Here is a 115524-nt window from a genome sequence, read left to right as displayed (position 1 = left end):
CTAATTTGCAATAAATCGTTCAAAACGCCGCAAATATCGATAGAGGCTCATGCACACCTTCTCAAGCTGTAGTTCAGTGGTTGGCGCAATGAGACGCAACCGACAAGCCATTACGTAAACTAGGGGTTCTCAAACTTTTTGTCTTACGAGCCTATGATGAGGTTAACTATTATTCACGTAGCCCCACAATGAATTTTTTTTTCAAAATAAATACGTTTTGGGGTAAATTAAAATCACTTTACTTCATTTAAATGCTAAATGTTTTTTAATATGGGTGATACAAAATAGGAATAAATCTAAATTTCACAGATAAATAATATATATTAAGGCTGTAAATTTGACACTCGACAGACATATTATCAAAGTAGTGTCGGAATGAGGCATCCAGACGATAATTTGAATATGACATCATTTATTGGAACCTAAAGACAGTGGCGCAGGCGAGGGGATTCTCTTCTTCTGATATTTTTGGAAGGCTGAAAAAGTTGCGAAAGACGTAAGCGATTACACGTTGTTAAAATCGCCGGTTGTTTTTGTCAGCGTGTTATTCATACCGTAAACATCTTTACGTCGGTGTTTATTCTCCCTGAATCACAAATTATTATCGCCATACCTAGGCATGTATTGTACCACAAGTACTTTGGAAATGATATCACTGACATCGAAACACTGTCAATTGTGCGCGCGTTGTACATTTTTATCCATCTGAAACCACCGACGGAGCCACGTGCGACTTTTTCCCTGTATGTGACGGTATATAAGACAATTGAGTACACCAATCAATTTTTATTGCCTCGAAATAAATATTAATCCTTGTCCACATCTGGGAATTTTCCATACGGTGATCTCTTAAAACAAATTCGAGTGACAGGACTGCAATAGGTAGTAGCCAGTCAGCTTAAGCACAAATTTTCGCTGAAGACGAATCAAAACAAGATATAATCTGACGCTACGCCTACACATTTTCATGTTTGTTGATTGCCGTAGTAATTTTGTGTATAATGCATCTATATTGTCGTAAGTCGACGCAACACAGGTTACTTATAACACAATTGAACTATTGAACAAGACATTCTAAATATGTCCGCGTGGGTTCTGGATTGAATACTTTGCGCAATTGCGAATTTTACTCATTGAGATGTTAACGCTGACCTTGAAATTTTTGTAATGACTATATCTGATATATTGCTTGAAAATAATCTGAAGTGCTGAAAGAACAACTATTTATTTTAATATTATTTATTGTCGGCAGTTTAGTGCGTATTTATGTCTACAGATTGTCGCAGCATTTCAGTTGACGCAAAGGCGCGTAACGATGAAAACAATTAAATTGATACCACACGTGCATTGAATATTTAACCAACAGAAATCTCGTTATCCGATGAAAATTCATTTTTTTATGAGGTGACCTACTCGCGAAGACTGTTGTGCGGGAATTTCCGAACCCCCTCTGGTTTAGTAATCCTGGCTGCGCCCCTGCATTTAGATAATGTCATATTTGAATTTTCGACGCTACCGTTGTCAAATTTATTATTGCCGTTATTGGTCCTTTGGTCAGTTACAAAACTAGCCAAGTCATAGGCTAGGCTAGGGTGTCTTATCGTTTATATCAGTAGATTACCACCGATATAAGCATATTCTTCATTATCGCAACTCCCCTTGTTTTGCCGAAGGGCTGCACTTGATATAATTGCTTTTGTAGTAGTCTCGTGAGCTGATTTTCATGATTTTTCTTACTCAAAACGTCATTCTTATATCTCGGCTAAACATTTCGGGTAAAATCTTATGACTTTGGTGGAGATACAAACGTAACGATAAATGTACGCAATAGAAGTAAAAGTCAAAATAAAAAATTTCACCCACATTTTTGAAATTATAATTCAACGATCTGCAACGTTTTTGCGTAGTTTCGCGGCGATGCAATGGGTATTTCAATAAAAAATTAAAAAAAAAAAAACAGAAAAATTTGATTTAAAACAAGCCCTTGTTTTAAATAACGATGTTTTTTTAGAATTGATAAAAAACAAAACCAGACATACTGTAGATCCATGCACCAATGCATTAAGTTGCGAAAATACTATATTTTACAAGTGGTAGCATTACTATAATGGGTTTATAGTCGTCAATACGTTACCTCTCTTCGAGCAGGATAACTTTAATTAGCGTACTGTTCGCACCTTGGCCAAAATTGAATTCGAGCTAAAATCGGTAATACAACATATTTCTATTTTTTTTTCATCATTAGGTTCTTGAATTATTACATAAACAGATGAAGGTATAAAATTGCTTGATTAGAAAGTATGTAAACATCTCAAACTGACGGTACAAGTTAGTGTTAGATGTTTCGTTTTGTTCCGGTGAATAATAAAGCATTGACAGTTTAAAATGTATTTTAACACACGTAAATATATGCACAAACAAAAAACTCCGAAATAATCATAATGCGTAACGAGTTGAGGGTGGAAGATATGCGAAGATCAATTATAATTCATAAGTACTTAGTGCCTCGAATTTATGAGAATAATTAATTAGATAATATAAAATGAAATTTCATCAACTGAATCAACACAAAAATTTCATAAAAAGATTTTGAATAATGTTGACTTAGTTTGTATGCAAAAACTTATTCCTCTTACACGACTAAAAGCGTATTTAAATCTTTAAAGCAACTCAGTTACGTTTCACATGAGATAAAGCATAGACTGAACAAATATTAAACGGCGCGATAATGCTTGGAATTGCGAAGCTAAGCAACATATGTGATATTCTAATAATTTCAACGACATGACCAAATTAAACAAGGCAAATGTAACACATATTTGTCGCTGCTCATAACAGTTTGCTTCGAAGCATTTTACCTTAAATCCCGAACTTAAATGAATTCCGACTGGCCAAGATCACACAAGTTTAGATGTCTGATAAAATATGACGTATAGAATTGCTAATAAAGAAATTGAAGTAATTTGAGACTATAACATATATCCGCGTGAGTCTCATTCAATATAGGAACGTAGTCTATAATTCATAACCAACCTTATTTCGCGTCTAAAACCTGATTTTTTTCAATGTACGTCACGTAAAATTTCCCTAATTCCTATACTTTGAAAGCGTGTAAATTAAACCTCAATTCATCTTCAAGTGTGATCGGGCAATGCGAATTTTTTTATATTAAAAAGACCAGTAAAATGTCCACACAAATTTAAAAACACCCGCCAAAACTTGTTCTTTCAGCTTTATCTAGTCGTAGGTAGATATCTAAAAAGTTTGATTATTATTGTCTAGTATTGAACAAAGGTATAATATGAAATAAACAAAAACTCAAATCCCTAACTAAAATAAAATAGCAAATATTATTCGAATTAGAAGTACCATGAGAAACGTTTAATTTTCACTGGAATAGTAAATAGTGTTGCCTGGGGCGTTGGTCTTGCTTAACAGGGTTTGATTTCACCGATTAGCCTAGCCGATTCGGCTTGCGGTTGTGCAATATGATGGTTGTTGAATAGGTAGATAGAGGATAACTTCGAACAAAAATCCCAAATTGATGGCAAGAAACGAAATTTGGATTAGCTTTGTATTTTTTTTGACAACAGGATGTTATATTTTTCTACACAGTAAGCTGACGTCACAAGTGATAAAAGAGATAAGAGTTCAAAACATGAGCGATACAATGAAACGAAAGTTTGCAGATGATAATTTAGCACATAATCCTAAATTAACTATGAAACAAAATGAAATGCTACAACAGATTTTAACTCGAGCAAAGAACAAGACGAAAGTGAGTAAATGATAATGACTTCGAGTCATACATGATGCAATCACATCCTATCATGGTGATAGAAATGTATTCGCGATAGTTCCGAGTACGCTTCGATGTACAGGTTCTCGAGTTCTTAACACAAATACTTTTAATGAATTGCAATATCTCCAATTATCACCTACTCATTGAAATTCATTTTTTTACATTACAAAAAATAATAGATTCTGAGTTAAACTATCAATTACTCAAATAACCAATGAGAGATAAGTCCTGCAAGAGCACGATACCTTACAAGTCAATTTTAAGTAGTAATATTTTAAGAAGTAATACTCTGTCATCACTCTGTTGGGTATATACATTGCACTTCTATCGCGTCATGTTACTTTACTCTAGTATTGTTTTATCACGAGTATACGTTTTTCAGTATATTCTTGAATGGCACGGGAGAAAACATGTAATGGATTACAAAAATTTGCCTCCCGAGATTTGTGGAAAATGCATAATCACGCAAAATAGGAGCATGGTAAAAAAATCTTGATTTTTAATTATTGTATGTAAATTGCTAACGTCAGAATATTAGATTTTGTGCATATTCTCAATGGTTTCTAAATAGTTTCTCAGTTTAAATGTGGTAAATTGAATATTCATTTTTTCAATGCCGTGTTTGATAGCAATTCGTAAATAGGCAATATCAATTTGATAAAAGTTATGATATATGTTATCAACACGATGGAATGGTTGGTGCACTGAAATGATATCTGCTTTCAGTCTTTGTCTATAAGTTACCTGGCGCACTGAATGGTAGAGGCATTTCAAATGTCCGATTGCAGATTTACTCTATTTGATATTTTCCGAATTTAGGCTGCCGTTTCAAACAGCATAGCATATAGTTCTTATTTGAGGGAATAAATGTTCAATAATAATAAAACCAAAATACAAAAATAATTGCAAAAAATTACTACCTATACGTCAGCGAAATTTGGATATTCTGTGTCTCGTATGGGAAAGGCACAGTAAAACAGAAAGTTCGAGTAAATGAGATTGTTGTTATAAATTTTAAAACTTTAAATGTATAGTAAAAAAAAGTTTGCAACAACCTAATATCAAAAAACTCAAATCACTTTTATGGGCAGCGATCAAGAGGGATTGCAGGCTGTTCTAATCAGGCCTAAACCAACTATCCATAGCATATTTAAAGCTTTCGTGTCCTTGGTGATATAGTTTAGTTTCATATTGATCGTATTACAAATGGTCATTATATTTCAGATATACCACCCGGACACAGGCGCAGTTATCTTCTTTTATAATCATTTCAATTCTTCGGACAATCCCATTATTAGGTAAGTCTAAAAGAGTTTATAAAATAAGCAGTATACCATAATATACTGGTCTGATTACCCAAAACAAATCAGCGAAATGTAGGTTTGTGCAATAAAGAAACTACGTTTGTTCGCGTGAAATCCCGTTCATCTATTTATATAGTATGCTTAGCGTAGCGAATATTCCTAAACCCTTATGTGCTCCATTAAATTTACCAGACGGACTGATCAGCTACACGTTTGGTACACTGCAGAGTCACCAGCATCAATATACACAATGCGAAATATGTATTTGAAAAAGGAAAACAGATATCGTTTTAATATAACACAGACATATAGGTGAGTGTGTAAAGTATTTTTTTGATTAAATTCGACACAATTGTGTTCTTTAAAGCTGTAACTCATAAAGAGGCAAAAGTGGGATTTTTGACTTGAAGGAATCATTACGAGAAAACCATGTTTTTATTTGTTTTATTTTAGTTTATTTGCTACCTCGCAATTTACCACACCTACTTGGTTTCCACGTCCTTTAATATGCACTTCATCCAATTTCAATTTTTTCATAATAAATCCATCTCTCAACCTAATTTTTGTTAAGTTAAGTTATAACAATATGTTAAAGGTTTACATGTATAAGATCGTGACAATTACCGAAAATATTTGCATTTGCTCGTTCTATGGTATCAATAGCATTTATAGTTTTTGGTATATAGCCTCATTTATATTCTGGGGGAGATTTCTTCACTTCAAAGAGTGTTTCATAACATTTTATTGAGCGAATAATAACGAAAAATTCTTTTCAGGAGAGATTCGGGCATTTACCATCCATACGGATCATTGAATCAAATTTTGAAAGACAAAATGGATAGAAAAGAACACGAAAATATTTCAAAATTATTAGTTAATAAAACTGATATTGCAGTTGCCGTTGTATCAAACTGCGACAGCACTCCGGGCGCTGCAGTACGAAAAGAGCTGATCGAGAAAATGATAGAATTTGGATTGGAAGTGGATACTTTTGGAAAATGTTTTGATAATATTAAAACAGAGAAGCACCATGATTTTGAAAGTTCTCTTCAAAAATATAAATTTTATCTGGCTTTTGAAAACGCATATCACTGTCGAGATTATATTACAGAAAAGTTCTTCATAAATGGTTTAAGAGCCGGTATACTTCCAATAGTATGGGGAGCAAAGAAAGACGACTATGAAGCCGTAGCACCTACAGATTCATTCATATTTGTAGAGGACTTTTCTTCAATTAAAAGCTTTGTAGAATACATAAAGTTTTTGGATTCAAATGATAACGAGTATTTAAAATATTTCAAGTAAGTGGGTTTCTGAACCACGTTTTATATTCATTTTCAATCCTAACCACGATTAGAGACAGTTAGATCACAACGGTAAGCCTTATCTCCTATTTTGCGGTTTAGGTTCTAAATTTAAACCATATGAACTACGTCGTCCATTCTAAACACAATCAATTGATAAGTCATATTTAATCGGGTAATTATCTACAGATTCAGCAACTCAGTCAGTTCGAATATGATAGTTTCATTTATCCTTGGTCATAGCAAGAAGTAATATACTACGAAAATTAAATGATTTCCTAAAAGAAACGTATGTTCTGATATACAAAATGAATACTTTTCATTTAAAAAAACTTTTAGATGGATTGAAAGGGGAGTATTGTCACTGCCAATGCACGGAAGGCAAACTAGATTATGTCAGTTATGTCGTCAAATTCACGGAATTAATGTTGAAGATATTTATGATCCTTCGTACAATGCAACAAACCCCGAACGACCGGTGTTCACCGAAAAAATTGCACGACGGGAAGTTCGTGATCTTCGGACATGGCTTTACGAAACCGAAAATAAAGAATGTTTTCAACATCGAAAGACAAGCATCAAACGAATGTTGAATTTCACTGATTTTTAAAACTCGATTACTACGCAGAAACTAGCTTAAACCTCAATCAAGAGCATGCAAGAGGTTCCTCGAGTATCTCAAGGGATTCAAAAAGCGAAACGGTATCTATTTGCACTCAACGAATAGCATAGAAAATAGCCCTCATTTGCACATTCACCATTACTATTATACTACTTCAAACAAGAGAGCAACGCTTAAATATATGGACACGAAATGCTAATAATTACAGCAAAGACCCAAGCCTAACATTTTTTTCAAAGCCCTTTTCCCAAGCGCCCACGTTTTTTTAGACAAATATTGTGTTCATTTCATATATATTGATACCGGAACAGCCTTGAAATCGGAGAAGTGTGCCTGCCCATGCCATGTTTAGTTAAGAAATACCGACTTTAAATTTCCATCGGAGATAAGAAAGTTTATGGGGTTATTTGATTAACGGCAAAGGTGCTCACGTATCCTTGTCTATTTTTTCGTTTATTCGTGTTTTCTAGAATGTATTTTATTGACTTTCTTAGTTTCTTCTTTCTTAGTCGAACGTAACTTTGAAAAAATACAGAAGTAACAGCATTTAATGACTTTTTTAGTTAATGAGAAGTTGGCATTGTTTTTGTTCTTTAGTTGCGAAAGAAGGCGACTTTTGCTCCCACAAAGAGACAAACAATTATTACTCTTCGTATCCAATGATATAGGTATGTGTCAAATAGGATTGAATTATTCAAAAAAAAAATTTGAAACAGTAGAAACAAATAATTCTCAATAAGTACTTCATGAAGAAAGTATTATTATTTTTGCTCAGCTTTTTATATTCTTATACAATTGACCGCCGGGGGCTTCTGAACTCTAATGTTCTATTCATTTAAAACATTTGTCAGAAGCATTCTGCTGTACTTGCTATATTGCGACAACGTTACAACCCGGACAATAAAGCAAAAATGAAATGAAAAATCTTTGACATCATTCAATTGTATATATACAATTCACCAGAAAAGACTTTCTAGATAAAGCAAGAATGAAATGAAAAATCTTTGACATCATTCAATTGTATATATACAATTCACCAGAAAAGACTTTCTAGATAAAGCAAGAATGAAATGAAAAATCTTTGACATCATTCAATTGTATATATACAATTCACCAGAAAAGACTTTCTAAATAAAGCAAGAATGAAATGAAAAATCTTTGACATCATTCAATTGTATATATACAATTCACCAGAAAAGACTTTCTAGAAACTTGTGTTTTAAAATCACTGTATCGTTTTCATGAGGAATTGTATTTTTTTTTGGTTATATATTTTATGTTTCCGCAATTTTACGAGCCCTTGTTCTACTTATTATTCTTTACATTTAAGATTAAAACAAATTTTATTTGTCTATTTTTGATACCTTATACTTCGTTCGCAATGGAAGTTGTATAAGGTCGTCCGAATACCTACTAATGTTGTTCGATAACATCTTCAATGGCGGTGGTATGCCCACAATCTATTAAATATCTAAAACGCACTCTTAATCGCGACGCATCTTGTACACCACTAAAGTAAACTTATATTATACCACAGCATAAATTTAGGTTGTTATAATATTTATATTGTTGAAAATTCAGCAGCTCGACTGCGTTGTGTTTGGGCCAGGCACGAGTGTACCAACAATTGCATTCGACACGACTAACAGCCATCCGCATTTCTAATTTTGTATTTCTCAACCTTTTTGACCGCGGGCCATTTCCGAAGCAAATACAGTTGCGGCGGATTCACGCAACCAGAAGTGAGTTAACGTTGCTCCTATATAGATTTTTTATTTAGGTCATTTCGAAAAGGAAATAATGTCAAAGCAAGGCCCCGCACTCACTCAGAATCCAATCACTAGAAGAGACTCATCCCTGTTCGTCTCATGGCGGCACCACACTTTGACTTTTTTCAAAGAGCTGGGGTTTAGAACTTTTAAGCACAATACACACCCAAGTAATTTTATTCTTCATGTACTTGCTCGTGTAATTTTCACGTACACAGGATGTCTCAAAAATAAGTATTTTGATTTCCTTTCCAGGGACTCATCATGGAGCTTTCATTTCTTCAGGAGATATAGTAAGAATGAGTAGTAAAAGTGAGCTATTGTTTGTACTTACTTTTGAGACACCCTGTATACATATATATTTATTTGAAAAATAAAGACATTTGTAACGAAATTAGTAGAAACACATTGAATTTGAATTGGAGTCAAATCACATATATATATATCGTTACCTCAGGACGATTTTTTTAAAATTAACCAAGTATTATTGTATAATTTAGCTTTTTTTTCGGAATGCGTGGTTTTATTTTACATCGTAAAAACGGTAAGTAACACCGAGCTATGAAATTCCATAGGTGTTTTTAAGTATATGTGCGCTTCACACTATCAAATATGCAAGAAAAACAATATTGAGTATCAGAATAAGACTATTACAACTTCAGAGAAAAATATAGGTAATATATATCGATAAAATTATAAAAAAAAAGTAAAAAGTTGTGACAATGTGGTCAAAATGAAAAATGTTTATAAATATAAATCGCATTACGTACTTTTGAAAGTAAATGTCAATATGCCGAAAAATTAAAGCATAATAAGCCACAGAAATGACTACTAAAAAGCTGATGGACACTGATGTATATATATATATATATATAAAGTTTGAACGTCCAGAAATGCTTTCTTGTTGAATAATGCACCGATTTCATATTGTCGACTATTTTTTCCAACATAAATATATCAGTACTACCCGGAATTCAAATCCGTAACTGCTATACTTGGTTATCCAAATATGAGCGGTTGATGGAATAGGACCTTATGGCGAGGGACATTTTTAACTCATGCATGGCTTCGAAGCTTATTGTCCCAAATAAGGAATATTTTCGTAACAGCTATTAGATTGGGTTACGTTATCGATGCCGTGTAACGTACAGTATAATCACGATTATTGTGACGTTAGATTCATACAATTCATGCACACTCGTCAGTTTCTGTTGACGAACCCGGAACTTTTTTATTATTATGCCCGCATAATACTGTTAAGATGCGTCTGTGACTACCAAAAGTCATCAACATACAAAATACATTTATTAGGATGCTGACGTCATACAACGTCACACCAACTGAAATTGGAAGACCGACTGGTACAGTGACGTAATTAACGACGAGCATGGAAGTGACATCTGATGCTACTGCCACGCATGTACTGATCACAGAACGACGAATCATTTTTTCAACTTTGTTTAGATGTTGTCCATTAGGTGTGCAGAAGCGAAACAAAGGTATCGTATTTTCTGGATGATCTGAGGAATCATGTTTTGCTGCGAAGTCGCTTTTTGAAGTTGTATTTTTTGTTATTGGGTAAATAAACAATCCTAGTAGAGCAAATTGAAAGAGAAATAACGAGGCAGATACAAGAGCATAATATACTTCATAATTTACCCCTTCTTTTATTATGCAACCATGAGGCCCGGCTCTATACATCATCGGTGCTGTGATGATGCATGTTAGCACAGCTGCTACAATGCATAGCAAAATCATGGAAATCCAGCTTAAATAATTCGCACAATTTCCCGTTAATTTTCTTATTTTGGGGTTGGTGTAGATCGTTCGCTGTCTTAGCCATAAAAATACATAGACTGTTCCCAAACACATTGTATATGAAATTCCGGTAATGTCTATAATTGCCTCACATAACTCCGAAGAATCACTTCTTCGTGGTACTTCAATTACCACTTGTGCCCACGCAAACCGAACTACAATGGACGTAACAGATACTACACAGAAGACATATAAATTTCGACCGTTAAGCCATGGTGTTCCACCCTTTCTCTCAAATTTTTTAGCTTTGTATCCATACATAATCATAGACACCAGTATCCATATTGTAACAACGAGGAGAATGCCTTCGATAATTTGGCAAACTGTCAACCATATCTCGACTTCATAATGTTCCACTACTGTTGGTGCACTTGAGTTTAATTTTGTTAAATTAGTCAAAGCCGTAGTATTCATTTTCGTATTATTCACTGCTGAATACAAACTATAATTTAGTACCGTTTTAAAACTAATAGTATTAGCTGCAACTGCTTCAAGAATCGTGCCATTGGAATTCTCCATCACGTTGGGCAATTTTAATAGAAATATTATTACGCGCACTGGAAAGAGTTTCCCTGTTAATGATATTAAAATTGAAAAAGGTAATTGTAGACAATCGCTGATTGAAATAAGAAAACCAGATATAATTGTCAGACTCAAAAAGATTAATCGTACTGTAAGTTCCCCAGACAATGCTTCCAACAATCGCCACTAATCGCACGCCAAGATTTCGAATCAAACGATCGCCCATCTATATATATGAAATAAGAAGTTACTTTTTTGCCACTATTGGTGGCGTTGTAGGAAGACTTCAATAGACATGCTTACAGTCGAATTGATAGCGGTTGTCCTACCAAGCTTCAATTCTTTTTATGACCCTGGTTATTATAACTCAACTCGTCCGTGCAGCAAAAATTTAATTCTTGAGATTATTCACTAAGCTGGCAACCCTACTGCTCTATTGAAGACAATTTCAAATGACTGAATGCGGAGTTTAAACTTTTATTCCTGCAATCTACTTCTTAAATAATAACAGGAAGTTACGTCACCTGGCTGAATTTAAAAGAAATAATTACCGAAGTACAAAATCCGCAACCGCTTACTCACACCATTATTATGTGCGTTCCGCACGTAACTTAATGAGGTCCAATGATCAATTAAAATTACTAACAATACACTCCGCATGATGGGTTTTGTACGCAAGTTCCCGGAAGGTTGAGACGCTAACATCAGATTATCCTTGATTCCTTATTCTCCGTGCTTCTGAGTTAATGGTTTTAGAGAGTATTTTTTGTTATTTTAAAACCTTTGGTTGTGTACAAGCTGGATTGTCCATAATGCAGCTTCAGTCACTTGTTCAACACTTTTCCCTTTATGCCAACTCATTCCAACACTCGCCACTGTCTTTCTGATTGTATTGATTTCCATACAGTATTTTAAACGTGAATAATATCAGGTAGTTTCATTTTAAATCCAGACATTTTTTAGTACAGGAGTTCAAAGTCTACAATAAATATAGACATTTATATCCATATTGAAAGGTTTAACAAATGAACTTCAAACAGTATAAGCAACAGTATAAACGTGTTTGAAAATCGGCTCAAGCTATATATAACAAGGTTGCCACCTCACCATCGCTCTTGTTGTTGAAAAAAAATTAATTAATAATATAAATCAAATTGATGCTGTGAATTCAGCACCTTACACGATTTTCGTAAGCTGTGCAAAGAGTTAGAACAAACGTCTTTACTATCAATGTTTCACTAACTTGATTTTACGTATCATGTTTCTGAACATCTGTTTCTGACAAAAGAGACATTTGTTTGTAAGCTTTTGAAAAGCAACTAACCTTCAGTAAATCATATCGCAACTGAAAATTTCTAGCGCGTTCAGTATCTGGTCATTGCTAGGGGGACATAAAACATACTACTGCAATATATACTTATGGCCGACAAAATGTCGAACCTTAGCACAGAAGGAGATGTGAATATAATTGGAGAACTATACTGATATTTCCGGTCAATTATTTCACGTTCACTTCGGTCGAAATAAGTATGCTCCGATTCCGATTCATCTAGATTCTAGACAACTGACCTACCTATGTCTATTCTTGATATCCCATTGTTTCAATCGTATTTATTTATTTTCTTACGTTTATTTGCAATATCAAGATCAGAAATCATTCATACAAAGAGATCGCTCTAAAGCATCGAGTAATAATTACATGCAATATTACATCAACAAAAAATGGTAAGTAATTTTTCATGTTGCATGTAGATTATTAATGTAATGTCATCAATAAGTCATAACCTATATGTGAAATATGTAGTCAACTATTTGAGATATATTTGAAATCTAATAAGTGAATATTCGTTAAAAAATGAGAGAGAAAAATCACAACACTATCTCTGGGAGACCTGTACAACGATGTGTCGATTTCATGTACAATTTCAATGGAAGAAAAAGGGTTCATGATACAATAGGATACCAACACTTCATTAATAATTACTATAGTGTTCAAGTGTACGATTTTTTAAACTGTTATTTAGCTTTAACACTGCGACGTAAAGATGAAAAACTATGATTAGCTAAATACGAACGAGAGAACGAAAGAAAAACGCAAAAGAAAAAAAACGACAAAAATGCTTCTTTGGTTGATTATGCTGGCTCTGTAAATCTTTGTTTCTTTTTGGTAATTCTTCGCATCGTTATTATTACGCTTTAGCAACAAATTTAAGGAAGCTGAAATAAAATAACATTAATATTAAATATCTATAGATATGTTTTATATATGATTATTTGCGATTATAATATGATAAACAATCGAAATTCATTTATTTAACATAATTATGTAGAAGCTAAATGAAGAATAACAAGATGTTAAACTAGAGATAAAACACGCCATGACGTCTTATTTTCATTCACTTTACAATACTAATTAATTTATCAACCCATCAATTGGTTCGTAAAAGAAAAGATAAAACATAATTAGACTACATTGGGAATTTGATATACTTCATCAAGCTATTCCACAACACCCACCGCGGATTTCACTGGTTACATATCATATACATGACAACAATGCGTGTCCCTTAGAGACAACGTACGAAGCTGAATATTTTAAAATTCAGGAACTAATAGTCGATCTTACAAACATAATTACAATGTTATGATTAGTTTACCTCTATATCATCTTCGTCACCGTACAGATATGATGGATCAAATCTCCCAGTCGCTGGACGTCTCACTCTGGGAGTTTGGTAGCTCACATTCATAATGGACTTGGGTCCTGTGCGGCCATCAGGAGTTACATAGCTAATTTCGAAAGTTGCAGAGTGACCTGCAAAAACGCAATTTAAAAATGCTTATTTTCGTACTGAAACAAACTTTGAATGCGAAGGTATATTCTTCAACGTTCAAAAATAAAAATCCAAGTGACACAGAACGTTGAATGATAGAATGCTGGCAACACTTGTGGTAATATTAAAGTTATTGTGATTCAATAATTCTTGATTGCTAACGGTATTCTGTATATACAAATTTATTCAAATGATCAACGGCCAAATTTTGAAATCAAAGAATATTTTGCCTGATCAGAGTTTAGAAAAAATAGTAGCAATACGAAACGATGCTATGGTAATTTAGCCCAACAAAGGCATTCCTAATTTGCATGGTTTAGTGTGGAAAAACGTTTTCAGATAACTTATCCGCATGAAATAAAGTAATCTTGTCTATCGTTAGCATTTGTATTAAATTAAATTAAGACACAAAGAGATTCTGTAGGGTAAAAACAAAAAGTGTTATAAATATCCTTTTCGAATACAGCAAACATTATGTGTAAAGTTTCAAATATATAGTTACAATGAAGAAGAATTACCTTGCGAGATACTTGGCACGTGAATAGACGGCTCATACACAATCTTTGTTTCTGATTCCGACAATTCGGTATATTCATATTTGACAGTGTAGTGCAATATTGGCTGAAGAAACAAATTTTATGGTAACTTCTAGATCTGATCTTCAATTTACAACCATATACCTTCATTTATTCTCCCACTGTAAACTTATCAATATTGGTTTGTAACAATTGTGGTCGTTGTGAAATCAACAGACAGATTGTATGGAAACATTGGCCAGAAAATACAATCTGTCCAGACACAAAAATCCACTAGTAACGCAATACTTGACTAGAAATACGGCGGGAACAATATTTCAAACCATCCATTTTTTAACATAAAACTGCTTCACCATTATTTGAAATTAAGTTTTCTGTTTCCCTCCCTGCTTTAAATCAAAAATTTTTGTTACTTACCACTGTTGGCGGGTTCCATCTAATAACAAATCCAGTTTCATCTGGAATTCTCTGGATTTCCTGAAGGGGCAAAAGTTGTTGTCTGATAACGCTCCTTTGTGGAGTATTCACATTTACTTTCATTTCGCTTTTTGCATCACCTGTTTAATAAATTTTTTTTTTAAACAATATACAATGACTTAGGTACTAAAACAAATCAGGTAGAAAGGATTAACGATTCGATGATGTCAAGATTTTGGCTTCGTTTTTTTGGTATGCCAAGTCACCCATTATACACAGAAGAAACAAACATAACGCACAGTCATTTCATTGATTATTTTTAATTTTTGCGCTTAACTCAACAAAAGTTACGGTACAATGAAAATATGTTATACGACCCTACTGATATCTCTAGTACGATCTACCCCATAGATTACCAGAATGTATAAATAATCAATATACACACCTTTGTAAGCGATAACTATAACATTATATGCGATTCCTGGTTCAAGGTACTCGATCAGTGCAGTTGTACTTTGGTCTCCAGGAATTAATCTAACACCATCACTTGTATATGCAATATCTGTACTTTTCTTGTATTTTACTACATACTCTATAATTTAGAAAAACAAAAAAAACTTTAGAGAAAAAAAATAGGAACGACAACGGCTTAGTGAAAGAATGTATATATCTGAATCATTCTCTCTCATTGGGATGCAAACTATATTTTTTATTATGAAAATATTTGAAAAACATCTTTTGGAGAATATTTAATATTAAATTACGATTGAGGGACAAGTTAAATTATAGACATTAGTATGGTGAATCAAGCAGATAGTTCCGAGTAAACCCTCTTTAAAATTTGTGACAATATCACAACAATTACGCGGCGTAATAATGTTTCATTATGTGAGTCAAGTCACATCATATCGTTAATACATGTACACAAATGCACAGTTTTATCATTTCGAAAAATTAAGTTATCAAAATTTGAGTGATAATGGGAAGATCGAAAAATACGATAATCAATCTATTACTTACTGTCAACCCTTGTCACAGGAATAAGTTCGATCTCAATTTCATTTGGTCTTCTCTTTAAATAAAATCTTCGAACCCTGAAGTAAATGTTCAATTAAGTAAATGTACAAAGTTAAAACTAGCGCTCAATTGAAATTCAATGAATCCCAATTTTCGAATAATTCTATTTGAAAAGAATGTTATAATTGTTTATATCATTAGGATATCAAGTTATACTTTATACAACATCTCTTTTTAATATAATTTGACAGTATCTTCAAGTTAGTTACCCGTTATCTTCAAAGGGTAACTTTACATCGATAATATCAATCATTCATAAACTTACAATCGCTGTCCGGTAGCATAAGTATTTTCTCTTCTGTGTGTTATTTGTTGTCCAGTTAAAGTCGTACTTGGATCAGCAGGAATTCTTATTTGGATGGGAGAACTACTGATGTCATTTTTCACACCATATATGTAAATAATGTAATCGATGCCGGGTGGGAGGTTCCGCAATTGGTAACTGAAAAAGAATATCACAATATATTTGAGAATGTTCTCAAAGAACCGTTTTACAGCGTTTATTGGTTAGGTTGAATCCTACTCAGCTGTCATCCCATATTGAAAAATCTTAAAATATATCTGGGACCACCACCTCGAACTAGGAGTCGAACAAAAGAAACTATAGAAATGACAGTTGTCTACCTTGTAGTATATGGACTTATATTGTCTTCTTCAAACAGAATTTCGCTGCTACCCAACCTCCTGACTTCAATTCTCCAGTGGTCAACATTGGTTGGATCACCAGTCCAAGTAACAGTCCATGTTCCACTTTGTTCAACTCTAGAGATTTGACTTTCTGCTTTCTGAATGGAAGAATGAAAAATGTCGTGATAATTAGATCTCGATTACAAAACTGACTAGAAAATTTTTCCCCTCATTATAATTTTCTTGTATCAAGATTTAAATTTTTCAGCTTTTCGAATTTGTATTTACATAATCAAAACAATCTTTCACTATTATTTTTTAATATAAACAAAAAAGAAACTTGCCAATATCCACAGCTGTAATTTAACTGGATCAGATAGTTTGTCTCCAATCATCGTCTGAATAGAGAACTCGTATCGCACATCTGCATGAACAACAAAGCAATAAAAATCATCATAGGCCCTTACAGCGTGAGAAAAGACAACAGTGCTTTGAATATTTGATAACGAAGTCACGATTATAATATATTATCGAAAAAGAAAGAAATAGGATAGGATTTACATGTTTATCCCGAGGGAGAGGGAAGGGATAAGACGGGTATGGGATTAGTTAGTTATTTGTTTTCGAAAGCATGGACTTGATGGTGGAAAGAAGTCGTAACTGACCAGCGCTTACATAAACCACCCTACGGCAGCGAGGAGTCCAGTAATCCTCTCATTGAATTCGAAACCTGCGAGCCCTCTGGAATCTTGTTTATTCATAAGACTATAGGCTGTGATACCAGGTTAGAGATTTTGAGTTAAAATATTAATACTGGATGTTGACAAACACAAGTAGTCATCATTATTAAAATTCCTCACCCGGCTGCACATTATTGATAGTAAAGTCAGACTGATCAGGTAGTAGAACTGTGGGTTGTATTAGATCTGGTCCGGGTGGTGACACTTGTCTGACTTGCACGAGATAACCTGTGACGTACTCAGGAAGAAGAGGCCATCGGATTACTATCACCTTCGGAGAAGTCTGCTGAAAGTAGATTCTGGAAGGATATAAAATAAAAAAGATTACGCTAGGAGATGAAAATTATAGTGAATTCAAAAATTATAGCTAGACTTGCAAAATAATCTTGTTTCACATGTATTATGTTGTAAAGCCTTCTGATTTTTCCTTACTTCCTTACTGGAGGGCATCATGCATTTATTTCTCTGACCAAAATAACCACTCACAAAACTAAAATGATGTCATTTGAAACAAATAGAATGGGTTGATGCAGCAAATAGGGGCATTGTTTGAAAATGATTATTTAAACTTCATTACCAAATACCAGGTAACAAGAAGCAGACTATTTTTAATATATTTTTATCGAACATTGCGTACAATAGCAATAAGGCCATGTATTGAAGGAATGCATAATGTTTTTAGAATATAAATAAAGTAATAATAACACTGCGTAAAATAATCATACTTGCGAACAGTGGGAATGAGCATACGCAGTGGGAAAGTGAAAGCTCTGCTGATTTCTTCATCTCGGACAGATTGAATCATAATATTGTATGTTTCACCAGGAATCAAATCAGTCAGTGTGTACGTTGTTTCATCAACTGGTATATTGACCACATACTCAGGAGCAGAATCATCTGTCGTTACTGAATAAATATTAAAAAATATTGCATCTGAATAAGAAAATTGTATTATAAGATTATATCTCCCACTGTGGCATTAAGGAAAGAAATGGAGAAGGATTGAGTCAGTTGATCATTCACTTTTCATTATTAACTTTGTGGTTGCCATGCTGACTATGTTGATGTCCAGAAATTTTTCACAGGATGCAATAATTTTAAATTCCCATTATTCTAAATTTTAGTAGCTGTTCATTGGTCAATTGCTTAGCAGCGCATAAGAGTTGGAAAAATTGTTATAGCAAATCGAAAACTATATACAAAATAGTGGTTATAAGGTGCTACATAAGTCTCATCATATAGAGTTAAAACTTTTTTATTCATAATTTAGTGTAGTTAAAGATCTCCATTTTGAAAAAAATCAAATATCTAAGTTTTAAATCTTGAATTTTGAATTAATGCTGCTCTACTCAGAGAGTAATGATATCGGTGTGGATTAAACCTAAAACATACCCAGTCTATATGTTATCCTGTAGCCAGTAATGTACATTGGTGGTGGAGTCCAGGATAAGTCGACACTGTGTCCAAACATATTATACCATTCTACTTTTGGTGGAGGAGATGGTCCTGTTACCTTTCCTGTCATAGAGATTTGAGTTTTCAATACTAGACGCTGTTATTTACTTAGATAAGCAGAAAATATCAAATACATCAATTACATCCTACTTTTTGCTTTTAATGTATTGATACATTATGACCGGCACATAATTATGGTTTAATATTTAATTATTCTTGAGAATAGTGGTAATAACATGCCACATTTCTTTTATTTGTTTTAACCACAGTCTGATATGAGTCCAAACAAATATTTGATGAGCATATTTAAGATTTTAGAATCCATCCTTTAACTTTTTAAAGTGAGTTTTTTACCTTTCCGAGTAGTTTTAAAACCTTTTCATAGAAATATTAACAGCAATTTGACTCAGTAAAGCAGCAACTACTCGAATTAAGAAATTTAACATGGTCAAATTTGGCATTGTAAATAATAATGACTAAATAGAAGATTATCATAAACAAGCAGAAAATTGTTTATGAAAAAATTGACATCAAAGAAACACAAAGCACACATCAAACATTTGATACTGTATTTTACGGACAATAAGGCACTTCAAAATCTTTTTTTCTAAAATCAATCATGCACCATACAAGCTGGTGTGGCTAATGTATGGATCAGGTAGTGCTTCATGCTTTAATGCCTACACTCCAAACCAATACTGGTATTGCTTTAAAAACTGTTGCGCCTTATATCCGATGTGCCTTATGTATGAAAAAACAAAAAATCTAAGCAATTTATTGACATTGCACCTTAGAATCTGGTGCGCCTTATGGCCCGTAAAATATGGTAGAATAATTTTTGTTAACTTCACTATTTTACTGCTTACTTCGCACAGTAACTGTGTAAATCTTTGTCAGCACACCATCCACTGTGGCATAAATGTTAATCGTGTAAATATGACCAGGCGGAAGACGTGGCAACACGATCGAACGTTTCCCTGGCTTAAGATCAACCTGCAAATAGAAAATCCTTTAAAATATACAAAGATTGCTATATATATGAGTGAAATTATTCCTTTTGAAGTAAATTTTCATGATGTCTGTATACAATGCATCACTTAACTAATGTGCATGTACAAATAGTGGTTTTTCACTCACTACCAAAACCATATCACAGAAACTACACCAATATTTAAAATATCAATATATCCGATGTCAATGTGATCTAATATATCAAAACATCTTGTATGAGATAATACCAATGAGCATATCGGTAACATTGGTCAAATTTCGACAAAATTAATGATAGAACTGATAATAATATATCGTTGATTGCGACACGTTAAATGGCAAAGAGTCCTTACTCGCTGTAAAGTGCCTCCAGGTGATTCTTCATATTCAATAGTATAATTAGTAGCACCAGGAAATTCATTCCATTGTAAAACAAGATTTCCAGATCTTCCAAGTTCTCTCATCCAGACCTCTTTAACCCCAAAATGTCTTTCAGTAACAGGAATTCCGTGCCTAATTAGAAAGATACGGTAATAAAATTCTAGGAAACATTTTATCTATGATACTCAAAATAAGAAAAACTTATTATTTCAAATCACTGAAAGGTACCAAGGTACTTAATGCATTTAGCAAAGGTGTGTATGTAATATTGCCAATCGTGGTGTACTATTCCCTGGACATTTTCTTGTACCTGGTAAAAGCAGGAATTACAAAATCGGTAGCTATGTCTCCTGTGCGATGTTCGCCATCATTTTGTATATATTTTGCATACAGCCGATATGATACACCAGGTTGCAGACCTGATAAAAGAAAAGATTTAAATGTGTAATGCAGCATTTCTCAAACTATGTACTACAGTAGACTGTTGTTCCGCGAGCTTCTTTGGAGTGTTCCACGAGACAATAATCATAATTGTGACTAAATTGGTCGCCATGGCAATCTTTGCTGTACTCTGGATTTTAAATATGTCTCCCAACTAGCGGCAAACAGGCAGACACGTCTTGCTATCCAAACAGGCTGACAGACTTTGTTACAGTCTGGGAAGCATGGCGCTTTTGTTAACCGTTCTATATCATTGACCGTCAGCCTACCTTCTTGATTGTCAAGTTTACATCAAACCCTTTAATTTTACCACAGGCTAACTTGTTTAGAAACCACCCTTCTAAACGAATTGTCAGCTTGAAACTGGAAACCTCAAAAGAATCTGTGACAAGCCGGTTGTGTAAGTTTATGCACAAAGTAAATCTTTTGTAAGATTTTTTTAATATCAATTCTACCGTTTATTTTTGTGGTGGAGAGATAAAAGCATAGGTGTTCCGGGAAAAGTTCAAAAATCGCTGGTGTGGGGGATTGTAACATTGTGGTAAGTGCTGGTTTGATAAGAATAAATCAAAACTAACCTCGAATATTCATGGGGGCATTAGTCGGAACGTATGTCACTATTTTTCTTGCAGTAGGATCATTGATTGGAACCAATTCCACTCGGAATCTGTTGACTCGTGATGTCTCTGTTGTAGTCACTGGGTTCCATCGTAGTGTTACCGTATTAGATCCACCAACACGGCGAGCGGGAATTTCAACTGGCTGAATCCAATTTACGTACTCACGATCTGAATAAAACAGTATAATAAGAATATGAGATAAAATAGGAGTAAGATTCAATTAATGACAATGTCTTGTATCAATAGGCCTGTTGCAAAGTGGGTATTGTTGCAAAAATCGCTTTTCTTCGCAACTAATGGACCAATTGATTCCATATTATCAATACTTCTAATTTAAAAAAATTGAAAAAAATACTGAATATTTCAGTAAACGTGTTGAGCTACGAATGTAACATAGATAATATAAGATCATAGATGGCCCGAGCTACATTGAGATGGTCTGATGTTAAACGAAGTCTGAAATTTTGTAGACTACATCCGTTTTGGGTTTTTCCATTAGAACAGCTACCTACTCCAATGCGGTTACTTACGAACACCTCATTGGAACTGTCTTAAACTCTGAAATGTTAGGTTGACTCACCAGTAATTATTGTGGTATCTGGCCCACCTCCATTTTCAGTACCAGGCAAATAAGCGTACTCATCTTCTGGGAGTGTAACAGATGTTTTACTCCCAGGAATGAAGATCTGTCAAAATTACAAGAACACTCTCAATAAAGGAAGAATATTCTGCCTGAATTTGGTGATCATACAATGTTGAGTGTCATCAACCTATACTTCAGATAAACAGAGTGTAGCGTTAAAACGCTAATACGGTGATCTACTTGCAAATGGCAATTAATGTATAATTTCATTGTAAATTACAAATCAATATATATTATAGTTGCAGTATCTAAATTTGAATATGAAATATGAATAGTAAATTATAAATATTCTGTGGTAAAAGTGTTAGAATAATTAAAATGCATGTGCATGATTACACTGACATTGCCTGATTTTATACAGCCATGTTGAAAGCAAATTACTAATTGTCTAATAAAAGTTCCTAAATTTCAACTTTATACCTCTTGAGTATCAATTTCAGTGACAGTTACTGGATTTTCATCTTCTTCTGATGGCTTGAACCTCAGAATATATCCGTCAGGTTTATCTGGTGACTTTGACACTGTGAATTGCATAAAAAAAAATGTGGTTTCCATTTGAATATTTTTCTCTGTAAGGGGCATTTTGGGCTGCCAAATAGATTGATTGATTTTTGAGGCAGTGTACTGTCAGTCACGTTTGGTGTGATCCGTGTTCTCAGAGTTGTTCATATGTCTCAGCTCTCAAACCTACATGAAAAATTTTGATGAATGTGCCAAGAAATGTGTAGAGTTTGTTATAAAAAAAAGTGAGCCATGGTTATAGTCATAAAGATAATTGGTAACTGTGGTGGAATAGTGTTAGGTATTGATACTCACATTGTACATTATAAATCGGTATGGTCTGATCGTTTTCATCGTCAACTGTGTATATCGTAATAATATAGCCTGGTCGACTGGTAGGTTCTGGTATACTGGTCCAACTGGTGTCACCAGGTATAGTTATCTAGATACATTATCCAAAAATAAATCATTAAGTATTGTATTAAACAAGTAGTAAATTCATTAAAATAGCTGATATTTCGGCATTTATATTTGTATGTATGTATGTTTATTTGCCTCAAAAATATAACAGTATTTTATATTCATTGATTGGCCAAGGTGATGATGTAGTGAAAACTATTGGTACAAGTACATTGGTTCAGATTTAAGTACTGTGATTGTTCACACACAATTGTATCGCATGAAGAATTCAAAGAGGTCTCCTCACTCTCATTCAGAAACGCATTGATAAGTGTAGCATACTTCTCAGTCAAGGTTCATTATATTGGGATGCATTGCTAGCCTAGAAAAAAGTTTGTTTCTGACAAACTCATCTTCGCGATATGTGAGAATACCTCTTGGTATTATTTGAAGTAAAGTGTAAAAGTGTTTCTTGAATTTTTTACTTACATTTGTCCCGGGTGAGGTTCTGTCATTTGGTTTCCATTCTAATATGTAATGATCAACAGGTATTTCTGCAGGTGTCCAGTTAATTATAACTTGACCATCGAAAGTGGGAAGAGCATCTACCCCGGCACTGCGAATATCTTCATCCACCGTTCCTCCAGTCGGTTGTGGGACAGGGGTTGTGGTGGTGGCTACAGGAGAAAATGGGAAAATATATACCTCTCATTTACAAATATAAACAATACGTGAATATTGAAAAACTGCGGATAGTAATGATATCATGAACTCAGTATATTGCTCAATATAAAAGGGTTGAAAAATTACAAATAAATCAAATCAAATTACAAATAAAATTCAACGTGAACATTTGGAGCATTCTTCGGTTATAAAAGATTGTGTTACAGCAAAGGCTTGTTCAAAAAATGTAGTGAGATGGATGATCATGTGGTTCAAGCTTTTTTTGTCTCACCAAAGAAAAAATGTAGAGTGAGGTTTCCGTCTTGGAGAACTCAACAAAGCTATTCCTATATGATTTTACATTCTGTTTTTTTTAAAAACCCGTGTTTATTTGAAATGAATGAATACGTCACAATGAATGTTGTCTTGTTTTTATTGGTAAATATGAAAATGCCTCACCCTTGATGTTTCCACCTTCATTTGGTTCATTTGGCTGTGTGGTACGTGGAAGTGGTCTGATTGGTCTCGTTAATAAAGGTGTTATTCTTGATGGAATTGGTCTCGTTAATATCGGTGTTATTCTTGATGGAATTGGTCTCGTTAATATAGGTGTTATTCTTGATGGAATTGGTCTCCTTGTTGTTGAAGAAGTTATATTAACTTCAACTGGTTCATAAGGTTCGACAGGTGCAGGCGTTGGTTCAGTTGGTACCACAATGACTTGTCTTCGAGTGGTGAATCTAGATATCTGTGTCGGTCTGGTTGAAGGTCTTGTGCGATGGGTTCGTCTGGTAGTGGTTTCAGGTATGGTGAGTGTACCAGTTATGAATTCCGTTGTCGTTGTGCTTGAACGAGTTTTTGTTGGTTTGTTTGCAGCTTGCAGTGTGACAATATATTCTTGGTTTGGTTGAAGGCCTATTAAACATGTAAATTATAATATTAATATACATACATTCATAGGCTGATCCACGTACGGGCACGCATCCTCCGCGCGTCGTCACGGTTATACCCAACATGGAATGGTATCCGGGCGGAAGTCCGTGGTTCGCTATATGATGAGGCCTTCATAACAAATTTTCTTCCCTACCGTATAAGATTTTTTTTAGTCGGCTATATACACCTAATGGTGAATGAGTGCTCAAAACTATTAATGCATCATACTATTCAATTAAAAATATTTTCTGAACGCTACAATTAAAGCTTCAACATACCTGTAACAACGTGTGATGTCTTATCGGCAGGGACTTCTACTCTCACAGTTTGGGTGGGATCCACAGAAAATTTGGGTTTTAGTTCCAATATGTAATGAGTAACAGGTCTATGCTGGTTTCGAGGTTGTGCCCAGTTAATTATTGTTGCATCATTGCTGAACGGTTCAATGCTTGTTATTGTGGGTTTGAAGAGAAGACGGTATGGATGAAGTGCTGAAGCACAAACAAATAAATATGAAATTAATGAAGATGAAAAAAAAGTTGAAGATAGAAAGATAAATATAGGTTTACAACAAGACGTCCAACAGTATTTGAAAATATTACTACATTGCAAAGGCCAGATAGTTCATTTGCAACTCGCTATCACAATGATCTTGATTACCCTACTCGAATGTGGAATGATTATGATAGGGGAAAGATTGGACTTCTAGCCTTCTTGGGGTTGTCCACTTCCCTCTGTTTGGCTAAAATTTTGTATACCATTCACACGCCTGTTATGCTAAAGAGGGAGAGGAAAGTACCAAACGTCTATTCGTAATTGCTTCTGTTATGCATTGTGTTTCTTAATCTGAGTTAACCTTGACAGTCCATGCAAATTAAATAATTTGATTATTTTTCTTTATTTTTCATGAAGACAACCTGGGACGCGTGATAATTTCAAACTCCTCAATCATGTAAAAATAGGAAAATTATTTGAAAGTAAAAAAAAAACATTAAGCACAATTAGTTAAACTGAAAGTACTTCTTGGTAATTCATCTTCGGTAGTAGACACAGGTAGTACAAAGATTTCATCTGAATCAGTAACTGCCTCAACGTGTACATTATATGATGTGTCTGGTTCGAGAGAAGATACCGTAACTGTCTGAGTATCATCGGGTAGTATTATCTGGTATGAAACAAATAAAATTGTATCAATACACAATCCTTTGTTTCATTTTATTCTATCAATTTTGTCACATGAAGACGTTTTTTTCATTAGATGATCACACTTCACCTCCTGCGAAGGTTTAACCCAGAGGTGGGCAAGGGTTTTGGGACACGGGGCAAAAAATTTGTCCACCTAGACTGGCGTGCCATGAGAGTGTGATGTAAAAAGCTATCTTATGAACAATATTTACAGTGTTACAAAATTAAAAAAGGAAAACAATTAGCCTCATGGAAAAACTAAATTTAATCGCAATCTTAACAAATTCGTTGAGCTATTTTATAGCTTAAAATCAAAATTTGGTTTTAGTTTGGTTGTGGCAGCATCAGGTGGGCCAAATTGAATTCCCAATGGGCCCGATTTGGCCTGCAGGCTGTAGTTTGCCCATGCCAAATCTAATCAAACAGATGCATATATGTAAAGAACTACTGAATTTGTAAGTGCTGACATTAAGAGTGTTTGAACCTGCATATACTCATAGAAGTTAAAACTTCAATCAAGAATCAAGTAGTTAGATATGTTTTTGAGTACAAATCTAGGTTTTATGTACAGTATTTATAACACCAAATAATATTTAAAATCAAATTAACAAACCTCCTTAATATCATCAGGTCGGGTAGGATTCTCAAATACAATTCTGTACCGTCCATTTTCGTCTTCAGTAAAGAATGGTTCCCACATTATAGTCATCTGTCCAATATCTGACGTAGTTATGGTATCGGTGTCATCATCTGTTAATTTTATTAGTAATTCGGTTATCGGTTTTCTAATCTTGTTTAAAAATATAAATCAATAAATATTTAAATTACAGCGAAGGTGAAAGTCTAGCATGAATATGAAAAGTCATTTACTCAAATAACAAATTATCTAAGCACCAGTCATTTTGCTTCCTTCAATGTTCAGCTAATTAATTACCAAAATCTGTGGGTATTGAGACTGTTGTGGTAGGCGCAGAAGGCCTTCTTGTTGTATTGGTTGTACTTGGAGTCAAAGTTGATGTTCTACTGGTGCTTCTAAGTGGCTCAGGTATGCCTGTTGTGGTTGTTCTATCTGGTCTGATAGATGGCCTCGTTCTTATTGAAATGGTTCGAGCAGGAGTTGTTGTGAAGGCAGGATTTGAAATGGATGTGTCGTCGGTAGGTACTGGCTCCACATAATCATCTGTAACTGCGGGAGAGTCGATTGGCGTGAGATAAGAAGCAGTGGCAGCATCAGAAGTTGTCTTTGAAGGCAAGTTTGCTGACTGAACGCGTATGCGGTACAAGGTATCTGGAGCGAGTCCTGAAATATAATTGATTATAACAGATAATGGATGGATTGGGTGGATAGATTTTGAAACTTCTGACTCTGCTATGTTAGCATCGCAGGGGAAAAACTTCGGGTTCTAATTCCATGCCCACCACTTCATCCAGGGTACAAAATAGGGTAAACAATATCCCCTCACCCAGCTTTGGACGCTTGTTTAGAACAAAAGCAGTATAAAAAAAAAACATATAAAAATACTCACCAGTCACTGTATGCGATCTTTCCGTTTTTGGAACCAGCACAGTCAAAGGTCGTGTGTGTAGGTTGTCAACTGGGATATAGCTCACTGCATAATGAGTGAGAGGAATGCGACCTTGTCTTGGTGGATTCCAGAAAACAGTTGCTGCATAACCTTGGCCATCAACTCCGGCAATGGTGGGTGGGTTGAGACCTCCAGTCACTCTCGTTTCTGAATAAATTGCGCAAATTTGAGAATCCCAATGTACAACACAATAAAAATATTATTAACATTTTTCAGAGAAAATTGATATATAAAAAGAATAATGAAATAAAACTCACCTGGTAGTTTGGGTACATTGATTAATTGTATATCTGGTACAGGAATATTTTGTCCATCAGCAGTCGTTGCTTGAACGGTGAAAATATACTCTATTCCAGGTTCCAGCATTCCTAAAGTAGCCGATTCTGCATCTTTTCCAGGAACATATGCCTGAATTTACAAAATAGTAATTCTAGTACATTTTAGCATTTAAATTACAATATTATTCACCTTTTATGTATGAACTACCCAATGAATTTATTTTCAATTGAGTTTAATAATAAATATAACATGGAACTAAAGCATTAAAATTTGAATGCATCAAATTTTACATATTATAATGTTGAAGAGCATGTAGGGAGATAAATAAGACTTCGATATTTGGGAGTTCAATGGTTATAAACCACGTTTTGTGCTTCAGCACTACAAGAAAAGAGCACACGTTATTCCTGTTTGATATTAAGCTTTGAAGTATTGTGTGAAGAAGGAAATTTGATACAGTCCCATTTCCATGCTAAATAAGACACATCAATTTTAAAGACACAAAACAATCCTTGATATTGATTTGTCTTCTATAAAAAAAGACAGGCAATCCTAACATGTCTAACCATGAACAAATAAGTTAGCTCATAAACATACCATTTCGGGTTCTCCAATACAACATTTTCGATCAAAGATAATTGTATAACCAATAACTTTCTCTAATTGTTCTGGTTCTATGTCTGTGAACCATTGTACGGTCACCTGACCAGTTGGGGTAGAACCCGTTACAGCAGATTCATCTAAAAAAGAAAGTGATGTTATTTCACATTTTCATGAAACTTTGGTTTCAAATAAATTGATTTTTCATCCATACCAGGAACATAATCAGAGGTTCCATAATTAACATTCTGAACGACAACTGGTTCTTGACCATTCCTCATTCCAATCACCGTTATGACATATTCGTCATCTGGTCTTAATCCACTCAGCTGAGTACTAGTGTATGTACCAGGAATCACAACCTGGAAAGAGAAGGAAAGTGATGTTAAAGTAATTGAATGTGTTCACTTTCATAATGCTCTCATACAGTCATTAGAAACTGTATTTAGAATCCCTATCAAGCAAACTCAAATAAATTATATTTCTTGATCTGAGAGAAAGACTTTTAAAGCAAGAATTCCATAGGCCTACACAGTATTTACAGTATTCAAAATCAGCTATATTTATATATTAATTCTGGTGATCTCGCAATAACTCCTAATTGGATACCAACTTGTGATTCCAATTTTTAGCAACCAAAGACAGAAGAAGTTGTCAGAAGTTTATTACATTCAATTATGTACTTCAATTTGCTGTTTTTGGTAAATTGCATTTAAAGTTCTGCCCGATTGTAAATCGCGTTCTTCTGTGTTTGTTTTGTTTTTTTGGTGAGCGGGCACGTACATTGTACGCTTTTTAACTTTTTTTTAAGTTATGCCCGTCTCCCGAGTATCTCTGCATTTTGTTTTGTCTGTTTACTTTTTGTATTGTTTATGTCAGAGAACCAAAATAAATAATTGATTGATTGAAAGTTGTAATAACAGTGAAAGCATTTCAAGGAGAGAAAGGGGGAGTGTTGTAATTCAAATTATAGGGCTTTTAATAATTGTCACTCACAAATATTCGCACACTATCGTGGGCGATTAGCCCGTCTTATCGGCTCTTCTATCCCCTGTGATAAACATGTGAATCAAATTCCTATCTTCAATGAATAAAATATCGAGGAGAGATGGCATGATGTTAGTGCACAACCGACTTTCCGTATTCAGCTAACCATTCCCAGTTATGAAATATTTTCGAAAATCTGTTTCTTACCTGGTATGGTTCTTCTGAGTCAGGTTTCAAATAAGATATTCCATATTCTGTAACATCTGGTCCCAGTGTTTCCCAAATGATGGATATTTTACCATCTGCTGGTACAGTTACTGGGTCTTTAGTCAGTGGCATGTAATTGTCTGGAAAATGCCAAAATTAATTGTTTCAGGATAAAACTGTCATACTGAATAATGCATTAAATACAAAATATCGTTTCACATACCATGATATAATGATGTGAAGCAAACTTAAAATCAAATTTTCATCATCCTACCATTATATAGAATACGAAAACACTTGTGAAGAAGACCAAATGAATTTCAGAATAATTGATAAAATAATTTAAGTATTAGATGGAAGTTATTTTTTTAATATATAAACTAACATTAGGATTGTTTCAGAAATATACAATTTTGAAACCACAACAACAATTATTATTTCAGAATGTGAATGGTTCTCATCCCCGTGCAATAGTACCGTACGAGGTGTGGCTAAAAAGAAACGAGACTGACGTCACAGATTGCGCAACACGATTAACCATTGGTAATCAACACTTTTACAGTGTGGTGTAATATGTGTTCTTTGTTCAACAGCTTTTTTGACACAATATCGCAATTATTTTTGCTCTTTAGGAGCCATAGGTGAATGTGATTAATTGCTTGTTGAAAAAAAAATTGCCGTGCGAGATCTGATTGAGTTTTTTGGCGATAGGGGGTTCAATTGCAGAATGACGATTGAGCAATGAATTAACATTAAATTTTGTGTCAAACTTGGAAAAATGCATGTCAACTGGGCAACATTTAATCGTTGAGCTTTCTGCTCCTCAGTCAACAGCCTTGGCACCATTTTGGCACTCACCTTTCACAAGCCAAAAGTGTCAACCAAACTGGTGCGAACCGTTTTTTTTTGTCTTTTCCAACTTCGCAATGACGCGAATTGTTGAGCGACGGTCGCTGCGAATCAACTGCCTTTCACAACTGAACTCACAACTGATACCTTTTCGATGTTGGTATCAGTTGTGGAAGTGCAAGGCCTTCCTGACTTCGAATCATCCTCCCTGCATCCCACAAATCGCTTGTGCCATTCAAAAACTCTTGGTCTGGACATGGAAGAATCTCCATAAACATCACACAATTTCTTCAAAGTCGCAGTCGCCGTTTTTCCAAGTTTGACACAAAATTTAATGTTAATTCATTGCTCAATCGTCATTCTGCAATTGAACCCCCTATCGCCAAATAACTCAATCAGATCTCGCACGGCAATTTTTTTTTCAACAAGCAATTAATCACATTCACCTATGGCTCCTAAAGAGCAAAAATAATTGCGATATTGTGTCAAAAAAGCTGTTGAACAAAGAACACATATTACACCACACTGTAAAAGTGTTGATTACCAATGGTTAATCGTGTTGCGCAATCTGTGACGTCAGTCTCGTTTCTTTTTAGCCACACCTCGTAATTCCGTGGTATCGCAATCACCGCTTAGTGATATTCCAATGGCAATACAAATATTAAATTGGAGTCAATTATTGAAATATGACACCAGACCAATGTGGGGCTATGCCACATCAGTCACAATGATGTTCTAATATATATCCCAATTCAGTCTATACTATGCTGTTCATTTTGGCATCAAAAATATTAGAATCCCAGATCTCAAATACCCCCGTGTCGCCTGATGTTTAACCCAAACTAAGTCGATCAAATGTGGAAGAAAATTTGTTTGATGTGATAAAACAAAACTAGTGGATCATTGTGTCCACAATTACAAGGCTCTCTCCAGAAAAAAGGTGGAAAGTGTAACATTCGGTACATGAAAATTTATATCGGTTACCTGGTGATAAGATACTGACTATCTCGTGGTCAATGATTGGAACTGGTATAATCTCTCCATTGTCAAGCAATCCCTTGACCCAAATAATGTATTCTGCGGTTGGTTCGACTGTTGAAAGTATGGTTTGCCCAACTCCTGATGGGACTGTGATCTATATAATTAAGCAATGGGGGTTTTAGTAAAACTGCAGTTAAAATATCAAATTTTGAAGTAATTCAATATATAACGTAAATGGTTTTCCAAATCTGATCTCGTGATTCAAATTTTCATGATATTTTATTACTAGAAATAATCTTTTTCAAAAATGACCATTTGACTCACAATATTAGTCTTATCATCTCCTCGAATTCGATACAAAATCTGGTATGATACAACAGGTTCATCTGGTTGTTGCTCCCAATTGATAACAAATTCTGGTTGTCCTGGAATTAAAGAAATAGATTCTTCTGGTCGAAATTCTTGTGGTGGTGTAGTTGTGCTATCGCTGACTTCTGGTGTTTTCATAGTGATGGTTGTAGGCACTGATTCAAAGTTTCCTGGTCCTACTGTGATAACTTGAATCGTGTAAGTCGTGTCTGGCTCCGCATCTGCAGAATAAAAAAAGGCATTGTTGTCAGAGCGCTGGACCTCAGCGTGGCAGGTTAAATCTCGAATTCATACCTCCAAGTCATAAGTCTAATTAAATTGTAATGTACTTTGTAATTGATCTGGGTACACTTTGCAGACCTGAAAAGTTCCCAGTAATAGTAGCTAGTTATGTATCAGTATTTCTTTAACTGAGCCTTGTTAAGAATAAAGATATAAATCGCTTCATGAAAATAAATGCAGTAGCTGTATTCTGCAAAGGATATTATACTGTCATTGCAGATCAGCATTCCACAGTTTAAACAGTGGTTGCTAACTGATATATTCACAGTTAGATTACACACAATTCATGTATGTTATAAAATACCGAACCAAAAATTAAGTCTCCATATTTTGTTTTTAAAACAGTTACGTAAAAGCAAATTTGAAATATGACTGATTATTTTACCTCACTGACTTACCGGTAATTGATATACGATAGTTGTAGGTAGGGATTTTACATGAAAACTATTGCAAGTACAAATACATTGTACAATAAAGTGATTTTAAATATACAACAAAAACAAAAAAAATATTTATAAATTACAAATAAAAAACTCTGAGAATATTTCATTTTATGTAGATTTTGATAAAAGTGTTTGCATACCTGGAATTAGAATGCTTGGTTGCTCAGTCTCAAAGAAAAGTTCTTCAGCGTTTGGATTGTCTTGAGGTTCTACATTTACCAAGTAAGCAATAACTTCGCCAGCTGGTCGATCCCAGGTAATTTCAAATTGTCTGGGTAAAACACCAGCTGTTGTCACTCGTTGTGGTTGTTCGGGAACTGAAATTAATTTGTATTATATACTTATATATATATGTAGGTAAATTAATTTTTATATTTGTATGATGATGAAAATTTGAAATCATTACAATTACAACATTACAATCATTTTGAATTTGATAATATGATTTGGGAATTTTGAATTTTGAATATCATAAGGTTTTTACTAGACACTAATGTCAGCGTAATACGACAAAGTCGATTTGGCCATTGAAACATGTATCCTTGTTTTTCAAAGACTTGGTATTGTTATATTTTGTACTAACTAATTAACTTAAATCAACTGTAACTCACGAGTGTTTGCTATTTCTGATGCAGGCTCACTCTCTCTGTCGTTTATAAAAGAACGAACATAAACATCGTAGGATGTACCAGGATTCAAATCTAAAATAAAAGGGAACAGAGATATAATTTTATGTTATGGAATCTCGTACAATTTTGGAAAAGTCATTCAAATTTCAAATAAGCGATAATACTCTCAAACTGTGGGTATTCCAATCTGAAGCAAGCAGGCATTGGGTTTTGGAGTTGTTTAAAATAAAAATTGAAACATTGTGTATCACCGCAGGTGTCCCGTCTATGATTTTGAATCAGGGATGAGTTTGAATTAATCAAACGCACAGGCACGCCGGCCTACCACTTTTTGACAAACCCTGTGCTCAGCTAAGTCATGGACAATGTGCATTGCCATGTGGCAGGACTGTGTAGGTCGCATATGCTGCTGCTGTAATGTGGTTAGTCATTGTACTTTCATGTCCCCATAAGCGAGCATTGCTCTCTTGTCTTTGTGACATACCTGTTACTGTGTAGGTATATGTATCTGGTGCTACGTCTTCATTGACAATCACATTTCCATCTACGTCAACAACTTGAACATTGTACTTAGTGATATAATCATGGTTTTGGGGAGCGTACCATTGTATTACAATATCTTCTGAAGTAGATTCCGGGATGCTTACATAATCTGGCATTGGCACTGTTCTGAGAGCATCTATAAAAGATTTTTAAATTTGAATGTAACCAACAAACTGAACTAATGAAAGATATCTTTTTCAATAATTGCCAAGTTGTGGAAGAACAAAGTTAGATTATGCACAGATGAGATTAAAAAGTATTGAAAGTAGCTGATTTATAAGATATGGTAAATCAAGTCTGCAAGTCATTCTAACTGACTATTAATAAATAGAGTTACCAGTAACAGTCGCGATTTACTCTATACAATTTTCTGTGAGCGTGATGGCTTAGTGGTCAGAGCGTTGGTATTTAACTTATTGCCAGAACAAGTGAAATATTCTGGTTTGAATTTCATGCCCATCACCACAACGAGAATGTCATAAATTGGGCAAGCATTGCCAAACTTTTTCGACTTCTTACATGTACATAGTGAAAAGCTGGAATTCGAGTACCAAAAGTAGTCTTACTGCGAGTTTGTTTATTGCATTGTTACAGGCCATTCAAAATGAAAACATATTTCGAATAAGAAATGAAAAAATAATATTTTTGGAATGAAACATAGGGACAATAAAATTTACTAATATAATAATACAGAATATGATTTCCACAAATGTACAAATTGAAATAAAAACGCTAATAATTTTTTGACAACTATGATTGCAAAATTTCGAATATTAATAATTTACCTGTTGTAATTGATTGAGTTGCTGGTTGACCTGGTCTTCTGTTGATATGTGGTGTGACTTTTACTATGTAATTGGTGTTTGGTTTGAGGCCTATAAAACATTATAAGACATACTAAAAATAATAAACATAAGTTACATAACTAATAAAATCACTAATAAGAGAATTTTCTCATACCGAGATCACTCACACTCACACAACTAAACCAAACAAGAAATGTCAATAGCTACTGATTTTTATTTAATCATGGTGCAGCGTCATCAAATGTCACTTTTAAATTTTGTCAATAAAGATCAATAAATATCAAATTCAATGAGATCAAAAGTACACAAGGTTTTGAATTCTCCGAACAGAAAATTCTTGAAAACTTATTCTAACAACGAACAGATGATAATGTATTGAAGAGAATAGTTCCTCTGTTAAGATTTTGTAATCACAATAAAAAAGCGTACCTGGAAAAGTCACCCTGTTTTGTGTTTTTGGTACATCAAGGGCCCTTACTGGAACTGCACTGTCGTCTGTATACACTTCAACTCTGTAACCAGTCAGGTAATCAACCTGCGATGGGGGATTCCATTGAACTACTACAGAAGTGTCAGTGACACTCGGCAAAGTTATTGAGTCTGGAAGACCTGGAATTTCTGTAATAAAATACACAATACTTTTATTAAAAAAATAGGACCAATTTCAAATTGTTTATAAGGAATCACAGCATTGAGTATTAAAGATTTTGGGGTTCAAATCCAATCTCTACCTCCTTTCATAGATTGTAACAAATGAGTACGGTACGTAATACCAGACAGAAAACTTCCAGTGCTACCTAAGAGTGGAAAATGACAGTGTGAACACATCGCGATAAATAAGAACAAAGTACGTGTGAATGAGAACACACACCGAACCTGTTTGAATTCGTCTTGTAATGCTGTTGTGGTTGTTCGGCTGATCTCCTGGTTTTAAAATAGACTGCAGAATGATATCATACTCTGTGTTTGGTAAAAGTTGAGGAATTGTAACTTGAGTTTGATCACCCGAAACTGCTAAAGACTGAAAATAAAGATGATATGTAATAAGTAAATGGATGTTGACATAAATTTAGTTCTACTTTTTCAGGGTGGCAATAACAGATCTCAGTAAATGGATATTGACATGGATTTATTTCGACATTTTCAGGGTAGCAATAACACATAACATCTTCATTTAAGTCCATGTATTTAAAACATTAAAAGCAGCACACCATTACCCAATACTCTATCAGAACTGATAACCGGAATGCATTTCACCGCATGATTAATTCATCTTATCCCATTGTTACTCTTACTAACTGATCTCATTTATAAGAAAAAGCTCAATTTAAATATAGAACACTTACGTCTTCTGATGGTGTGCCAGTTCGCTTCTGCCATCTTATAATGTAATTCTTTATACTCGTTGCCGGTTTGTCCCACGTTATCGTATATGAACCATCTGAGGCCGCTTCCATCCTGATGTTGCCTGGTTTGACATCCCGGGGTTTTGTTCTTATTCTTTCAACAACTGGTCTGGATGAAATGTTCTTGTCTTTATTGACCGCTACCACTCGAACCTCGTATTCCGTGCCTGGTTGTAGACCTGCATTACAAAGTAAATTTTACATAAGTTGAGTGATTGTTGGGTACAAAGATTACATTGCTCTTGAACCGAATAATGTTTTTGTCATGTTTTACATTTCTGCTTCTCTAGACATCTGTAGACAAGCAATCACTTGAACAATTAAAGATATTGCTTTTTTGGAAAGATCGAGCCATGACCTAGAAAAATTTAAAATTTATTATACCATGGGTGAGATAGTATGCTTGGGCTTTGTACCCCATTTCTTTGACCAATGATTCCGAAACATACACTCCTATTTGAATAAATCAATAAGTGTTCACATGTCTTATAAATAAGAGATTTTACTGACAAACCAACCAGCAACAGTCTTTTTCAAATACAAAAATTAGGCAATCTATCAAAGGCGATCAATCTATCACGATAAGATCATTTTTTTTCTCGAGAGAGAGAATATACCTAAAACAAGTGCACTTGCATTAGCTGAGAAATATTGGATACACAAAAGGACCACTGAAATGCTGCAAAAAATATGGTGGTGTATTATTTGTCAGCAAATGCCCATTGACGCAAGTCTTGAGCTGTTCAAGTCAACCCAATCATTAAATCGGTTATGAATTGGGAATTTCACATTATTAAAAAAAAATTGGGCATGAAACTTCTTTGTTGATGGTCGAATAAAAGGTACAGTAAACATATGAGAGAACGCAACGATCGATAGGACAGTTGAAACTTTTTCTTGGAGGGACAAAAAAAACACAGTTCGTTAAAAGTGTTCGTAAATTCCAATTGGGGAATTCGAGACCTTTTCATGCTTCATGCTGTACCTGTTGCTGTAATAGAGTTTCTTCCAGGCCTAACAGGTAAAGTTATAACGCCGTCAGATCCATCAGTTGGTACAAGTTCTACAACATATTCAGTTACTTCACCAACAGGATGTTGCCATTGAATAGTGATATTTTCTTCCCCTGGCTCCCCAATGTCAACACGATCAGGTCGATCAAGAGCTGAAAAAGATAATATTGGATAATGCAAAAATGCTGGCGCAAGATTGAGGAATAGGTGTTTCCTAAGAGTTTGGCTGCTTACTAAAAAAAATTTAATGTGATTTCTATAATGTATTGTATCATCAGATAGACAAGAAAAGTATTTGATAAATATTGGTTATAACAATCATTACGGTAATATGTTTTCCATACAGAGATTCCATATTGACATTTATGGACTAATAGAGAAGCCCAGATATACACTAGTCAATGGCCTGACCTGGGTCAGACAAAATGTTCAGGAAATATATGTGTTAGTATGAATCAAGTTTCTTGAAACACATAGGTATTAAAAATTTGCATTTCATAGCCTAGAATGCATTGAATCATACAATTTAGTTCTGCCTGAACAAAACACTCACGAGTTGTAACTGTAACTTTTCCTGGTTGGCTTGTTTTTGGACCACTGACAGCTTTGACTTCGACGATGTATTCAGTAGCTGGCATGAGATGGTTAATTGTGACTCCACCATCTCGAGAAGGTACTCTAAGAATGCGAGGTTCGCCATATATCTCTTCATCTCCAATGCGAATTACGCTGTAGTATTTCACCTGGTAGACAAAATATTAGTTAGTATTGGGAGCAAAGGAATGTGAAACAGTAAGCATAATAAATAGCAAGATAGAGAGAAATAAAACGAAAGAAAAAACATTAGAAATAGGAGAGAATAAAAAAAATAGACGAAAAAGAAAAACTTTGTATTAAAGAAGAAAGATGCAATTGAGACAAAAGGCTCACTCGGTTATTAGACTTTTTTGACAGGAATACTGACTAAATCATTTATAATTTTTTTGTAATTCACTTCACACACTTGCTTCGAGAAAGTTTCTGAACTCCTAATGTAATCTATGTTTCGAATGATGCAATTTTTTCGTTTTTAGAGAGTTGGAGTTAGATAGTCATTTTCCACTATGACTGTTATCATTTTCGAGTGAAGAATTGAGACCTTCTACCACCTTAAACCTATTAATGTTAAACCATGATCGAACCTCATACTCAGGCACTGTGTCGTCAATATCCCATCTTACACGAACTGAGGTTGAATCTGGCCTGTCACGATTAGTAAGTGGTTCCGCTTCAGTGTCTTCAGGAGTTTTCAAAGCTAAATGAGCAGTAAATTGATTATAACTAGACCATGTTTCAGTTTATTCACCTTAAATGTGCTCTTGCCTCAATGAATCTAAATTATATTATCTAAGGACAAATTGCTTCTTTGACCACAATGACTTTTTATAATTTTGACTTGAGCAAATTCTTTCACTTTCAGATTGGGTGCCTGTTATCTTTTTGGGGCCAAAGTGGTTAGAGAGTGCAACATTGTTGGCAATGCAGATTAAAAATCGATCTCATGTTAAAAAAAAAACAGGCCCGCCACCTCGCCTAAGATATAAATAATTGAGTAGGCCATGAAATGTGGCGTGGCGCATTGTGCTAAGTAAGCGTTAGGAAGACGCTCGCCACAGCACCTTTGGTTACGCGAAATGAGTTTGCGAGTTCGAATCCTGTGGGGAATAGTTATATTCGAGAGAATTACTAGACTCCTCTTCACCGCAGAGTGTTTGACGTAACCAGTGGTCGGTCACGGCTTCCTCCACCATCGAGTTCATGCATTTGGAACAAATAACTGTCAAACTAATCCCATCCCATTGACTGGTAACAAGACGAAGGGCTGTGGTTTCCCAAATGATTAAGTCGAGTTATGGGCTTTGCTCGCCCCGGGATATATATGTAAATCGTATCCAATGCATCGAGGAAAGAGTATTATGTTCACATATAAGTGGCTGCTCATACAGAGCCTTGTTCAGAGTGTAGGCATAAAAATGTAGGATGGAAGTTAGATATAAGACTACTTAAGTCATTTTGCCAGTTTAGTGATAACTTGCAATACTATTATCAATACATACGCGTTACAACTTTAATTGTTGTTGGCTGGCTGGCAACGTCATTCAATATTGAGGTTACTTCTATGGTGTATTCTGTATCAGGTTGCAAGTCATATATCACTGTTCCGGTTTGATCTCCATCAACAAGGAGAATCTCCGGATTTCCTCCTACAGGATAATAAGTCACCTAAAAAATTACGTAAATATTTTAAATACGATATTTGCTGGCTAATAAGTGCTTTTCTGGACCCAATTTTTCGGCCTGATTTTTTTTTTTGGGAGGGGGGGGGCGTCTTATTCGGCAGGTAGCCTATGTCTATTTTATTTTTCTGTGGTTTGCTTATTTTTCACAGGAGTTTTCTCAAACATGATTTGTGTTAACCTTAGATTCGTTTGATATATTTTATCATGTACTCGATGACGCCAAAGGGTCTGCCAATCATGATATTTAATTGACTTCGTACTGGCAGCTGTTATTTGTCATATTCTTTTTTAAAAACTCCATTGTAATCATAACTGGCTGGTGGCACACCCTATATCCGCCCGCCCCATTATGGGTACTTTAAAAAGAAAACGCGGCCATCGAGATGACGTGTTTATGACCCATGGACGGAGAACGACATAGACAAGAAAACACAGCTGTTAACAAACCCACAGAGGTACAGTGTAGTAACTTATCACACCGTGTTCAAAGGTTATTTCAACGTTCGGGTTAATAGGTTGTTCAAAATGATTGCTGCTTTTTAATCTAATTCTTTATTGTTAAGAATACTTAATTCTGTGAGTATGATTCTACCAACCAAACATGATCTGGTTCTAACCATATAAAACTATAGAATATTCAAAATGATCGCCGCCTTTTAACTTAAAATTACCGCTTTATTGTTAAGAATAGTTAATTCTGTGAGTATGATTCTACCAAATAAGCATGATCTGGTTCTAACCATATAAAATTATTAGCGCATATTAGTGTTTAACTGATCAACAGAGAAGCAATTTTTCCACCCTGTCGACGTTATTGGAGGGCTGTATGAAAAAACCCTCTTTTTAGTGCGTAAAATAGACATCGTCTTATTTGCCGAGAAATACGGTATCTCCAAAATAATAACTTAATCAGTTGTAGTTTCCTATGGAGTCAGTTAATATATATACCATATTATTACTTATCAGATAATAAGATAAACTATTGATTAATTTGATGATTTAATTTTAGGTCGAATTTTTAATGATTTTATCATTCTACAAGCTAAAAGGTTTATACATGCATTCAGTCCAAATTACACCAAGATTATATTCATATTTTGTCTTTATGCAATTATACATTACTTAAAATTATGTATTTTTCATATGCGTTGAAAGGTTAATATATTCATATTTTGTCTTTATGCAATTATACATTCCTTAAAATTATGTATTTTTCATATGCGTTGAAAGGTTAATATATACAGCGGTTTCAAATTGTAACAAATTTTGACCTCAGTCCACGATACAAAAATACAGAATAAAAAATATTTAACTAACTTCGTAATTATCAGCATTTGGAACTCTATGCCAAGTAACTTCAATACTTCCATCTTCACCTGGGACAAGACTTTCATCAACTCCTTGTGGAGATGGAACCGCTGAAAACAATACAAAAATAAGTAAATATGGGTAAACTTAAAAAGTTTTACAATAGAAAATATGAAAATTGGCGTTGGCGTCTTTTGACCAACTGATTTACCCGTAGTGACAAATCCTTCCAGAGGTAAACTAAGTTCTTCTCCTCGTTTAGCGAGAACTTGCACAAAATAAGTGGTGCCTGGAGTCAAATCTATAAAATAAAGTTCAAATAAAATTTAGTCAATATTAGATGATGACAGTTTCTTTTTACTGTTTTTCTGTTTTGCAAAGATGGTAATATACTGGTTTTAAATAGTTAGGTTAACAAAGGCTTCATGACTATATAGACTACCAAATAGGACGTCCAGTTCAGGAATTTTGATATAATATCCAAAGATTTTTGCTCCCACACTATAAAAACTGACATTTAGACACACAAGGGGCGATTAGCTTTAAAATTATTTTGGTGGAAATGCAATTATGTCTGAACTAACTGAAGTTTGAATATATGATCTCTAATCAGTCAGCAAATTATTCGAAAAATACTTTTCAAAAGCATGACAATAATATATATAAAAATTATTCAACATAAAAAAGTACTTCGAAGAGACACAAAAGTGTCCGCTGTTTCAGTTTCAGTTGGTTCCCATGTCAAGTCTTCTGGATTCGTCACACGAATGACGTAGCGTGGACGACCATGTGTTCGTGATGGAAACCAAACAACAATAAATTCATCTTCACTCACATCAGTAAATTGTATGTCGGTTGGTGGCTTAACACCTGATGTTAATATTAAAAATATTAAAGAGAAATATTTTAGCAATATATGAATTATTATATCAAAGTCTACTTATCAAGGACTGTACACGTATAGAAATAGAAATGATATGGCTTTAGAAGAGCGGGATTGTTTCCAGTTTGACATGGCTTCCACATCCCTGATGGAGAAGTGGGGTCGTAGTTTGACATGTAACTGACTGTCAATATTTCAGAAGTCACATATAATTTTTGAGATGAGTCTCCTTTCTTTTTGAATAGGAATGTGTAAGCACTTCAAAGCATCCAGCATCAAAATAAAACCATACTCAAGTAGTGAGATTGGTGACAACGTTTTCATCAGTGTCTACAGCGTTGGTTGATACAACAACTGTAGTCTATTAACAGCAACTAGAATAGTGTTCTGATATGATTTGAAGCGATCAAACAAACGTCTAGTATACAATTATAACACCAATTAAAAGTTAATTTTGACAATTTTTCAAATAAATTTCATAGCCGACTCTGACACTAAACTGACTGAGAAACCCACCAATGCTTTCAGTAAGTCTAGATGCTGGACTCTTGTGGTCTTGTTTTACAGCTGTTACAGTAATCTCGTATTCGCCTGGTTCTACACCTGTGATGTCATAATATGGTGAAGACACACGTTTTGTGACAGAGTTTCTTCGATCATGGATTGGATTGTAAGTAATCTAAACAAAAAATACAATAAAATAACAAAATGCCAAAAGTGCATCCATACAAAATTCCATGTGAAATGTCCTTCACCTCATAATAGTCAATGTGATCAACTGGCGACCAGACAACTCGTACTCTGTCGCTGGATGGTCTTGTTTCTAGATTTTCCGGAGAACCAACTGGACCTTCGAAATAAGAAAATGCAAATATGAAAATTGGTGGTAATGTATGTAATGAATCTGTTACATTATTTAGTTTAAATATATATATACCAATTCGAAAAAAGTGCAGCTTTTTATATCAAAATACAATGAAATTTTTTGGAACAAATTCCTTCTAAAATGTGATTCATATGATAAAAAGCCAAGCATTTTATCAGGTTAATATTGGTTTTATATATGCTTCAAATATATATATACCTTCACGAAGGTTTCAACCATTTTTTTTCATTGACCTTTTTATCATTATCACCAAGTTTACTTAAGAAATAATATTTCTAATATATATAAGTTCCAAAGTGGGTAAGACTTGCAATCTTCCTCAACCTTGAGAAATTGTACAAAATCTTGATATTCCTTCCACCCCAGGTTGAACCATTCGTGAAATCATGTAAACACAATATAAGCTCTGTGAATTATATATAATTTAGACTGACTAAATACCTGTCGTCAATTCTAATGTTTTCGGTGGACCTTTGGCCCCATTATAAATAGTTGTGACTTTGACAACATATTCTGTTTCAGGTTCTAAGTCATATAACTTCACATTGTTTGTTTCTCCTGCGACATGGAGCGTTTGCGGATTTCCTCCAATAGGATAATAGGTGACCTATGAAAGTAGAAATTCAAAATGTATTTTTGCGTCATGGTTCCGATGAAATGAGAAGGTATGTTGTTCTTTCAGTAATCATTTTCTGTTTTCAATTCCTAGTAAATGTTGAGGTGAATCATATTTGATTTTAATAAATTTTAGAATAATGTTTTATTAATAAATCTGTATATCAAATCCAAATACCCAGCTGGTGTAACATCGGATAGCTACCAAACAGCCATGCCTAATAGTCCTGTACGGAATTTTAAATCAAGCCCAACTATGTCATGAAGGTTTGAGGAAACCTATACTGGGACAAAAAGACTGCTTTGCCCAAATCTGGAATGTAACCAGATTTAAACGACTTATGTTAAGACTTGTTCAAGAATAAGTGACAAATACTTCATGAAATTGTATACAATAAACTGGGATTTTCCACAAAAGATCGAATTGATAGTAAATTGATTCCTACAACAAATATAATTAACCCTAATGACCGGTATAAGAAATACTTTAACTTACTATATAGCTGTCAGCATCTGGTACTTCTTGCCAAATGACGTCAACAGGTTGATTTCCATGTACTTTTGGCGCATCTACTCTTCTGACAACTGGTATTTCTGAAATTTTTATCAAAATATTAACTAACATAGTTTAAACTTCCATGAAGTTGAATAATAATATTATTCTCAGTAATTTATTTCATCATAAGAAATATTATATAGAACATAGATAAATATTTCGGGGTATTTATATTGGCAGGTTCTGTAACTTGTACATTTCAAAAAATTGTTTTCAGGGGTATGTTTTGATCGAGAGAGAATTTGCTCAAAGCAAAGTCAATCACACATTCTCAGACGTTTTATATAAAAATTTATAAAGTGTGTTGATGACATGAGTGAGTGTGTGTGTGTGTGTGTTAAGTGTGTGTTGATGACATGTGACCTAATTAAAATATACCTATAAAAAACTGAATAAGAATAACGTACATGCCTATCCATTATAGGGGGAGAATTTGAGTTCAAATAATTTTTCGGCATACATTTATAATTATATATGTTCAAGCATTGATTTGGTTTACAATTATTTTTACCTGTTGTAAAACTGCTTGAAACTGGGGAACTTTTCTGATCAATAAACACCGAAACAACCTCAACATTATACCGGGTTCCTGGCTTCAAATCTGAAATGAAAAATAAAATATAAACCAATTATTTCTCTGCGTTTCTGTTGTTATCAAGCTTTTACTTTTGAAATAAAAGTCATTAGTAAGACCAAATGTGGATAATATTATACCATCCCTATTCTTTGGTTGGTCCAACTTCCCAACAAATCCTTTGTTATAAAATAACTTTATGTATGCTTACCAGAAAACGAATACCATCTGTTTTCAGTTGTACCAGTTATTGGAGTACCAGTGGTATCATAAGCTGGTACCAGTTTAACTTCATATGAAAAACGCTGTCGTGTTCTCGGAGGTCTCCATTCAATAACAGCAGAATCTTCAGTTATGTCACTGAAACGTACATTACTAGGCGAATCGATACCTGTGAAGAATAATATTATTGGAAGTTCTTTGATATCGTTTGAAATATTACTTAAGTTATTATTTACCTGAAATTTCAGCAAACATTTGAACAAAATTAAATATTGTTTGTATTTATATTTGTAAACATTTTGGGTAAAGTGAACTGTTTGCATAGATAGACATGAAAGCTTTCCACCATGTTTAATTATAATCAAAAAAATAGAATAATGACATTACTATATACTTGCTTATATTACCACAAGACGTTTGTCAACTGTAATAAAATATTGTTGATATTGAGCAATTACCAATTCGTTCTCGAGCAGTGGCAGTTGGACTTCTTTGGTCATCTTTCACAGCGACAATTTCAATTTCATATTGTCCGGGTCCAACATTTGGAAGATCGTAATATTCTGATCCTGAGGGTAGCTGTACCGTAACTGGCCTTGAAGCATCATCTACCGGGTGGTATGTCAACTGCAAAATAATGTAGACACTTTCCATGGATTTTATTGGTGTTTTATGTTAAGCATTAAAATATATAGCAAATGCGGCTGCAGTTCGTTTGCTGTTAACAATTATATATTATGAAACTTATCCGACATCAAATGTGAAAATTAATGACTGAAAAAATTAATATAAGAATAAAATAATGTTAAATATTGATTTGAAACTTTTATTGAGTGCATATGTGTGTACCAACGTACACTTGTTTAATTTTTGTGTTTTATGTATAATTTTTTTGTAATGACATAGGATGGAGTTGGAGCATTCCTTTCTGTATGATTAAAATAAACTATAAAATTCCAACAACTAGAATGGAACAACTCAACTGTAAACTGAATTACTTATACACAGATGTTTTTATATATTAGTTTTACACTGCATAGCATTGATTTATAATATGTCATGTTATCTTTATCCCGGAAACTCAAATCCGCTAACTTATCATTGTTAAGATAACCGTATAGTCTACCTCATAATTATCCGCACCATCGACTGGAGACCATTCAATTCGAATGACGCCATTTATAACTCTTGACTGCACATTTCTTGGTTGATCCACAGGTGCTGTAAAATGTAGTGCAACATGTCATCATAACCGCAATAATAAGATCAAGTCTATTATGGAAATATGACTGAAAAATCTAGAGAAAGGTTCTTGGTTTTTAATTAAAATGATCCTATATGTGTAGAAAAAATTGCTGAATTATTAGGAAAATACCTGTTGTTACGACTGCTGAAATTGGCTCACTCTTTTGATCACCGTATCGTGTTATGACTTCAATGCGATATTCTGTATTTGGTCGCAACCCTGAACAATTGTAAAAAGGACTTAATTCAAGAATTCAATCAGGCCCGTTACTGAATGAAGCACATAGCAACACATTTCAATATTTGTTGATAATCTTAATGCTTATTAGTAATACAAAGATAAAGTTAATCACCATTCGAAATCATTGTTACGAATAATGATGCCATGCTTTATTTTTTATTGAATACAACCATTAAAACTTTTTTTACGGTTTTTGAACATTTTTGCAAGGCTTTAGATTTTTTTTCACGATTTTCGTACATATAATCAAAATTTGAATGAAAATCGTACTTCGGAATGTATATGTTGTCTGATTTGTCCTTTTTTCAGATGGTAGCTCAAGCGGTGTAAAAACAGAGTTGAGCAAGGCAATAACGTCATATTTTGGAGTATAGCCCAAGTTTGAAGGAGGTTGCCATATTGCTGTTATCTCATCATTTGTAATGCCAGTCAATCGAAGACTTGTTGGAGGTTTTACAGCTAACAAATAAAAAAATATTTGTAAGAATATACCCATACTACTACAAGCTGTGTATAGATTGGCCTATAGAAAATTAAAAAAATGCAACGTTTTTAACGGTGCCACGTTCTTATCCTATAAAATCTAATAATATTTTTGTCCCTTTTTTCTCCTCCAGATCAAATCTAAAGTTGAGATAGTTTTTTCGTCTTCTATGACATATCTTGGGCTGAGTATTGTTTTGACCTATGTCGAAGCAAATATTTGCAAATATTTGTTCGGCATGAAAAAGATAAAATTTTCGAAGATTTCGAAAATGGAGTCCCTATCCCTAAATATATCAAATTATTGCGATTCTATGATCAAATCCTGGAACTAAACAGCAAACTCTCCATCAATGTTAATATTCGATTAACTTACGCATATGTGCAGTTATATCAATAGTAGGACTGAGGTAGTCCTCCTTGACCGATTGGATACTTATGACATAATGGCCTGGTTCAACATTAGGAAGTCTTAAAGTAGTTGTTGGGCTTTCAACTGTCTCTGTGTGTGATTTGCTTTCATCGCCTTCGGGATGAATTGTAATCTTTAAAAACAATTTTATAATAAAATTATGTATATAAAATAATTTCTAGCATCCGATTCAAAAATAAAATTGCTTACAGAATACATGGAAAAAAATAAACATAATATCATGAAGCAAATATGGTTCATATCACGAATTTGAAAAACATGTTTGCCTTTCTGTTGATCGTGGAAGGTTTTTCATTATATATCAAATTATAATGATACAAACTATAACATATTCTCTGTCTGAGTTCTGAGACGAGCCAAACTATTCAGATTTTTCAAAATCACTATTCTGAATTATGGCATTCAATTCTGTGAAACCGACGGCTTGTTTCATTTCAACAGAAATCAAGCGTATATAAGATATTGTCAACTAAGCAGAATTATTACAACTACATTGAAGGAAGACTTTATTTTTAAAATTTATACACTGAATTATACATTTAAAAAATAAATAGACTTTTTGATTAAGTTAAAATGAAGAAAAATAGAAAAATGTTTAACAAGGCTTGTATATTGTAAATACCTCATAAGCTTCTGCATCTTGCACAGGTGACCATTGTACAATAAAATCATTGCCAGAAACAGAAACTCTTGCTTTAGATGGTGTTGATACAGTCTCTGTAAAGAAATGAAATACAATTACTGGTATAAGATTTAAAAAAATTGGTTGGGTCTGAGTTGCAGAGAAAATAGATTTTTCGCATAGAGAACAACAGATTCAGATTCAGATATTTATTTTCACCGTGCAAGAATAAATGTAAAGCAATAAACGCACACAAAAATAAAAAACTAACAAAAACGAAAAAAACATTGATTCATAGCAATAGATGATGGGTCGCGATAGACTCGGTGAGTCATCTAGTCAGCGACACCTCAGTTAAGCAGAAAATATAGCAAAAAAACATAATCATGAAGAGAACAACAAGACATGAGAAGAACCATTATGATTCATTTCGTATAGATGGCGTACTACCGACATTGGAAGTGAAGCGACCGAGTGATTGGAAAATGCCTCGCTGAGTGCAAGCACAGCAAGATTTTGCTGACTAATATGATAGGACAGAATATGAAAAATAAGGCTGCTGCCCAGCAACGAGGCTCGTTATGGAAGCAGTCAACAGACAGTAAAATTACTGACGTAATGAATAACCAACCGGTATGTATTTTACTAATGTCACAACAATTTAGCAAATTATCTCAGTGTCCAATAAATGTGTATGAAAATGCATGGAATAAGAATTACGTCAACTGGCAAAATACCTAAACAAAAAAATTTTGTTATACCGTTTCTTGTTGTTATTGTGGTGGCAACAGGAGCACTCATTTCACTTCCTTGCTTGGTTTGAACCTGAATAGTATATTCTGTATCTGGTTGAAGATCAGTTATTTCAACTCGGTTTGTAGTAACGTCAATTTCCTTCAACGTATGAGTTGTAAGGGGATAGTACAAGACTTTGTAACCTAAAATTGAAAATAAAATAGTAATAATATTATTTAGCTTCGATAGTGCCCCAAATATTCTTTATCAATTATCATATACACTACCAGTGATTGTAATTTTTTTGTAATGTACTACTCATTTTAATACATTTCTTGTAATTTTCGATTTCAATATTTTTTGCTCATTCAATAAACTTTGTAATAGTCAGGTTTACGAACAAGAAATTGTGTATCTTTAGAAGAGCGAAATGTCACATTTGGTATTCACAAGAAATCTCTCACACAGACTTGACACAATATCAGACACATTATTTCAATATCTTAGCACATTTATGGTAAAATTATTTTAAATTTTCAATAAATTCAGTTAATACCATTTTACACTTTTGTAAAGAAGTTCATTGCTAACTTAAATGTTTACAAAGGTTGGTGAATGAATTCCTTGATCATGAAACAAACCCGTGATTAACATACAACTGTAACGTAATAAGCTTTATGACGATTCAACCATGAGGTCTCGTCACGATCTATCACGAGCATTCTATAATATTCATATTTTCCCCTTGGAAAATTTACATTGTGGAACATTTTAGTCATGAATCGAAAATACAAATGTACCTGTTGTTAACGTCGAAATTGGTTCTGTCCACATCAACGCAACAGAATCATAACTCAAGGCAGTTACATCCAAATCTCCAGGCTGGTTAGGCTTGGTCTAAACACATCCAAGTTTATAACAAAACAAATTAGTCTAGTTGCCATAGAGAGAAGGTTCAAAGCATTTCGCTATTATCTCCATGTATATATTATGACTATTGTAATCACTCATCAAACCAAATTACGGGTATTGTTATCTTTATTGGACTATATGCTTGTAATATGACGTTATATTTAGCTGTTTGGTAATATTTTGACAATTTTGTCGTTTGTGATGGCCATCGCTCTTGGTTTATTGATGAGTGAAACTAATTTTTTCATATGTATATATGTAAAAAATCAGGGATTATATTATGGATAAAATTGACAGACTCGTAAGATCCAAATGGTATATTTTCTAACTTGTATCTATCATGTTACTTATTGATACATACTGTTGTGTATATAACAGCTGGTCTACTTTTTCTTCCTCCCGAAAGGGCCTCAACTGTGGTCCGGTGTCGTTTTCCAGTTTCAAGTCCCGTTATTTCAATTGAACTTGTTCCTCTTGGTACCTCAAGTCTCTGTTGTCGAAACAAAAAATAAAAGCAAAATGTATTTTATAGAACATCTAGCATAGTATTTCATGAAAGATAAATCAAAACTGAATAAATTAGTAGTATTGTATAAAACTGTTAAAAAAGCATAAATCAAACCACAGGATCGGTTCTAGTACTGCATATTTAAGCAAATAAATCGAATGACCAAGAACCAATGTCAATGCGATTTTTTCACTTACAAAATAGTAAATTATAAAAATCCTGATGGGAACAAAATTGATCAGTTTTTTGATGACTTATAATAATAAAGTGCTTCATTTACATACAGTCGCAACTTTTATTTTTAGACATGATTTTTTTACCTGTCTACGCCCAGCACCACCAATAGGTGTAACAGTAACTCTGTGCTCTGCATCTTGCTCAGTCCATTTCAATACAAATGATGTTGACGTTTTGGTTTCATCTGGTACTCTGACTATTGGCTGATGAAGAATGACCCCTGAATAAACAAAATAAAAAATAAAAAATATAGTAGCTCAGAGTTTGTAAAATTAAAGTTTTCAAAACATGATGATCTAAATCGGTTGGACCTGGCTATGCTGGCAAGATATTGATTGTCTTTAAGTACAATGTACACCGCAATTACTGCAAAATTCTTGTGCAAATTTTTCATACATCAAACCAAATTGTCACCCGAGTATAAATGAACTTAACTTGATCATCTTTTCTACTTTATGATACACTACACTAAAATAGTTTACTATTAAAACAAATTCATGGCTATAGTAAAATAAACTATATGTTTTGAAATAAATATGCAATAAAAAAAAATTTCTTATTAGTTGCTCAGTTCTTATTAGCATAATCCCTTTTAACGAAATAGAAAGTATGTTTGTAAGCTTTGGTAATATCATAGTCTAGTGTTAGACTAAGATATAACGAAAGCTTACAAATATGCTTGCTATTCTGTGAAAAGAGATTATGCTCTTCCTAATTATCTTTATAATACTATCTTGTTTAAACATCTTGAAACATATGGCATCTGAAACATAAGTATCTGTGGTAGGAAGTAAACGAGTGAAAAAGCCTTACAGTTTTGTACACAATACCCTATATATATCTACATTACATTATATTGATGTTTAAAAAAGAACAGGATGCATCAGCTTTCCCAGAATTCAGTAAACCAATGACAATAAAGTCAAGATTAAAGTTAAAACTAAATGGTACTAATGGTACTACCTACTGGTACTATACCACTATTTTTATCATAATGGAAATGTATGTGTATTTTTGTTTCTAACAGATGGACAAAGCATTTCAGGTGTGATTTTTTTAAATTATAAATTAACAAAAGAACATGGTAAAAAATTTTCAGCTTGATCATCTAAAAAAGGACGCACTTCTCTCAGATGCTGGACGTGTCCTTTGTCTTCCTGCAAGGGGGGCACTTTTCTCTCCACTTTCTAATTTGGAAGATATCAAAAGGACATAGGTAGTGTCAGATTTAAGACCTCTCAAAGTGACGCTAGTGTAACCTTCTGCAGTGACTTGATACCAATCTGCTCCACTCTCTTCTGGTCGATACTTTACTTCGAAATCTGTGTAAAAACTCAAATTAAATCGAAATGTACAAATAATTGGTGGAAGACCAACCCATTTAAAATTAATCAACAAAAATCACCGTCTATACATGAAATACAGTTCATTAATTTTTTAATGAGTGTATCACCGGTAAGTAAATTTTGTCTAACCTGTTATATCATCGCGAGGACTATCCCATGAAATTGTGAATCTTGATCTCATAACATTTGTGAATTTCATGTTTGTTGGCATCGGTACCTTAAAATGTTATTTCTATAGTTAAATTTCATAATGATTTTTACACATTCAATAGCGACTTACTGCCGGTATTTAGACTTAAAAATAAGTCATCAATAGGCTTGATTATCATGTACTAGAGCCGATGCCACTATATAGTTGATCAAGACTATATTTATAATTTACTCGATTAAAACGAGCTATTTCTTTTGTATCACAGTTACCTCGTCAGTGGTTCGATCGGACGGTTGAGGTTCCCGTTCTAAAGACAATTTATCCTCTCTAGTTGGCTCAGGTTCATCTGGAGGAACTTGTTCTACATCTCCTATAGAATTATAAAAATAAAATTGTAATAAAATTGTACAGAAAACATAAGCTTTTACGATGAAACTGTTGACTAAAATGAACTACGCTTAAAATACATACATCTGATCACCTTTTTACAAACTATCGAGTAATATCATTAATACATCTAGTGATGACTGAAATCAATCCATAACAATTTGAAAAAATAAAATATTTCAACTTCTCCCAAATTTAAAGTGGAATTTCAAATTAGACTAAAGTGAAATAGTGATCGAGAGAGTAATTTTATTAGTCATTAAAACTCAAGTCTAATAATAATATATATTTATTTTTCTACATTAATTCGGGAATGGTACCATGCGAAAACCTTATGTACGAACAGCTGATTTATATTATAGTGCTAGAGTCAAACTGGATATTATCATATGTTTTGGGAGAGAGTATATATATATATACAATGCAGACAAGTGGACATCTAGCTTTGAGATTCAGATTCATGGTAGAATTGGGGGTTTAACATACCACCTCGTGATAACCCACCTATTCTATCTACTCAAGGAAATATTTCTTACCTAGTCGAACCAGAGTAACGACGGGAAAGCTTGAAATACCTCTCCGAATTGTATATACTTGAATTTCATATGTTTGATATGCAGGCATTCCTGTGACTTCTATTTTAGAATCTACAATATCGAACCTCTCATATTCTTGTTGATTGGCAGCATTCAAAATGACAACTCTGAATTATAATGACATATTACCCAAGTGATTAGGTTTTTGAATGATGGGAATTATGATAGCCGACAGGTAGGATAGAATATAGTAGGTTGTTGGGCCAGTAAATCGTTCTATATGCATGGACTTGCACAATGGTAAAAAAAAACCATGTTCAAGCAATAAACCGTTCCACCACACGAATTCCTGCATTTCTGTTGTAAAAAATCATCCTACAAAGGATTGTGATATTGAAACCCATTTAGAGTAATTGAACGTGTGATTTGATAAGCTTGAATATATATGAATTTAGACATTGTTATTTCCTGAGAACGATTTGTGTTTTATATTTCTAGGCATCGCTATTGTGTTATTAAAAAGTCTGGAATCTATCCCTGTCTTAAGTTGAACAACTGACTAAATTTTCAGGATTTGAACTAGGGATCTATAGTTCACGCTGGTAAAATAGTTAAGTCGATCAGCTGAAAAATTTGAAACTAATCAAAAGCATCTAGCCCATCATTGATGTGCATGTCATTCAAATTATACTTGTAGTTGTCAAAGTAAACATCGGGTGTGGGTTCCCATCTAGCTCTCAGTGATGTAGGACTAAGTGCCTCGGCTTGCAAGTTTGATACCGGTGATGGATAAGGCAAAGGAGATCTAAAAATAAAAAAAATTGGATTAGTGTATCAGACGATAGAACTAGCTTGTTGCAAGGAACAATCAGATAATAGCAATTCATCAATTACAGGTGGTTTCTTATTCAGTTTATGTGAAATTCCTCAAAATTGGTTTGTTTTCTTCAGTGCATACCGATATGTATAAAGGAAATAATATAATGTCATGCAACCACTAATCAAATCACAATACAAACTTTATTACCTGTCATCTCCGGGTTTGTTTGTCGGTGTCGCGATCGGTGGGTTTGTCCCAGTATCTTCAATTTCGATGACATCTGTTGAAAAGTTTAGCATGGGTAGACTTGTCATACTATTTTCTGTTTACTTTGTTCTATACCTCGACCTCTGTTTATTTAACCAATATTATTCAATCCCACATTATAATGTAAAAATGGAAGGAAAAAAACAGAACAATAATAAAAACGGCTTGAGATTTTTAAAAGAAGCTCTCAATTATCATTCGTGAAATTTTTTTTTTCAAATATGATTAGAGCACAGGTGGCAAATATTCTTAAGTGACTTGCAAACTTTTACCGTTGCTGAGATTGAACTTATGCTTGCTTGCTTACAAACTAATTTTATTATGATGTTTCACTCACTTCCAGAAAGCAAATATACATACAAATTGAGTACGTCTTGAAAAACAGAATCTTATCACTTCAACATAACCTTCTTAAATTATAAATAGCCTGGGTTAGGTTGTATGCAATTCTAAAAGCTTCAAATAGTGACGCTACTCAATTGGCCTTGCTAGGCAGTCACATCAGCCTTAACCAAAGACACCAGGTTATAAATGAAAGAGTCAATTCAACTCTTGCAATGTTCAGATAACCATTCGCCTCATAACAACATACTTACCGATTTCTGTGTAGTTAAACACCACCGGGGTAGGAATGTTATTTTTCAATGTGCTAATCTTGAATGAGGCAGTTTCTCCCGGGGCCATCGGTAAACGAATCCTTCTTGAAGTTGTGTCAGGTGACATTGGCGGTTGATCGTTCCATGTATGTGTGTTCTACAATACGTTAATATTCATTAATAGTCAAGACATGCTTCTGATTAAATAAGAGTGGGCGGAGGGAAAAGGGCAGAAGGTTGTGGCAAACATTTACAGTGTAGTTCATGAAAATAAATTATTTTTTTAATATATAACAGTGGTTCCCAAAGTTGATTGACCGGGAGTCAATTTAGAATCAGAAGGATATTCGCGGGCCGGTAGAGGGGAGCGCATACACTGACGCGACCCATATGTACCCCTTATACAGGTACGTATAATTAAGATGCCGGTGTAATTGAATTGTTACAAATATACACATGCTTGAACTGTGATAATGACGTAACAATTGCGGCATTCAGAACGTCAAGAAATAAAACATCAAGTGGTAAACTATTTCACCCAAGTTCGGCGGGCAATATTAAATCGTTATGCGGGCCGTAATTGGCCCGCGGGCCAACGAAAAGTGAATTTAGAATAAAATATACTTACAGGGTTTCTTATAGAAAACAATATTCCGTCAATATCTTCTGGATTTTGCCAACTTATGATCAACTCTTGACCATCAGGTAATCGGTGGACTCTAACATCACTAACTTTGTCTGCCTGTAAAAAAAAGAACAATTATATAATAAATTAGTTGAATTCGTAAACTACATGGACAAAACATATAGCGTTGTGGATTTAGTGAAAAAGATACAAGAAATTATATCTTTTAATGCTTGGGTAAACAGGTTAACAAAAACTAGCTAATCGGTCATTCAATCAGTTATATATATTGAATATATTCTCATATAAATGTAATACTTACAAAACGTATGAAGGCACCAACTAAAGAATCATCTGAAACTCTATCGTTAATTTTCGATTTGATTTCAACCTGATATTCTGTTCCTTTCACAAGACCGGTCAAAGTTGCTTCCGTAGTAGATGTTTCTAATTCCTGAACAAAACGAAATATTGATCCGCGATTAATTATCAATATCTGATTCGGTTTATTATTAAATCTTATTAATTTCACAGTGCTTAGTAACTGGTGTGTGGGTATTCCTATTAACATCAAATTCTAAAAATCCCAGTGCAATCAAGTATTCTGTCAACAGACCAGACGCTATTAAAGTACGTTCCACATCTTTTATATTTAACCTAATGGGAAGAAAATACACTAGTGACCTTATGGATGGTATTGCTGGAGCACGGTAGTCAAGTGATAAGATGAATACTACACGGGCCTTAAATTTCCAAAATCCAGACATGTCTGAATAAAAATAAAAATCGTCTCACCTTTTCAGGTCCATATCTACGAGATGTTGGCCAGTAACGAACGGCATATCCGGTGATGTCTTCGGGATATGGATGCTGCCACGTTACAACCACGTCTCTCTCATTTACAAACCGAAACGCAAATTTATAAGGAGGTGCAATGCTGTCGGGATATTTTGCAACCTGTATACATATTTGTAAAAATCAAGTTTAACATCAATAACAGATCATAAAAAACGGTCATGGTTATTATGTACTCACGATTTCCATCAAGTCTGATCCGGTGCCGCTTGGGGCTGTTACGGCGCACTTATACCTTCCGAAGTCTTCTGGATATTGTATGTTTTGAATTGTCAGTTCAGTGATGGATGGACTACTGAGTCGGCCTCTGAACTGTAGATTGCTAGGATTTGGAGTTGTCTGAATAAGATAAATTATTCTCCGTTAACTGTACAAAAGAATCACATTTATTTTGTATAGGAAATTTCCCAATATCAATATCGGAGAAGGCAAATTTGCATTCACTCAAATATGAATCAAATTATATAGATAAAGACGATAGCGATAACTATGTTTTCAGTTGCGGGTTAGGCATATCGTTGTGCGAGCTCTGGTAAAATTAGCAGTCAACTCAGCTCATCGACTTATCCAGAGTCTCACGACTGATCATGTAAATTATACCAAAAGAGAAAGATTACAATTTCCAATTATTTATTGCGGGTTCGATCTGGAAGCTGAATGAAAAATGACCAAAGTATATGGAATCGTAACGAAACTAGATTTTTGTCCAATACGACACAATAATTTTGGAGATGACTACCCGTATAAAGCCAAATATATGCTTATCACAGTCACGGATTGACAAACCTTATAGTTAAATTTATCCGAAATTCCACATTACCTGATTTCTACGAGATGTAGAAACGGATGTGAGTATTATTTGTTCTCTGCCATCAGATCTCACTTTGTACCATCGTACTCGGTATGGTCTTCCAGAAACTTTTGCTTTGCATTCCAAAGTCACACTATCCGGATAGGGAGCAGAAAGTGCAATAACTTCAACTAGATATAAAATTAGCTTCGTTGATTTTTAAGTTGCATATTAAAATATATTAATTAAACCAGTTCAAGTGAAATATATCTGATATATCTTGGGATTTTCAATGAATATGTGGACGCGGTTAAAACTGTCGATAAATGCTGGATGAGAAAACCACTTGAACATATTTAAAGTACATCGTGCCGTAAGATATTTAACAAAACTTGTTGGTAATGTGAGAAGATGACAAAGTATATTGAAAGTTGATAATGCAAGTGTAAGTCGAAACCGACGAACAGTAATGTTGACCATAGTACGACAAATACCAGTCCAGCAATCCGACTGTATAAAATCCTCATCTGCAGGATATAATCAGTAAATATTAATGGACGGTGCGCTACCGAGAATGTTTTCAACGAGTGAACTCAATAAAACTGTCTACTATGAAACCCATCGACTGCAATGCACAAACTCAGTAGAAGCTAGCTGGCATATGCATGGCAAAATAACGATTATTTTCATATAATCCATGTTGAACTCGCTAAAGAAATTTACATTTTACCTGTTTTTATAAGTTGGTAGGCAGGTGCACTGAGGACTCCATTCCGCACACTATTGACGGTAAACCTGTATGTCACACCGGGACGAAGCAGGTTTACTTGTTGCAGGTTTTGAGCAGAATCAGGGTATTGTTTTGAATAAGGAAAATCTTCGTTCAGCGATTGAACAGTAACGCTGAATATGACAAAATATGGGGCTTGTAACCAATGTAAAAACCGTGCTATGTTCTGGGACAGGGCTTCTCAACTATTTTTACAAAAGATCCGCATACAAAAATATTTGGGTCCGGTCTTTCCAGAAATTATATTTTGGCATCCTTCAACACTCATTTTCTCGGCTGACTAATGATTATTAGCTAAACATGATTGTTTATTATGGTGGTTTTATAAAAGGAAACTTTAAAAGTGGGGCTAATGATCAAAAATAAAGAATTAGGCGCGGCACGAATCGAATACCCGAAAGGTCCGGATTCGGACCGCGGTCGCCAGTTGGGTATGCCTGTTCTGGGATAAAAAGAGTTCGTTGTAATTATTTAGTACAATCTTACCGGTATTTATCTGAAGACGTCCATCCAGGAGGTGCATCCCAGTATACAGTGACTCTGTCATTTTCGACGTTTTTAAATTGGACTTGAGTTGGAGGATTAGGGGCTGCGGGAGTCTGAAAAATTTGAAAAACCATACATGTTAACAATATGGCAACAACTTTATATTAAAAAGAATTTTGAATATACATTGACCATGAATGGAACCTACTGGTTTGGAACTCTCCATAACTCAAAAAAATCAAAAATGGTGTAATTTAATGTAAACGTACCGTCTTTGTAAATTGACCAGCAAGATGTGGCGAAAGATTTGAACCTTTTGAAGACTGAATCCAAACTTGGTACTGTTTGCCATCAATTAGTTCAGGTAACACTATTTGATTCAACCTGGTTACCCTTGTCTAAAAATAAAGATAGAGACTTCCACATTGACAAACATGCTGAGATTAACGAAATCTGTCAGCAATGATTATATTTCCAAACGTTGTTAGAGAGTATACGGCACATCAAAATGTGATTATCCCCTGCAATTCATAGCTCACCTTATCGCCAATTTACAGGTTATCTTGCTCAATATATAGATAAAATACTAATAATATTATTAATCTTTTTTATGGTCATCTAAATACAATTCAATTTTTTTTTCTTTTTGCAACTGCGATTCGAAACAAATCGAGACAAACTTGAAATAAATCTTATTGATGACAAATAAAATATTCTGTTGTAACCTCAAAATGATTGCTCGAAATTCTAATTCCTTTTTTATTCTAAAAGTTAGTTTTTTACTAATGAACTTATATGATAGATTATAAGAAATAAATCCCATATTTTACAAACCAAAATTGATACTTGATTGAATACTTACAACTATAGTATCATCTGTAGGTTGACTGACATCCCAATATTGCACTTTATAACCAGTGATGTCACCAGAAGCAGGACGATCCCAACTTACGCGGGCTTGGGTTTTAGACAACATTTCAGCCTGGAAGTTGGTTGGTGCCGGAAGTAATTCAACCTAAATGAAATCACTTAGCATTTTCAACTGATGGTGTTTCGTGTCATATTGATTTGAGAAACTGTGCACAGAACGTGGGTTTTGAATAAAAATTAAAAGTTAAAAACCTAAAATAATTAAATAAAGACCGATTCAAAGTTGACAAATGAAATTCCTTGCTGTTGGAGATGCGAAATATGTATTTAGAAATAAGACCATCATGCATATAATTAATATCGCCCCTTCTGATAACGAAATGTTATTCTCGAACATTTTTACATACATATACCCAACATATTATTAATACTCATTCAGCACTCAGAAGAAGGTCCTGTATAAACGCCTCTGATATACAAGGAGCTATTTATATTGTACAGACAGGAATCTTTCTTGTTTGGCATAGCCTATACCCAATATATTGCGAAGATATTGGAGATATTATATTAAATTCATTCAAAGAGTGAATGTTGATAAATCAGTACTTGCTTAAATAATGATTCAATGTCTTACCAGTTGCTCAAATAAGCCCTCTAATGGTTCTGAGTATCTTCTGCTATCGGAAGCTCTGATTTCAACCTTGTATTCATTTCCCTCCACCAAATCATCCAAAACCACCTGCGGTGTTGAAACTTCTCTTCTCTGCAATATAAGTTTTGTATGGATAGTATCAAATAAGAACATAATATTATTAATAATCATGGTAATATTTTAATGCAGTATCTCATAGTTTTCTCGAAACATGGACCTGGATGACCTGGTCATGTAAGGTTCTAATAATTGAGATATTTACGATATGGTTTGGCATACTTAGGTTATTAGATTAGTAACTTATTACAGTCAAAGTTAGTTGATGATCATAAAGTTCAAATAATTGTTATTCAGTATATGTTAAAAGTATTAGAATTCATACTGCGGATTCGGTGATCATTCATGAATAACCTATGTCCTATACCATCAATAAAAATTCATCAAGTACGCAAGTAAAATCTAACATTACCTCTTGTGCACCAAACTGACGATTAGTAGGATAATATATAACTACATAGCCAGTGATTCCTCGAACTCTGGGTGCTTGCCAAGTCAAGACTGTAGTGGTTGGTCCCGTGATATCTGCTCTGAACCTTGTCGGAGCTGGAAGTTCTTCGACCTGAAAAAGCATGCGCTATATTGCAGTAGCAATCCATGAAATAGAAAATATAGAAAAAACAGGTCATTAGTTTCAACCCAATGGTTTCATAGTCAATTTTATTTTTTCCAACTAGCAAAAAAATAACATACAAAATCAAGAAATAAACCAAATTTAACACACATCTTTACTGGGGAAGGGAAGCCGCGGGGAACCAAATTTGAACCACCCAAGATTCTCCATCTTAATTTAATTTGGAAGCTCGGAAGTTAAGTTTTAAGAATAAAATGTACAGGTTTGAAAATCCCATCCTACCGGATAACTCGTAGGGTATTCCCTGATTAACCGGGTAGACAGAGGTCTGAAATGCTGATACGTGTAAGCGGCTAGAGATAGCCTGATTGCGAACACTCAATATTAAGTAGTTTATTTATAACCATAGTTTAAATAGGCGCAAACATGCAAATAGCAATGAATTATAAATAGGCCATATTACAGAGTGAAAAGCACGCGGGAAATCAGTGGTGGTTATCGAGCAGCGGCACCTATAAAATAACTCTGACACTATATTATAAAGAAGAAAAAGTCGAATCAAGTATAAGCAAATTGAAAAAGAAAATGCATACAATATCTCCAGGCGATCTGCGATCTGCTATAATTTCAACACATATATTCTGTGAATTAGATTTTACTATCCTTGGCAGACTAAGAGCAACATCACCTAGCTGGTCTGTATTTTATTCCTTTCATCAATACATTACTATACATGATTATAAAGTTATTTACGTGCTTCAGCAAACCTTCAAACCTATTTCGTGACTTTGCAGCCCATGGAATCTTCTGAGGCTTTTACAAACAAATATGCTATGCTCTATTATATTTGGACTTAATACAAAATGGCCTAAACGAAAAGCAATGCTAATTCATCCACAATATGGATTTTGCTCCCGGTAAGCAATAAATATCGATGACGGTTATGAATCCGAAATGTAAGGTGACATAAAAAATATTAAACAACCAAGTAGTACCTCAGCAGAATCAAGATTCACGCTTCCCGTTCCGACTTTTTGAGTATATGGTGTGTCATACTTAACAGTACATTCATATATTCCAGCATCAGTTTGCTGGAAGTTTTTAATACGGAGTTGTCTCTCGGTGGTCATTGAAATTCTATTTCGCGAAGATCTTGGTGGCATTTGCTATAATAAAAATAGATTGTATTTCAGAAAGCCTTGAAAAAATTGAAAAAGTAAACAATATTATGCTTATTTTTCTACCTAAATGCCTGTATTAAATTTTTGCATGGTAATTCAATTTGCGGTACTACGAAATTCAATAACTCGCGCTTTTTTTTACAATGCTTTATTCAACATAGTACTTTTAAACATCATGACAAAACATGACTAAATCAAAGGAAAGTTAGGTATTTATATAATATACCTGGTTATACACGTACACACTCCTATTTCCATTAACTTTCTTCCATGCAATGACAGGTTTGTATTCCTCAAAACTTGGGTATACGCAATGAATATAAGTTGTGCTTCCGATGTCTACTGGTTTAGATGGTCCATACACTGTGACGTCAATACGATCTGAAAATGTAAATAGGCGTAAAATGATTTACGTTTACAAATGAATCGAAATTCGAAAATTCAAAGACATCACATATGATGCATTTCAATTTTTCTTTATTCATCATACTGCGTGAGGCAAAAAATGAGTTTTAATTTTACGCCCAATATCGAGTTGAAACTAAATTATTTCTAAAAATACTAGTTTGGTGACTCTCCATCAGCCATTTTTTTTATATCATCATCGTAATTTATATATAACGTCGTTTATAAATAATATGTTTTGCATCGACAATTATTTCTCTAGTTTATGCAAATCAATCCATGACAACAAAGCTATAGGGTAAGTGATTTACTTCAAGTAGTTATTGTTTTTCAACAATGGAGACGGAATTGGAAACAAAAATGGTAATTACCATATTGTTTGTCAGCCCTCGAGGGTGGACGAGTAGTAGTCGGTGTTGTTGCTGCAGTGGTTGGTGAAGTTGACGGAAGGACATCATAAACAATGTCTTGATTGACTTCACCAGGTCTGAAATAGTATTATTACCGCACTAAAGGTTTAAGATTCCCCAAGATAAAAAAAAATATTCAACAGTTGGCAACATTTAATTTGTATATTCGGGAACAGATCGTTTAAGGACCTGAAAATGAGAAAATTGGAACTCAACTGTGGTGCTAAGGGATTCCAGAGTCTTGCTGCACAACAACACGCCTATATTTACACACCAACATACATATATTTCTGTAACGTGTCGCCTGGCCGAAGTAGGATAATATCAAACAAACACAATTTTGTATGAAATACTTCAAATGTCTCATGACACAATGAAATGTTTAAATTTCTAAGACAAACGCGAATTATACAGACGTTGTACTTCTATGCTTACCGAGTGTAAGGAGTGATTGCTATTTCATAAACGCTACCAGGCTCGAGATCATTGAATGTATGTTGACTAGATCCACGCGGAATTTCAACTGTCACGAAATCATCTTCATTGTATACGTCCCTACAAACAAAGCAGGCAAATACATTGAAATAATGTGTATTGGACTCAGTATTTCATTTGAATAAATTTCAATTTTCACAGGGATATATGTATATTTGTGTATGAATTCACATACTGCCATCTCCTTGATTTATTAATGGCGGACTGATAAACCTGCAAATTCTAGTCCAGTGTTACTGATATGTATATTCACGATATACCATGGGTTTGTAGAAATATTATATGGCAATAATATCTGTAAAAATGAATTCAAATAACTAAATTTGAATCAATGCGGCGGCAATCAAACCTGAAAAGTTTCCGAGCTGTAGAAATAAGTATTTCGCGGACAAACGCCCAGAAAGGTCATTGGATGTGAAGAAGCTTGCTGTATTACCTTTTACACCAAAGGAGATAATAACTTCAAGATCGGATATTATGAGCTACTTTACTGTCCTAAGCAACTGCATATTATTATTTCACATTAACTGAAAGTGAAAAGTGTTGAGAAATAATTACCTATATTTAGCATTGTAATGGTCGATAAACATTCGATTTGGCCTCCAACGCACTGTTACTCTTGTGTCGTCATAAGGAACTTGAATTAGTCTCTGAAAAATGTTACATTAAATATATATACCGTATATTCAAATATAGTAAAAATAAGCAACACACTTGACGGAATCTTAACAATATTTACGGTATAACTAGCATTACACATACCATTGGTGATGGAGTGATCCTGATGTCAGTATAGGATACAATGCACTCGTATGTGCCTACATCAGATAATGTTGCATCTCTGATGAGAAGACTATCTGGGGTTGGACTCCACAATCTATCTCTGAACTGGGCAACATTTCTCTGGAAAAGAAGAATGCACGAAAAAATGAATAATTATGGTAAACATCATCTGATTTTGTTTTATGATCATCTTCTTTACCTCAGTTTTTCGATTATTCGCAACATCATAAGTATAGATTTCTTGTCTTCGACCACTATCTTGTACAGCGACCCATTGAATCATGTCAGCTCTTCCGTACGTTTCTTCCTGGATTCCGCAACGGAGAAGTATTGATGGCTCTACAAAAGTTACAAATGGCGTCTCGCATGACAAGGTAAGAGAGTTCCATAGTCTCGATGTACAAAAGGAATGATAACTTACCGTTGTCAATTTGGTCACAATTTCTGCCTTCGTAACCACGGTTGCATTCGCAATGATAATTTCTTCCGAGAACTGTACATTTACCATGCAAGCAAGGGGTGGTATCACATGGGCTGCGAGTGTCCACTAGAGAAAGATACAAATAATGAAGCATACATTGCCAATAACGTTACTCTACGATGTAACATATAAACCAAAAATTTAAAACCAAAACAACGTACAAGTTTGGCATCTGGAACCTCCGTATCCTTGTTTACATCTGCAGTTATAGCCGGTTCTTGAGCTAATGCAAACACCATTATGCTGGCATGGATTTGGATTACAAAGAGTTCGTTCTAAAGAATATATGAGTCCTAGATTTAGAGAGTGTCCCATATCATTATTGTCTCAACCAAGACTCGGAGCAAGAGATTGAATACATTTGGAAAGTCAGGAGAAATTGGAAAGTATTTGGTTCCTCATGGCAAACTCATTTTTGTAAACTCGATGGCTTCTTGGCAGGCCAAGCCCGAAACGTAAATCAACAGCTATTCACTTGGGCTACGTCCAAACAAACATCGAGCGCATAGGGCCAAACGTAGATTGAAATATTGAATTCTAGCTTTATCTGAACTTATTATATTATAATATCATATTATTTATATATTGGATTAAAACAAACAACTAAAAACAAACACTTTTTCTGCTCTATGGCTTTATACAGAACTTTACTTTACTTGCGAAATAATCGTTTCCTACAAAAATTTTAATTTTAATGAAAGTATACACTACTCAACCTCGTTCACAGTTATCTCCAGAAAATCCCCTTCTGCATTGACAGAGATACCGATCAAACTGAGAATGGCAGGTTCCGCCATTTTGACATGGATCAGAATCACACAGATTAATCGCTGAAACAATTTTAGATGTAAATAGTAATTTATTGCATCGGCATCAACATTATGAAACATACAAAGTAACTAGCTATATTTAAGAGCATTGCACATAATATCCCCTGGTTTCAAAGGTGCAAATCCGGAATTTATTTGTCTGCATCACACTTTTTTGCGTATTCCACTCGGGGCAACCCACTGCATCACTAAAACTCAATTGATACTATTGGAAAATATGCTTTTCAAAAACCTTAAATAAAAGTATTTGGTTAATTTCGGGTATTCTTATTTATGGACAAAACTTCAGGTTAGGGTCAGTAAAGTTTAGTCCAACTATGTCATCGCCCCTACAAAATACCAGATAAAATTTTCCAAGCCTTGTCACAATGAAACAAGCGCTGTCGAAAAGTGCCCATTGCAAATATCACAATAAAAAAACTTTGTTCTTGAGTTTAGTTTGAATTATCATACCAATGTCGCATCTTTCTCCAGTAAAACCTTGATCGCACTCGCAATGAACAGTTGGAATTGAAGTACATCGACCTCTTCCACAATAATAGCGACCGCAAGGATCTGGGAGTACTGGTTCTAAAACAGAGATCATTCTTTGATAATGACTAAGTGCTATATTCTCAAAGTTTTCCAGGACAAATTTATGTCAGAATCAGGGCGTGATAATGCATCTTGGGTTAAAATATTATGTGAAAATTACTCCACGTTTTAATAGTGAAAAATTGTAATTTTTATATCAAATAAACACTTCTTTTACGGGGGTTACATTTTACATTGCGGAACCTTTCGTGTGGCATATTCGATGAACATGTGACTCATTTTTGCGCTAAAAATTTGTTATAAATAAGTTGCTGTTGTGAGCATGTCGATCGATGAACCACCGTATCAAAGAAAAAAGAACGATTTGTATGGGAAAGCGAGATAGTAGAAACTGACTCTTTCGTTAGACTCCAGCTTGGGTTAATTGTTTGGTCCAGGTTTTTTAAAACTCCATTTTTCTGTAAATTTAGAACAGCCGCAACCGCAACACTGTACTTCATCCCAGAGAATATTTTCTATTGTAGCTTTATTTCATTCACAAATTATGTTTTGAGGCGTTTGCCCTTTATACTTAATGTAGGATACATGAAGACTAATAAAATGTGAAATATTAAGCACATCTTTGTGATCGTGGTACATTTATATCAAAACTATGCAATTCTCAAAATTATAGCAGATTATATAACAAGCAGTTTTCGTTTATTGTGAGATATCTCTTGTAGAAAAATGTTTGAAATTTATTGCATTTTAGGAGAAGAACGAGTATATCAAATCATGATATAATACCGGGAGGTTCTAAATCTCCTTCTTCGTTGAGTCTCCCTGTTGTTTCATCGAGTGTATCCAGAAGATCTCCTTGTATTCCGCCACTAAAAAAGAGACGTAAAATTGATGTGAATAAAATTAATATAACTGAACATATACAAATTTGCTTATAAATAAGATATTACTAATTACATTAAATCTAATTTTGAAGCCTCAATTGCTTTAACAAAATGTAAGTGCAGTGAAACATATAGGCGTTCAGATAAGTACAACTTTACCTAATGAACTTTACCTGTAATCGTAAACTCTGAACGAATATCTTGTTTGTGGCGTCAGGTCTTTCACAAGAGTGCTTGGTCGATCAGTGTCCGGAAGAGTAATAACATACCAACGACCAGAGGCGTCTTGGTAACTGAACAAGATATAAATAAATTGATGATGTTTGAATCTTAGATCTATACATTGGTTTTTATCATGCATACATTATGTCCTATCCACCGCATAGTTTCATTGCCATTACAATTATATCTAATATAGCTATGAGCAAGTGATTGCATAGATAACCTAACTAAATTTGCATCACCAACTTTCGCAGGCTCTTTTCGTTAAATACAACAAGGAGCATGCACCCAGGCGTAAGGAAATGAATTTGTTCAGTTGTTGTTAAAATGGCTTCATACTTTGCCGTACCATCGGTGACGTGATGGGATTTTAAAAAGATGGCAAGAGCTTGCAAACAACTGAATAAACGAGTGACTACCTAAATGGTTATGATAAATCCACAAATATCTCCAGCATTGTCAAATTACATAGAAAAACAAGTTATCACTTACTATGGCCTGTATTGAATATAATAAGCTCTTATCCCCGGTCTAGTCTCCCAAGTAATGTACAGCGTCACTAAATCTGGTCGATAAGCATTTTGCCATGTTGTGTCTTGCTGCAAAACAAAATATTGACTTTAGAAAAAGTTTTCCATCAAAATCAATACCAGAGAATCATTTATAAATTTTATTCAAAATAACTAAGTATGAACTGGTAGAATAATATTACTGTTTTGTTTTCATCCCCAGTCCAACAATATCAGCCACGATTAAAGTCGACACTATCATAGCAATTGGCAATATCGTGGCCTCAATTAACGTCAAACTTCTAAAATGACATTCATTCATTAACTGAACAAAATTATAGTTCTCGACAAGGAGTGCAGAGGGTTTATAATATACGGTATCCGAGCCATAATTATATCTCATTTGATAAAATGTCCTGTTTTAAAAGGATGTTTTTATTGCGACATCACTGTCGTCCACTGCCCTCAGTGCGCCTTGCGTTTCAATATCGAATTTTTTACGGCGTCAACTTACTGATCCGTATAGTGTAAAACGGCATTTGTAGTGTCCTGCATAGTCTGGTGTCGCGTCTTTGATTTTTAGAACAGTTCCGTCCACCACCTCGATCTTGGGATCTCTGTCACTTGCATACTGTGAAATAACAATAAAGAATATTCATATTCTTTAATACGTCACTATAAAAAAGTCTAATTTTTACCCACCGTTGTTGTGCTCGAATCAACATCATAAGATGCAATAAGTTCTGCATCCGAGCGATCTTCGCCTTTATACCAGGCAATCGTTTGAATTGCGACGTCTTGTATCACAGGGCATTCAAGAGTGACATCTTGTTTGTTAAAGTTGTAAGTAGGCTTATATGTGTTCGTGTAAAATCCGCCTCCAGCACCAGCAGCTAAGAATTTGGATATGACATTGAGTTATAAGGGGACCAGGCTTAAGAAACGGTTCCGAGTTGAATGGCCGGGTGGGTTAGCGATTGTTGTTAAATTTACAATGCAGTAAACGTCTCCGAAGGTTATCCAGCTAAATTAGTAGACTGGGTAATGTTATGGTTATAGTTTTACTTTCTTTAGGCAATATAAATCCCAGACTTCTTCCATCTGTAAACAGTGAAATTTTAAAATCGGTTGGTCCGTCAGTTGAGGAGAAAAATGATTTTTTCACAACAAGAATAATTTAGCAACAGTTCAAAGGCCTACTTTGCGTCTAATAATTACGCTACTGAAACAAAATGAATGGTAAATTTATTTCCTTCGGCTCCAAAACGAAATAATGGTTAAGAATAGCTAAAAACACTTCAACAATAACACCACCTAATTACTTTGAGGTTGGTTTTGAGCCATTTTGTATATTTATTTTGAATACTCACACGTTGTGACTGTTTTCCTTCTCATTTCAACATATTCTCCGTCTCTATAATACGACACAATGAAAATATAGTCTGTGGAAGGAGTTAAACCACTCAGAGTAGCTTGACCATTTTCATCGAGGTGAATTAAAAGTTTTTCTCCGTTGTCGATGTATTCGACTCTGAACCGAAAATAAAAATTAAATCAATAAAAATTCATAAAATTTATTGTATTTTTATGTAACTTGTAAATAACTTGTACATTTGTTCAAGTAGGTTTCTACATATGTTTAAGTATTCCTCAACACTTTTGCTTCAAACATGACACTGGACACGCACTTATTACATGATGAGTAGACGCCAAAGCGTTTACCAGGTCATCGGGTTCATAACATACATTTTTTTAGAATCCTTCCAATAGCATTTTCTCAAAACACGGCCAAGCGCATGTAAAAGACACGTATATTATCAACCACTGATATTCCAAGTTCTACTGAAACTATATCGAATTACAGCGTTACATTTTGTCCCAGTAAATACTGATTGGCGCGAAGCAATTCAATATGATTAAAAAAACGGCTATGAGGTATTAAATTCTGACTAAACTAAAATTGTGAAAAACGATAAATTCAACAAGACGCACAGCGACATTTGAAATGACCAGGTGAAGGCAACATGTTGGCCACGCATTCACGATATAATTTGGTAGTGTACCATCAATTCAGATGATTGGAATGACCCAGTCTGTATATATAGGAACAACACTTGTGTTTCACATTATTAAATCAATTATATGGCTTATATATCCGTCTTGTATAAATGCAAATCAAGTAATGACGACATCCATTATTAGTCCAATCTGAGCCGATGTACCGATGAAAATATTTACTGTCTATTAACCCCAAACATAGAACGTTCCTTCGACTCGTTTAGCGACAAAATAGTATTTACGTAACCAACCCAGCTGTGTTTGGGTTACGTCGGGAAGGAAATTTGCGTCTATAGGGGTAATTTCTAAGAAGCCAGAAAACAATCTGTACCAAATCGCGTAATGTCTCGTCTTTCGTAACCGCCGACTTACTTGAAAACCTCCGGGTTGTCTGTAGTAAATGTAATATCCATCGACGTGTCAGTGACTCTGTCAAAACTCATGCTAAAGCTCTGTGTGTATTGAGTTTGACTGTGTTCTGTAACTTTATTCCCAGGATATTTGTTATGAGTGCCAGTCGGAAATATGCTACTTCCGGTAGCGGCCGATAATTGATCTGAAAGAATCAGTCTTCTTGTGTTGTCACTAGAAAATTGGAAAAATAAAATCTTGCACCGAAAAGCATTCTTATTTAACATTATGTACGGAATTTCGGTTAAAAATCCTGTGGTAAGCTATCTATAGCTCATGCAATTTTACGTGCATCATACTAGAGTTAGAATAGGCTATGAATAGACTGATTCTTATAAAATGAACACTCGTAAAGTCTAATACTCGAAATGAGAAAAAATTGATTTGAATCAAATATTTCCATTTTATACATTCCCGAACACGAACATCCGAAGTTAGCATTTACTCTTCAACACGCATGAAACATAGATAAGAAGAAACATAGAACATTCATTTACAGTTCTATTCGCATGACCGTCGTGACGTCTTGTGGTAAAATAGAATCGCGCGACAGAAATAGTTCATGGAGTGGCATGAAATATTTCCTAATACACAAATAGATATTTTAAAAAAGGTTGTTTTTATACACCGTTCGGCGATACAAACAATTTGTATCACGTGCATATGAATGGTTTCTCGACATTAAAATATTCAACGAAAAAGTAGTAGAATTCTATAAAAAAAATTTGAAAAAATTTATTTCTGTAATTGCAAAATAACCTTTACCTTAAAACTGCGTATACGTTAACTTCATAAACATTCGGATCACCGCTTCCAAGGTCCATGTCAATTTGAGCTTGGGGATTTGCCGAAACCTCAATTCGTTTTTCAAGCCAAGGATCCCCTGTTCCCCTAATATTATAAAAGTATGTTGTTAGTTTCACCAGGAAATATATCTTTTAACGCTGGTTAAAGAATGCGTTTAATGAGAGCTACCAAATACATAAGTTTATGTCAAGTCGACCAAACTGGATGGTGTGTAGTATAGGCTAATATTTATGGTAACTATAACTATTATTGAACATTGGAATTCAGTCACAGTCTTTCGAGAAAACGCAAATTTGATTTAAAAATATGAAGATTTCGATTATATTCGTGTGTTAGCGAGTTTCTTTGTAATAAATTGAGTGCACCACAAATGTATAACAAACTACTTGGTCATTGTGGGTGATATTAGTTGAAAGTGTAAAAAATTCTTTCACCCAATATACATTACCTTATTCTATACTGAATGAGAAAATACAAAATTTGACCCAAGTGTCGATATGCATCAACAGAAATCGGAATCAATGTATCCTGCAAAGCAAGTGATAGATAATGTTATAACATGGATTACGAACGACAATAATTTTTGTTCTAGGCAGCTTTTACGCTATATAGCAGAGACGAAGTTTTTCTGCACATTTATCAATGACAATTCATTACTGACAATTGTATAACACAGTACATACAAATAATCCTTTTTATTTATCAATTTTTGACTATACATTTTATATTGCCCATCCGTGTCAAATATATGAAAAACAAAAGGGATGTAAGAAAACTCTAAAATAAAATATTAAATTAAACACCTTGGCAAAATGGCATTTAATTCGTAATCCAGATTGTGGAGGATCAACATGAAAACTGCAGTTGCAAACTTTCTTGTACGATCCATGATTTTCGGATTCTATTGCAAAGTTCTCGATATTTTGAGAAAACAATTTTCTACAAGCACCATATCGTGACATTTTCCCACCTGAAAATTTATATAAAATTAGGAATGATGACTTGAAAATATTTCAGAAGCATGAAAGTCAATAATACATATTATCGTCTGATCACGGAATATTGACATGTGTTAACATTGAATATATTTTTAATAACGCTTTGTGCATTGTAGCTTAGTTTACGGAATGAATACATTTGGCTTTATACGAGAATCATAACGTTGCAAACGGATGTCCTAAATTTATTTTCTTCTAGCAGTACAGTAGATATATAATCGAAGAGACTGTTAATGCGACATTTGAACTACCTTCAATATACATATCGGTAGCATGTTTGGTCTGATTAAACTCGTTGTAATATAGTACAAATCAGTAAGAGTTCAGTCCGTTTAATCTTGGTAACCGTATCACGGAAGGACGTATTCCACAAGATCCAAAACTTTTGTTAGAATATAATAGTTCAAATCAAATCAATTTCTTACGATAAATACGGTAAGATAAAGTACAATAAAATTATGTCGCATCGACTATAAGTGTAGTTACAGATCCGGGCCATTTCTAAAGTAAAAGCACATGCAAAAATACTGATAAATCTATTTCAATAATTTCAACTTACTTTTCAAATCAGCTGGTATGTCGACGAGTGCACTGGCTAAAAATGCCATCGCTATCACCACCGCGCCTTGCGCGACATGGTGGCCCATAGTGTAACAGTCTAATGGCCAAAGACACACACTTCTTGATATGTATTTATTCTAAAGTATATTGACATTAATTATAATTTATGTATAATTAGAGCTCGGGGTATCTGAAATAATTCGAGGAATTTAAAATTATGGGAATAGTTATGCGCGAAAGGATTTTTGGCCTCGCCGCTGTAGGGTGGTTCACGTAACCGCTGGTCGATTACGGCTTCCTCCACCATCAAGTCCCCATCAACGAATCCCATAACCGGACGAGAGGCCGTGATTCGCCATATGATTAAGCCATTTTATTGGCTTAACTCTCTCCCTGGGATAAATATGTAAATCTGATCCCATCCTATTTATTATACCGACCTAATGCTTCATTGTAGTAGTATCTTGTTCAATTATGTTAGCAACTCTGACTTTTGAATTCGTGGATCACTCACATGTTCAGAGCGAAAACATTTAATAAATTCGGATGTCTTAGTCATTAGTGCTTTGAAGTAAGATCTTAGTTTTAATGAATATATTTATATGTGTTATGTACATCCACCTTCCGCCCGATTGCTTTCTGTATACTACTCGTACTACGAATCGACTGCCTAAAAGTAAATACGGTATACATTTTGTCAACATAGGTAAAGATACTTTGATTATGAAAAGCTATTCTTGATATTGGTTTTTAAAATGATATTTCGTGCAGTTTATTTTTAATGGCATAAACCTTGGAAGAGAAATGAGCTGTCCGAAATGAAAATCGAAAACAAATTGCCCCGTTCGTTTGTTTGGACCAGAAAACAAAACAGGGTCAAAGTTGAATGACATCAGATATTTATTGTTATCTAATATTCCTGCGTCATGAATATTTTGAACTCACAACTCGATAGCTGAATCAGGAAATGCATCGATCTTTGAATACACATAACATGAGACCCAATAATCAAAAAATGATGACTGTTAGAGTTTAAGTAAGTCACAGCGTAACAGAACTACTATTGAAAATGGGATCATATGTGGCTTTAGAATTCATGAAGCGAATCAATGTGGTATCCTGTTATTACACACCACTGATGTTCTGATTATTTAATTTGTTAGGCGATATTAGGATAAGTTAGATTAGATTAAGGTAATCACTTTTCCCTTAATTTACCCTAACCTACGGCTCAAAAATAATAGTAAATCAATGACCGGATGATATATACACTTGATTCCCTCTGCGCTAACATTAAATAACAAATGTTCCTCCTCTTTATTGATTTGATTTATATTGTCTGAGACCATAAAAACACTTCAAGTTCCCTCAATTCTCTGAACGAAACAAACTCAAAATTTGAAGACGAGTTTAAATCGACCTTTCTCTTTGCATGCCCCGTTGCGCAAGACACGGGGTAGTCGCAAACAAACTTATTTATAGGAATCTTCTCAACACGTAATATGTCTGTTTATATAGAGCGTATATGTGAAAAAATGAAAGGAAATTTGCCGAGCTTTCAATTTCTATAGACCAGCGACCGAAGCAGGCGATTTACGTGCGTGCCGGTAGGAAAAGCATTTGACACGGGTATGAAAATATGTGTGTAGTCTGCATAACTTTTCCGGTATTGCGCAAGAATTATATCAACATGTAACGGTAACGAATATGGTTTGCATATTATGGATACGGTACCTCATCAGACAGACTGAAAAATACACAACAAATAACATTCTTAAACAAACTCTCGTGTTTTCCTACTTTTCCCAACTTCTCCGTTTTTATTCCCTGGTAGCCCCAAAAAATAAAATGAATCATCCACGATGACATTCATCTCCAACTTGTTGACACAAACAAGTCCAACTTCCATTAGCACGTTAACAACTAAAACAACATTTATTCTGACATGAACCAACAACAAATTTGCAACTCTCGTGAGGATAAAAGTATTTCCAACGGAAATCGCGGGTTCATAGTTTGAAATTAAACAAAATGATCACATTTAGCCTGGTACATGAAAAAAGCCAGCATCATCTGCATAACATATATGTGAATAAATTAAGACATTCCTAACTTTTGTATTCAACTTAAAACTTCTTATCTTAGCTCTGCACAATTTTAGTTTGAAGTAAACTATATATTTCACTAGTGAGTACAGCAGGTAACAAGCAAAATTAATCACAATGTTAAAAAAAACGATATCTCGAGCTTTTTTTATAAGCATGCTGTCACAATACTTAGGCGATTTTTCGAAAAAAAAAATTGATGAGTAATTAGATAGATCAAGTAGAGCGCCTTAACTATTAGGAGGCAATTCCTAGTTTACGAATATATATTACAATGCCTCGCCGTAACTATAACTCCATCTACAAAATTCTATTGTCAGAATTGATGGGCATGGGGTATTTAGCGTACGGTTTCCTTGAAGACCTCACAGCACAAACGGTGCATTGTCGTCTGGGAGATTATCGTTATACCTTATTCGAGAACAACAAAAACCCACTTCAAAACTGCATTAGAATCAGACAATAGTCGTTACGAAATAACCAAGAACCGGAACAATTTTGTTTGTCTAGTGATGAGCCACGGTCGAGACTGATATTTTACTTTGTTTTTCAACAGAAATAGAGTGGATCGTCACAATCAAGGCCAGTCATTGTTTTTCCGTCTTTTTTAATCGATTGATTGAGTGTAGTGATGGTATTTCTGTATGTAAGTTTTACATGGCTCGTGTTTGCATGGGGTCGTACAATAATAACCTACTTTCAGTGCGTTTACTTCTTGAGTTACACAAGTCACTGTTATGGCGTCACACACTGTTTTTGATTCGGTACATGAAATACTTCGTATACTTGCAGAGTCATAACATATCTATTTCGAAGCAATCGTGCGTGGCGATCCCTCCCACCCACCCAAACAACTGTCTTAATCCATGTAAATTCTTGACTTACGTTGATATGATGAAGTGAATATGCAATCCAAACTAACGGGATTCAATTAGGCATTTTATTTGGTATTCAACTTTGAAGCTTCTTTTGTATATTGACATCTAAAATACCAATACAATTTAGGTGGCATTTCAGTTTCATTGTCGTATAACCAATCATTTTTCGATTCTTCAAAATTTATTATTTGCGGGCCCAAGTTATATCACCCCGAACCTTGTACAATAAGTCGCGTAAAGCTTACAAAACTTTTCCGAGAAACAAACAGATGTTTTTTTAACTGGAATAGGCCTCAAAAACTTGTTTTTAATGGGACTTTCGGTCTCGATCACGTTTTAGAAAATAGGAATATTTCTCCAAAACAATCTGGGGTTTGTGACTCAGAAAATAAACAGAAGGAAATTATTGGGTTTTCTATCGTTACGAATTTTGTCCGAATTATCGGAACAAAATCACATATTGTTTACCCACTACAATAAAACTTATATACATTTAAAAGATATCTTGAAGAAACAGCTGTTATTAGTAATTAAAAATAGAAAGTTACTGAGTTCAATGCGTTATGCCAACTTGCAGCTTTGTATGATCTATGATAAGTTGTTGTCAAACATTATACCACATAATGTGAGGTCCGTTTATTACGTTTAGAAATTTGAACCTAATTCTATTTCACATTTTCACTTAATAAATTTCAATATAGTTGTAAATTTGTGCGGCATTCGAATTTTAATACACATGGGATCACTTCAACTGAGCGTATTATCGGAAAGCATTACCTTTATACCTTGACATCAAATAATCTTTCAAATAGCTTGTCAATGAGTTTGAATAGCTTTCAGATAAAATTTGAGACAAGTGCATGATTGAGCAATCCGTCTTTGTTTTTTTATCAAGAAAATATGAGTGCTGGAATCTTTTTCAACAATCGTGCATGATTGTCTGAAGTAATACGACTTATCTTTGTCGCCTACAAATTTTATTCCAGACAATCTTGCAGCTCATTTGCTTTGATCATGCGCAAATAAAGGAACCGAAACTACTCCGTGTGTAATACAATTACAGACAATATAGCACAAATTGAATATGACCAATTAGGTGCGAATTAGTCAATATTTATTGTTGAAAACGTGATTACGTCATTGAATTAGTTTACGCAGTGGCGTCTGATTTGCGTATCTCTCGAACGCTCGACGCCAACGATGACATAGATAAAACGAATTGTTTTCAAGAATGGATATGAAAACGGGTCAGTATTCCTTTCGAACAAGCGAGCATGATTTATGAAGTGTTCAGTCATGATGATGTGAGGTTTCCATGTTTTATGCTGAACCATGGATATTCGAGATAATATGTTCTGATTGTCCCAATTCTACGACGAACTAAGTTAAATAAGCCGCTAGAATGTGCTAAAGTGTATCTGATTTGGGCAAATTTATTTTGTTTAGTCAAAAACCTATGTTTATCGATTGTGATAGGCTATATCAAACTGTTCTCACTTACCTACAAATGCCACAAATGGTGAATTATCCTGTACTAAAAAAAATTCGCTCAGAAAATTTGCTCTTCGGAACATTGACCCCGAAAAAATGTCTTTCAAATACATTCCACCCAATCAAAATCCAATTCGAGCTCTGCTTTTTGAACACGAAATGCACATATGGATCGTTTTAATAATATGTTGTTGTTGATCGACTTGTTGGTATTGCTTTTCTTCTTGTTGTTATGAAAAAAACGCCTTTCTCTCTACTTACTGGACCAATTGCTTTGAAGTTTCCATTGATTAATTATATGTTGTTGTCGCTAGTAGGATATTACTTCTATTTATTTTTAAATGTTCTATAAATCCTATGATATCTGATATTTTATCCAAAACTTCTCTGTAATATTTTTATTCACGGGAAGACGGTTTTCAATCCGCCAAGGGTGAAAGCTGTTTTGCGTTTTGATTTTGCAAAATCTTGCTACGCAAAAGTTTTTCGATAACAGTGATGCATAATCACAGGAGCTGGTTCGGTTACCGATAATAGTAAGTTACGATGGTCCACTATTTCAGCTTCGGCCAGAATAGGGTTGTGGGGAAAATTGTGGGTAAAATATTTCGTGTTTTGCCTTCGTGTCCATATATTTGACCATTTCTCTCTTGTTTACATATGTAATGACCATATTTCTAAACTTGTTTTACAACTTTCCATGGGAAGTTTTCAGCACGCCAAATTTTAACGTGTTTGTATTATCTTTCCCGTTCAATTTTCTGAAGTCAAAACTAGAAATCTTCGGCATGTATATCTCACAAAATGCTCTTCATATGGGTGTATTCATGCTCCAGAAATATTCGCAAACCGTTAAATGTTCTACACATTTGGTAATATAGGTTAAATCATTGAATTTGTGTGAGATTGAAAACCAATTGAGTGTTTAGATCGCGTGCCATTTCATTTTAAACGTACACTATATATGTTCCTTTTTTTAAATTCTGGCATTTTCAGTAGTAAATTATTTCTTACGTATATCCCCTACGCACATGTACACTTCAAGAAAGTTACTTGTATGGATAACGTCATTCGTACAAGTACATACAAAATTGGATATCCATTTCATATTTTCACTAAATTAATCACAAATTTCCGAATGCCCACCTTAAGGTCACAAGTAAAAGCACAAAAATGACGTTCTGGAAATGGACTAGATTAGTAATATATAGAATGTATTTTAAATCATCAATATTCAAAATATGTCTTTCTATTAATTAATTAATTAGGTGAATTTCGGTGTTTCGTGACAACCCTGCGCTTGACAAGGTGTATAACCTAATTGCATACCAACGAAATGGTCTTCAACGACACGCCAAACTTGCTTATAAATGATATATGGATAAGTTAAATTTGAATAACCGGAACGAGGATGTCACCAATTGCGTTTGTGGTCTACCAAGAAGCCACCAATATCCCGAAAGCATTCGTTCAACGACAGTTTGTTTGAAAGGAAGCTTCAATCATTTACGTCATGCGCTCTTCACGTTGAGTCTGCAATTTGCCGCCAAAATTTGTGTTCACAAAGGAGTACATGCATGTACAGTGAAAATCTGACAAATCACCACCTACTTTTATACATTTTTTTATTGGCAAAATTCAGTTTAAAAAAGAGATATTGAAAATTCTCTAACGCTTGTTTGCAAATTCAGCAATTTGATAATGATTATTTATGAGCATGCTATCGCATTTCTTGTCACAGTTGAAATATGATTCCCTGACAGGGATAGGACTTCGTTCGAAACGTTACAGAAATACATTCGTGTTAGTGTACAGCAAGAGATATAATTTTGGTCAATATTTGCACGACCTCAGGTTTCACTAAGACGCAGTTTGAAATAGTAATTGAAAATCAACTTTAAATATCCAGCATAATTACCCCTGCAAGAATGATTTACAAACTCCAAAGAAATTTTCCTTTCTATTAACGAGCAACCTCACCGGATGTGAGATTGAGTAAGTCAATTTCAATGTGGTGATGATTCAATGTTGAATAAAACGGAAAAAATATTCATGACGTTTCCGTTTTAGAATTTGGGCGCCAAGTATGGGGGAAAAGAATTGAGTCACATAGTAAAAAGGTATGGGTATAATTTAAAGGATATACGAATCAAATTTGTTCATTTTTATTCAGTTACGCATAGAAAAACATATGAGCAAGTCTAAAGCACTAAATCTCGTGTTTAATTGTAAATCTGTGAATCATTTGCGATCAATGTTGACCTCAATAATACTTTGATTGATTGACTTGTTGTATATATTCTTTTAAAGTCACATTTTTCAGTCCAAACCGTTTTTGAAGTTGATCAACAAGACGTTAAATCATGGATCTACTTCAAGTTTCATTTCTAGTACAAAGTAGAATTTTTTGTTCAAGGTGATGCTCTAGTCCTAAACACGAATTCAAGGAATATAGATGACGGACTCGAGAAAACATATTTTCACGGCGATCGTCTGGTCGTGATTTGCCGACACTAGGGTTGTAAGTTTCAGAATTTCGAATCGAAGCGATTCGAATCAATCTCAATTCGAATCGATTCGAAGCAATTTAAGAAAAAAACCGCTTGATTCTATTTAAAAAAAATGATAATTTAGATAAGACGCGGCGATTGCACGATGCAGGGACGGGTCTCAACATCGACCAAAAGCGTTTATTTCCCCTATGTTTACAGCGTTCCCGAGTCGGAACACTATGAGTATTTTACATAGGTCACGGCTTTAGAGGAAATCATGTTTTTTAGACTATTTAAAATGTTAAGAAGTTTTACAAATCTAACATTATATAAACGTTTCTATTAATTACCTATAAAATGCCATTATAATAACAAAATTATTCCTCATTTAAAACATGGGTCTGCGATTTCTTCCCTCGGTATCATTTGCTTTCCTCTAAAATACGGCTCAAACGGTACGAACACATATTTCACTGGCGTTTGTCATTTGGATGAATATTGAAAAATAATTTTAGAAGAAACAATCACTATACAAACTACACAAAACTCCTCTGATATATATAAGGTAGTTGATGCAACCATTCAATGTGTTTTTCTACTAACAATATTCATTCTTCAAGTTCATTATTGATATCTTATCACATTTTATGCAATAGTTCTTCCAAATTTAGGGAAAGTTAACGCTAATATGATGTTATACTAAATAGAATCAGATTCGGAAATATTCGAATCGGAACATTCCGATTCGGAATTCGATTCGAAAATGAAATATTCCTTAGGCCCGCCATCCCTAGGCCCGCCACCATTCTATTATTTAATCTCGCGGCTTGCGACTGTCACCACGTGGTGAAGTTATGACACCGTATGATGCCGAACGAGAAAAAAAACTAAAAATCTGATAAGGTCAGTTAGGTAATACTGGGTGGAAAGGGAAAATTTTTCAATGCTTTACGTCTGGCCATGACAAATATTTAGATTATATATACTGTACTTTCACATAAACTCAAGTAAATAATGTATGAGACAAAATGAATGTTGCAAGAATTACACAGCTTAAAATTACACGTTGCGTTGGGATGTATCGTATTTTTTGACTAAATTACAAGAATTAAATTATTAGAAAAGTTTTTCTTTACCGTTGTTTGACACATCAATGTTAAGAAGGGAAAATATCAAATTTCTTTCACGTTGTATGCGTGTGAAATTGCATCACAGCATATAAAAAGTTGAAAATCACTGAGCTCTATATTGGGCTCCAATGCTAGCTTTGGATATTCAATATAAATAAAACTGTGAAAAAAATCAAAAATTTTGACCCAAGATTTTCCCATCTTTAAACTCACTGACTTTCTATAGTATTTAGCACACATATCCAACACACACACACATATGGCACACACACATATTTGGCTCACATATCTTCATTTTTTAATTGGAAAGATACTACCTTTGAAACAAATTTTCAACATCATGGAACTTTCATCACCAATTATAATTTCCACATCACTTAGCTGTTAGAATGATATAGATTGGGAATCAAAGTTCCACGTTACTCATTTGTAATTTTAAAAATAAAATGAGCTTTTCTCATTAGTCTTGTCCCGCCCTTTGAGCTTTTGGTGATGACAAATCGTTCATTTACGCCTTTTTTCGATGAACTTTGGCGTTCGTGACAAGAGCTGTCACGTTTTCAAAATATCTTCTATGTACGACATGATGAATAACCACCCTGTTGTTTTGGACATGAAAAATTAATTTTTACTTGTCATTTGGAGAACAAATTTAGGTAATACTTAGGCTTATTTTTGGTTTCGGTACTTTGTCGACGAAAAACCCTGCAATCAACCACATATTATGCATCTATCAAGTTGGGACTAGGCAATAAATTATTATAATTATGCTAGAACCAATGAATGGAAGCACGAACAGGCAAGGGTGGATCCAAAATCATGCTTTGTATGGGATACAAAGCTGTTTATAGATTGATAATGTGAAAGCCAAAAGTGTAAAGAAATCAGAGGCGTTTTAGGCAGCTTACTTTCGTTAAGGTATTACTCTTCACATCCATATTTAATGTATTTTGTATCGGGAAAATCTAGATTTTGCGGGTTGATTCACTCGGGATAATTTACTTACATTTTAATTAAACATATATATGGGGGGTTTTGTTATCTTGTTTTCCGTCAAATTGTTTTGTAATGCGGGTTTCTCACAGTTTCATATTACAACTTAAATAGAAACCATTTTTTTCCATCATATAATTCCGTTCAACGATCGTTCAGATTTAGAGTAACTTGAAAAAAGTTTCAACAATTTTGTTCCGAAAGCACATAAGTAAACTTGTATGACGTCATAAAAATGCTCTTCATTAAAATTACATTAGTTGTGAATTGATTGCTCATCTTTCTTTATTTTGCTACGGTTACGTCACAATAGTAGAAAATATCAGAAGAAAAGTGATTATCTTGCAATTTTATTCACGTTGAGGATATTAATACCTCCATATCTTTATATTTTTTTTGACTTATATCAATCAGGTAACATTTTCATAGTATTCTAAGACCATCGCAAAAGCATTGATTTAGGAGGTATCTTGACCCTCTGAATATTATATTCCCATATTGCACGTCTATGATTTTTTTTATCAAATACTTTTCATGCATGTGTTGTTTTCTATTTTCAATAAAATGATCTAGAAATATTGCGAAATATATAACATTTCCGCACTTACAAAGCGGCAAGTCATTTACAGCGCTGGAATCTAATCATTCAAAGTAGCTATCATGAATATTGATGTTCTGCTTCCAATTTCATACGACACAAACGTAATCTGATCTTGATTCCGCATCGTCAATCAACCTTTCATACATTAAAACCAGAACTCGAGAATGATTCTATTTCACTTTCAACTGGTATTTTCCGATAAGGTGTGTCTTTGATGATATTAAAAATATAGACCCAAAACAGATAAAATTAATGGGTAGATTAAACTGGACTAAGATTCAGCATAACAATATATTTTTTTATAAATATTCTTACCAATACTTAGCTTTTCAATTTGAATAACATTAATTTATTTATTTTATTATTTACTCGCATTAAAAGTTTACACCGTAATTCTAACTCGAAGTCTCCTAATTATTTTTAGTTTAAAAAAATTTTGCAAAAGTTATTTCCCTTTACGAATTGGAAGCAATATTATATTAAAATTCTTCAAATTTTATTACTAAACTTTTAATTTTTGAAAGACTTTTAACAAGAGTATTTTCAATTGAAAACGTTTTTATATATGTTACTTAGATGCATATTAACCATAATTTGGAACTGGTTGGTTAAATTTTACATATTTTACCTGAAGGTATTTATTTCATTCAATAGGTATAAATTTCCCCGAGTTCACAATTATATGTAAACGTATGTCACGTCACTTAAGCTTGGCCATTGTTTTAATGAAGTCAAATATATGTCGAAATATCTAGTGTTGTTTAATTGTATTTTTTTTATTGAAATATTTTGGAAAAATTCGACTTTAATGAGAAAATTTTTGAAACGATTTGGCTTAACACGATAAAGTGACTTGAAATTAACTTGACTTGATGAACTAGTAAAACGATTCAACTCGATAAATTTTGTTAAATTAACTTTAGACTAATTAATGTCCTGTGAATAATGGCTTGGGTTATTTCGAACTCATAAATTACCAGAACCAATTCAAACATCATATTTACTCATGTGATTGACTTGTATTGATCGTATCGCATTTTAAACAGGGTCATGTGTTATACCGTAAGGAGGGGACTAGTTAGGCAGACTGTTTTTATCTGCAAACCTGACTTTTTGAACTATTCTGTGATCAGAGAACAGTCCAGTATTTCACAAAGTTATCAGTCCATCTACAGACTATCGTGGTTTTAAATACAATTTTAGGTAAAACTATCTTGCATATTCATCAGTAACCTTGAACAATTGACATGCGCTGTGAAGAATAACATCATTTGTAAATGCACTGTCGGATTAAATTGACAAATCATGACCCATCTATATAACGTTCAATCCGATTGACGGTTTTGTATTCTAAACATACAATTAGCACATCAAATAACTATGTGTGAATTATTACTATTGTTGAAACTAGAAAACAATTCAGGATTTTACCATACGGAGAATCGCAATTTCCGGGAGGGAATCATATCTGCTCCTGCAATATGCAAAAACTTGATTTGTCGTTATATTTATGCAACGCGTTCGGTTTTAACAGGTTATTATCGTAGCTCGGTCCAGTGAGATCAAAATGACAGCATTTAAAAAATGTGATATGTCCTGTTATTCCTGTCCTGTTATATATGTAAATGTTATTCAATATTTTTTGCGTTGCGCTGCAGTGGAAAGACAGGCCTATATGTAAAGGGATCAGATATTTGCAAAGAACTCTAATATTCAACCATGCTATGTCGACGACCCCTGGCCCAATTGGTGGATTGAAAGCCATATCTCAAACACTTGAATGTTTTTGTATGCGCATGCATCTTTATCATTTAGGCTCAAATATGTACTAAGGAATCGAATTCAAAAGCTGTCCTACGTTCTTAACTAAACCTCCACTTTTCACTTTATTTATTTATGTTGTTTATTAAGTAAATGGATATAAGAGGGTAATCAAAATTCGGACCTCCTGAAGTATGCGCACCAAGATGGCGCACAACCTGAACTCAGGTTGTGTACCAGGTTAGGGTTCAGGTTGTGCGACATCTTGATGCGCCTAATTCAGGAGTACCCAAAATTCTGTCACAGAGGTTATGAAATTTAAAATTAGGTACTAATATATTTCCTTTTTTCATCAGCGCAAATACATTCGCTCATTATTTTAACAAGAAAAAGGCGTAGGGATATTAAATTCGCATTTGTTTCTACAAGTGTCAATTGCGTTCATATAGCAAAGATTTCTTTTTTTCTTTTAATGTAATTACTTTATTCCCATGTTAAAATGACAAAAGAAAAGCTTGTTACTGACACAGAAAGAAAAAGTGCGATACTATCTATAAGTAAGCGGTGCATATGAAATGAAGTCAGTACTGTTACAAAGAGATTTGTAGGACGGACAACGTTGGATAATTTGAAAGACGATCCACACAGGTATCGATCAGCTACTACGGGGCATTGGCACAATTTCAATCAAATATTTACGTTTTATACAATTGGAAGTTTGTATAACGCACTTCGCATTATTGTACTAGGAAGCATTTGTTACTGTGAGATTCTCATACTTTATGTCTGCTTATTCAATTCGTTATTAGGGATGATTATTTCGAATCTAATATTCGAATCGAAGAGTAATTTATTCGGATTGGTTCAGATAAAAATTTCGAATCGCCCCCATCTTGTTTTTTTTTCGTCCACCGAATATGATGATAAATACTTCAATTTTATTTATGGCAGCCATATTATTAAAATGCAATTCTGTCTTATGCCATTTTTTAATGAAACATGTTTATTATAGTGTGCGACGACTCAGCCAACTATGTTTTCAGTAATTTATATGTCTGCAAGATCTATTACAATAAAAAGTCAGATACAATACGTATCTTCCAAGTATTCGAGATTCGATTCGGAAATCATAAGGTATTCGCAAATTCTCAGCCCTAGTCGTCAAATAATGCTTTTTTGTCTGATTTCAGCAGAACAATTTCTTTATTCAAAATATCAAAATGAAGAGCAAGTTACAACAACGTAATAAAAGTTGGACAAAGTTAGCAAAACGAACTTGGGCGTTTGTTGCCTCTCTTTGCCTCTTGGCAATTCCTCTATCTGCTGGATCTCGTATACACCAGACCAGTGACGCCAGGGAAGAAGGAAAACTGAAAATTGATGACACCAGTCTACGCGGTGGACGTAAGCTTCACGGTATGTTGATTGGCCACTGAATTTTGGCTGAGTCAATTATTGGTTGCCCTTATGTTCCATTGCCAGTAAAACTTATTAACGCATATGCAACAACTTTTTCAATCACTAGTGCATAGTACAATGGAAGATTGATAATTTTTATGGCTACTCTAAAATTGTCTGGTGTATTTAGAATCTGAATCCGCAGTTTATCATTCATGTTCTTCAAATTACATAAATAATCTGCAAAGCTGTAAAACAATTAGAACAGACTAAATCACCGCACATGTTATGTAACAGAAAAGGACATTCGCCATATCACATCAAACTTTGACACAATAAATGCACCAATAACCACGTCTTCACATCTTTACTATGCTATGTGTCATTTGTAAATTTTATGTGAACTTATTAGAATGTGCCACTCTAAAGTGAAGACCCCAGTTGGTGTGCCATGCTGAATCTATATTTTCGATATTTGCGCTATTAATCCTGTTGCAGTAATTTTAAAAAAATTTCCAGAAATTTTGTTGTCATTCATGCACACCGCTGTGGTGAATGATGTTAGCTTTGTTACATTAAATATGAATGTTAATCTTCAAAATGTCATGGTCGTCATTGTATTAAGTGGATTTACAAAACGACAATTTTGATCCTGAGGTTGATAAAATTTGATCACTGAAAAGAGACACTGCATATTCATTGGTTCAGTGGTTCTGCTTAAAAATAGATAATTCATATAAAAAATTAATCACTATTCGTTGCGTCAACGAAAAACCTGAAAGCTGAAAAATAAATGACATTTTTGTGATGGTTTAGCTTTCAACGTAAAAATATAAAATGAAACTATTGCATTATCAATACATCCCTTTTTTTCAGATGTCAGCGGACTTGTCGAATTTCAAATTGCACTCAAGAAAATGATTGAGGAATATAAACAACTACAACATGAATTAGAGTATTGTAAGTCGACTATGTCAACTGGAGGAACGACAACAGGTAAAAACTAAATTGTTTTCAGTAACGATACAAAATACCATGCTTTTATTTATTGAAAAATTATTAAATCCATCAATAAATGTCTCTACTTAATGATTTTGAACTGAAGTATATGGAATACCACATACTGTACAATCATTCACTTCAATAATATATTTTTCACAATAAATTTAAAACTACATAAAGTTACTGTATTTCAATAATGTCGTGTCAAATTATGCCTAATTTAAGAAATGGCCTCAAATTTTGCAACACTTAAGTCGTCAAAATTGAATTAGCCTGATATTTGTGCGTCAATATCGACATTTTGGTCCACAGACTGTATCACCCATAACTTCAATTAAACCATATTTTCTCTCGGCGTTTTGTTTTAAGACTCATCTCGCCAACGTCCACATTCGTACGATGACGTAGTCAGTGACCAAGACGAGAGAGATATTGACATAGGAGAGAGAAATTACTACGGTTGGATGCCTTTTGGAAAATGATAGTTCGCCCAAACAGTGAAACATTCTTATTCGATTTTACTTCGGACATTCAAATGAGAATCAACGAGTTCCAGTCAAATGTTATTTATTACTCTGTATTTGTGTTGTTTTAATTGGCAATTTCGTAGGTGCACAAGATCAGATAATAATATCTGACAAAATGGCAATGCGACGTGCGATTTGAAGTACTATCAATTGGTATTGTAATAGCATAAAACAATTGTAATTGCATATTATTTATCGTTTTTTTTTTCAAATACATTTTTCTTCCAATATATCGATATTGTATAAACAGGCATTGGGTTGTTTCAGTATGCTAACTTATACGAACAATAGTCATCAACCAATCTCTCTAATACGTAGGGTTGGTAAATCTTACGAAGGCGGGTACGGCCATGTTAAATCAGCGCTTAGGCGACTCTTAGATATTTTCGTAAGCCGGACTCGAACCATGTAATAAAATCTTGCGCCTGATGCGATTCTGAGAAACAAGATCGAATATAACTCGTTTCAGTCATGTCGATGTTTATTGCCGTAAACGTTAAAATATGTAATCGTTTCTGTCACGGCTTCGGAAGCAAGAAAACGTCGCTTTCGGAAGTTTGTTCTGATAAAGCAGGGGTTTCCAAACTGGGGTACATGTATCCCCATAAGTTAATTTCGACTTCACAAGGGGTACATTAGATCAAGTATAGTATAAGTCTATTCTTTCCGTAACTCTAAATCCGCCTTAGAATATTTTTATCGCCTGATGTTAATAACTTGAAGACCTGAATTAGGAACCCCCATTAGTAAGTCACATTCTCTCCCCAGTAGAAACTTTAACTGCAACTACAGAAATTACGTTCGCATCTAATTTCTACGAGAAAGTAGTTAAGAAAGCTGAAAAACCAATAGAGTCGTCTCCTTTTATCGAAAATAAAATTTACATAGCACCAATCTTATCTTGACAATCAATCATGGTCTAATACTGTATCAGAATTTCGGTTTAAAAAATCCTAAATCTGAGATCAAAGAGTTGGTCACTAAATATCTTATGAAGTCGGAAAATGAAATTGAATGAAAATCTTGGTGAAGTCGAAATTGCATATCTTAGGAATCCTTTCATCGTGAAGGCTCAGACACCGCAGAGAAATTAAAGTGGTTCTTGGTCCACGGTGTGCGATTCGTATAAAAAGAGTCGAGATTTTCAGTACTGCTTGGAATCACAGATCACAGCTCAAAACACCTTCAGCCGATGTATTGTTCGTTTGATTGTAGTGTGTTTGTTCAAGCTTATATTACATTGTTATTTAATAATTTCGTGTGCTTTAATTAGTAATAAATCTAAAGTTTTTATCAGTTTATATGGCATGTAACGGGTTGCCTTGCTATAGGATATATGTTGTGCATCAGAGCAACTTAAGTAGCCAAAAATAATAGACTATTTATGAGGTGCACGAAAGAATATAAATTGCCCAATTGCCCAAGGGTTGCTGAGAAACAAAAAGTTTCGGAAACTCTGTTATAAAGTCTATGCCATGGAATACAAGTAAATGTTATTTAAAATCTATTCCACGCATTTATAGATATTGGTTTAGCGCTTTGAGCTTTTTTCATTTAATTTAAATCATCATGACTTGGTCAAATTGGCTCCTCAATCTTGTCTTATATTTGTGCTTGAATTTCCCATCTTACTTCTGTATTGAGACCAATAATTTGAGACTTAATGCGACCAAACTCGAATCATACAAGAGAAGACATAGTTTTTTTTACAATTTCCTCAAAGCAAGGTCACGTGCATTAACTTAGACGTAATGGAGACTGATCTCTTAGCAAATTCAAGAGTCAAGAATTCCTGAAGCTAATATGCGATGATGTATTATTACGCGCCAGCAGAATTACTCGTGGTTTAGACCTAAAAAAGCAATACGATTTGAAGAAACATTTCGCGAGACAGAGCGCTATAGTTTCGGGAAGAACGATGTAAGTTCTTCTGTAGTGTATTTTAATCACTTATAAACCCTTTTCACGCTTGCAAGATGTGAAATAACATATTTGCACGGATTGATAAATGGGGTTGTGTGGCAAGTGAAGAGTGTTTTGAAGCAGATGATTGGGTACATGCTTCTCAAAATTTGATTGAATTCCATGTTTGTATCTCTGGGTGTCAGAATTGACTCGTTGATTCAGAGAAACAACCAACAGTATAAATTACCACACAAGAGACTACATGAACTTGTCTTGCTATGGTTTAAAATTATAAATATTCATGAAAGTTTCTGCAATTTCAGGTTCATCTGATAAGAATATCAGATATATGTATACTTTCCATAGTATCATTACAAGTATGCAATTACATGAACGACATAAAATAGTCAGAAATGTGTATAAAAAGTGTCGATTTTGCACAAGAAAAATTGAAAAAGACGGATGTCATCATAGATGCCAGAAAATCGAAAAAATAAATTTGAAATTTCAGTATAAATAGCCTTTCTGAATTAGATTTGGCGTTTTATGTTGTTGTCAATCGAGTGAAATGATTGTGCGGCGATAAGATTAGAAATCTACGAGACAATAAAACTGTATTTGCTATACATCAGTTTGAAAACTACGATTGGGAAGGCCCTTAGAATTTTTTCTTTGAGTAGCAAAGTAAACATAATTTCGATTTAGTCTTACTTTTTACAGTTTGAATGCTAACCTATCCTTTTTATTATATCAAGTTCATTAACCTAAGATAAATGATAATTGATTAAACACCATGTGTTCAAAGAGGAACGATGTTAACTTTGTGTCAACTATCCGCACTCTGATTTTTCTCGTTTTCTTTTCGACTGTGGCTCTTGGAGAAACTCGAACACCCCGCAGCGATCCTTCAAAGGAAATAGAGGACAATAGCTATTACGCAAGACTCAAAATGCGAGGTGAAGCTAGTAACACAAAATTGTGCATGAGAATGTTATCACTAAACTTAACCTCACTGTACTATTCAGACTGTCATCAGAATGAACTTGTTTTGAAGGTTGAAATACATACGGTATATATGTATAAATGATATGTATTGAATGCACACGTTGTTGCTTGAAAATCTCATAACAAAACGAGGAATCTAATGAAGTAACAAACCAAATATTTCGGTCGGATTTCCATAATAAACCATTTTATACACTTCAAGTCTAATATGTCATACATACATGTAAGTGGTTTCTGATTATCTAATCCAGCGTTTCCTAACCTTTTTTGTCCGCGGACTATTTTCTTATCAGCAAAAACCTTTGCGGACTCAAGGTGCGTCTATTGCAACCGCACTTTGTGTGAAGAAGCGATAAAACCAAACACAACAGAATTTAACAAATTTCAAAATTGGAAATTCGCCGCAATTACGCGTTCGTTAGAAAAGCCAACTTTTTGTGTATAATGGCTTTTTCTGTCGCACAATATTCAATCCATGACAACGACGACAATTTAAATGTCTTTCTATTTTAATTTAATTGTGTTCATGGTAACTCGCGGTTGCGTTGACTTACAACAAGATGAAAGCATTACTTCTTCAAAATGCCACGGCAATCTGTGAACATAATAATGTGAAAATATATTGCCCCATTATATATATTTAGTTATAATACATATTTTTTGCGATCTTGCGAACTTGTAATCGTCGTTAGAAAAATCCTACTATCTGCTATAAATTTCCAGAAAGTACAACTTGATTTAGTACTTATTAAAAATATATTTAAAGTATATTAGTAAATCAAAAATCATTAGTAAATCAAAAATCATTTTAATCTGCGGTTCTGTTGACAAAATGAAAGCAATGCTGCTCAGAAAATATCATGACAATCTGTGGACACAAAAATGCGTGGCCCGATTATATTTTGTTTTAATTCATTCGTATTTTTGTGAATTCGATAAATCTGAGCTGTTGGTACAACACTTACGGCGCTCCAGTACTGTACGTACCAATGTAGAGGCAGTAAAGCAAAAAATTCTAAGGAAAAATGCCCTGGTACGTATACTACAGTAGCACTTGAAATTTTGTCTTTTGCAATGTCTAAAAAAACGTTATTAATCGGTCGCGGACCATCATAAAACAAAACTGATAGCGTTCTCCGTTTTATTTTTAGTATTGCCGCTTTTCAATTTAGAAAATTTGGATTTCTACCATTGACATCCACCACAAAAAAAAATTATTTCTCGTTGTTCGAACTCGTAAGAAACACCACTTTGGGTATTTATCAAAGCGTGTGCAGACTCGTGTTTTCGTCGGAAATCCGCAAGTCTGATTAAGCGACGCGCAAGTGACCTGTCGCGTCACCCGTTACCAAATTTTTAAATAGTAAATTGCTATTCTAATAGTTGAATATATGCCCAGCTCTACTCAGTATCCAGTAATTATTGACTCGATTAATGTTATTCGAATAAATTTTATGTGTTATGTAAATCCTAACATAAAATCGTAATTTGTCTGATAGTTAAGTTCCGCGGACTCATTTGAGACCGCGGACTCGGGTTGGGAAACACTGATCTAATCTAATCTAACCGGTCGTCAGTGAAAAGACCATAATGTACATCTTTCTGTTTTCAGAATCAGTAAATATAATATGAAATACTTTTTTGTTCATCAATCTCTAAACGACTTTTCATAAAATGTTTTCCTATTGTGTGTAATAGTGTTAAAATTATAGAAATTTGACATAATTGGTAAAACAATGCAACGGTAACATGAAAAAGGCCATAAAAATGGGAATTTCTTTTTTGACTCGAAAAAAAAACATTTAACCCGAAGTGTGTGTTTGAGTGAGTTTTTTTTATCTGTTGTAAATGATCATGATAACACATTCAGAGCCTTAAATCGACATGCAACAGCTTCTGAAACAGTTACGGCGATTTCTCCATTTTTATTTTAAAAATATCGCCCTGGGAAAAATCCCAAGATCTGCGATAAAATCTAAGTAAATCTATAATAAAATTCCTTGTTTTTTCGTTTCTTGGTATTTTTTATAACACCGTTTTTTAGCATTCCTCTGTTGGCAATACGACTCATAAGCGACTTCGTACTGCACCACTGGCTACGTCAGTCTTTTAAATTTTTGAAAAACCGAGAAAGTCGATAAGAACTCGTGTGACTTTTAAATATAGATAATTTTGATATTTTCGATGATTGTTTACTTCAACAAGAATTACTAAGCTCAATATCAGAATATAATTAGTTTGTTCGCCGGAATCTGGAATCGTGCACCCGGTGAGAAATATCCCTTATTACGCGAGCATCAGTGACCAGACGTTGAAGTAGTGGATCTGCAACTCAGATTTTCGACTGCATGACAATGCAGGAATACTAAAACTGAAAAGCGATGTTTTTAACTCGTCAATTTGGCACTTTGGGTATATTTTGTGTCAATATAACGACGTATCTCTGCTCGTAAACGAAAAATTTTATTGCGAAATAAACATTATTTTTCATTAAAACCAATCCAATTTTTTGAATTTCGTCAAAGACGACGATAAAAAAATGTTGAAATTTGTTCTGCGCATAGTACCCATTTAATTTGCATGTGAGAGAGGTATCCTGGTATCCAAATGTGTTATCTTACAAGATTTTTCTTGTAATTTTTGCAGTTTAGACCCCTTTACTCATAGCAAAACTTCTTTTTCAACTATTAATCTGATTCTTAGCGCAAATTATTCTGATTGGTTACTTTATTCCACTCCAATGATTTTCATTTATGCGTGAATAAGAATTTTTTAATATAAGTCTGGTAAACAGCCGTGGCGTGATTTACCATTTTTTAAGTTCAAATGTTTGAATAGAGAATTTTATGCAGAGTAGTAATTTATAAACATTTGAGTTCAAAATGTTTTCAAATGTTATTTGAATGTTCAAAGTGCGACTTGAGGAAAAAACCTTTGGGAACCACTGTAGTATTGCATCATACCGCACATCAACCAGTGAAGGAAGACAAATCCAACATAAAAATGCACACACCTTGTTTGTCGGAAATGTACATTCTCCCCCAAATCATCAATCTTTTTAAACAAATATTTACGTAGAAATATAATTACCTATTATACTGATTACTTTTAAAGAACATTTTAGCACTGATGCTCATTGACGGTCTGATTTATAAATCGACGATAAATTTTTAATTTCAGAAAACAATGACGCAAGAGGAGTTCAGATAGACAAAATGATTCAGGAGATGAAACGTCTGCAAGCAAAGTTACAGTCTTTCACGACAAATATGGCGACAGGTATGACAAGTGTGGCAGAACTGCATTTGGCAATCTTTTATTGTTTTATTTATTTATATTGAGGGTCAAAGGTAACATGTGCAGAACAGTGCGGGTTGAGAAACATGGTTGCCATTTATATATTTTCACAGGGATTATATTTCACTAATTTTGGACGATTTGGCTGCCTCATTTATACTGTAACATGATTGAAAAAAAGTGACAAATAAATTACAGTCAAAATCAAATGTAATTTCATGAATTCGCATTACAGTGTATGCTGACGTCGTCAGTGACAAAGATGAGAAAGACATAAAGATAGAAGACAGAAACTACTACGGTTGGACCCCATACGGAAAGTAAAAGTAGAATTATCCCATGCGAAATATACGGACTTAAAAAGAAAACAGTTTATTACTGGGATGATTTTTTCAAAAGCTGCATTATTTTCTTATTATTTTCAGTGTGTTTTTGTCAACTCTTACAATACATGAATAAAAATGTGATTGTTTTTCCGTAATGTTTGTTTGAGTATATGGAATAACATCGTTGGATATCAAGTGGTGTCCAGATCAGTATTTCAAAAATATAGCTGAGATGCAGATGTTTACCTTAGCACCGAATCCTCTCTGAAACAAAATATTAAATGTCATACATTGTGTATATGTGATAGCAAATCTGGACAAATCTTTGAATGATGGCAAGGCTTATGTGATAGTCGGTGAAGATAGTATACTTTCGATAGTGATTATATATTTTAAATAACACCGCATGAGATCTACGGCTTTCAATGTCAAGAATCTGAGCCTGACTACAAAATCTGACTTCGTGTCTTAATTAGAATATGCAGTTTTAAACAAGGAACCGTATATTCTTTGATCAAATAGCAAATAATGATGATTCCTGTATTAGAAGCGTGTTAGAAGACTCAATCTATGCCCCAACACAATTTGCAATTAGATTGCACATCTGAAAAGAAACATGTGTATTTATCTCCCACAATCTGATACTTTTTCCTCAAACATCATTACCGCTCTATCAAATATTTTCATCTAATTTCAGTGAATAGGTATGTTTTTGTCGACATCTAACGTTTCTCAGCCCACTAACACCTACAATTCGCGTATTCAGCTCAATTCCGATATGATCTCGATACGATCCCCCTCTTTTCATTTCACGGATCCATTGCATCTCAAGAATTGTCATTTGAATATTTTCGGCGTCATTGAACCCTTTGCACTCAGCATCAACTTTTCTACGTTTTGTTGCCATTTGCCTAATTATGATTGAATTAAATCCTCATTAACGAGTAATTATGAATTTTATACTTGTATAGAATATAATATAATTTAGTCTACACGTGTCTAACAATAAATTATGTTACGTAAATAAACATAATCGTCAAAACAGTTGTTTTGTTACTATAATTCAGTGGAGCGTCGCGGGCCGGATTATGTTACTCGGCGTGCCGGAACGGCCCGCGGGCCGTAGGTTGCCGACCCCTGCTTTTCATTTACCGGTATCCCAGTCGCTTACATTTCTGAGCGCTCTTGTCCCATTTTCCGCTGCTCAACTCCATCAGCTAACCTTATCTTCTACTTCTAATATCCTATCAATACCCTATCTGTAACACCATATTTTTCTCAAACTCGCTAATCCTAACTAAAATCCCATTACTCTACATCAGAGTTATTAAATTTTCAATAAACCGCCTGATGCCACGAGGACTATGGGGTATTAGATGGCGCAACAGCGACATCTGTATATAGTATATGTCCTAATGACTACGAGGAACTGCTAAATAATAATGATTAAGATGACTAAGCATATATACAGTTTAATCCAAGACGGTGTGCCCAGCAACGGGCTTTTGGCTGAGAGAGTTGATACCGTATTTGACGAATATATTCTGTTGAAAAGTATTGTTGAATTACCGGCTCATCAAAGTGGTTAAAAATAAGCCTGCGTTGTGGACAGTATTCCTGGGGTTGGCGAAGCATTTCCCGTCACATAGGAGAGTTTGGAGAAATGCACCTTGACCATTAAGTGACCGTATTCCGTACAATTCATTTTATTTAGTATTTCTATTATTGCCTACCAATCAATAGTCAGGAATCATAATGGGTAGCATTCGTGATTTGATTGTGTTGTGACGATTCAAATAAACCAAAGATGTTGAGATCGATGACTTTATGACAGGTAAGATGGTATTTTAAATTAGAATTTGACTGGAAGTTTAGTTCTATTTTTATTATTTTTATCTACAATGTATTTCTTCTATCAAAAATAAAATGATGCTTGATAATGAAAACAGTCCTGTTTCGATCGTGATAACACTATACATCGTATACTAATTACAAAACCGTATCATGCAAATGATAAATATAAGCTTGTATTATCATACTCAACATATTTCATATATATAAACGTAAACGTAATTATATCAAAATATGTTTTCAGAAAAATTCACACGAGCCTTTATTTAAAACGCTAAATGTGAAAATATTTATGAAGGCCAATCACCGTCAGCGTCACCGTCTATATGGGATTCGTTTTGTGTGTGTGATAACGCCTCAAGATTGAAAATTGCGAATCGAAGTCTGGAAGACTATGATACGGCACTCTAAAAGTTTAGATATCCGCACTACTTTGTATTGCGTGTCCATATACTACATTGCTTTCTTGTTATTCAAGTTATAATGCTCATTAACTCATTAATATCCATTTAGCGGTAAATTGATGATTTGGCAAACCTCATTAAAATATCTCTATAAGACCAACTCAATAGTCTAGAACTCATAATACATTGATATAATATTGATGTATTGCCAAATTATTCAGTATTTACAAGTGCCAATATATATATAGATAGCCCGAAATCTGATATCTGTGTTCAATATTTAATCAATTCTATCATTCTTTTCAATTTGACAATCCTGTCTTTATGTAGACTTAACTCCGTAGCTCCATTTGGCTTCGTTCCAAATAATTTCTCCCATGGTTTTTGCGCCCGCCGTCCAGCGGTAGTTACTCGATCCCAAATCGGTCCAGCCGTTTTCAATACCTTCAACGGGAACCTCGTTATCGGGGCGTACGGAGTAGGTTATCGAAATTCTGTCTTTTCTCGTTTCTGAGTCGTCCGAAACGGCAACTCGATGTTTCTAGAAATTCAAATATGCACTGTCCCTTTTAGCCCTAGTGAGTGTGCATGTCCAAATTAGTGCGTCTGAAACGAATAACTCGCTAACTAATCCCATATCCGATATAGACTGGTAACTGGACGAGAGGTTGTGGTTCGCCATATGATTGATCCGTCTTATCGGTTTTCCTCTCATCGGGATAAATATGTATATCATATAATAATACATAAAATAGAAGCCAGACAAACTTCGTCAAGTGCGTATGGTGAAGTTAAACAACATTTATAGATTCTTTTACGAAGTTTTCAGATAGAATGAGTGCTTTAACATACAACTAAAATATATCAAACGTTTTTTGAATCCTTAACCTCATAAAATTTGGTGTGTGACGGGGTGCGATTTGTTACATGGGAGCATAATAGTACATTACTTTTGTAAAATATTGAAAAAACGGAAAATGAAACTATTGATACCTTTCTCAGTCTCAACTACCACCAAGTATTTAAGTGTCGCAGGCACTACTTACAATTGACCGAATCTTTCCTCCGGTACATTTCTGTATTACATCACCAGTGATCAGAAGCATACTATTCGAAACGAACGGGACATCTATGTATTCACCATTTCTGTCGAGCATCTGAAACCGTAATCCATAATCAAACAAAGCGCTATAAAACTAAAAATATTTTTCAAAAAACATCATTTTGGTTCGATTTTTGAATTGGTATCAGTAAATCTATAAGGGTATATAGGAAGAGCACATCAAAATTGTCAATTACCTGTAATCCACCTTCAGTATTTTGAAATATAAATGTAACAAAAGTGAGATCAGTGTGTTCAACAAGTCTACAACTTCCCTGTGGTAGTTCTTGATTATCATCAACTGGTGGATAATGATTTATTCGAATCATTGTGTAGTTTCCTGATTGATTCATTCGACTAGTCAGCTTTCTAAAATATTGCTGATCCTGGTAAAAAAAAATTGAGTGAAAAACGTGTAATTTTATTATTTGAATATTTTCTATTAATATTTTTATGAACTATTTATTATGCTCTCTATTTTAATCCTATATACTTTTAAAATCACCTGCAATTTCATTTCTTGCGCAAGAATATCCATCATGAAGTTTGCCAGTTTGTGAAGTTTTTCCCCGAGTTGTTTAATGTTTTTGGAGAACTCTGGGGTATATTTGTCGGAAGGCCAATTTATATTAGGCGAAGAGAATCCTGTCCCAGTAAGATATAAAGCCTCTTTCCCCTTTGGAACAACGTGACGAAACTTCCTTATACAAAAAAAGTAAGAACATAATTCCAATAGAAAATAAATAACAACTAGAACAACATCCACAAGTTTTGTCTCACCATCTCTATAGGGCTTTGAGTTAGAAGTAATATATAACCTCAGTGGCTCGAAACCCGTTAGTTGATGTTCGATTTTTTCAGGAGGTTCGCGCGGACCTGCTCTTGGATTGTCGTGATATCAGCGATTTTTGATGTTTGTTTTAGATATTAGATGACCTTAACCTTAGTAAGTTGTGTGCACCGTAGCTGACAACTATAGCGTATACATATTGAGGGAATTTTGTTAGAGAGTTCGAGACGAAATAGATTTCGTTCTTACAATTTTGAATTCAACCACAAGATACGTCCATCGGTCCATGTATATGTAATGCTGTCATATCCAAGCTTGTGTTGCTTTGACTGCACTAGACCGATTAAATATATATATATATATCAATACGATTGCCTGTTGAACTACAACCCTTTTTCCATCGACAGAATGTTGTGTGCTCTTTTACAGATACTACAATGGAATATGTTTTTTCGAATTTTTGAAACCTGTCTTTCCGAAAAATGTTTTCAGCCGTTTAACTGGACTGACTGTAAACTTTCACCTGTTTATTGTCCGTGTATCTACCAGACAAAATAACGTGCGCTATACGTTCATTCCAAACTGGGCGAGTTAGTGTGACTTGACGTGCATAAACGTGCATTTTCTTATTAAAAATCAGTTTTAGGGTTTGTGTACGATCAATCTATTTAAATCATTCCAATTCCAAAAAACATAGGAAATCGTTACAATGTGGTCGGCGATGTGAGATATTTCGAATAATATTTCACTTCTATGACTACTAAGTTATGGCCTATGAGAGTAGCGCAAATTTACATATACAAAAATGTTTTGCGTTGAACTTACATGTCGCCGTCAAACGGTACATAACCAACAAAATCCTGATCCAATCGATACTTCAATTTTATATCGTTATCCAGATGGAAAAATGCGCTTGCATTTTCAAAAACATTTGCAATTTCTGACCTGAAATAATATAAAATGATATATAGTACAAAACGAGGAATTGTCGGTTCGATTATTTGTTAAGTCTCTGAGTGCAACAAGTTCTAGAATAAAATGTGACATGTCAGAGATAAAAAAAAAATTACCTTCCAATTCCGCAGTTTTGAATGCAAACATAACCTTTAGTAGATAACGCTTCGTATATTTTTTCACTAACAGCTTTCATACTTTGTTTTGGAGCTTCATGTTCCACCGGATTAAAATTTTGAAAATCAACTATTGTGAGTTCGTCTCTGTCAGTCATGGCGTTACTTCAAGTTAAATTACATAAATTGAGAATACATAAACTCTATTAACATAAACAATATTAGAATATACATTTTAACCGTGTTGATAATCATTCACTATCGAAATACATATAGAGAAGGGTCCTTTTTCCATTACTAGTTAGATCAAAATTAGCGAATTATCTCCGCCCGACTCCGTAAAGTCAATAAACAAACAATATCTCTACTACCAAAATATCTTGTAAAGTTTGACAATCAACTTGAATTATTCCGATAGCAGAGAATGAAATACTCCTAAGTATTAGATACAAGTACACAGAATGAATACGGAATCACGAATACACAATATTACAATATCACGAAAAATACAAACACTCAGCTATTGAACGAAGGCAGGAAATACTCTATTACTCTTATTCGTAGAAAAATTCCATATAGGAAATGGAATAGACACAACAAATAAAAAGCTACAACGAACATGCACTATTGGCAATAAGCGGCTGAAAATCATGGGTACTCACTCTTTCAATATTCTTTTTTTTAATAACATTTTTAAAATATCATCATTCGAAATTTTTTTGATGAAGTGTTTCATGGTTCATGTTTTTCTAGTTACTTGGTAGGTAATTGCAGCAATGTGCAAGAGCTTGTGAATCTCAAAACATTGTCGTTCTGCATTAATGACACACCACATTATTCGGAGGGAAGGGCCGAGCATCTTACTACCACAGAAAATAAACACTCTTTTGTAATTTTGGTAAGATTATTCGCGTATATTCTACAATCATTTTATGGTGTCACTTACTGGTAGGGATGTAAGTTTCAAATATTTTTTTTGCGAATCGATTTTCGAATCACAATGTTCCGATTCGAATATTTCCGAATCTGATTCTATTTAGTATATCATCATATTATCGTTAACTTTCTTCAAATTTGGAGGAAATATAGTATAAATTTTGATAAAAATAACAATAATGAGCGTAAAAAGTGAATGAAGTTACTAGAAAAACATATTGCATGGATTTATCGACTACCAAATATATTCGACTGAGATTCATTTTTTGTTACAAAGAGGGTTACATATTTATTTACATACAATACCGGTTGTCTAGTCTCTATTGATTGTTTCTTCTAAGATTGACCTTCAAAGTACATCTAAATGATAAATGCTACTTAGTACCGTTTGCGTCATGCTTTTAAAAGAAGCAATGATAACGAAGGATGCATCGTAGACTTGTTTTTCAATAAGGTATAAGGCAGGGGTGGCCAATCTGCTTTCGACCACGATCGACTGATCGTTAATATGGTTCTACACAAAAACGAATTGGTACTGAATATGCAGATAACTGCACACACGCACATACAAAAAAATCCACTGGTGCCAATAAGAAGGCTTTGTGGGCACAATGTTATTAAAATCGACACAAAATTTGAATTTTTATGTTCCATTCAAGTTGTTGATTTGATTATTCAATTGTACCCACAGTAAATGTTTCATCATTTATATAAGATTTATTAAAATCACACAATTCAGATATGAGCGTGCCTAATTTTTAGTCGTATGTGTTGATAATTCTTCAAGAAACCTTGCCAAGTATTCATGTATTACCCAAACAGCGAAAAATAAATACTCTCAAACAATGAATGTTACATGACTGCTCAAACTTCAGTATAATATCTAACTTTTAATTTCCTCCAAATGCAATTCTTCGCTTGCTTAGAATTGGAACAAATTGGGCATTTGGATGCCAATGCTGCCATTGCGAAATAAATTTATCACACTACTCGTGACGTGAGACAATAACTTTCACATACTGCGGAAGGTATTGTAGGATCGTTTGTCAGTCTAGTCTAGACACGCTAGTGTTCCGCGGAACACAGTTTGGAAAACGTTGATCTAGAATCTAGATGAACGTTTAGGATATTAAATTATTTGTGAAACTTTGTAACATTTGAAGTAGTCGAACAAATTTGAGCGAAACCATTGGTCCCACTCAAGCTGCTGCTACCAACATGAAATATAACAACTCTGGGAGTGTTACGACTTTGGAAATCTGTAAACGTAAAGTAATGAAACAGCTGCGTCGTGCAATTGCCCTGTGTTATCTATGTAATACTTTTTAAAATCGAATCAAGCCTCTTTTTCCTAAATTGCTTCGAATCGATTTTAATTGATGTTGATTCGAATCGCTTCGAAATTCTGAAACTTACATTCCTACGTCACTAGCAATCTTTTAAAACCCGCCAATGACCAAATCTTAATAAAATTTGAATAATATATATATATATATATTATTCTTAATAAAATGAACAAATCTTGATGAAATTTGAATAATTTAGATATACTGTATATATATATATGAGTTCTATTTATTTGTGGTGATTTAAGATCAGTATTAACACACGCCCAAAATAAAAACTCTCAAATACCTAGAGTTTACCTTGAGTGATGTGGAATATAAATAAAATCAGTGTGCTCAACGAGACTACACGTCCGCGGTGGCAATTCCAAGTCAAGATTAAGTGCTGGATGATTTTTTCGAATCATTGTGTAAGAATCTTAGGAAATTTCAATATCCAATGTTTCATTACCTGGTCGCATGTCTCCAAAATATCAAGAGTTTGCCTTGATGTTCTAATTTCCTGATTTAGTGTTAGTGTGTGAGTTAAAATGTCGGTGGGTGCAAAAGTATATATGTGTGCTAAAATCGGTATTCCCGAAGTATGTGAACCAAGATGGCGAACAATGGAACGTATTGTCTGTACCAGGTTAGGGTTAGGCCATAATTTCGGGTACAATTACTATGAAAGAAACTTGGCTAGTCCCCGAACTCGTAATAGAACTAAAATAATCCGTTGTCTGCCATCTTGGTTCACATACTTCGGGAGTACCCTAAAATCTGCGGGTGCAAACGTCTGGGTGCAAATGTTCGAGCGTGCAAAATTTTACAGGTGCAAATGTAACGGTGCAAAGATGATGAAACCATCATCAAATCTTGTAGCCAACACATTTCGGTACGGACGATAGGTTATTTATATAGGGCACTCTCGTACGCATCTTTGTTTGTTTCTGTGACGAAATACTTGGAGTTAACGCTGTTTTACCGCGTTATGAGCAAAATGAATATATACATATGATTCAAGCGAGGCAAATCTCAGACAATAGCAGTGGAACATGTGCTCCAGAGGCGCTGGGTCCAATGGGTTCTGCCCGATGGGTCCAAACTCGGCAGTGGTCAGTTAGTTTTTTTTTTTTATTGCTGTCTTGGCCGATGACCTTTCAGGGTAAAGAAGTTTGAAATGAACGTAAGAGAAAAAGTTTGTTAGCTTATCGTTTAATCTTTGAAACCGCTAAAGAGAAGATTTGCGATTGTTTGTATTTTGGCGTCACTGGTAATTAATTGGATAGCTGATAGAGCTTGTAACCATTCGCGTACGAAAGATTTTGGATTGTTTGTCTAAAAAGGATTAGTGCAAGTGAAACGATTCAGATTGTTTTTTATCAGAAGTAATTTGTCTGTTATAAGCAAACTAATTGCTTCCTCGCCGTGGGAGAAAAATTGAAAGTATTTGCGCTGCGCATTTGGGTTTTGAAAAACATAACTCGACAATCAAATCAATGGACATGGACATTTGAGTTCGAGTTATGATTTTACATTTTTGCTTTGTAGAATGGATATAGACTTTTAACAAAGGAATAGAAAAATCGTAGGTGGGACTTCTGCATTTTAAGGTAGTATTATATTAACTGAATATGAAAATCTTTATACGGCCATAATTTGCCAAATGTGAAAGATATTCAATGGTCGGCAATGAGCGATTAAAATTATTTAATCGTTCATACCACATGATCGCTGGAAATCACTGGGTTTTAGACATTTTAGCCATTAGACATTAGAATCGGTGTATTAGATTACTCTAATTTTTTGATAGTCAATTATGACTGTTGTTTATCTGTATGAAAATCATCGTTTCAGCTTTTTGGTATCTATGTAGAATCAATACATTAATTTTTGATATTGGGGTATGGAATTTCTTCCAGTGCACATGGTCGAATATTTGAGCTTTCGCATGTATTTTCGGAGATAAAGATTACTGATTTTCAAGAAGTTGTTTTTATGTTGGTATTTACAGAATTTTTGATAGTATGTTTATTATTATTGCGGAATAGTGCGTCTTTATAATCGGAATGAAGGTCGTTTTAATTTCATCTTAATGGGTACGAGTTATATTGTTGGATTTTTTTTTTCAGGGTTTATAATCGTATGTTTATATCTTGATATATTTGCACAGAGATAATATGAATTGGTGGATTTTTGATGTTTCTTACCGTGGTGTTTACATGGAGGTATTTTATCGTGTATGGTAAACATGTTGTTCCGTGTAATTCCAATGCGCTCAAAAATAACTTTATAAAATTTACCTGTATGGAGGTATTGCGTGAAGTATACTGTACGGAGTTTTTGATAAATTTTTTAATTTTTTTCAATTTTGCAAGCTGTATATTTGAATTTTACATTATTGCTTGTGCGCAACCGTAGTTTTTCTGTAATTCCAATGCGCTTAAAAATACGTTTACAAAATTCACCTAGCGATGTTTTGTTACTCTGTTTGTTATAGGGTCGCAAAATAGCCTGTGATTAAAGTGTGTATGTTAAAAACACTAATTTTTATTTTTGTGATATAGATCATAACAAAATTACCCAATTTTGTTTGATACAATAAGTAGATAGAAATATTTGTTTGTTATGTTTCATGGTGTTCATACATTGAATGATTCATTAGCATTCGATAAAATCTGGGTTGGACTTAATTACTTGGTATGTGTTTCATCGCATCGGTACATTATTGTGAAAATTTACTAATCATTAAACATCGGGGTTAAGAGTATTCCACACAATGTGATCGGCGCTAACTACAGATAAACGAAATCAGTTACGTTGTGTTGGTTTACAGCGGAAATTGAAAAAAGTGTAGTAGAAGAGTAGAATAAGTTATTATAACAACAATCAACTTGAAATTTTTGCAGTGACATAATTTATGTTTTAAAATGTCCTGATGAAATTTTATAATATTTCTCTTTTACTGCGGTGGGGTGATTTTTTTTTCCCGAAAACGTTCATTCAACACGAGGATTTCGTTACATTGTACCCCGAAAGAGATGGATGCTCATCATGGTTTTAGTATATGTTGAAGACATTTAATTTTAATTTAATGTGAATGTAAAAATCTTAAATTCATATTTTGCACCCCGTAAAGCAAAACTTGGTTCCTCATACAGCGTTCCCTCTTTTTTTGGTTTAATATTTGTTCACTTAAAATATAGGTTTTAATATAGGCCTAAAATTAACATTGTATCTTACTTGAATCGGAGTTTAAAATGAGAAAATTAATATTTGAATGATGAGGCAATCGTAAAGGTAAAAATGTTATGCAGTAAAACGCTTTTTCGGACACGAAATAGATCTCTGTATCGTTTTGTTATTATGTTGTTTGTTCCTCTTGGTGTTTGTATTTCTTTTTCTTGTAGAGAAACAAACCGATTTTCTCGTTAACTACTGTGTCAATTACTTTGTAATTTCCGTGATTAAAGATTGTTTTTGTTTCTACAAAGCCATGACTTTTATTTATTCCTAAATTATTTGCGAGGTCTGATATTTGATTTAATACAAAGAATTTGTAAATAATTCAATAGAACGATCGATGCATGGGGAACATCTCAATTTGAATTTGAAATATCTGCAAATTTTTCACGATTCAAGACCCATGAAATTCTCTGGATGTTCAAGTGCTTCTGCAAGATGAAGTTGTACATTGATTCCTTTTTCCATGAGTTCGTTCCACATCATGGTGACTTGAGGAATTGTTGGATTCATAGTTGGAAAGCCAGCCCAGACAACCCATTCATCTGAAATATATTTCAAATTGGATTTAATAAATGATGCAGAGGTGAAGTGCTGAGACTAAGATGCTGATATATCGTACTTTTCATGTTTAATAGGCAATACAACCAGAATCAAATTGAGATACTCTAAAATAGTTTTGAGTGACAGCACTTTTTTTTCAACACAAACAGACTTTTATGGAAAGACATTTTACATTCTGTAAGTTCAAACATATTTATGGTGCTTGTTAAGCTTTATTACACTGCATTTGCTGAAAACAGCTCAAATACTCCGACATTCACTGTAGTTTCAGAATTAATTTTGAATACCAAACTTTGATTTATCATTGTTTGTAAATATTGGCAACACAGTGATAGAGTAAGGTTTTTCATTTATTGTTAATAGGAACAGAGAGGGATTATGACAATATATTGCAATGTGATGGTGATGGCCTGGAATAGACCTTATTCATTAAAAACCCATCCTACGCGCGAAAAGTGATGTAAAATTTTTTTTTTAACATTAGCTCTTATGGGGAATGTGATCACCAGAGCAGAAATTTGCATTTTTTGTAATTTTCTAGATATCTTTCAATGTAGACGTGAGCAGTTTTGAAGATAGAATATTTTTTCTTTTTTTTTGATATTTTTATCATGATAAAAATGGTCAAGATTTTTGATAATCGTTCATTAAAATTTTAATGAGCGCGGTGTTTCCGATGGCGTCATTCTCACTAAACCATGAGATTCTGCCAACGCGCCGTGCTCTGTGGGATATGCGCTGCAAATGCAACGCTAATGTCGCTTTGGGTACGGTACCGGTACTGGAAGCGTTTAACATTGACAATCTATAACATTGACAATCTATAACTATAAGCAATCATTTACTGAATGCATGATGACGTGTTATTTAAACTACAGGTACCGTACCAAGGCTGCAAGAGGTGAAAACTAAATTATTTAGTAAATACTGAAATAGGCCTAAGAACAATAGGCTACAAAAATGTTGGCCATCCTGTCAATAGGCAGGATAAGTTGTACGGTACCGGTATACAAAAAAGATGAATATCTCCAACCTATAATGGTACAATACCGGTCTCCTAACTAGGTTAAAAAACATGACTGAATACGAGAGAGAGATTTATTTTGTCAACCAGAATACAAGCATTGTACAGTTGTATCAACAACAATTATATACAAAACTCACAGTTATTCGGTATAGACTGGGGAGCGATACGACCATCACCGTCAGCTCCCCCCTGCCCCCCATGTTCGCTATCAAGCTTAACAGTAAATTAAGATGTTTGAACAATCAAAAACTCCTTGGAGGAAGGGTTGACTAAGTTACGGAACATTTTTGGATTCGGTTAAAAATGTAGTCCATTATTAAACCACTGCTTTTTTTTGTAGATTTTCACTTAGTGGACACTTGGCAAAAACGACAGTTAATTTACAAAAAAAAATTGTAAATAATAACAAATCAGTAGAAGTCAGCTCGGGTATTCAAACATGTGATGATTGAAGTGAGAAAAAAATTTGAAGTCACGTTTAGGATATTACATTAAACAACAATGGAAAATGTACATTGGAATCAGTCAAGCTTCAAATGCTAATGGCATTAATGAAAAGAATATGCGAAATGAAGACTGCAGTTTCCATCTGGAAGTCGCTAAAACCTTATAGACTTGATAGTGTGGAAAGCCTTCTCACAATGCAGTAATAGTGGGACATATATTTATAATATCATTATACAGGCTTTAATTTGAACTATATGTATAATTAAAATATTTATCTTTGCTAATAAATGCTGAAAACCATTAATTTCAATCTGCTGAGTGATTAGGGCCAGAAATTTGCTGTAAGGACCATCACCAGGGCTGGATTTCTGGATTTACCAATAGGCTAGGTAGGCTGAAACCTAGAGCCTCAAAATTCGGTTTCGAAGTTTGTAATTCTTTTGAAAACTTGACAAGTTTGAACCCTACGAAAAGTATATATAGATATCAAGCTTTTCAGAGTAGAAAATTCTGTACACAACTGGTTTCAACCACATTGTAAACAGCCATTATTGCGTCGTTTGCATCATAATAAGGGAAATTATTATTATGCGCATTCTGCTGGCTGTAGCGGTTGTTTGATCAAAAAAATTGAAAGCAAAACTGCCTCAAGTAAATTTTTATTCTTCTAATTAAAAATTCACACCCATGAATGGGGAGAATGAAAAGTTTAATGCACTCATGTTTTTAAATTTTAAGCAATTAAATGTGGTGTTGTTCAGAGAAAAACTCCGAGCTCAAAAATATGAAGGGGTCTCTCATAGTCTAAATCCAGCCCTGAACATCACCAATTTCGGGATAGGTACATGGTGTCAACATATGAACTGAGTTAGGCCATTGGATTTTGAAAGTTGTACCAGAAATATACATAGTTACATGGAATTCATGAAATATATAACATCCAATAAAAACCAAAATAGGTCTTTCGTTGAACGCAAGTTGTGGTCCCAGTACCGGTATTCCAGTATTCTGTTATCACAAGCAGTTGGAGCGCATATACCACAGAGCACGACGCGTTGGCAGAATCTCATGGTCTAGTGTGAATGACGTCATCGGAAACACCGCGCTCATTAAAATTTCAATGAACGATTATCAAAAATCTTGACCATGTTTATCATGATAAAAATATCAAAAAAAATGTAAAAAATATTCTATCTTCAAAACTGCATACGTATACAATGAAAGATACCTAGAAAATTACAAAAAATGCAAATTTCTGCTCTGGTGATCACATTCCCCATAAGAGCTAATGTTAAAAAAAAAAATTTTACATCACTTTTCGCGCGTAGGATGGGTTTTTAATGAATAAGGTTCTATTCCAAGCATTTTTATATATGTGTATACCTGAAAGACTGCAAAATACATTTATCAAGTAATTCTTCTCATCACTTAAAATCAAAACATCATCATTGAACATTGCATAATCTAAATATAAAAAATAAAGTTGCGAAGATTTAGGCAATAGCATTTCACATCTATAGGTAATAGTAATTTTACCAATTTTTGCTGCATCTTCACTTCTTCCACCCTTTGGTGTTAAGGTGTGTGACGTTAGAACAGCCGATTCTATTTGAAAATTGAAATTATACTTTTTTACTGATATATTATGCAAATTTTTAATAGAAATCTACTAATTGATATAAAATATATACCATCACTCTTTTTGGGCTCATAGACACCTGCTCTCTTTGTTATCAAATGAACTGTCATAGTTTGTGAATGAGAACTAAAATATAAAGGTTGCATTGAATCATAGTTAGCACCATTTTTAGTCTAATATTTTTTCTATTTAATATTTATTTAAAGTTTAACTAGGGCACAATTATGTCCAATAACTCGAATATGAATTCTGGTTATTTATTTGAATAAAATATCTAACTTCTGATGTAGTTCTGTGATCATCATGCTCACACCTGTTCTTGTTCTGGTAAAATTCCTGAGTTTTACACCACCGACATCTTTTCCCATCACTGGATCATTGGTATGTAGAACCTCATACCAGGCATCAGGAAACTGCCAAGGAAAGGCATAGTAAATGCACATGAATATAACTGATCTGATATTATTTCTGGGTTATGGCGATCTCAGCTTTTACAGATTATGATGACTGTTTCAAACAAATGTTGACTGATTCTACTTGATGTCTGAATATATTTGTGATCATGCTAAACACAGCGTGTTGTAATATGTAATATTTCATCACACATAAAATAAATATGATGTTTTATGTATTTTCAATCTAAAGTTACAAATCATATGAATTCAATAGTTTTAATCCATTCCCACCTTGTCCCAGTCAATATCTTCATTATCCTCTGGAATCTTGCATTGTTTAGTCTGAATGAATTCAAAATTCTGAACCAACATCAATAATACAATAAACTTGCTCGTCATCAAGATGAACATTTCTTTTCAACCTGCTCTATGTATTTTAATGCTAAACTAACGTTGGAATAAAGAATAAATTCAATTTTCCCTATTTACGGAAAAGTAGGTTAGACTTAAAATAATTTGAGAAACATCCGGTCTTTTGAAACAACTAAAATAGGTGCTCGAAGGGCAATTAAAAGAACTTTCCATGTGTTCTTATAGAAATACAGTAAACCTGTAAGACAGCCGATCATATTGTGAATTATAGCCTACGTTCATTCATAGTTCCAAAGGTATTAAAAAGTGCAAGCATCATATGTTTCTAAGTAATAATAGTCTTCAAAATCATCTTAGACAATGGTAAATTCTGATAAAACTTTCAGAAGATAATAAAGGATACCTGTTTTTTTTGTACATTTGCTCAATTTTCCCCATATTTTCTCAATGAATGGATTGTTGGAATTTGGAAGCATTAAGTTGACAAAGAATAGCTTTTAATTCAATTCATATACCACATCCTTTTGCTATCCAGGAAAAACAATATTCAAATCCTAAGATAGATTGATTTCAAAAGCAGTATCTTCTTACTTTTATCTTTGTCAAAATTTTTTAAAAAGTGTAGTGACAAAATAAGTGGTGTTTTATCAATATGAAAATCGGAAGTGTTTTTTCTCGGAGTATATACATGCCTTATCCCAGTCAATTTCTCCAACGTTCTCTAAAATTTTGCATTGTTCTGCCTGGTTAATCTCGAAGCTCATAGCAAACGAAAAATTTCTTTTCTAATCTGCTAAATTTTAATTTTGAAAACTACAAAATAAAATCTTTATCATGACCTAAACTAAATAATTTATTTAGTATAACACTCCAAGTTTGTTTGTTTGTGCTCCATCTTTGCCGGAGATATCTATTCGAGGGAGAACAATTAACATCCTTACTTATATGAGCAACAGTGCAGACTGTTTCTTGCAAAACTTGCATTCTGCTCATATCTTTGTGCACATTATGTTATATTTTCAATGTGATAGAATGTGATACACATGTTTTTTGTTTATACTGTCTGGCTACGTGCAACATGCCTTGCTTCATGGCAGAGGAGGCTGAAAAAGTGATCAATATATTTTTAAAAGATATGGTGTTGGTGTACAATGTTCAAACCAGCTAATGGAATTGTTTGAAGTAAAAATCTTTGGGGAGTATAAGCTGATATATTCATTATCAAGTTTGTCAATGAAAAAGGAAATGGTACTCCTTTGTGTAAAATGCGGTAACCATTCTAGTTTTCAAACCAGATGCATCTTGTAACAAGAAAAGTTCCTGCTGCACAACAACCTTGTTGATTTGGAAGAGATATTTTTAAGAAATCAAAAATAACACAAGTTATTACTTATCGATTTTAATCGGTAAGTATGTTGATAGGTATTTGTCTGTCTGTATGTCTGGTATGTCTGTTAGATGCACGCGATATCTCACGAAAGCGAGATTGAATCTGCTCCAGATTTTGCATGTGCATTCATCTTATCTCGGACCAGAAGCCTATTGAATTTGGGCGAATTATGTCGTATAATTAGCGAGTTATCAATCAATTATTGATGAAGTGATCTAGATTTTTGTAAAGCGAGAGAATTTTGAGACCCGCCGAGTGTGTGTGTGCGATGCGCAGTGCGCAAGTTACAAGAGCGGATGAATCGAAACTGCAGTTTCTGTTTTGGGGGATCCCCTAACTATCTATCGATAAGTCTTCGGTTTCCAAACGATATTCTCGTCTATTTTTTATTTAATAAATTGTTCTACATCCAAAATATGCAAATTTATGTTAAAATCAATATTTTGTTAATAAACAATATCTTTGTTATTTGAGAAGTAATGTCATTTCAGTTGTAGGTTTTCAGTAAAACTAAATTTGATTGTATGCATTTGCATAACGAACGGAATACATAGATACATGGTAAACACCCACATCTGAAATCAAAATATTAGCAGCATTATCATTCGGAACCGATGGAAATCTCTGGATGTTCCACTACGTTTGCAAGGTAAAGTTGTACATTGTTTCCTTTTTACATGAGTTCGTTCCACATCAGGGTCACTTGATGAATTGTTCGATTCATAGTTGGACAGACAACCTATTCATCTGAAATACATTTCCAATTCGTTTTACGGAATGTTCCATGCGAAACATTGAAATTATGACATATCTCTGTGGTGATTCATAACCTATTAATATTATTGTAATAAATTCATGACTAATGAATATTTGGTGGAAGATATATATACAGGGTGGCCCAAAAGTAGGTATACGTTATTAAAATAATTATACAGTAAAATAGTTTAAGAACTGTATACCTACTTTTGGGCCACCCTGTATGTTGGTTGCCTGCATAAATCTTCCACCAAATATTCATTAGTACCTTGTGTGGCTTCTGTTTATTTTTCTGATCGATGATAATTTTTGTGAAGATCATTTTTGTTTACACGGAGATTTAGCAGCAAAATACTGTAGCATTTGATAGCATAATCTCTGTCACTGTCACTCTGATTTTTGATGGTAAAATAAGGAATAATTTAACGTCATTCCTGATGAAATTAATAATGTAACTCCAATATAATCCAAACAAGCTCATCATATGATTAAACTGCATTGATATCATTACCATATTCATTTGCTCAGGAATTTATATCGATTGGAGCCTAGAACGCATCAAAGCTTTCCTTGAAGCTTCACTCTTTACTGTCCAAAGACTACTTTCATTAAAACTTCTCAAAGTCATTATTGACAATAATATAATTATGTTCACTCTATGAGGTAGTCTGAATGAAGCAATTATTTCTATAGTTGTTCTTAAATGATGTATGATGATTATAAAGTATAATGCGGTGTCAAATACTTGTGATTTAATAAGTTTATTTCTAATGTGTGTTTCAATGCAACCCAAAAAATTTAATTTTTTTTTCAAGAATAAGCTTTTTAATTTTATACACCAATGCCAATGGATTTTACCAAATATTCATGGTATTATTTGATTGCCACTCTCCAACCAACGCCTGTTAGATTATATTTTCATAAAAAGTTTCTGCAACTTGAAACAGTGCTGTATATAAGGTTTATTTCTGGTTAATATGTGGAGTAATATAAATCTGTATTATAATGTAGTTGGTGGTTGATTCAGGCTGTTTTGGTAAAGTATAGTTGTACGTGTATTCCCTTTCCCATGAGTTTATTCCACATTAAGTTGACTTGATAAATTGTAGGAGTTATGGCTGGAAACATTGCCCAGACAATCCATTCACCTGAGATATGTTAAGAATGCATATTATGGGGATGAGATTTTGCCAGTGGCGCGCGTCAATAGGGCCAATCGGGGCAATGCCCCGGTTTTTATTTCGGTATAATGAAAAATATTCGAAAAATACCTCAATATCGGTTGCACAGACTGTCTACACTAGCCATATCTCCCGACATGGTTCATTTTTCGCTTGCAAAGCCTTCGCCGAACGTCGACGGGGCGACGCCGATTTTGCCCCGGTTGCTCATTGTATATCGTATTCTCTCTTTTATCTTCCACTCGCCGCGTTTGTCTCGTTTGTTTTCTGTTTCTTTTACTAAATCATCGGGGCCGATCGGGGCTAGCCCCGAAATTATGACGACACAATGCCGACGTTTCTTACAACAACGTGTTGACATATTCACGCATTCCTTCTCGTTCGTTGGTTGCTTAAAGAGTTGATAGTTTCCTCGCCTTCGTTTTTATCGCTTGTTTCGCTATTTGAATCAGTTAGAGACCTTTAGTCCATTTGCTTTCGATTTTCCACATTCCTTTTGAGCTCCTCACTTCTTTCCGGCTTCGCATTTCTTAGCCTTAGACCTCATAATGAATAAGGTTGATGCACTACTTCGCACTCCGTTTTCGCAGCTGCCGCTGGAACAAAAATTGGAGGTACAACGTCTTGGGCCTTATCAACCAAAAAATTGTTCACCTGAACAATCCCATGACGGAGGAAAGCGTCGGCGTACATTCTGCGCAGAAACTTTGTATAAAAAACACGAATGGTTGTGTTACAGCGAGGACAAAAATGCACTTTTTTGTTTTTATTGCCTACTTTTTGCTACCGCCCGTGACTCACGTTGGTGTAAATTTGGTTTTAGAGATCTTAAACATCTTTCCGAGCGTGCCAGGGATCATCAATCTTCTATGGAGCATCTGGACAATGCAGTAAAATACCGAACATTCGGAAATGTTAATATTGCAGCACAGTTGGATGAAGGACGCGCGGTTTCTATTCGTCGGCACAACCAAAACGTCGAGAAAAACCGCCATGTTCTCGGTCGATTGATAGATGTTTTGAAGTTCATTGGTTGTCACGAGCTGTCCCTCCGTGGGCACGATGAACGGGCTGGCTCTTCTAATAGAAGGGGTATTTTGGATATGGTGGAATACACCGCATCCCTAGATACAGTATTGAGAGATCATCTTGATGCCGCAACTGTTTCGAAAGGGACATCTAAGGATATCCAAAATGATTTGCTCGACTCAATGTATAAAATTTATTTACAACATTTGGCTCTGGAAATTGAGAATTGCCAGTTCCTTTCGATTCAGTCTGACGAGACAACTGACATCACGTGCGTTTCCCAACTGGCTGTGATTTTTCGGTTTGTGAAAGATGGTAAACCTACCGAGAGATTTCACAGCTTTGTATCAATCGTTGATCGCACGGCTTGCGGGATATCGGCTGTACTGAAAGAAGTGTTACAGCCTTACAACGCGAAGTTAAAATTGATAGCTCAAACTTATGCCGGCGCGGCAGTCATGAGTGGGTCGAAACATGGTGTTCAAGTTTATATAAAAGAAGATTTTCCTCATGCGCATTTTTTACATTGTTATGCACACCAATTTAACCTCGTTATTAAAAATATGTGTCTTGATCCCCCTCTCGTCCGTATATTTTTTTCAAATATTTCGGGGTTTTCTTCATTTTTTTCCGTTTCGCCGAAGCGCTCTGACCTCCTTCGCCAGATATGTAGCCGCCGTCTCCCAGCTTGTGCACCAACACGTTGGAACTTCCAATCACGCGTGGTGCAGGGCGTGTCCGAAATTAGGTCTGAGCTCATTGAGTGTTTCAATGGCATTCAGAGCTCTCCGGTTTGGGACGAACGCTCTGTGAGGGAGGCGGCAGGTCTAAAGCGTCTGCTAGAAGATGGTGAGTTTTCATTTTTTCTCGCTTTTTTCTCCACAATATTCTATCACGTGGGATGTATTATACGGCGCATTGCAGTCAAGGCTAATGGATGGAGCGTCTGTGCAGTCGTGTATTTCAGACTTCTGCGATGCTGTATCTCCTATCCGGGAAACAATAAAATACGACGACACATGGAGTGCTTCTTTACGCCGCTGGCAAACAACGCAGCGTTTGATTTTGTCTGCAAAGGAATGCTGTGACATTCTGGTGAATCAAATAGGCGATCGTCTGCGCACTGAACACCTTGCCGCGTTCTCTTTGATGAACCCCAAAAATAAATTTTTCAAAATTTGCACGTCAATTTTCCATCCATTTGTTGGCTACTGTCTCCAAATTTTACCCCATGATAAACGTGGGTAAATTGGAAAATGAATTGCGATGTATATACACCAATCAAACTTTTTTGAACATCACATCAACTTGCGCGCTCTATGGGTTCCTCATAGATAACACTGTAGTAACTACCTTTGCGGCGTCTGCACAATTTCTGGACATCATTTTGACGACGCCTATTTCTTCCGCCGACGCAGAGCGAACATTCAGCACGCTGAAGCGTATTAAAACGTATCTCAGAAACACAATGAAGCAAGATAGATTAAATTCCTTGGCTGTTTTATCTATTCACAGAGACGTTATTTCTGGGATGCATGACTTTAATCAGCGCGTTATTGAGCTTCCAAGCTTATTTGCTTCCAAGGAACCGCGGCGTGTTGCATATATGTTCAAGCAGTAGAAGTCTAGCAGCATATATATCTATGAGTGAGCGACGCATGTCCTTATCTTTGCATTAACTTTCCTTTCTTCATAGTAACGTTTTAAACCTTATTTTAGGTTTTGTCTGCTTTCCCGAAGTTTCTGTTAATATGTCATTGTATTTATTCGGGTAAATATTGCCTTTTCTTTTGAAAGAGGTTTCAAAATAAACTATGTCTATATTTATTAATCCCTTGACTTGGACCGGTTTTAAAGACACTTTCTTATCGTTAAAAATTGTCGCTTTTGCCGATTGGTTGTTACCGATGGAATGGTTTTTATACTCATAAAATGATGGGAGAACTTACAGTGCTCATCCTGTCCCCGTGGATGGGGGTGACTTGGTCCCGCAGTAGCTTGCCCCGGTTGTCAAAATGACCACGCGCCGCCACTGGATTTTGCAAATCATAACTGAAGTATTTCTTTAAAATAAATAGAATATAAAAGCTTAAAAAAACAAGGAAATTTATCATGTACAACAGTATATCCTATAATTAGCTCTGTTTGTTCTAGCTTCTTTCAGATATGTTATTGTTCCAAAACAGTTGATGGGTCTCCAATTTGATGTTTGAATTATACATTGATTTTTAAAATAATTCATATCAACAAGTGTTCACTAAAGAATACTTCAGTAAAGTCCATTATTCACTAGTCAGAATTGAAAAAAAAATATGAAATTCAATGAGTATGGAATCTATTTTATTTTCATTTAATTGTATTCGAGCATTTTTCATATACAGGATTACTTCCAAAAACGGAACTTAGATATTTTCTAGTAACTTTCGTGAAAATGGAGTACGGTAATTTAATTGATTTTGTTTACACTTGAACTTCTGTTTGTGTATACTGGTACCCAAAAATTTCTATGACGTTTTGCACAAAAGTTAGGTTCTCTCTAGAAAATGTTCTGAACAATCCCTTGGGCATAGAAGATAGACTTGTAAATTGTCAATCCCCAACTCAGTTTTGTGCTAAATTGCACTTTTTGCTGTCTGCGTATGTCAATGGCAAAAATATTGATTGCCTGAGTACAACATCTCCGAAAAACGTTACACTCATCATAGTGTACAGCATGAAAAAATGTAAAGCCATTTCCAAACATTGTGTAGCTGGTTCATTGACTTATTGGCAAAAATGAAGGAGTGAATATGGAACATTATGTAGCGGTGCTGAGAAAGTGCAGATATCATTTAGGCAAAGTAGAGGGATTGACGGAGTTGATTAATGGTTTTAGCAAGACCCTCGGTTGCCCTCCCCCCATCAAATCTTCGACTGTATAAGAAAGCTGATGTCAGAAAGGGTTGATCAGCAGGAAGTTTGGTGTCTGGGGAATTTGATGCACGGTGTGTATCATAACATTCCCCAAACAATTGGTGAACTCAAAACTGCAATTGCAATAAAAACTACAAAAATCCAAACTATAAACAGTTTTTAAGATGTTATAACATAGACAATAATGTACCTGAAAGACTGCAGAATGCACGAATCAAATAGTTCTCTCCGTCACTTAGAACTAACATGTCATTATTGAATATGGCATCAAATATTCAATCTGTTGTTTACTGAGAAAAAAGCAATTGTAATGTTCAATTCAACTTGATAATAGGGGCTAAGATGCTGAAAATTGCAATGCTAACTGACCTTCACACTCAATAGAAATATTACATTTTTGAGGTCTACTGACCTCGTATTTGGAGGCTTCACATAGCCACTGATCAGTTGAGAATATCCAACATTTTAAATACCAGACCTCATGAGTTGCTGTAGACTGTGGTTCATCATATCACCAAGTCAATTTATTAGCATTTATTTTTTGGATAGATATGCAAGTGCTTCGTCATCTTATTAAAAAAGGTTGGATTTAATGTGCCTTACCTACTTTTACTGCATCTTTATCCAAACTTCCATCTGCTAATAGGGCATTTATAGACAAAGCCTCTGACTCTATACTAGAATGAGAAAAAGCTTTTTATTTGATAAAGTGTTAAGTAACTTTTCTAAATGTCATCTATATAAAATTCATACCTTGGCTCTTATTCGCTCTACAAACACCTGATCTTAGTTTGATACAATAAGCCTTCATTGTTTTTTTTTTTGGGGGGGGGGGGGGGGAGAACTGAAAAATGAGATGTACCGTAAATGATATTCAAGCATGATGGTGAACATTGCCTCTTTTTCGCAGTTCAGCGTGTTATTTGTCAGTTTTCAATCTGGTTTCAAAAATTAGTTGTGAATCAAATAACTTGATTGTATTTCGATGAGCTTCACTTTAGTTGCTATAATTAAAAATTAGCCCAGAAAATGGTGCCTTATTACCATAGGAGCCTTAAAAAAATGTGGTTGAATATTTTTGCTTATTAAAATGCTGGTTCTGAACATATCAACCAGTTCATAAGCGTCAACTCTCCAAAGCGCTTACAAAATAAACATCAGAAATTTTGCAATAGCAAAGTACAGGAAGAAGTTTTCTGGGGTCAAGGGTTGGTCAAACATTCATAGACCTTGAAAACATTACTTTTTCAAACTTCTACTATGCAATAAACTAATATTCACTCACCTTTCATAGAAACTTGTGATTAAAAATTTACTTCCAATCTTTGTTTTTGTGATATTTCAGATTTTTGAACCTATAACATCTGTTGTCGACAATGCGTCATCGGTATGTAGTCCTAGATACCAATCATTCGCAAACTGTCATTATGAAAATTAAACAGGATATATAAATCTTTTTCAATGTTCATTCCAGTTTCCATCTATCATTGTGGGAAACTATACAAA

At 34.2% G+C, this 115524-nt stretch overlaps 7 protein-coding genes across 10 annotated transcripts; 3 read left to right on the top strand and 4 right to left on the bottom strand.

Moving 5' to 3' along the window:
* Positions 1 to 3467: 3467 nt before the first annotated feature.
* On the top strand, positions 3468 to 7680 carry LOC120330128 (alpha-(1,3)-fucosyltransferase 7-like). Its single transcript, XM_039396967.2, has 6 exons — positions 3468 to 3778; positions 4185 to 4283; positions 5027 to 5100; positions 5299 to 5418; positions 5883 to 6407; positions 6750 to 7680. The coding sequence occupies exons 1-6, from the start codon at positions 3545 to 3547 to the stop codon at positions 7018 to 7020; spliced, it is 1323 nt and encodes a 440-aa protein (XP_039252901.2). The 5' UTR covers positions 3468 to 3544; the 3' UTR covers positions 7021 to 7680.
* Positions 7681 to 7754: 74 nt separating this feature from the next.
* Positions 7755 to 11396, bottom strand: LOC120330129 (uncharacterized). The gene has a single exon (XM_039396970.2). The coding sequence runs from the start codon at positions 11136 to 11138 to the stop codon at positions 9990 to 9992; it is 1149 nt and encodes a 382-aa protein (XP_039252904.2). The 5' UTR covers positions 11139 to 11396; the 3' UTR covers positions 7755 to 9989.
* Positions 11397 to 16925: 5529 nt separating this feature from the next.
* Positions 16926 to 70865, bottom strand: LOC120330347 (uncharacterized). The gene is made up of 94 exons (XM_039397254.2): positions 70672 to 70865; positions 69918 to 70084; positions 69563 to 69642; positions 69073 to 69198; positions 68269 to 68481; positions 67209 to 67369; positions 66541 to 66731; positions 66353 to 66469; positions 65822 to 65928; positions 65281 to 65400; positions 65010 to 65092; positions 64143 to 64259; positions 63576 to 63689; positions 63021 to 63134; positions 62800 to 62925; positions 62578 to 62717; positions 62358 to 62498; positions 62154 to 62245; positions 61536 to 61655; positions 61062 to 61177; positions 60512 to 60666; positions 60100 to 60270; positions 58943 to 59092; positions 58456 to 58584; positions 57814 to 57966; positions 57221 to 57349; positions 56952 to 57064; positions 56406 to 56578; positions 55706 to 55866; positions 55066 to 55224; positions 54826 to 54987; positions 54353 to 54484; positions 54034 to 54147; positions 53406 to 53562; positions 52750 to 52822; positions 52414 to 52527; positions 51723 to 51889; positions 51069 to 51169; positions 50778 to 50865; positions 50427 to 50624; positions 49386 to 49522; positions 48919 to 49047; positions 48446 to 48542; positions 47672 to 47848; positions 46911 to 47005; positions 46232 to 46400; positions 45643 to 45831; positions 45262 to 45351; positions 45013 to 45107; positions 44345 to 44513; positions 43876 to 44055; positions 43602 to 43691; positions 43031 to 43128; positions 42361 to 42526; positions 41789 to 41883; positions 41550 to 41712; positions 40841 to 41020; positions 40362 to 40451; positions 40160 to 40260; positions 38660 to 38825; positions 37745 to 37857; positions 37117 to 37306; positions 36536 to 36715; positions 35491 to 35729; positions 35021 to 35165; positions 34574 to 34762; positions 34124 to 34213; positions 33280 to 33474; positions 32778 to 32867; positions 32307 to 32483; positions 31397 to 31662; positions 31076 to 31226; positions 29243 to 29382; positions 28263 to 28410; positions 28046 to 28188; positions 27427 to 27577; positions 27110 to 27316; positions 26518 to 26883; positions 26197 to 26333; positions 25419 to 25563; positions 24677 to 24889; positions 23925 to 24380; positions 23292 to 23479; positions 22719 to 22845; positions 22323 to 22423; positions 21840 to 21945; positions 21218 to 21427; positions 20509 to 20617; positions 20171 to 20330; positions 19694 to 19820; positions 18765 to 18890; positions 18098 to 18278; positions 17493 to 17671; positions 16926 to 17056 (listed from the first exon to the last, which is right to left on the bottom strand). Exons 1-94 carry the CDS (start codon positions 70757 to 70759, stop codon positions 16944 to 16946), a joined length of 13866 nt encoding a protein of 4621 aa, XP_039253188.2. The 5' UTR covers positions 70760 to 70865; the 3' UTR covers positions 16926 to 16943.
* An 11686-nt stretch (positions 70866 to 82551) lies between these two features.
* On the top strand, positions 82552 to 85273 carry LOC120330149 (uncharacterized). Of its 4 annotated transcripts, none has more exons than XM_039396999.2 (4): positions 82552 to 82772; positions 83318 to 83540; positions 84399 to 84518; positions 84894 to 85273. In XM_039396999.2, exons 2-4 carry the CDS (start codon positions 83345 to 83347, stop codon positions 85004 to 85006), a joined length of 429 nt encoding a protein of 142 aa, XP_039252933.2. In that variant the 5' UTR covers positions 82552 to 82772; positions 83318 to 83344; the 3' UTR covers positions 85007 to 85273. The 4 variants fall into 4 exon arrangements, with proteins under 4 accessions (XP_039252933.2, XP_039252932.2, XP_039252929.2 ...); XM_039396998.2 differs by having other exon boundaries at positions 83315 to 83540; XM_039396995.2 differs by having other exon boundaries at positions 82552 to 82888.
* Positions 85274 to 87723: 2450 nt separating this feature from the next.
* On the top strand, positions 87724 to 91687 carry LOC120329205 (uncharacterized). Its single transcript, XM_039395743.2, has 3 exons — positions 87724 to 87912; positions 91142 to 91240; positions 91494 to 91687. The coding sequence occupies exons 1-3, from the start codon at positions 87750 to 87752 to the stop codon at positions 91580 to 91582; spliced, it is 351 nt and encodes a 116-aa protein (XP_039251677.2). The 5' UTR covers positions 87724 to 87749; the 3' UTR covers positions 91583 to 91687.
* Positions 91688 to 93715: 2028 nt separating this feature from the next.
* Positions 93716 to 97000, bottom strand: LOC120330213 (uncharacterized). Its single transcript, XM_039397077.2, has 6 exons — positions 96802 to 97000; positions 96557 to 96676; positions 95447 to 95642; positions 95139 to 95327; positions 94886 to 94996; positions 93716 to 94380 (listed from the first exon to the last, which is right to left on the bottom strand). The coding sequence occupies exons 1-6, from the start codon at positions 96957 to 96959 to the stop codon at positions 94162 to 94164; spliced, it is 993 nt and encodes a 330-aa protein (XP_039253011.1). The 5' UTR covers positions 96960 to 97000; the 3' UTR covers positions 93716 to 94161.
* A 5609-nt stretch (positions 97001 to 102609) lies between these two features.
* On the bottom strand, positions 102610 to 106809 carry LOC120330436 (uncharacterized). The gene is made up of 6 exons (XM_078118318.1): positions 106669 to 106809; positions 106262 to 106395; positions 106035 to 106108; positions 105880 to 105948; positions 105727 to 105807; positions 102610 to 102850 (listed from the first exon to the last, which is right to left on the bottom strand). Exons 1-6 carry the CDS (start codon positions 106786 to 106788, stop codon positions 102693 to 102695), a joined length of 636 nt encoding a protein of 211 aa, XP_077974444.1. The 5' UTR covers positions 106789 to 106809; the 3' UTR covers positions 102610 to 102692.
* Positions 106810 to 115524: the final 8715 nt, after the last annotated feature.

Source organism: Styela clava, chromosome 12 (assembly GCF_964204865.1).
Source record: "Styela clava chromosome 12, kaStyClav1.hap1.2, whole genome shotgun sequence".
Lineage (NCBI taxonomy): Eukaryota > Metazoa > Chordata > Ascidiacea > Stolidobranchia > Styelidae > Styela > Styela clava.
This window is presented reverse-complemented; position numbering and strand designations above follow the sequence as displayed.

Coding starts and splice junctions, on each gene's coding strand:
- LOC120330128 (XM_039396967.2), top strand. CDS start 3,545: ATGGCAAGAAACGAAATTTGGATTAGCTTTGTATTTTTTTTGACAACA. Junction 4,284..5,026: donor TCACGCAAAATAGGAGCATG/GTAAAAAAATCT, acceptor ATTATATTTCAG/ATATACCACCCGGACACAGG. Junction 5,419..5,882: donor AATATAACACAGACATATAG/GTGAGTGTGTAA, acceptor AATTCTTTTCAG/GAGAGATTCGGGCATTTACC.
- LOC120330149 (XM_039396999.2), top strand. CDS start 83,345: ATGAAGAGCAAGTTACAACAACGTAATAAAAGTTGGACAAAGTTAGCA. Junction 83,541..84,398: donor CGGTGGACGTAAGCTTCACG/GTATGTTGATTG, acceptor CCTTTTTTTCAG/ATGTCAGCGGACTTGTCGAA. Junction 84,519..84,893: donor AACTGGAGGAACGACAACAG/GTAAAAACTAAA, acceptor TTTTGTTTTAAG/ACTCATCTCGCCAACGTCCA.
- LOC120330436 (XM_078118318.1), bottom strand. CDS start 106,788: ATGTTCATCTTGATGACGAGCAAGTTTATTGTATTATTGATGTTGGTT. Junction 106,109..106,261: donor ATCACAGAACTACATCAGAA/GTTAGATATTTT, acceptor TTTATATTTTAG/TTCTCATTCACAAACTATGA. Junction 102,851..105,726: donor TGTATTTTGCAGTCTTTCAG/GTATACACATAT, acceptor AATATATTTCAG/ATGAATGGGTTGTCTGGGCT.
- LOC120330129 (XM_039396970.2), bottom strand. CDS start 11,138: ATGGAGAATTCCAATGGCACGATTCTTGAAGCAGTTGCAGCTAATACT.
- LOC120329205 (XM_039395743.2), top strand. CDS start 87,750: ATGTGTTCAAAGAGGAACGATGTTAACTTTGTGTCAACTATCCGCACT. Junction 87,913..91,141: donor CGCAAGACTCAAAATGCGAG/GTGAAGCTAGTA, acceptor TTTTAATTTCAG/AAAACAATGACGCAAGAGGA. Junction 91,241..91,493: donor CACGACAAATATGGCGACAG/GTATGACAAGTG, acceptor TTCGCATTACAG/TGTATGCTGACGTCGTCAGT.
- LOC120330213 (XM_039397077.2), bottom strand. CDS start 96,959: ATGACTGACAGAGACGAACTCACAATAGTTGATTTTCAAAATTTTAAT. Junction 95,328..95,446: donor CGCAAGAAATGAAATTGCAG/GTGATTTTAAAA, acceptor TTTTTTTACCAG/GATCAGCAATATTTTAGAAA. Junction 94,381..94,885: donor GAGGAAAGATTCGGTCAATT/GTAAGTAGTGCC, acceptor TTGAATTTCTAG/AAACATCGAGTTGCCGTTTC.
- LOC120330347 (XM_039397254.2), bottom strand. CDS start 70,759: ATGGGCCACCATGTCGCGCAAGGCGCGGTGGTGATAGCGATGGCATTT. Junction 61,656..62,153: donor CATTACAATGCTAAATATAG/GTAATTATTTCT, acceptor CTTTGTTTGTAG/GGACGTATACAATGAAGATG. Junction 18,891..19,693: donor TTACACAGTTACTGTGCGAA/GTAAGCAGTAAA, acceptor TCTCTATGACAG/GAAAGGTAACAGGACCATCT.